Source organism: Coenobita brevimanus, chromosome 8 (assembly GCF_032717465.1).
Source record: "Coenobita brevimanus isolate Jiangsu-jjx chromosome 8, ASM3271746v2, whole genome shotgun sequence".
In the NCBI taxonomy this organism is placed as follows: domain Eukaryota; kingdom Metazoa; phylum Arthropoda; class Malacostraca; order Decapoda; family Coenobitidae; genus Coenobita; species Coenobita brevimanus.
The window spans coordinates 5,141,327-5,285,505 of record NC_136961.1 but is presented as its reverse complement, the minus strand read 5'-3'; the positions used below and the strand labels follow the sequence as shown (position 1 = coordinate 5,285,505).

The 144,179-nt window shown below is 41.8% G+C and overlaps 2 protein-coding genes across 2 annotated transcripts; one reads left to right on the top strand and one right to left on the bottom strand.

Annotated features, from left to right (window-relative positions):
• Positions 1–29,268: 29,268 nt before the first annotated feature.
• Positions 29,269–30,318, bottom strand: LOC145406294 (protein FAM200C-like). The gene has a single exon (XM_080277456.1). The coding sequence runs from the start codon at positions 30,316–30,318 to the stop codon at positions 29,269–29,271; it is 1,050 nt and encodes a 349-aa protein (XP_080133582.1).
• Positions 30,319–41,458: 11,140 nt separating this feature from the next.
• Positions 41,459–132,065, top strand: LOC145406282 (alpha-(1,3)-fucosyltransferase C-like). Its single transcript, XM_080277445.1, has 9 exons — positions 41,459–41,467; positions 41,951–42,060; positions 59,987–60,170; positions 69,125–69,297; positions 97,767–97,898; positions 98,229–98,351; positions 118,093–118,278; positions 125,728–125,886; positions 131,876–132,065. The coding sequence occupies exons 1-9, from the start codon at positions 41,459–41,461 to the stop codon at positions 132,063–132,065; spliced, it is 1,266 nt and encodes a 421-aa protein (XP_080133571.1).
• Positions 132,066–144,179: the final 12,114 nt, after the last annotated feature.

Here is a 144,179-nt window from a genome sequence, read left to right as displayed (position 1 = left end):
ACCTCGGTTCATTGCACAACATAGCCCTGCAGCGGCAATTACTTGTCAGCGGTTGAAAAGTCTTCTCGGCAGACAGATCTGGGTTGCTCTGCTACAGTTACTGCTACTGATACACTGGCTGTAACAACATCATGCTAATATAAACCCACTGTTTCCAGGTAGTGCTCTTCGGGACCGCAGAACTTGATATCTTAAAAAGGAATGCAGCTGTCACTGAAACATACATACAACCTTCGTCAACGACGAGTGAACATTTGCTATCGTTACTAGAACATGCATGTGATTTTAATCGGCCATGTAGACAGCAAGAGTAAAGTGCTGAGTGTGGTATGTGGGTAAAATGGGCAAAATATTCGCAGAAAAATTCCAAACTTTTGACAATACTGTCCCCAAGAGTGTGCATCGGTGCATCTAAAGATGTTTTTTTTTTTTTTCTCTCCTGAATGTCAATTAAATCAATACTTCTTGCCTCCTGATCCTGTCATATCGTGTACATTGTGAATAAAGGAGTTTTTTTTCGCTAGGGAAAACTTAAAGTCTGGTTTCTCAGCTTTTTGCACTACATAATTGACTTCACAATCTTCTTGTATTTTGTAATGTAAAACTGAAATAATAATATACGAGATAGTAATAATGTTTATTAAAGAGAATAATTTGCCAAGGCAAACGTGCAGCGATGTCTTCTATACTGTACTATTCCTGTTATATCAACTGCAATATAAGATATAAGCCTCGATTGTCGAGAAGTTCAGGAGGCAGTAGGATACTTACTTTATCTCATAATTGTTTTTTTATCGGCTTCATGATTCAAAAGAAATAATTATTTGAATAGTTAGCGTATCCACTGTAAATACATATGTTGCTGTTTACTCAAGAACTGTGCTTCAGTGGTTACACCCTGCCTAAGCAAACTCTTTCACCTTTGTCTATCAACTTGTACCTTTCCTTCTTGCTGTAAGTTTGCTCTCATTCAGCCAGTATCAAAGAAGGATGACCATTCCCAACCCTCTAACTATCGTCCAATTGCTTTAACATCCTGTATCTCAAAAGTTTTCGAGTCAATTCTTAATTGGAAAATTTTAAATCATCGTTCCTATCACAACGTTCTTTCTGATCGTCAGTATGGGTTCCGTCAGGGACGCTTCACTGGCGATCTTCTCACCTACCTTTCAGTCTCCTGGTCATCCTCCTTTCGGGACTTTGGCGAAAGCTTTGCCATTTCACTTGACATCTCAAAGGCTTTCGATCGAGTCCGGCATAAATCTTTTAATTTCCAAACTGCCCTCTTACGGTTTCTATCCTTCCATCTGTGCCTTCATTTGTAGCTTCATTTCTGGTCGTTCTACAGCCGCTGTTCTAGACGGCCATCGTTCTTCTCCTATATCTATTAACAGTGGTGTTCCTCAGGGTTTTGTCCTATCACCAAATCTCTTCCTTTTGTTCATCAATGACCTTCTAAGCTGTACATCTAACCCTATCCACTCATATGCTAATGACTCCACCCTTCACTTTCCATTCGGTTCCCGCAGCGCCCATCTCAGCAGTTACTTCAACAAACAAGGGATGAGGCTATGGCACACCTAATGTCTGACTTGGCTCGTTTCTCTGACTGGGGTAAAAATAATCTTGTTGTTTTTAATGCATCAAAGACTCAGTTCTTACACCTATCAACCCGACAAAATCGTCCACAGGTGTACCCACTAATGTTTAATAATATCCAGCTTAATCCTGCATCATCCTTGAACATGCTTGGCTTTTCATTTATTAGTGACTTGTCTTGGAAAGATCATATTACATCTCTTATAAAATCTGCTTTCAAGAGATTAGGTGTCCTCAGCGGACTCTGTTCCTTCTTTACCCCTGCACAATTGTTGACTCTATACACAGGTTTTATCCGCCCCTGTGTGGAGTACAACTCTCATGTGTGGGGAGGTTCCCCACATACAGCTCTTCTCAATAGGGTGGAGTCAAAGGCTTTTCGTCTCATTAACTCTCCTCTTCTTACTGACTCCCTTCAACCTCTGTCTGTTCGCCGCACTGTTGCATCTTTATCTCTTTTCTATCGCTACCTCAATGGTCATTGCTCCTCTGAACTGTCTGCTTGCATTCCTCGACCTCTACAACGGGAGCGTAGCACCCATCTAGCAGCAAACTCTCATCCTTTTTCTGTCCAACTCTCTAATGCAAGAGTTAATCGTTACTCCCAGTCCTTCATTTATGCACCAGGTCAGCTCTGGAACTGTCTTCCTCTGTCTGTATTTATTACTTCCTATGATCTCCAGTCATTCAAACGCAGTGTGCCCAGGCATCTCAAAATGATCGGATCTTGAATTTGGCTCTCTCTTGTATTTTGTTTTTCTCTTGGAGGGAACAGTTATTGCAGACTCGTGGCCTTCGGTTCCTTCTTCCTCGCATAATAAAATATATATATATATATATATATATATATATATATATATATATATATATATATATATATTGTTAAGGAACAGAGAAAACTGTCCCGCAAAGTTCCAGGTTCAAAACAAAAGAGTTAGGTAAAATTATAAGTTAAAGTTTAATGCTCAAACTAACAACTAAACATTCAGGACTCATAAGGATAATGTAATGGCAAAAAACAGGTTAAATATATGGTTAACTGCAATAGCCTCTATTAACACGAAATTAGCAAGAGTAAATTTATCTAAGTCAGCCCTGATAAAATGAGAAAACCGGATAATGCTCAGTGAATGCAAGATATATTATTACAGATACAAAATATTATTAATAATGGCTGACACCTGAAGCACATGAATCACAAAAACCTCACTAGGCCCACGAACCAACACCCTACGCTATACAGTACAAGAAAAAATGTAATAACACTTATACTCAAATTACACAGCTGCTAGATGGTTGGAGACTTCCTGAGCACTCACAATAATAACAACTGTACAGGGGAGGACAGAGATGTGAACAAAATGAGGAGTGGCAATTAATGCAGAGACTGAGCTCATTATATAGGGGCCGGCAGAGCTTGATACAACTTGTAAGAAGGACGCGCAAATGAAGCCATAGGGGACAAAGAGTTGACACTCCTGCTCTGAACAACAGAAAGAACGACTTACTCTACTATAAGGGAGGAGGGGGGGAGTGAGGTAGAACACGCACTATGGAAGCCAAGAGGCGAATCGTGATCAAACATGCAGCATACTGAACATTAGAATTATACAAAGGATGATGAAATCATAGGCTATGTAACACCTCCCCACAAAGAAAAAGAAATTTACAAAGGAAATTTCTTATTACTCTAAAACAATCTGTCTAAAGTCTAGATAAGCAATCTGCAATAACATTTTCTTTCCCCTTGACATGTTGTATGTCTAATGAATACTCCTGAAGAAGTAGACTCCATCTTGTCAATCTCTGATTTTTATCTTTAAACTTACTAAGGAATTTCAGTGGGTTATGATCGGTATAAATGACTATGGGGTCAAAACCAGAACACAAATAAAATGAAAAATGCTGTAAACCCAAAATCAAGGCCAAAAGCTCTTTCTCAATAGTTGAGTAGTTCTTTTGAGGTGGAGTGAACTTCCTACTGTAATAAGATACAGGTTGTTCAATACCCTGATCATCCTCTTGCAGCAAAACAGCCCCAGCTCCTGTATCACTTGCGTCAACAGCCATCTTAAAAGACTTAGCAAAATTTGGAGTAGCGAGCACTGGCTGACTTAATAGGATAGCTTTAAGTTTGCTGAAAGAGGATTCACAGTTATCGGTCCAGACAAATTTAACTCCCTTTTTCAGTAGGTCTGTAAGTGGTGATACAAGAATTGAAAAGTTAAGAACAAATCTCCTGTAATAACCTACCATTCCCAAAAATCTTTGTAGCTCTTTCCTACTTTTAGATCTGGGAAGATCACTTATAACCTGAACCTTAGCTCCTGGTGGTGCAACGTGTCCATCACCAATTACGTACTCAAGGTACTGAACTTTAGCTTGACCAAACTTACACTTTGATAAATTAGCTACAAGATTAGCCTGAACCAAACGCTGAAGAAATTTACTGACATGGCATAGGTAATCTTTCCAGTTGTCACTGAAGATTAATACATCATCAATATAAACAACACACCCTGCCAAACCCTCTGTTACAACATTCATGAGCTTCTGAAATGTGGCTGGTGCATTCTTCATACCATATGGCATTACAGAACATGCAAAAGTCTTTCCTAGTGTTACAGAACATGAGATCTCCCTAGCACGTTCAGCCATAGGTACTTGCCAGTATTCCTTTAACAAATCAAACTTACTTATGTACCTAGCCTTTCCGATCTTGTCTATGCAATCTTCCACACGAGGGAGAGGGTAAGTGTCTGTTTTGGTTATCTGATTAACATGTCTGTAGTCGATGCAAAGCCGCTGTGACCCACCTGGCTTAGGGACTAGAGTGACAGGAGAACTCCACTCGCTCTGACAGGGCTCAATCATCTTGTGGTCCAACAGGTAGCCAAGCTCCTTCTGGATGAGAGGAACTTTCACTGGGTTCACACGGTAAGGAGGCAGTTTAATTGGCTTTGCGTCTCCAACATCGACATCATGCATCAACACAGTGGTTCTTTCTGGAGTGGCACGGAACACTTGCGGGTACTCCTGCAGTAATGCCGAAAACTCCTGCCTTTCCTTGGGAGGTAGATGAGAAAACTTAGTCTGGAGATCATTCATGATATCAGGATTCTTCCCCAAACTATCACTCAGGCTCATGCTGCATGGGAGAGCTTCACTTGCAGACTCAGGTGGAACAGCTACAGTGCAGACTGGGTTATTTTCGTCCCGCCTGTGATATAACTTTAGCATGTTGATGTGACAAAGTTGCTTGTTCTTTCTACGATCTGGTGTGGGGATGACATAGTTGACATCACTGAGTTTCTTCTCCACGAAATAAGGACCACTAAACTTGGCTTGAAGAGGTTGCCCATGCACCGGTAGCAGAATCAAAACCTGATCTCCTGGCTGAAAGTGGCGTAACCTGGACTTCTTATCATGTCAGGACTACATATTATAATTACAAATCATAATAGATAGATAGATAAATAGATAGATAGACAGCCCTCTGCGAGCCTGGGAAAAGGAAATGAGTTTGCAAGTTACACTGAGGAAAGCTGACGACAGCGGCCAGTAAGGAGATGATGCAGTTAGCTGTCAGCAGTCCTCTCGTGAACAAAGACCTTGTAACCATACACACACATATACACACATACTCACACACAGGCTTCTTAAACTTTCCATCCACGAGGAACACACGTGATACGTCTCCTGTTTCACCAGAATTTAGGAAAGAGAGCTTAGAAGGAGACAGGCCTTAGAAGAGACAGGTCACAGGGAGAAGGGCTTGGCAATTTGAGAGAGAGAGACAGAGAGAGAGAGAGACAGAGATATATCTAGCGGGACTGGACTTTATATTCCGCTCCGTGTGAGAGACTTGTTAATATTTCCAAGACAAATAAAAATAGACCCATACTATTCTTTACCTCTCCTGTCACTACATGACAAATGGGAAGCTACTCCAAGATACAAAAACCGCTCATCCACAAGTCATAGATATATATATATATATATATATATATATATATATAACTCAACCATAAAGGAACACACAGTCTTTTATGACACAAAGTCATTTATGACATTTGGTGGCAGCGAACGTATACGAACCTCGTCTACGAATCAACATTGAATTCCTACAAAATATCAAGATTGAAAACAAAAAGAATACCTCTCACAACCAACAACATCAGCTCCTGACACTTCTCTCCAACCAGCCCCCTCCGTCTCCCCGATCGTCATCCTGATGCAGAGGTCAAGAGATCACACGACGCCTTGCAAGTAGTTTAACAAAATATTGATACGATCTTGCAATTTCTACGACGAACCAGCGAATCTACGGACATCGTCTCCCAATTAAAAGCAAATTTCTACAAAAGCAGGCGAGACTCTACAAGATTAGCTTCAGTTCTACAGTGAATCCCGACAAAATACAGCCTACAATGCAAATAGTCTACAAGTCTACAAAACAACTCTATAATCTTCACGTACCTTCAAGCAGCAACAAGAAGAATATAAAACAAAGCAAGTAAAGAAGAGGAAACACCGAAGCAACAAGCACACAAGCCCCCACCACTCCCTCTCGCCTATGCTGACCCAGAGGTCAAGACACGTAGCAAAACACCAAGTCCATATTCACAACTTGTCTTTCTCACCCGTCTTCACTCAAGTTACTCATCGCTACTCATTCACTCACCACAGCTACCAGTGTGGGAAGCCGACGTCACCATGTGCTGAGATAACATCACAACGCGAGTCTGCCATGCCAAGCAACGTGTGACTGACACCAGGCACTTCTCACCCACTACTCATTACTCATTATTCACATAGCTCCTACTCATACTCATTTATTTTCACAGTTAAGTTGGAAATTCGACGTTCTATGCTGAGGTTTGCCTGGGACAGCCGTTAACCACCACAAATACCAGGCCATGGAATTTCCTGAGTAATATCGTCCATCAACACACCACTAGAATTATCAAGAGATCTTCAATCAAACCTGTATTTTTCTTCCGAGATCGACTTTTGTATCGACACATCTCTACAATCTGTATCAAGTGGGTAAAATTATACTTGCTCATTTCTTCTCAGTGCTAAAATTAGCTATATTCAACTTATTTACTCATCTATTTTGCTAGGACATAAATAAACAAGAGGCGCATTTCATAACACCATATCTTAATGACAGGAATATTTTCGCCACCACCCACGTTAATACCAGATGACACACAAATTGCCACAACATCAGACTCACAATTAAGAGGCATCCCACCCCTTGTACAAACCTCACCACACACTAAAGATAAAGAAACAAATACGGGAGTTTCAAATGATGAGTGGGAAACCCCCTCAGACATAGAGAGTGTGGACTTTGCCACTGCCTTGCACACGTATGCCAATATACTTAACAGGGTTCACCGGTCTGGTCATACATATTCCACCATTCCCTCACACAACGATAAACACGTACAAGTTGAATTAACAGGGCAATCATTAAAAATGGATAAAAAAAACAAATACCCCTGATCTAACAACCACACCTCACGTGTTTGTGTATCACGAGGATAAAACTGCCCCAAAATTCTCTGGCACAGACAAAGATCGCATTGATGTCATTTCATTAGTCAGTCAGTGCGAACAAATGTTCATCAAGCACCACATACTAGATGAACAAGAGAAAATTGCTATTTTTTCATCTTGCATAAGCCAGGAAAGATGTCCAGCAAGCAATTTATTGCGCTCAGATAAGCTCCATCGTGCTAGGACATATGATGAATTTAAAACTGAATTTCTGAAGAAATTTTCTGGAGGTATGAACTTCTTGCCAGGTATAATTCCAGAATTACATAAAATTGTAGATCTTGTAAGGGAGCACACTACAAACCATGTGCTCAGTGAAATAACTGCTGATGTCTCCACAATCAAGAGAACTTTGTTAGCTACTATGGAGAATTCTAATTGGATAACAGATGATGGAAAGATGTCCCCAGACCTCGTCGTGGACATCATTGGTTATGTAGCTGCCTTGTGTAAATTACCTGATAGGACCCTTAAGATCGCCAAGACGATCGCGTACACCCCAGGAATGTGCTTGCTAGACTTAATGAACGAGGTAGAGATGCAGTGCAGTAAAGCAGCTGTGGTCGACACACATGCACATTCTGGTAGAATCAGGGTACCTGAGACAGTATCAGCTGTGAAAACATCTACACCGACCTCAAACAGAGAACAAAATCGACCGCGACCAGAAATGAGGCAGCCCAAACAAACAAAGACGCCTAGAAATCGTTCCCAGACGCCTTCCTACAGGCAGTTTCATAAGTTTTCGCGCAGCCCGAGCAGGTCTCGCGCCATAAACAACACTTCTTATGGGAAATCACCTCGTAGGTCACAGTCAAGGGATAGGTCCATTCTCTGTCATTATTGTGCAAAACCAGGACACACAAGGTATGTATGCCTTATCAAGGCAATAGAGGACAAACAAAAGACACAAGGATTTGGTCCTTACTGTACGCATCATAGATACCAAGGGCACTGGACTAGTGATTGCAAAACAGTAGAAAAAATTGTGTCTATATTCAAATCGTGGGAAGACCAAGTCATGACAAAAAACGAACAAACGTAAAGAAGTACAAGGCTAAATTTCACATAGGAGGCATGTTGGGAAATGAGTGTATCTTGATACCAGCTGTATGTGAGGATCAAAACGTTTCCTTATTTTTAGATACAGGCTCTCCAGTGAACTTAATAACACATGAAGAACTAAATAGAATTCTTAAAAATAAAAAGAAAGTAACTTTTCTGGATGAAGCTGATTTAGATTTATACACAGTAGATGGACAAGAGATTACAGTGAAAGGTATGATAAGATTAAATCTCAGTTTCACAGAAACTACAAGACCATTCTCTGCATTTTTCTATATCGTTGAAAACTTAGCAATTAAAGCTCATATGTTACTGGGCTTAAGATCCATGAGAGCTGAGAACATAACTATACTCCCACAAATGAATGGAATAGACTTTGATAATGAATTCATAGAGGAAATAACTTCAGAGCCCTCACCGATTGGTAGAAGAGAGCCAAAAAGAATTGGTAATATTAAAGGCTTAAACAAACATAAACAAACAGATGAGTGTATAGAGCCACTCGCACCACCAACCCCATCCTCCAGAAGTAGTGACCCAGATAACAGTACTGATTTATCAATTTTTCCAGCCCATCTCACTAATGATTTAGTTATACCACCCAATTCATACATGAAGGTTACCATAAAGAGCAAATTACGGAATAGTACTGTTCTTGTCTTAGAAGAATTATGTAAAGTAAAGGGATTGTCAGTAGAAAACGCATTATGTCATACGAACGACGAAGGGCAAACTCAGATATTCATAATTAATCACATGAATGGGGAAGTTCAGTTGAAAAAGGGAACTTGCATAGTTAATATTGAAAAATGTCCCGCCCCTGTGAAGGAAATAGTTATAGCTGGAGTAACAAGTGAGATAAAATCTACGGATAAAGAAAGAATAAAAGAGAATTTAATTCACTCAGGTGAATTTGACGAAGAAAATGATTTGTTAACCCTGCTGGAAACACACAGGGACACGGTAGCATTGCCCGGAGAACAATTAGGGTGTACTAACTTGATTAATCACATGATTAATGTGCACCCAGAAACACCACCAATTTTCGTACCAGCTTACCGCATACCACACTCCCAACGTACACTTGCAAATCAGTATGTCGATGAAATGTTAAAACTTGGAATTATTGAGCCTTCAGTTTCCCCGTGGAACGCCCCCCTATTCTTCGTGCCCAAACGAAATGGAGAAATGCGTGCGGTAGTAGATTTCCGTAAACTAAATAATCACACAATCCCAGACAGATTTCCCATGCCATTGCTAAGCGATGTTCTACAGAATATTGGTCCTGAGAATAATATATTCTCGACCATCGATCTCCTAAACGGCTACTATCAGATTCCGGTATCTCAGGAGTCACGTAAATACACTGCCTTTTCAACAAACAGAGGCCATTATCAATATACAAGAATGCCAATGGGACTGAGGACAGCCCCAGGAACATTCCAGCGTCTTATGAATTACGTATTGTCCGGAATTTTAGGACAAGGAATATTTGTTTATCTTGACGATATTATTATCGCAACGAAGAATATTAAGGATCATCTCAGGAAATTAGACTTACTCTTACAAAAGCTTAGCGATGCTGGATTAAAAATTAAACTTTCTAAATGCAAATTTTGCTTTAAGGAAATAAATTTATTAGGCCACAAATTAAGGTCTGATGGTATTAACACCACTGATGACAAAATACAGGCAGTGAGAGAATTTCCTGAACCCACTACGACTGACGAAGTTAGACAATTTTTAGGTCTGGCTGGGTACTATAGGTCATTCGTACCACAGTTCTCTCATATAGCCTTCCCTCTATTCCAACTACTCAAAAAAGATTCTGTATTCCAATGGGAAGAGGAACAAAAAAGGGCATTTAACAATCTAAAAATTAAACTAACAAATGCACCTTGTTTAGCATATCCGGATTACACAAAATCATTTCTTATTTGAACAGACGCATCAGTTAAAGGATTAGGGGCTGTACTGATGCAGGAAGATAAAAGAGGAAAGAATCAACCGATTGCATTTGCCAGCAGACAAACAAGAGGTGCGGAGAAAAATTATTGCACTACAGACTTAGAGGCACTTGCAGTGGTTTTTGCATTACAAAAGTTTCGAGATTTGGTATATGGTTACGAAATCCACTTATTCTCCGACCATAAACCACTGGTGGGTATGTTTAAAGAAAAACTCCTTTCTGGGAGGAGAGCAAGATGGAAATGTACAGTTGAAAACTACAATGCACAAATTCATTATATACAAGGTAAAATTAACATAGTAGCTGACGCATTATCTAGGAACCCGAACACAATTCAGGTTGCGGCGTTAGATCTCAAAGGAAATATCCCAAACCACAATGATATCGCAAAGGCACAAAGACTTGACCCAATATGGTCTAAAGTTATATACAAGTTAGAAAGTGGAGATGACATACAATTACCCAAACTGCATGTCCCACTCGAACAATTCACAATGGTCAATAATACATTATACAAGATTAACTCTAAACAACCAAAACGCCAAAGAAATACTAACCAGTTGGCAGTACCTAATGACATGATACCCCAAGTATTACGATTGATACACGACAGCCCACTTGCAGGACATCCTGGAAAGAATAAGACATTCAACCAAGCCCAGCTATTATATTACTGGCCTTCATTACGAAAAGATATAAACATTCATATAGACAGATGCGAATCATGTGCGAAACACAAAGGATACCCAATCACACCGGCACCGATGGGTAATTACCCTGTACCACATTAACCATGGGACGTTGTCGCTGTTGATTTACTCAAGATGCCATTATCATACAATAATAACCTATACTTATTCGTAGCAACGGATCATTTTTCCCGTTATGTCATTTTAGCTCCAATTAAAGATAAGACAGCAGAGACAGTAGCAAAGGCAATAACAGATAATGTAATATGTCACTTTACTACCCCAAAGGTATTAATAAGTGATAATGGAGGAGAATTTAATTCTGAGATCATACAAGAAATATGTAAATAATACAACATCAAAAAGGTTAACGTTTTGGCCTATCACCCAGCATCGAATGGGTTGGTAGAGAGACAAAATAAAAAGGTATTAGATGTGCTACGACACATTCTCAGTGAAAATTATGCAAGCTGGGATGATTGGATTCCCAGAGTAGAGGCCTCAATTAATGGGGTCTATAAATAAATCCATCGGTGACACACCACATTTCATTACATATGGCACAGATAAAAAATTACCATATGAGCTCCTAGAAGGTGACAGCATGCCTATATACAATTACGATGATTACTCTAAACTCCGTTTACGTGAATTCCAGGACATTCACAAAAGAGTAAAAAAACAATTAACGATGTCCAAGGAAGAAATGACGGAGGCATTTAACAAGAAGGCAAAAGATTCACCTATCAGCTTAGGAGACATTGTTTACGGAGTCATTCATACGAGAGACAATAAATTATCCCCAAAATTTGAGGGCCCATACAGAGTAATTAACATAAAAGCAAACAAAGTTTTAATTAAGTCACTTTCAAGTGGCGAGGAGAAACAAGTTCATATTGACCATTTAAAACGAGTTTCAAGGGAATTATCATATAATTATTCAGCCTCGGATACAACCGAACAGGTGAACGTACCTCAAGAAACCAAAAATGAACACAACAATGATTACAAAAAGAAATTAAGGTCATATACCAAACAATCGAACATAGGTGCAACTATTTCAATAAAATCTACATTACATCATTTACGAGAATTAAATATCGATTTAAACTCCTTCTATAAATGAAATAACAATCAACCGTAACGCACATCATCACTATCATCGACCACAGCATTATAGGAAATTAATAGATTTTTTTTTTCGGTAGGTTACGATGAAGGGACTTATGCTATGGATTCTCCTCTACATAGTAAGAGGATATGCGCACCTAGACCCCAAACATATAGTACAACAAGGATGTCTCATAGCTCCAACGGCCACGACTACAATCGTTAAGGACGTCATGAGTACTGAAATAAGTCTAGATTACTTGTATGACTTACCTACTTATCTAGAAAGACTTGCGACGCCGATGCGAACTCTGGACTTCATGATAGGAAATTATGTTTCACAAGCACATAACACCAAGGAAGTGAATGAAATGGTGAAGTTAGCGAAATGGAAACTAGAACAGGCGAAGTCAACTATGCTCGTCATGATCCAAGATCTCCCATCTTATGGAACGGAGGTACTGAGCGACAGGAACAACATCACACGTACTCGCCAAAAGCGCGGTTCGTTCGACCTGGGCGGCGCAGTTCTTGGGAACATCTTTGGATTGGCTACAGAGGATGACCTTAAAGAAATAAACAACAAATTTAATAAGATAGCTCAGGTACTAACATGCGAAGATAAATTCATCACGGGACAGAACTCAGCAATGAAGACAATTGTGAAAAATCTGAAACAAGCAGAAAACGTAGCTCTCGAGAGTGTAGATAAAATAAATGAATTAGAGGGAAACGTTACTCTTTTCCAGCACTTCTCCATCATCACAGAACATATTGACACGATTCTACTACAATTAGAGAACACTAGAGATCGTTTCGGGGCACTTATGCAAGGAATTTCGAATGCTGGTGATGGCAAGATCACAATTGACTTACTCCTAGTTCATGAGCTACGTCAGATAGTTAGTCAAGGCATACATAAACATAAATTGAAGCCGTTGTTCCGCAGTAGGGAATTTATGCAATATTACCCGTATTTAGAAGCAACACTAACACCAACATCAGTGATAGTTCATGTACCATTCATCACTGAAGACCTGTTCACAGTATACCAAATACACCCCTTCCCCTATAAGAATAACAACACTTTGGTCATCATCAACATCAACACAGACACCGAACTCATCATGGTCTCCAAGAGACGTAACACTGTCACTTTCGCAAGTGAATCAACGATTGAATGAAAGTGCCGCACATCCTTACATGCTGTTCATCTTTGTCCTGCGTACATTTTCACGTTTCAGCCTACTGATACAGTCCCTTGTGAAATGGCTATCATCAGAAATGACAATATTCATAATCATTGCAACTTCACTTTTGCTCCAGATAAACTTGTACACCATCAACGCATCGGACACTCACAGTTTTTTTATTTCACTCATAACACATCAGTTTACATAGTCTGTCCAGATATACCACCATCTCATACTTCAGCCTCAGGATTATACATAGCACCAGACTACTGTGCGGTATTTACACCAGCCATGTCTACTTATTCCACCATCAATCACTACGCCATCCTCAATCATACACACAAACATTTCCACCCACTGCCTGATATGGACTTAAACGTGAGCACAAGTATTAAGTTGACTTCACCTAAGTTTGAAACTATGCAGCTGAACAATGAAACAATGAAGCCCTGGGAAGATTTGAGTTTGAGTATGTTCAACCCATATTATGTGTATAGCCCAGCACCTACTGTCTTTATAATCGTCTGCATTGTAGTTGCAGTACTGCTGTTCGCAATGCACACAATGCATGCAAGAATTGCTAATTTGGAGTCATTATTTAGTGGGGGGAGAGTTAACATCACAGTTAACCACCCTGAATGAAGTGTATATATTTTGTATATAGTATTAATTATATATATATATATATATATATATATATATATATATATATATATATATATATATATATATATATATAAATACAAAGAAAAATGACCCATATATGGCAGACCAGTACCATTATCTTTAAATGAAATATTAATAACTCTTACCATAATCTTAATTTTTAACTATTTTTTATTCTTGCATGTAGGCATTTCACTATAATAACCCAAGTACATACTGTATTACAGTTAAATAATTTACTTTAATGCATTTATTCAAATATGTATACAACTTGTTTAAAATGTAATATTACTGAATAATCACTATTTACTATGAATAATATATGTTTACAATATTCATACAATTATGTTACTTTTACAATATTATGTATTTCACTTAATTAGCTTATAAGTTCATTATAATGTGTATATAGTATGTATTAATATATTAGGACTATTAACTGTCGATGGTACGCCATTTTCGCGTGGCCGAGCAGATGTCAGGACTACATATTATAATTACAAATCATAATAGATAGATAGATAAATAGATAGATAGACAGCCCTCTGCGAGCCTGGGAAAAGGAAATGAGTTTGCAAGTTACACTGAGGAAAGCTGACGACAGCGGCCAGTAAGGAGATGATGCAGTTAGCTGTCAGCAGTCCTCTCGTGAACAAAGACCTAGTAACCATACACACACATATACACACATACTCACACACAGGCTTCTTAAACTTTCCATCCACGAGGAACACACGTGATACTTCTGTTTCACCAGAATTTAGGAAAGAGAGCTTAGAAGGAGACAGGCCTTAGAAGAGACAGGTCACAGGGAGAAGGGCTTGGCAATTTGAGAGAGAGAGACAGAGATATAGCTAGCGGGACTGGACTCTATATTCCGCTCCATGTGAGAGACTAGTTAATATTTTCAAGACAAATAAAAATAGTCCCATACTATTCTTTACCTCTCCTGTCACTACATGACAAATGGGAAGCTACTCCAAGATACAAAAACCGCTCGTCCACAAGTCATATATATATATATATATATATATATATATATATATATATATATATATATAACTCAACCATAAAGGAACCACACAGTCTTTTATGACACAAAGTCATTTATGACAATCATACCAAGTCTTCATCTTCTCCTGAGCAGTTCCTAAATTCTCTCTCGCCAGCTGTAAAGCAGTGGACAGCCGTTCTTTGAACTTCATCACATACTCCAGCAGGTTGACATCATCTTCCTCCGACAGCCAGCATTCCTTGAGTAGCTTAAGGGGTCCTTTTACTTCATGGCCAAACAGTAGTTCAAAGGGTGAGAAGCCCAGTGATTCATTTGGAGATTCTCTTGCAGCAAATACAACGAATGGAAGACCTTTATCCCAGTCTTTCTGATGTTCCAAACAGTATTTCCTGAGCATCGATTTGAGTGTTTGATGATATCTCTCCAACGCTCCTTGGGTCTGGGGATGGTAAGCTGAAGACGTGATCTGGGTGGTGCCCAACTCTTTCAGAGACTGCTTGAAAACATTTGACATGAAATTACTTCCCCGGTCTGACTGTAACTCCTTGGGCAGACCAAACTTTGTGAAGAACCCTAGCATTTCCTTAACCACGTTCTTTGCTGAGATATTTCTAAGTGGAATGGCTTCAGGATAACGAGTAGCCATATCATTCAGGGTCAACACATAAGAAAATCCTGAAGAAGTCTTAGGAAGGGCCCACAATATCCACCAACACACGGGTGAATGGCGCCTCAAAAGGAGGAATGGGAACTAGAGGTGCAACCTTTTCGGTCTGATTACACTTCCCCACAACTTGACAGGTGTGACAAGACTTACAATACCAGGAAACATCCCTGAAGATACCTGGCCAGTAGAAGTGTTTCAAAATGCGTGCCACAGTCTTCCTCACTCCAAGGTGTCCTGCCAAACTGGAATCATGAGCCACTCTAATGATATCCTGCCTACAAACACGAGGGATGACAACTTGATGTACAACCTCCCATTCACAGTCGGCTGATGCTGTTGAGGGTCTCCACTTCCTCATAAGTACTCCTGACTTTATATAATAACAAGTAGAAGCACCGGCTGACTCTTCCTCACTGCAAGCAGAGTTACTAGACCTTTCAACTCAGGGTCAGCAACCTGCAACTCAACCAACTCTTGACGAGACAAATTATCAACACTACGGGGTACTGCCTCATCTGGTGAGTGGTCCAAATTAGCAAGAAAAGTGTCAGCTAAGATAACATCATCATCATCATTATCCTCTAAGTCACCAGTAACTTTAGACTTAGCCCTAGTGACAGCACATGCAGAGAACACATCAGGGACATCACAATCCTGGGCCGCAGCCACTGGCTCACTAGACAACTGAGGAGCTGGACACACTTGACTTCCACCAATATCATTTCCAAGTAAGAAAGTTACACCTGACATTGGGAGTGTCTCAACCAACCCAACCATAACAGAACCATTAACAAAACCAGACTCTAAATTCACTCTGCACAGAGGGACAGAGAAGTAATTATTCCCTACACCTTGTAAGATTACAGTTTCATCAGAGGAATTAACATTAGAGCCTAGAACACTGGTCAGCATAAGGGATTGGCAAGCACATGTATCACATATATTTTAACTGATTTCCTGTCATTACTGTCCAGAGGACTGACAAAACCATCAGACAGGAAATTAGCACATGAACTCTTGAGAGTGTCACCCACGTTACTGCTCAAAAAAGGAGCTTCATCATGAGAATTTAATTTACCCCTCAAAGCAGGTTCAGTTAACTCAGTTAAAGAATTCTGGGAACTCTCAAGGGTGGACATAGACCAATTGACTGAATATTTAAAGACTCCTTTTTGTTCACATCACGCTGTCTCCTGAAACATTTCTCCGTAGTATGACCAAGCTTACTACAATAAGTACATTTACTTCTCTGAAATCTACTGGTGAAGCTGGTATTTACTTCCTGAGGAACATCATCTTTATTCTCTTTCCTGTTACCTGTACTCTGAGTAGAGGCAACGTACTTACTCTCAGCTTTCCTTTTTTCTCTAGAATATCTCTTGTGAGTGAGAACATATTCATCAGCTAAAACTGCAGCATCACACAAATTATCTATTCTTTTCTCATCAAGATATAGGCTTACATCATTATTAATACACCTTTTGAAGTCCTCCAGCAAAATCATCTGCTTAAATTTACCAAAATCAGAATCCACATTCTTAGAATTTAACCACTGCTCTAACAGATCTTCTTTGATTTTTGCATACTCAACATGGAATTGCTTATCTTGCTTATAATTTGTCCTAAATTTTACTCTATAGGCTTCAGGAACAAGCTAATAGGCCTTAAGAATCAAGCTCTTAACTACATCATAATTATCAGATTGATCCTGAGGCAAAGATGCATAAGTTACTTGAGCTTTACCGGTGAGAACAGTTTGAAGAAGGACTGGCCAATACTTTTTGGGCCAATTAAAACCTGTAGCTACCCTCTCAAACAACTAAAAATACTTTGTTAAATCAGATTCATTAAAAGGATGGACAAGTTTAACATTTTTAGCCACATCAAAATCATCAGAGCTAGATGATCCAGTTCCACCTTGTTTCATGCGATACTCATGGTCTGCCTGAATCCTAGCAAGTTCAATTTGTGCCTCCTGAGAACGTGCCTGAAACTCAGCCTCCTTAGCACGAGCCTCCTGCAGGGCTAGCTGTAACTTAGCTAATTCAATCTGCGTTTGCTCATTTGGAGGAGTTACATTAAACAAGCTTTCATTAATCATGTCGACAATTTGATCTTTAGAATGATGAGAGCGAACAACAATTCCCAATTGTTGAGCAACAAGCTTAAGTTCATTCTTTGTTCTGTTTTCTACATCACACACTGTTTGCACATTTGACAAAAATCTTTGGCTTCATCAAGCGTAGCAATAGTAGACATCATGAATAAATCACAGTCACAAAATATCAAGCAATATCCTTATGATAATATCCTGAATATCCTGATAAGAGGTCGCCAAATTTATGTTACGGAACAGAGAAAACTGTCCCGCAAAGTTCCAGGTTCAAAACAAAAGAGTTAGGTAAAATTATAAGTTAAAGTTTAATGCTCAAACTAACAACTAAACATTCAGGACTCATAAGGATAATGTAATGGCAAAAAACAGGTTAAATATATGGTTAACTGCAATAGCCTCTATTAACACGAAATTAGCAAGAGTAAATTTATCTAAGTCAGCCCTGATAAAATGAGAAAACCGGATAATGCTCAGTGAATGCAAGATATATTATTACAGATACAAAATATTATTAATAATGGCTGACACCTAAAGCACATGAATCACAAAAACCCCACTAGGCCCACGAACCAACACCCTAAGCTATACAGTACAAGAAAAAATGTAATAACACATACTCAAATTACACAGCTGCTAGATGGTTGGAGACTTCCTGAGCACTCACAATAATAACAACTGTACAGGGGAGGACAGAGATGTGAACAATATGAGGAGTAGATCTAAGCGGCAATTAATGCAGAGACTGAGCTCATTATATAGGGGCCGGCAGAGCTTGATACAACTTGTAAGAAGGACGCGCAAATGAAGCCATGGGGGACAAAGAGTTGACACTCCTGCTCTGAACAACAGAAAGAACGACTTACTCTACTACACCAATACACCAGTCCTGTATGAGACAGCAGCCCTAGCATGTATACATGTAGAGGTGTACGGTAGGCTATGTAGGAGGACTACTGGGCTTTGAAATTAGGCTGTGAAGCCAGTGTCCAGAGTCGGTCACAAAAAAAAAAAAAAAAAAAAAAAAAACGGCCCTGGATACAACCTTTTTCTCACTCACTGGGTAATGGTCTGTCAGCTCGATCATCCGTAAGTCTTAGTACTTTTTCCTGCTACTGTTACATGATACTTTTTCAGAAAACTACAGTGGCTTATTAAAATGATAAAAATATTTCATATTAAATCACTTCAGTTGGAGAAGTCTCCCCTAAAGAAATAAAGTAATGTGAATACGGCAAGAATATGAAAATAATACTTCATAGAACAAAAATGGGTAAGCCGTTACGGTAAACATACTCGTATGATTTAAATGTTTTAGGGGAGGGCTATTTAGTGATACGGTTATTAAAGTACACACACACACACACACACACACACACACACACACACACACACACATACAGTATATATATATATATATATATATATATATATATATATATATATATATATATATATATATATATATATATATATATATATATATATATATATATATAATGGTGACTTTATACTCCCTCGTCTGTCTTTCTTTCCATCATTCTTTCCCATTCCTTCTGCTTTGGGTGACTCTACACTGAGGGACAAGCCAAATGGTTTCCTGTACACCAGGAAACCATTTACTACGCTGGGTGGTAACAATAAAACCAAATTATGACGTCTGGTGGCTTAGTGGGTGATTAAGGCGTTCCAGTCGGATTGAACCTGTGTAGGTGTATATCCAAGGGGTGGTTGGTGTTTATTGCTCACGTAATGCTACTCAGGGATGAGTGAGGCTGGTCACTCTAATCCTAAATGTCGGAACCAACTTGCCTAGCCGCGGGCTCCTCCTCTCCGCATGGGGCAAAATAGGATTGGATGAGGGATGGATTTATGTATAATGTATAGACAGGTTGATAGATGAATATAGATACATGTGTGTATTAATATACTGTATATAAAGATATAGATATAGATAGACAGACAGACAGATAGATAGATAGATAAAGATACCTAAATAGATATAATCCATAAATCCCAAATTACATTGAATGTTGCGGGACAAGTAGGATGATGTGTAGTGGGGTATGCAGGTATATGTTCGGGCATGGTTAATACATGTTCGGTGGGGTACTGGAAATATGGTTGGTGGGTCATGGTGGCTATGTGGTGGGCCATGGTGGGTATTAATGATAACAGTAATTATAACAGCATAGTGAATCAAGAGGTGAGACAGGTTGTGTCACAAAAGAAGAAAGCATAGAGTGGATAAGAAACAGGGGTGTGGAAGAAGTTGAGAGACGGAAGGGACAGTTATATGTAGAGGCGAAGAGAGAGGTGAAAAGATTATTAAGAGAGTGAGAAGAGAGTGGATGAGGAATTTGGAAGGAATTTGAGTGTAGTGTGGAGGGAATGCAAGAAAATATTCTGGAATGAGGTAATGAGAGTTAGACAGAGTGTCAAAGAAGTTAGCTGGTGATTGAAAGATAAAAATGGTAGATTACTAGTGGAGAAGGGAGAAAAAATGAGCAGATGGAGAGAACACTTTAAGAACTGTTGAAAATGAAAGTAATGCAAGTATAAGTGGCTGGGGAATGGCTGGGAGACTGAGGGATGTGAGAAGAGAGGAAGAAATCAGTAGGATGGAGAAGCAATGAAGAAAGTCAAAATGGGAAAAACCCAGGAATTTATGAAGTGTGTGGTGAAATGCTGAAGAATGGGGAAGAGATAGTAATAGAATGGATGTGGAAGATGTGCAGGTTGGGCTGGGAGGAAAGTAGAGTCCCAGAGGATTGGAAGTCAGGTATAATTATTCCCCTGTGCAAAGAAAAAGGGGAAAAAGAAGTGTGTGGTAATCACAGGGGCATTTGTCTTCTGAGTGTAACAGGAAAAGTATATGATAGGATACTTATTGACAGAGTTAGGAAAATAACAGAGAATTAGTTGGAGAAGAACAGGGAGGTTTTAGGAAGGAAAGAGGTTGTGTAGATCAGATATTCATTCTTAGGTCTTTCATGGAATAGTATCTAGAGAAGGGTAAAAATTGTATACGGCCTTCATGGAAAGCATATGACAGGGTGGATAGACAAGGAATGTGAAATGTACTAAGAATATATCGGGTAAATGGGATGTTGTTGAATGCCGTGAAGAGTATGTATGAGTGTGCTAAGTCCGCAGTGCGTGTGGATAGTGCACTGAGTGAATTTTTCTGTTTCAAGGTTGGGTTGAAACAGGGATGTGTCATGTCTCCACGGTTGTTCAATCTGAATATAGATGGGGTTATAAAAGAGATACAAGGTAATGCAGTGGATGTTGGAGCAGCCCTAGTGAGAGAGGCCAGTGTTTGAAAACTCCCTGCACTGTTGTTTGCCGATGATTCTGTGTTGTTAAGTGAAAATGAAGGGGAGCTGCAAAGCTTGGTGGATGAGTTTGGGAGAGTGTATAAGAAAAGGAATCTAAAGGTGAATGTAGGGAAGGGTAAAGATATGGTCTCTGGGGGAAATGAAGTCAGTGAATGTACAGTGAGGTTGGATGAGAAGGAAATAGAAAATGTGAGTGAGTACTTGGGTAGTGTGATGAGTAAGGATGGACGTTTAGAGGGTGAAGTGCTTCAAAGGGTGCAACAAGAAAGAAAGGTTGCTGGTTCCTTGAAAGCAGTGATAAGAAACAGGGAAGTGAGCATGGAAGTGAAAAAGTTTCTAAATGACAGTATTGTGACACCAGCTCTAACGTATGGAAGTGAAGCTTGAACCTTGTTGGAGTAACACAAGTCAGGAGTGAGAGCAGTGGAAATTAGTTATTTGAGAGGAGCATGTGGAGTCACATGGAGAGACAGACTGACAAAATGAGGAAGTGGAGGACTGCTGTAGTGTGGATGTGGATATGACAGGAAGCGTTGAGAAACACACTGAGGTGGTTTGGCCATGTGGAGAGGATGGAGAGCGAGACTGATGAGAAGAGTGTATGTGTGGGAGGTAAGGGGGGGGGAAGAGGGACGGGAGACCAAGGATGATATGGAGGGATGGAGTGGAGAGGTGTTTGAGAGAGGTGGATGTGAACTGGGAGCAGGGCAGTGAAATGGCGGAGGACAGGGCGACATGGAGGCGATTTATTTGTGGCCACCCCTTACGGGATTAAGGTGTTTAGCAATAGATAGACAGATAGATAGTAATTATAATAATTCACTTGTTATTTAAGGCAAGGCAGCCAGAAGGCTGAAAATATACACAAAAGAGTTTTAAATATTATTTTAATTACAAGCCAGCATTGAATCAAAGTAAATGTAACCGCCAAATTTACAGAGCAAGTGAAAATACAGTTACTAGGTTTATTGAAGAAATAAGAACAAACATAAGAAAAAAACCGATAGGGGGAGACGTTGTTAGCTATTGTTTGTTGATCATTCGGGCAATGGTAGGAACAGGACTATTCTTATAACGATTAGCTTTTGCTCAAATTGGCTGTAACTTGTTGCTGGTACGGGTGACGTAAGGTCGTGCTGTGGCGGGGGGAGGGAACAGGTTGCGGTGACGAGCTTGGTTCAGGAGTTTGAGTCCAAACTGGTGAAGGTATACTTGATGGCTGTCAGAGATGGTTGTCAAGCTGAGAGTCTGAAGTGCGGTGGAACAGTTGACATATGCTGGGCAGAGAATTATCTTTGCAACACGCTTCTGCACAGACTCAAATCTTTGCTTCTGTGTTGTAGTAAGACTTGGATCGTGTTGGTGGGAGTATGTAAATTTTGGTTATATGAAAGTGGTAGGTGTTGCGGAGTTCCACTGTTGGAAGACCAAAAGATTTGTTTCTTTGGATCATGTAGAGCCTGAAAGAGGGGGATTGCAGGACGAAAGGTGTGTGTCGGTCCTAGCGTTGTTTGCTTTCCTAAGTGATGCCAAGAAACTTGATAATCTGGACTAACTCAAGGGTGTGGTAGTACAGATTAAGGGAGGGGGAGGGGTGCGAGTACTGGCCAAGTCAAACTGGATGATGACAGTCTTGTGGTAGTCGATGGTAACATCATTTTGTTGTGTCCATTCCACGAGATTTTTAAGTATTTTGCTGCAAAGTGAGGTAGTCTGGGTCGGGGTTGGTGTTATTAACTGCTATGGCGATGGCAGAGTAGTCAATGTATTTCCATCACAGGTGGTGTTGGTGAGGGAGTGGTTGATTAGGATAAGGAAAAAGAGCGGTTCCATCCCGGTTCCCTTTGTCACATAGCAGATGAGGGACTGGAAACTAGATGTAGCCCCCCTTTGCCGAACAGCTTGTTCTCTGTCACTCAGAAAGTCTGCAAGCCAGGGAATGAGACTCTCTTGGACACCAAATTCCATTGCTTTCTTGGTTACTGCGGTGTGGTTAACGAGGTCAAGTGCTTTTGTGAAGTCAATGAACGTGACTGCAACGGAAATCTTTCTCTCTTATAAGCTGGTGTCAGGGAACTCTCGCAGACTCATTAAGCAGTGGGTGGTGGAAGATGTCTTCGCGTTGCCGAACTGTTTTGTATCTATGTTTGGAACTAGGTTTTCATAAGTCCATTCATCACCATAGCATTCACAAAGTAGACTGGGTATAAAGGCAATGGTGAATAGGGAGGAGGTCATTGAAAGTGGATGGCTTGTAATTTTGAGTATGTTAGTGACATAGGATTGCATTCAAGTGGATGATGATTTGGATTGCTGAATTGAAGCATTGATGATGGAGCATAGTGGTTTAGAGAGTTCTGGTGCAAACTCTTTTGATAGTTACATTGGTAGATCCAGAGGTGTGACTGATCTCTTGTTCTGGTGGGTCTGCAGCTTTTTGTAAACATCGAGTTCATCGACGAATGAGGGAGGTTCAGGAGTTGCAAGGTAGGGGAAGAGAAGGGTGGGGTCCAGTCTGGCTCCAGCTGCTTCTGTGATGGCTAGAATGTAGGCACAGGGGAACGAGCACAAATTTCTTTGATTCTCCCATACCATTGGCTTACATTAGTGCTTTAAGTGCTTCTGATTTGCTGGGATAGAATCTTTTCATTGTTAGCCCAATTTCGCGGATCACTGCATTGTGCAAAGACCTTTAGAGTACTAGATTATTGTTTTGATATGCTTGGATACGGTGGTGCATGAGTCGCTGTTGCTTGGCGTGATCCAGGGAACATCATTTGTGTGGATCGTAAAGATCTTTACAGGGAAGAAGTGGTGGTAAACGGTGGTAAGGGATGAATGGTAATTTTGCCACTTCATTTCGGCATCGTTAACTGGCGATGGAGTACAGAGAGTGAAGAGAATACTAAATAATGTGATTTGTGAAAGGTGCGGAGGGAGGAAGTCTGTTGACAAAAGAATCGAAGAGAGTGTACTGAGACGGTGTGGTCATGTGGAGAAAATGGATAACATTAGAGTGGTGGTGAAAGAGACATATCTGAGCGAATTTGAAGGAGAGAGGAGGCAAGATAGGCCAAGGAGAAGGTGGAGGGTTAATAGTGAATGAGTGTGTGAGGTATGAAAGTCGGTGAGGCTAGGGGAATGACAAGCGATCGAGCTAGATGGATGAATTTCGTGAGAAGAAGCGCACGATCCGGGATTTGGCACCCTGTTTTAACGTGACAGCATTCGGATTTACTCAATCGGATACGTTTATGTGAAGCTACAGATTGTGGTGAAAGTTTTTTGTAGATTAACTAAAGCCAGGATTCCGGGTGCTTGAATGATGAGTGAATGGAAGTATGGACAATTGAACTGGACAAACTTGGGCTGTCTGAACGTTGCTACTCCTCATCCTGCCCTAGGGTGGGAAAGGAGGTTCGGACGATTATGATTATTATTTTTATCGATCCATCAATCATCTAATCCAGTGTTGCCTCATGTGGAACGTAGAAGCCCAGGGCTAGGCAAGTTACTGTCAATTCATGATGGGGGTGACTAGCCTCACTCATGGTTGAGTGGCATTACATGAGTAATAAACACCAGCCATCCCTTGAACATAAACCTGCTCCGGCTCCGTCCGACTGGAGGGCCTTAGTTAACCATTTGACCACCAGGCGCCGTAATTTGGTTATATGGTAACCACCCAGCGTAGTATATGGTTTCCTGGTGTACAGGGAACCATTTACCTTGACACGCAGTGTAGAGTCACCAGCAGACAGAAGGAAGAGGAAAGAATGAAGGAAATAAATACAAAAAAAAAAGGAAGGAGGGAAAGAAGAAATGAAGAGAGGAAAGGGTAGGCATCCGAGCGCAGCACTACATAGAGTGAATGGATGGTGAACGCCCCCACCTACCACTAATTATTATTATTATTATTATTATTATTATTATTATTGTTGTTGTTGTTGTTAATAACAATAATAATAATGATAATAATAATAATAATAATAATAATAATAATAATAATAATATTATTATTATTATTATTATTATTATTATTATTGTTATTATTATTATTATTATTGTTATTATTATTATTATTATTATTATTATTATTATTATTATTTTCATTATTATTATTTTGATTTTACAAGTTAGAGTTAGGGTAACACCTTGAAAGCTCGTTTCCTGAGGCTCAGTAATCCTCCTACATGCCATACACTTCTCCACATGTCAACACTTCGGCACTTGCACCCACTGTCCACATTGAATACATGCCAGGGTTCTCTTATGCAAAACTGTTGTACTGATATTAGCAGGAGTGTGTTTTTTTTTTTTTTTTTATGCCGGTGGGCCCTTGGTAGATGAGTAAAGTCTTCATTAGAGAAAAAGTCAAATCTTTGTAATTGTTCCCTGTCTTGGTGGGACTTAGAACTGTCATTAGCAAGGGTAATATACCACGTATCTGACGATTTTTTTTTTTTTTTTTTTTTATCCAGGACTAGGAGTGACAGGGAAAACAACAAATACTTGGCATGTTCATATACTTTTCATCACGTGAAGCAAGTACATAAAAATTCGGGTTTGGTTGCCAAGTACATTGGTGAATGAAAACGAGTCACGGTGCTGTAGTGGTGAATATAAAATCTTCCAATACTGCAAATCAGATCTATGAGTACCGTGAATAGAAAGACAACGTCGCACTCTAAAACTCATTCAGTACTATGACATCTTTTCTGTGGGGTGTCCTATCTACAACCAGACAATTTCATTCTGCTAAGAACTACCTGATCCCGAAGGGGTTATTGACGGCCTGTGTCTAGCTTCCAGTTATAAAGATTTATTTTAACCCTTCGTTAGTCAGGTGGGGTGTTTTGGCACTCCATTTTTTTTTTAACTCATATTTCCCAACCGGTATTTCGAATATTTCTCTCCGTTCCAGTACTCTCCTGATTCAGTGAGGGGAGGGAGCATGTGGATTGGTTTAGTCCTGCCTCTGCTGTAGTGAGAGAAGGGGGCACTTTCCCTCCCCGCCCCCCCAGGGTGTCCAGTCACCCCATCAAACTAACCATTTAGATCATATTGTGATATAGATTTTTATTTAATCTTATTTTTGTATACTGTTTATCATTATACTGATTTTAAAAATCACAAAATGTATTTTCCAGTGCTTGTTTACCTGGCAAATGAGATATGAGTCCATTTGTTGTTTTTTTACTGATATTATAATTTATTGTGTTTTATTATTATAAATTAATAAACACCACCTACATGGCATTCATTAGTGATTGCAGTGATATGCTGAAGCGGCAGTGTGAATATATTTTACATGTTAGTAACTACATGTATTTTTGTATTGGGGTATTGTAACACCCCACCGGACTAACCACGTTTGAGTACCGCAGAGGACTAACGAAGGGTTAAGCTGATGGGACTTATTCAGTACATAACACTTCCATTGGCTGAAGGGGTTAAAAGTGAGATTACAACAGTCGTTTTAAACTCTTTAGCTGTGGTGGGTGTCTCTGTGCTGAATTATATCCCCGGCACTAGCAGGCTTCAAATGCAAAGTTGCTAATATTCAACAAAGTCGTTACTTCACTAAATTATAACTTCCTTGTAGTGGATCGTTTTTCCAAACTGATTAAACTGTTTGATAATAACCTGAAAAAAATTGGAGAACAGATTTTCACGGCCAAAGAGTTAAGCAATGGGGAGAATGGGGAGATCAAAGAATGGACTGAACATCAGGGTTCTTTGTGTTAATTTTGCTTCTGCTGAACTAAATGTTAATTATGAGTAAGAACTTAATATAATTTTATCTGACAGATATAGAGTGCCAGCCAAGGGTCAGACAGTAGTGCCGGAGTGGACACAGCGTCGGTTGTGGTTGTTCTCAGCAAGGAAAATGACCGCAGTGGTGAGTTGACTGGCATCACACACACACACACACACACATACAAACACTGAGGCTGTGATGTGTGATCCGAGATTAACAAAAGGCTGCCCACAGCATAATACTTGCACCTTTATGAACTTCAGTTTACATGTAAAATACATATGGTTGTCTCACACCTAGTTGCAAAGGTAAACCCATCTATCCATCTCTAAAGAAGCACATTCCAGATTGACCTCGTTGAAATCAGACTGTACAGTAATTAAACATTATACATACAAGTACCTGACAACATTTGTGTACCTATTTTCCCTTTCATCACGAATATTATATCAATCATTCACATTACCTAAACCAGCTCATTCACTTCATTCACCAGTTACAAACTAATACACTGTAACTCTTTGGAATGTTATCAATAGCAAAGCATTTAGAACGGATAGTGGTCCAGTAAATAGTACAATGTACAAAATGATCAATGACCTTTTTTTTTTTAATTAAAAGTGTTTATTAGCTGTTCGTGAAAATTGCGTTGGTAACGACTTTTGCCTCAATTAATGATTTACTTTTTAGTGCAATATGACGGCAAATTTTTTTTATAGTATTTTAAAATTATACAATCTTAGCCTGTGTTAGTCTGTAATATTTACGGTTGTGACACCTGGCACTTGTTTTGTGAGCCTTGGCAAAATATTGATTTTCTTGACATTGTAGCACTAGGGACGGGCACACAAATGTAGTCAAATTTTATGACACAATGGCTGTTGTAATGAACTTTCCTATCATACTATAAATCTCCAGTACCTAAGTCTTCAGTACCTAATATTCTGCTATGAACGAGTTTGCTGAAGGTTCGTTACACTGCCAGGCGACAGGCGTTCTTCCAGCCAACATTTCAGCGCAGCAACACAGGAGCCAATGAAAGTTAGGCCACACTCACCAACAACCGTTTCCAGCTGGCTTTACAGCGTTTACGTTCCTTTCAATTCCCGGTTGAAATGTAACGGTTAGTTGTTTCTGTATACTGTACTTCCATTCATTTATTTTTTCAAGTTTTAGTTTTTGCTGATATTTTCTTATTACCTTTTATTTACACACACACACACACACACACACACACACACACACACACACACACACAAACACACGCACGCACGCACGCACGCACGCACGCGCGCGCGTACGTTCTATATTTTATATATACAGTATATATATATATATATATATATATATATATATATATATATATATATATATATATATATATATATATGTATGTATGTATGTATATATTAATTGATGTTTATCAGCTGCAAGTGTGAACGTTATTAGATCCATTCTCTTATGCTGTAGGATTAGATTAACGTTTTATATCTGAAGATTCCTACAATCTGTTTTGTTTACATTCTCTCATACCTTAGGAATTAGTTCTTGTTTTTTTTATTGTGTTTTATTAATGTAAGTGCACTATTGCTTGATAATACGAGAGTTCTATCCTAGACTCTAGAACAGTGGATCCTAACCTTTTCTATTCAGTGGCCCCCGACCAGTATATAATAATCTCCATGGCCCCCATCAATGTCTGTCATATATTCAGATTCATTATTATTAGTTTTGAATAGTATAATGGCGCCAATAGCTACAGGACAAGAACACTGTATGGAAAGATTCCAGTATATATACTGAATTGTAAAAAATATTTTCTGTAGGTACTGTAGTACATCAAAAAAATTACAAGAGACTAAACTTTTAAAAGTTTAAATCGAATCAGCTAAATATCATACGCTTTAAAAAAATCTGCAGTTAATGCAGTGCATTATATATACATACAGATATGCAGGGAAAAAGTATCAGCAGTAACTGCAATGTACCTCATGTGCAATTCAGTGGCGTGGCTGAAATTGCATGGTTGCTACAGGTTGGGATATCCGTGGTTGTATTACACAATGCACAGCAGAGGTCATCTACTTGGAGTCGATTACGCTGTTAAGATCTGATGTTTAGCAGCGTGGAAAACCCCGACTCGCAGAGGTAAGCAGAGGAAAATGAAAGAAGCACCGGCATAGCCATTCAGCTGATGTTTGAGTAGCGACTCATCCCTACCCAAAACTCAGCCAAACTCTCCTCTTCAAATACATCTTTGGCAAATGAATAAGTTCGGAGTTCTAGGAATTTATCTTGCCTTGACTCTGGGAAGTTCGCCACATAAATGTTGCCAGAAACGGCATTTCTCATAATTTTTGCCTCACAGTCATCCAAATCAGGAAAATACCTCAGCAATTCCACCTCCAGTAACTCTAGCTGCTCAGGAATGCTGATTTTCAACAAGGGATCAAGCTCTTTTCCATTGCAGTCTTGCACTCCAGTCTTTCAAACACAGCAATGTTCCCTGTGTTCACTTTCCTGCGCCAGTGTTGAAGCTTAGCAACAAATCATCTGAGATTATCTTAAAATTAATAATAGTATTTGCCCTTCCTTGAAGCCTTAGGGTGAGCTGATTTTGCTGTTCAAAAATGTCAACAACATAAGTTAATCGCTCATTCCACTGTTCTTCTTCGTGATGCTGGAGGTCGTGTTTTTCTTGAACATACAAGAAATGTTTGACTTCCGTGCGAAGTTCAAAAATCAGCTCAGAACATTCCTTTCGAGAGGCAACGTGCTGCAGTGTAGAATAGCAGCGTTTCATGTTCAGCATGAACATGTCTTTGCACAACTCTTTGAACAATCGACTGTTAAGGGCCCCCGCTTTGATGAAATTGACGATCTTGATTACTATTTCTAGGATTTTCTTCAATGGGAGTGGGACTGTCGTACAGGATAAGGCGTACCGATGAATCATGCAGCAAGTTTCTTTTGCTTGTGGTGCCAGCCTCTTCATCTGAACTTGGAACCCAGATTTGGAACCAAGCATGGCTGAAGCACCAGCTGTGCATACAGCACACACGTTCTCCCACTTAATTCCTCCAACATCGAAGAACTGTACCATTTTTCTCATTACGTCTTCACCTGTTGTTGTGTACAGGGCAGTACAAAACAAGAATTCCTCCTTTATATCATTTCCTTTGACATAACGAACAAATGACAGTAGTTGTGAACAGGAACTTACATTAGTTGACTCATCAACCTGAAATGCAATCAAGCCAAAAGGAGCCTCATTAATTTCACTGATAATCTGCTGTTTTATATCTGCTGACATGCCATGGATACGACGTTGAACTGTGTTATTCCCAAGGATACATTCTACAGTTAGAGTACAAGGTTTGATGAGACTTGTCCCAGTCGTATGTGGTTTCAGTTTCTTCACTAATTCAAGAGCAGCTTCATAAGAAGCCTGGACTGTTGCAACTTTTTGTTGTTGAAAAGGTCGTCCTGCATCCAGTCTCTGTCGCTTTAAGTTGTTTTCATGTTGCTTGAAAAATTCACTATCCTGTCGCGTGTTCTGCATGATTCTTCTTAAGATGCGATTTCATCTTCGATGGCCTCATAGATTCTAAACTCAAGATCTTGTGGCACAGAACACATACGGCAGAAAAAGCTTTGGTCCATTATTGGCAGAAAATAGAAACGTGTTTGGCAGATTTGGCCGTGAAGCTCGTCTCACATCAGGTAAGGTCTGACTGCAGGGGTTATCTTTTGGACACTTAACATCACCAAAGAAGTTTCTAAATACTGTAGTCATGTGTTTGGCGATTTGCTAATTCTCTGTTGTGTTCTGACCCTTCTGGAGGGCAAAAAAGATGGATAACTGACACTTTCAGAGAAGTAATAACAGATTAATTACGGAGGTAATTATTGCTGTTACAGAGCAGTCTAATCATTTATTTATTTTCATAATTATAAATTCTTATAAAGAATGGTATGCAAAAATAGCACACTATTTAGTAACCCAGTAGTAAATATTATGACGTTCTACAACATTTTTATGACCTTGTAAATTTTCTGACTTTTTTCTGACTTTTTATGATTATATGACCTTGTAGACAAAATCTTGTTCGTATTATTAGTTAGTTGTTTTCCGGGGAGGGGCACTAACCCTCCGCCAACCAACTTGTTGTCATGTAGGGAACGCGTGTTGGTTGGTTATAAGGTTACCAACCAGCGTTGTAAATGCTTTCCTGGTTTACAGGGAATTATTTGGCTTGCCACTCAGTAAAGAGCTACCCTGAAAACAGAGTACCGCTACAGTAAGTGGGTGGATAATGGTCGCCCCCACCTACAATATTGCCCCCCCCCCCCCGCCTGTGATGTGATACGAAGCGTTAGGAGAAATATACTGAGGTGGTTTGGCCATGTGGAGAGGATGGGGAGCGACAGACTGACGATGAGAGTGTGTGAGTGAGGTGGAGGGAGGGAGAGGGAGGAGGAAGCCAAGGATGAGATGGAGGGATGGAGTGGAGAGGTATAAGAAAGAGGGGTGTGTGAGCTGGGAGCAGGGCAATGAAATGGCGGGGGACAGGGCGACATGGAGGCGATTTGTTTGTGGCCACCCCTTACGGGATTAAGGCGTCTGGCAATAGATAGATAGATAGTAGACAAAATGAATGTGATACACTGGCGATCGTGAAATAAGTGTTGCATGTTTGAGTCACTCTGGCTTCCGTCAAATGCATGTCACATCTTATTAACAAGAAGCGGTGCTAAGGCACAGCAAAACCCTTCTCTGGCAGTCATTTTAGTGCTAACTATAAACACAACAGGATATCTAGTCAAAGATGTCACATATCAAATTTGGAGTAAATCGGGTGAAAATTGACGATTTTTTGCCCATTTGAAATATTAGGCCCGACCCACCAGACCCTGACCCCCCTACCGCGAACTGGAGGTTGACTCCCTTGATGTTAAAGAGGCATGTTATAGGTGCAGATTTGAAAGATGCACCTTTAGGGTTTGGTTTCATGTCGATATGACGAATTTGAAAGGAGTTATGGCAAAAAATAACTTTTATATTTTACTTTTTTTTTTTTTTGCATTTTTTGGGCCTACAGCCTGGGCCTTAGCCTGTTTGACCCAAAATTTAATCAGGTGATCAGAGTGTCATGGGACATCATCCATGCAATTTTAGTCAAAATCGCACAGGTACTTTTTGCGTAAAGTTGTTAACAGACAGACAGACAAACCGAGTGAAAACAATACCCCTCCCCGAGCTCCTCCTGGGTGGGGGCGGATTAATATCATTACGAAATCCTATCATTGCACACACATACAAATAAGACACTCCCACACTGGCAATCGCATCATCACAGACATGTAAATGTACTGTAGTCATGTCACCACACATTCAGTATCACCCTGTCATAAATTTGGAACCTACTTTAGTTTTGAGGAAAAAAAAAAAAAAATGTGGATCTGGCGTGGGCTGAGGAGGTTGATGCGTCTTCTGCTTCGAACAAGCAATTACAGCAGTGCTCCCCGCATCAGGCACCCTCGGGCCCCAAGGCCAGCTGTTCACGAACAAGACAGGATAGGACGGTCACAGGTGGGTGAGACAAAATCCAGCTTAATTCGAACTCATAGTTCTCAAACTGCTCCATGGCCCACAGGTTGAGAACCCCTGCTCTAGAATATTCTAGGCTCCCCTAGTATGTGGGGTCTTGGGGACAATTCAGTTCAGTTTTGTTAGCCGGAGAGTAACGGACTGAGTGATTGAGTTTGCACGAGAGTTTACTGTAGTTCATTTCAGTTTACTTAGTGAGGTTATTTTATTTTATTATTATTAAGTTTTTTGCCTATCGACCATTGGGGCCGAAGCTCCTGGTGATTAAGGGCCGTTTTCACAGTAGTCCCCAATGGAATCCCCAACAGCCTTCACAGCTCCGAACACACGTTTAGATTTTTACAGTTGCCCCCAACCCGCCTTCCGAGGCCTTCATTCGGAGGCTGCAAACAGTACTGGAACATTCTCAGGGGAGGGATGGGGCTCCCCAACAGATAGACCCGAACAGCTAAAATAAAGAATCATTGTCTAATACACATATTTATCAATGACTTGAAATCAGATACGCGATGTAATATTGCCAAGGTGATTATACCTCCCGTAAAGAAAATACCTCATATTTATACTCTTTTAAGAGACTAGTATTTACCGGAGTACAAGGCAGCTTACTGAAGTTTATTTTGCAGTCTGTTGGAGGTTCCACAACAAACTGGCCCACAAGAAATAAAAAAATAGTCGTCTGATGCATATTTTCGTCATAATTTTAGTATCAGTTGCCGCTGTATTATTGTTGACATAACTGACATATTCCGTTTAGAAAATACATCAAGTTCATGTGCTAATACTATACTTGTTAATAAACCAAACCAGTAGTCGGTTTACATATTAACTTCTCCATAGATATTTACTTATGCCTTTTTGCAACACTCGGCATTCGTTACATTTCAACTTACTGTTTTAAGTACGGTAGGTGCGTGGTGAGGTTGCTGTTGGCTAGCCCATTCATTCCGATGATGTTTTTTATTCCTTATTTTCATTGCTTTCAGACGAATTTCTTCACTCCTTATTATATTGGGATGAGTTGCGTGAAGTGGATTTTCTAGCCAAACCATTCACCACATTCTAATTTCTAAATATTTTCAACATATGGAAGGTGTCGGGAGAGGTGTCTTTTAGTTCTGGCAGCTTATCACATTTATTGTTGGCCATGAAGAACTACCAACCCTACTGCATCAACACATGCAGGCGTCCCCATGTTAGTAGGCTCCCTACTAATATATATATATATATATATATATATTTATATATATCTATATATATATATATATATATATATATATATATATATATATATATATATATATATATATATATATAAGGCTTCAATTGAAATAAGAACTGAATATACTGAGTGCAAGGAGCACGTAAATAGACTAGTGAAGAGCAAAAAGAAATGAGATAAATGATGATCTTTCATTTATTTTTCTTTGAGATACCTGTTATCTTTGTAATACAAAAATAACAATCATTATGGTGATTTGTGGGCTCACGCCTAATCATGGGCACTGTTAATGGCATAGCCTTTCATTCACCATTCATTCAAGTTATTAACATTCACTGAACTGTGCACAGCAAATATGTGGTGCCCAGTCCCTCTCTTGGTCTCCTACCTTACAGCCAAACCAGAACTTGTAGGCAAGTTTCATCCTTGATGTCTCTATGTTTATTCGCTGCTGTGTAGGTGTATATTATCTACAGACATAGCAGAAGTTGTCTGGGTGATTTTCACAAGCATGTCTACAGATGGAGGGTGAAAGACTGACGAAGAGAGTGTATGTGAGTGAGGTGGACGGGGGGAGAGGGAGGGGGAGGCCGAGGATGAGATGGAGGGATGGGGTGGAGAGGTATATGAGAGAGGGGGGTGTGAGTTGGGAACAGGGCAGTGAAATGGCGGAGGACAGGGCGACGTGGAGGCGAAATGTTTGTGGCCACCCCGAACGGGATTGAGGCGTCTGGCAATAGATAGATAGATGTCTAGAGATGCCATTGTGAACTATCACAGAAGTTTCTTTGTACAAGGTGAAATGCACAGAAGTGAAATAACTCGCCAGGTAGCCATGAGTAAGTATATCACTACACAAAATTTGGATTTGATAGAAAAATTCTAAATACAGATTCGAAATCCGCATGCCAAAATTACCTAAAAACACCCCAAGTTCCTTTTTTTCTGTAACAAAATCTTTGTTGCCTAGAGATTATCCGAAGTCAGATGCAAATTAGGGACAGTACGAAAGGTGAGAGCTACGGCGGCACACATAGGGACGGAAAGATTAAATCCCTACTGCAATGCTCATTGGAGGCCGGAATCAAGGGCTGCTCGAATCTGCCCAGCCGAAAACAGTGCATTACGGGAAGAATGCCATATTGCACAATCGTCAGCGTTGGGTGAGTATTCAAGATTCCTCGGAACAGCAGCTAATGACAGAATCTCATTGATCATACTACTAAACAAAGTGGGACTAAGTACACTTCCCTGAGGCACCCGTTTTCAAGGATAAATATATCTGATGTTACGTTAAGGGGCAATTTGACTTGGAATGTTCTGTCCCTTTAAAAAAATGGAACTGAAAATAGGCAATTTATCTTTTAAACCATAGACATAGAGTTTCATTAGTATCCCTTATGTCGCCACGTCATGTCATAGGTTTTATGAATGTCAAAGACATCTCTATCATGAATTCTTTATTGGCAAATGCCTCCGAAATGCAGTGCTCAGAATTCATTAAATGATCCAGTGAACTTCTGTGTTTATGGAAGCCTTATTATTGCTAACCTAACAAATACTTCAGCTCTAAAACAAAAAGAATTCCATTATTAACCCTTCGTTCCATGACCTTCCATAGACAAGATATCAACGCAATAGGACGAAATGAAGTGGGGTTCATAAGACGACCAGCCTGTTTGGGTATTGGTATGACGTGCGGAAAGTGCCATGAGTTTGGGAACGTTCAGGATGCCAAAAGCTCATTGTACAAGGCTAACAGCTTAATAAGGTTGTCCTGATTAAGATGCTGGCTCATACCGCACGTGATAGTAGGCTATCTGGTCCAGGACTGGTGTCTTACAGGATTTCATGGCAGGGAGCAATTCATCTATCGTAAACTCCTGGTTGTCGGAAAGTCTACGTCTTCCGTGGCAAAGTCTATTATTTGTAGCTCAGCCATGCGTTTATGGTCTTGAAAACGCTGGTCGTAGTTGCCTGAAATACTTAGATGAGAAGAACTCCTGGTGAGGATGTTAGCTATGTGTACGGGATCGTCATAGATGTTATTGTCCAACAGCAGAGTGGTCACAGGGATGTTGAGGTGTTTATTATGTAGTATTTTAATAGTGGACCAGACTTTACTGAGTTGGGTAAAACAATTCACTGTGAGCACAAACTACCGCCAGGAGTACTTTTCGCCTTTCTAATTATTCTCCTTGCCTCAGCCCTTGCTTGTTTGTATGCACTGAAGTTCTCTGTATTCTATCAAAAATTCAGTATCTTCTATTGTGTTTCCTTAATGCTTGTCGGCAATCCAGTGTCCACAAATCTAATTTACTAAAGCAGTAGCCGTGTGTGTGTGTGTGTGTGTGTGTGTGTGTGTGTGTGTGTGTGTGTGTGTGTGTGTGTGTATTTTGGGCAGCCGAAACTACACATTCAAATCGCACCAAAATTGGCACAAAAAGCGCAAAAAATTCGCCAATGTGAAAAAACTTGGTCCCATCACGATTGAAAAACTTTTACTATATTTAATGAGTGATCAAATTTTGACCAATAAACGCTGCTCCCGGCGCCCGGTCGGTTGCCGTGGCCGAGTGGTTAATATCTCGGACTTGTGTGCGAACAACTTGGGTTCCATTCCCGAAGTGAGGTGAGGGCGCCTTTCTTCAGTACAGAGGCATCCTGGTGCACCAAAATTGGGTGAAAATATGCTGATGTCGAAAAAGTTTGTCCTATCTCGATTGATGATTTTTTGTTAGAGTTAAGAATTATCAAAGTTTGGTTCGGATAACAGTTCATTTGGTACCGGGACTTTTAGAAATGGAGTTTACTCGGGACCGAAGGGCCCACGAGCACTTGTGAGCTCTGTGGTTCACATGAACTGTAGAAATCTTGGGAATAGGAGCCTCAGCTGCGTGTAAAATTTAAGTGGTTCAGTATTTGACTTTTACATCTCTGGTCTCTCCAGACGTAACTAATTCGGTTATCCATGAGAAGGATTCCCAATCTGCTTCCTTATAGTTAAATTTTGGTGTTGAAGGATCCGAAACAATGTTGCGTGTATAAGAAAGACAGACAGGTAAATGATTACTTCCCAAGGAGTCGTCTTAAGGGTTCCATGAGAAATCTTCTTGTACTCGTATACCAGGGGAGGCCAAAGACAAGTCTATAGCCGAAAAGTTGCCAGTACGATAATGTACGCGAGTCGCTCAACCATCGTTCTGAAGACGGAGACCGGACTGTAGTATTAGGCTGGCTACTTCTTCCCAGTGACCGTCCACCCTCAAGCTACCCCATTCATAGTGATGGGCGTTAAAGTCTAGGAAGGTAGTCAAAAAGTGAATTCAAAGCATCGCTATCAATTAGGCCATGTATATGGGAAAAAAAAAAAAAGAGCTCAAATAGATATAATCATGTTATTAACCCATTAGCTCCCAGAGTTCCTGTGCAGGGGATTTTGCTGGAAGGATGCTAGGCGTACCACTCTTTACCTATCAGCTCATAGTCGCAAAGCTCAGAGGTCCCTACCTGGGGTTCCCTTCTTTATTAGATTTTCATCATACCCAGTTCCGTCCTATATTGAAGACACTGGGTGCTAATGGTTTAAACTTTACTCTGCACAAGACAGCATCCACAGCAGAATTTAAGACCACTTCCGTTTGTTGGTGTGACTGGTGTATGTACAAAGCAAGTCTGTGACCATCATATCTTCTAAATGAGAAGTAGTATTTGAACTGTGCAGGATCAGGATGATCCTCAAAGTAAGTCTCCTGTAAACAAATAGTGTCTGACCTGTTTATAGATAGCAGCATTGCCACGTTGTGTAATTTTTTCCCAAGAGTCCTAAATTTCCACAATAAAACAGTGAATGCGACGTTCAAGATTTACGAGGAGAGCCAGTGTGCTTGGTCTTGTTATGCCACCCACCAACAGGCGACCAACTACCTGGGGACCTATCTCTGTGCTTGCTGATGGAAACTTCCATTTTGTCATCAATAACAAGGCTCCCAGACTCCTCTGAGGGACAGCTACAGTAACTTCTGTCTCCTTCGCTGGAGCAGGAGGTGGAAGAGCATAAGGGTTTGACTGTTTCATAAGGGTGGTCAGATTAATCTTACTAGACTTGTCGGTCTTTGGTTTAGGTTTAACTGACTGAGAGGCAGCGGCAGCCTGAGAGTTTGAAGAATGTAGTTCTAGGGATATCAGAGAACTGGATAGTACAGGAGATGAAGAGGCAGAGTGAGTGGCCTGAGGAGCAGAGGCAAGGTCAGTCTGTTTTCAACAGAGCACATCACAGGATGGGCAAGCACCACCGAAGCATAGGAGCTATTTGATGAGGGAGTTGCATGCAATGCCTTCCCATTCTTCGTTGCTTCTTGGTAAGAAATGTCCTCAGTTTCCTTAACCATGTAGACCCTTACTTCTCATTCCACTTGGGACAATTTCTAGAGGAAGTGGAGTGAGCACCCTGGCAGTGAAAGCAGCATACTGTCCCGGATGTGCAGTGTTCAGCATCATGACCCTAAGCTGCACAGCCACACACTGATTGGGAAGCCCGACAAGACTTGTCACCATGTCCATAAACTTGGCAATTCAAACATCGCAAAGGGTAAGAGATATATGGCCGTACGTTAACAATTTCATAACCAAATTTGACATGAACGGGAAGAGAAACTTCACCAAAAGCCAAGATGATGGTTGCAGTCTTTGTCATTATGCCTTCTTTATATCTAGTGATGAATCTAGCATCAATGACATCTCGCTGAGCAAGTTCCTGTATGATCTCGTCCTCATTCATCACCATGAGATCCCTACAAGTGATAACACCTTTGCAGAAATTCATGTAAACCAGGATCTTCGGCTCGACATCATAGCAGTGACACTTGCGCAGCTTTAACAAGCCCTTTAACTGAGAAGTAGTAACGGTCTTTACAAGTAGGTCTCCATTGGCAAGCTTTCACACCTGTTCCACTTCACAGGCACAACCATCAATCACCTTTTTAATATTGAAAGGATTAAGACTAGCCAGAGTAGTGGAACCAACAGCATGAAGTATCACAAACGAAACATTATTTACAGGAATGTCGAGGGATGTACGAGTCTGGGACCGGTCAGTCTGCGGGCAGTCAGTCAGTCCCACAGTCTGGGGGCTGTCAGAACCACCTCCCCCCCCCAAAAAAAAAAAATGGGGAGGATGGGAGGTGGTAGGGGCGTGCGCCATAGCAACCAGCTCCCCCTTACAGAGAAAGTGGGGAGAAAGAGAAAAATGAACCACGGATAATATACCCAGGGAATACACATCTAAGTCTGAGGTTCCCTCTCAAACTTCTCTTGGGAGGTTGCATCTGTATTAATTCACATCCCAAAACAATCAGTGGGGGGAACACTCCAGAGGCGAGTAAGCAAAGGCAATCTCAGTATAAAGATACAGATTTCTATTGTAACAAACTATCAGGGCGAGGAGGAAAATGTGAATCTTGCTAATCCTAACGTCACAGGAATGATGAAAAAAAAAAAAAAAATTCTGATGGCAGTGGGGCAGCCCTAAAAACTGGTGGCGAGAGTACACAAAAACACGTCTGCATCCTCCACGACCATGCATCAAAGTCCCTGTCAGTGAGCCAGTGCAGACCGAGTTTTGTGTGGCAGTTAGTTTGTGTGGGGCAGCCAGTCAGAGAGGAGTGACTGACAATCAGTGACTAAGTGGCGGACAGACAGCGATAAAGACAGTCAGTGACAAGAGCTAGTGAGCCAGACAATGAGCTAGTAAGTGGAGGACAGAGTACTCAGATAGTTGGTTAGCCAGAGAGGGGACAGTGAACGAGTAGTAGTGAGTGATGATGAATATGGTGGAGAGAGAAAAGAGCAACAGTGTCATGCAAGTGTACCTAAGGTGTGCCTAGAAGGAATAAAACCCTAAATAGATGAGCTGCCCTTGATAACATCCTGGCCCCTCTATGTCACATTCATGTCAACAAACCCCTATGGTCGTAGCAAATTGATGTGATGAGATGGATTACCCGTTGAGAGGTGGAGACGTGTAGACATGCTTCCAACACAGCGAACATAAATATATTTGCAGTACTGAGAGAACAGCAAGAATAACAAAAGGAATATCAAGAAAGACAGCAACAACAAAATAAATATCAAGAAGCACAACAAGAACAAAAAAATATTGTGTTCCCAGTGTTTCGAGCACAGCAAAAACAAAACCAAATGGAAGAAAAGCGTTCGGGAGCCGAATGCTGCTCGGCCACCAAAATATGCTGTTGGCCAAGTAACAAGCTACTTACAAAGCAAATGTGAAGAAAATTCCCAAAACTCTACGGAATTCAGTCACCACGTTTCACAAAAGCCATTTCATTTAAAGGAACTAGTTGACCTTTGGCAGCCATTTTGGTGACCTTGTGCTTGACACCGAGTGCCCATTTTCGAATTCTTCCAAGATTTTGACCATACCTTGATATCCTGAAGGTTTCATGTTGATAACTCAACCTGTTCTAGGTATAAAATGGTGCTAATGGCGGGCGATAAAAACTAGTAGACCATTGGCAGCCATTTTGGTGACCCTGTCCTTGTCCGAGAGTGCCCATTTCGAATTCGTCCAAGATTTTGGCCATATCTTGATACCCTGAAGGTTTCATGTTGATAACTCAAACAGTTCGTGAGATATAATGGGAACACACACACACACACACACACACACACACACACACACACACACACACACACACACACACACATAGACGCGGGCAAAAACATTATTGCTCCTTCTTGCTAAAGATGGGCGTTAAATATGAAGAAGCACATCATGAAGAACAAAAGAAATATTACGAACCAAAATATTGGGAAGCACAGTGAGAACAAGAGAAACAGCCAGAAGAACAAATGAAACATGCTCGTAGTGTTAAGAGCACATCATGACGAGCAAAGAAACAGTAAGAACAATTTTATATATATATATATATATATATATATATATATATATATATATATATATATATATATATATATATATATACACACACACACACACACACTCACAATGTTAAAAGTACAGCAAGAAAAAAAAATCTAGAACAAAAAAAAAAAAGCCCAACTACTACACGACACAAGACTAAAGGACCCGCTAAGTGGGCAAGGACAGAGCTTTGCTAGCTACGAGAGGAGCTGCAAGATGGGTCCAGGACACTGACGCAACAAAAGGTGGCGTACAAGAAGGTAGAGAGAATAAGCAAAAGGGTAAGAGACTTGAGGGAAGAGGGTTCCTGTATAGTGGAGAATAAAGCGAGAGGTGAAATGCAAGAAATGAGTTACGGGGTCAAAGTCTTTGAACAGTGTTTGGCTGAAGGCCAACACCCAACGCACCCTTTATGTGCCAGCGAAAGGTACGAAGAGCGGGATGGTGAAACTGAGAAAGCAGCGTGTCCAGTGGTCAATGACATAGGATCAGAGAGGCAACTGGAAGTCGAGGTTCACTGGCAGCTTTCAGAAACTTCACAGTGGCTGTGGGGAGTTACATGGCGCTGAGAAGTGCATAGGGGACTGATCAGTGTCAGGATGCGACGGGGAGGAAAGGAAGAGACCCAGGTCTTGTGTTTGTTACTGAGATCAGGGACTCCTGGAACTTGGGTTCGGACTGCCTGGTGTCCTGCTGCTGCCTGTTTGATTTCCATTCAGTGCGAATGCAACTCTGAGAAAGGAGTGTTCTGCCGAGGGTCGTGACGACTGGAAGGGCTAATGTTATCCCCCCTGACTTGGAGATACTGCTGCCCTGCGGGATCGACGACACGCTGCACATTGCCTGGTGTTTGATGTAGTGTTGTAATCAGCAAGCAAAAGCTTATTAATGCCGATGTCTTTCCTGCAAGGTTAAATTATCTGATAATGGGATTCGTATGGAAGTTGGCTGAGTAACATCCATCCATCCATCATCCAATCCTACGTTGCCCCATGAGCAGCGTAGGAGCCCGGAGCTAGGCAGTTGGTCCTGGCATTTAAGATGATGAAAATAGTTTAATGTTTGTTTTACCCAATGACCTTGGATTCTATAAGGTGTCTAGCACTTATTTCTCCGCCATTTTAGGTGTAAACTAAAGCTGTAATTTTAATTATTTTGCAAAAATACGGTAGTATCCCACACCCTCTTCAGTCTCCTGGATGAAAATATCTGAGCAAAAACATATGGAATACTTAGACCATAATATTACATCACTGGGGTTATAATGAAACTCGTCACAAAAACGATATCTAGACAGCAGTCTTCTGTCTTTGAGCTGTAGTGGACAGGTAGGAACCTATGAATCAGGAAGTGAACACGTAGGGCACACTTGTGATGTTTATTTTAATGTTCTTGCTAATGTGCATTTATTGTAACAGCGTGTGTTGAGTGTGGTGGCTGGCGTGACCATCCTGACCATATGGGTTGTCTACAGCATGGATGAGTACAAACTACCAATGATATCCTCCAGCCTCAACCTGCTGTCAAGGTATCTCACTAAACATCCACCTACCTATTTACTTACTCATACCTGTACGCTTGTTAATCTACGTGTTCAATATGGAGGGGACATACAGTCACAGATATCTTCCAGCTTCAGTGTTCTTCCTCGGTGTCTCATTGTCTACCCACCTACCTATTTACCCACTTATCTTTTTTACCTCCCTACATACTTAACTACCTACCCACTTTACTTTCCAACTGCCAGTTTACATACTTGCCCACTTACATGCCTAATAACTATCTTGCTGGCCTACCTACTCAACTATCCAGTTACTTATCTACACACTTACATACTCATGCCTACCTGCCTAAATTTATCCCTGTTTTATAATCTATTGTACTGCCTGTCTTCCTTCTCAGGCTGACACCCTTACCCACACACCAACCTATCTACATACTGTTACGGAACAGAGAGAGATAATGAACACTTCAAGTGAGAATACTAAAATCACTACTGTCCCGCAAAGTTCCAGGTTCACACACACACACACTCACAATGTGGTAAAATTACAAGTTAAAGTTTAATGCTCAAACTAACAACTAAACATTCAGGACTCATAAGGATAATGTAATGGCAAAACAGGTTACATATATTGTTAACTGCAATAACCTCTATTAACATGAATTTAGCAAGAGCAAATTTATCTAAGTCAGCCCTGATAAATGAGAAAACCGGATAATGCTCAGTTAAAGCAAGATATATTATTACAGATACAAAATATTATTAATATTGGCTGACACCAAAAACTCTAGACGAATCACAAAAACCTTACCAGGCCCACGAACCAACGCCCAGGCCATACAGTACAAGAAAAATGGTAACAACACCCATATTCAAATTATACAGCAGCCAGATGGCTGGAGACTTCCTGAGCACTCACAAAAAATAATAATACACCATACAGGGAAGGACAGAGATGTGAACAAAATAAGGAGTAGATCTAAGTGGCAATTAATGCAGAGACTGAGCTCATTATATAGGGGCCGGCAGAGCTTGATACAACTTGTAAGAAGGACGTGCAAATGAAGCCATAGGGGACAAAGAGTTGACAATCCTGCTCTGAACAACAGAAAGAACGACTTACTCTACTATAAGGGGGAGAAGGGGGAGTGAGGTAGAACACGCAAGCCTGGTCACTATGGAAGCCACGAGGCGAATCGTGATCAAACATGCAGCATACTGTACGTTAGAATTACACAAAGGATGATGAAATCATAGGCTATGTAACAATACATACAGTTTTAAATACATACCTACTTATTTACGTACCTTTCAAAAATTATCGGTGTGATATTAGAATTTCTGCATAGTGATTCGTGAGAAAAGAATGCACAACTTATATAGTTGGGAAAATATAAATGATCGGTACATTTGTGGTTACTCCCTTGACAGATTTTTTTTTCTCTGATCTGTACAATATAATTTCATCAGCTAAAACACTCGTGGTAGGTGGTGGCGACCATCGTCCACTCACTTGATGTAATGCTGACAACATCCTTCTTCACCTTTATCATTCCTTTACTGTGGCTGCCCATCTCTCTTCCTATTTCCCCCATCTTTCCTGTCACATTTTATTAAATTTCTCTCTGTTTCAGGTGGCTTTACACTGAGTGACAAGCCTAATGGTTTCCTGTAAGCCAGGAAACCACTTACAACGCTAGATGGTAATCATATAACCAACCTTTTCAACTAACTCAAAGACAAACAGACACCCTATTTGGGATTCTGGCATCTAGCTATAAACAGATAAAATTCTCAGTTATTTCTGCAGAATGAGTGTCATGGATGAATATCATTGTTAGGATGATTAATTCATGTTGTAAACTTACCAACGATGAGAGGGAGGTATCACAGATTTTGTTCGAGGCACTCTTGTTGCTGTCAAAGTGTTTAATATTGAAAAAATATATATTTTCCTTTTTATATAGATTACTTAATATTCAGTACCACCAACAACAACCTGGAGAATGTTGTTGCTGAGGGCTAAGTAATAATGAGTATTATAAAGAAACGTTAGATGCATTGGCAGCTTCTATAGTACAGAAGATAATACAGGAAGAAAAATAAATAGAAGTAAAAAAAAAAAATCTCCGTACACCAAATTTATACTACTTAGACTTGATCTCCAGTGGGTTGAAGTTTGAGTGGAAACTATTCTTGGGAAGCGATTTCCAAAAGATAAGTGGTATGGGAGCAAAAAGAACTCCAGTACGCAGAAATTTGCAGTAAGACATTTGACAGTCATGAGCACTACCAGACGCCCACGTAGCATCTAGGAAGGCGTGGAGAGGTGAGCATTTATCATAATAGTTTCTGTAAATTAATGCGAGGGAAGTAACGTTCTAACTTATCTGTAAGGAAAGTACAGTAGTTTATTTGTAACTTCGGGGTTATTAATTATTCTCATAGCTTTGATTCGAAAATTTTCCAATTGTTTTATTCCAACCTCTCCACATCCACTCCGTAAATGTGAGGAATGGCTCCAGTAAATATTATAACTAGCCGCTATTCGGTTAAGAAGTTACTGGCCCTATTCAAAAATCCAAGTTTCTTTCAGGCTGTTTTAACAAGTAATCTAACGTAAGAGATCCAACTAAGTTTACTGTTAAAGGAAGTACCATGATGGTAGAGATAGGAATATTGTTTGCACTGAAGGTAATGTAGGAATCATTGAATACCTGTCTATTATTAAACTGGATGTAATTGTTTTTACTAGCAATAAATAAGACAGTGTTTTGTCCCCATTCAGTTATGATAGGTAAGTCATGATTTATGGAGACCTCTATGTTTGGTGGGGAATTTAGGATGTCAACCAAATTTCACATAACTGTGAAGCGTTGAGTCCTCTGCACATGAGTGAATGGGACTATGGGTAACAGACAAGAAATAATATGAATGAGAAGCCAGGGTTTTTGTGGTACACCGACATTAACTGAATGGAATTTTCATTACACACCACCCACCTTTACTCTTATCCTTCTTTTGCTTAGATATGCAATCACTGGAACAAAAGATATGAAACTGTATCAAGAGTGTTTTGGTAACATGGAACGGTGTCATTCTTTAATGAAAGTTTTAGAAATACAAAAAGGCTACTGTTCGGATTCTGTGATAGTAAGGTTGAGTATATCAACCGAGGATCATCCGTGGCGAAAACCATATGCCTGTCACTAATTAAGTTGTTGGATTCAACATATTTAACAATGTGATTTTTAATAATAACGTCAAATACTTTACAAAGATATGTGATAGCTATGGATCTTTTGTCAGAGGGATCAAAGGAACATCATTTATGTGGAACTGGGAGGATATTGGCTTCGTTCCAGAAGTAAAGGAATGAAAATGTACTGTCGGCATTAAAAGTTCTGTCTCCTCTCCTATTTAGCTCTACGTGAACTTCGAAAATCAGTGTGTTGAATCCGATGCAAATGACGCTGAAGACACTGATCTGAGGCCAAATGAGCTAATGACTTTTGGTTTCTGCATAGCCACTAAACTGATTCTCGAAGTCCATGGCAAGGACAGTAGGAGAGGAAACAGAACTTTGATGCCGACTGTACGTATGAATAGTCTGAATAATAAAGCTAGAACAGGAGCAATTTCAGGGGAACACTTTTTCAGCATTATGGGGTGAGTTTTATCTGGACCTGAAGCCTTGTTGGTTGGTAAATAGTCTATGATTAATTTTAAATGTCTAATCTTTATATTTAGTGGAGCATTTTGGGTGAGTTAAGTCCTACTACAGGAAAAACGTAGTAGTAATAGTATAGTTTTTCCATGGGGCCCATTTACAGTGTTTACATATGAGGTTTTAGATTAATTGGGGAAACGGGTAATGATTTGTTCAAGTTCCTGTTGAAAGAACTGAGAATAGACCAGAATATTGTACTGTCATTGGAATTACTGTACTTCACAGTTTCGATCCTTCACTGAGAAGAAAATTTGAGTTGGGGGGACCTATTATTAACTTTTACCTGGTCTCTAGCAGTTTTGAAGTGATTCAGGGATTCATTACTTCTTGATTTTATGTAAGAGTTTTATGCTAAAGATTTCTCGGTGGTTTTTACCACACCATTGCAATGAAACCATATGGACCGGTTTGATCTCTTAATAAACTGTTGATAGGATATAAAGAATTCCGTATCAGTTCGTATTGTCATTAATGTGAGAATGGGCAGAACAGACATCAGTGGAGAAGACTGACATGGAATATCAGCTAGATAATATATAAACAAGAACAGTAGATAGGCATGAACAAAATGGTAGTGAAATATGCACGGACCATAAATGCTGTACTTGTTGATGACTAAGAGAAAAAAAGACCTGTGCACAAAATAAGTGGAAAAAATAACCAGCATGGTAAAGCAACATATGTGGTGTTTAAATACTTATTCATGAATATGTGAGAAAACAACGTCCGGGTACCATGAAATCATCGTTCAGGAAATCAGAATGTTGGATCTTACTGTCCCAAAAGAATCGCGATTTGCAATAAGGTGGTGAAGGGAGCCTGTAAGAGAAGGGGAGTTAATGAGAAGGAAAGCCTTTGATTCCACCTTGTTCATAAAAGCTGTATATGGGGAGCCTTCACACATAGGAGATGTACTTGACACAGGGGCGAATAAAACCCCTGTATAAAGTCAACAACTCTGCAGGAATAAAGAAGGCACAGAGTCACCTTAGCACACCCAGTCTCTTGGAAGTGGACTTTACAAAAGGCGTAGTATGATCTTTCCAACATAATCCGCAGGAGAATGAGACGCCAAGTATGTTCAAAGATGATGCAAGATTGAGTTGGATAGTGTTGAAAATTACAGGATACTTCTACGGACCATTTTGACAGATGGAAAGATGTAAGAACTGAAAGTTTGATACATTAAAAGCAACAAGATATACTTTTACCCCAATCAGAACTATGAGCCAAGTCAGGAGTTAGGTGTTCTGTAGTCTCATCCTGTGTTTGTTGAAATAACTGCTGAGATGGATGCTGCAAGAAACAACTATAAAGGTGAAGAGCTGAGTCTTCAGCATTTGACTGGATAGGGTTAGATGTACAGCTTAGAAAGTCATTGATGAACAGAACGGCGAGGGATGGTGATATGACAGAACCCTAAACAACATTACTCTGGATAGCTCCAGGAAAAGAACGGTGTCTGTTTGCAAGTGAAGCTATAGAATGGCCTGGAAGGAAGCTTGTCATAGTTATGTCTCACCACATGGTAGTTGTCAAAGTGCTGAATGGAGACGTTTGCGGGTGGTTCCGCATGGATCCACTGATGAAGGCACTCCCTGGCCCCCCAAAAGGATTCCCAATACAGACGCCCAGGACAGATGGAGGCAGATAGCTAATTTGGGACAGGAGATTCCCACCTGCCACGATTCTTTTTAAGGTAGTTTACCTCCCCTGAGTCATTATTTAATAAACAATGTAATTTCAACCTCATATAAGGTTTGCAGTGTAGTCAGTGCAGGCCTTCAATGTGCCTCATATGAACTTATGAGGTCTGCAGTGAGACAAGTGTTACATGCAACTCTGGCTAAGAGATCAGCTTGGCCAGGCCGGATGTGACCAATCAGGACAGGAACTCATACAAATGACACTTGTAAACAGAGAGTGTGTATTCCTGGAGACGGGCGTCTCTGGTGTTGCATCTCTAGACTCATCTCATTGTGAACCCAATGGACTGCACGGAATCAGCGGCTTAGACTGGCCATATCCAGATTTTTGTTGTTGTTGTTGAGGTTGTTTTGAAGAACTGTCTATGATGTGATAGTGTGAGGTATGTGGTGAGTAAGAATGTTGTGGTGTGAAGGGATGTACTGCAGTGTGCGCAAGAGGACTGTTTGTGATTAGTATTTTGTGGTGGTGTTGTGGCAGGGAAAAGTGGTAGCTACATCACAGTCTGGCTAGGTGTAATCGTATCACCATGAATAGGGTAACTTCTAATGCGTGTCTGGTAGTGGTTCTTGCAAGATACTGGTTGGCTAAAGGTTTTGGATGACTGTGGTGGTTACGTGTTTATTCAGTGGGTAAAGTAGAGGAAATATAGCTGATATACTCTGTGCAGTGTTGGACTGATTTTCGTTTCTTTGTGTGTGTGTGTGTGTGTGTGTGTGTGTGTGTGTGTGTGTGTGTGTGTGTGTGTGTTTTCTGTGGACGGAGGTAATGTATCAAAGGTTGGAAAGGTTATAAGGTGAAGCTTGGAACACTGTGCATCTAGTAATCAAATTATCTTTTTTTGTAAATATGTATTGTTGCTTATTAATGTAAGCCACCTAATTTTGTCGTTTGGTCTACCTATATCCAGGCGCCATACACCCATTAGGGGCGGCCACAAACAAATTACATCCACTCGTTTAATCCTCTTCCATTTATCATCCCTCACTCCAACTCACACACCTTTTTGTCATACCTCCCTCCATTTCATCCTTTCATCTCATTCTTGTTCTCCCCCTAATCCGCTTCCCCTCATCATTCACATACATTCTCTTAGTCGGTCTCATTCTCCACCTCACCACTTGGTCTAACCATTTAAGAATATTTTCCTTAACACTTGCAGTCATATCCACCTCAATACCACAACGCTTCTTTACTTCCATATCTGTTTTTCTGTCTCCTCATTAACTCCGCATGGCCCTGTCAGGTAACGCGTTTCCTCTGCCCTCATTCTTGACCCCTGTTCTTCCAGTAGGGTCCAAGTTTCGCTTCCGTAAACAAGAGTGAGGATTGCATACGTGGCTTTTTTGCTTCCATGCTGACTTTCCTATTCCCCTATTCCTTATAACTGCGTTCAGTGAACAAACAACCTATTTTCCCTGCTGTGTCCTTATAGCACTTCATCTTCTAAACTCTGATCCATGCTTATTACACTACTTAAATACTTGAATGCACTCACAATCTCCACTTCCTTACATCTAGTCTCACTGTGAATACTATGGCTTCGTTTCTCTCAAAAACATTACTTTTCTCTCATCAACACTGACTTTAAATTCCGTTTCTTACATACACTCCAAATGTCATTCACCAAACCTTGCAGCTCATATTCATCTTTACCTAACAATACAGTGTCATCAGCAAACAATGGTACAGGAAGTTACCAAAGCCTACCTTCTCTCATAAAACACTGAGGTATGTACTGCCTTACCTTGTATCTCTTATAATACCATCATTGTATTAACTGAACAGGCATGTAGACTTGACTAAACCCTGATTCAGTCTAACATTAAAATAAAAAAAAACTCACTTAGTTCGCCATCCACATGCACCACAGCCATAACACCCTCGTATATCCCCTCCACTGCATCCAACAACTCATCTACTCTCTCTCTCTCTCTCTCTCTCTCTCTCTCTGCCTGTTTCTCTGTCTGTCTCTCTGTCTGTCTGTCTCTGTCAGTCTCTCTGTCTGTCTGTCTGTCTGTCTTTTTTTTTTTATGTGAGGAAGAAGGAACCAAAGGCCATGAGCCCGCAGTAACAGTTCCCTTCAAGAGAAAAACAAAATACAATAGAGAGCCAAATTCAAGATCCGATCATTTTGAGATGCCTGGACACACTGCGTTTGAAAGACTGGAGATCATAGGCAGCAGGAAATACAGACAGAAGGAGACAGTTCCAGAGCTGACCTGTTGCATAAATGAAAGACTGGGCGTAACGGTTAACTCTTGCATTAGAGAGTTGGACAGAAAAGGGATGAGAATTTGCTGCCAGACGGGTGCTACGCTCCCGTCATAGAGGTGGAGGAATGCAAGCAGACAGTTCAGAGGAGCAGTGACCATTAAAGTAGCGATAGAAAAGAGATAAAGATGCAACAGTGCGGCGAAGAGACAGAGGTTGAAGGGAGTCAGTAAGAGGAGGAGAGTTAATGAGACGAAAAGCCTTTGACTCCACCCTATTGAGAAGAGCTGTATGTGGGGAGCCTCCCCACACATGAGAGTTGTACTCCACACAGGGGCGGATAAAACCCCTGTATAGAGTCAACAATTGTGCAGGGGTAAAGAAAGAGCGGAGTCAGCTTAGCACACCCAATCTCTTGGAAGCAGATTTTACAAGAGATGTAATATGATCTTTCCAAGATAAGTTCTGAGTAAATGAAACCCCAAGCATGTTCAAGGATGATGCAGGATTAAGCTGAATATTATTAAGCATTAGTGGGTATACCTGTGGAAGATTTTGTCGGGTTGATAGGTGTAAGAACTGAGTCTTACTCGTAGATGCATTAAAAACAACAAGATTATTTTTACCCCAGTCAGAGATACGAGCCAAGTCAGACATTAGGTGTGCCATAGCCTCATCCCTTGTTTCTTGAAATAACTGTTGAGATGGGCGTTGCGGGAACCGAATGGAAAGGTGAAGGGTGGAGTCATCAGCGTATGAGTGGATAGGGTTAGATGTACAGCTTAGAAGATCATTGATGAATAAAAGGAAGAGAGTTGGTGATAGGACAGAGCCGTGAGGAACACCACTGTTGATAAATCGAGGAGAAGAACGATGGCCGCCTACAACAGCGGCTATAGAACAACCAGAAAGGAAGCGAGCGATGAAGGCACAGATAGAAGGATAGAAACCGTAGGAGGGCAGTTTGGAAATTAAAGATTTATGCCAGACTCGATCGAAAGCCTTTGAGATGTCAAGTGCAATGGCAAAGCTTTCGCCACAGTCCCGAAAGGAGGATGACCAGGAGTCTGAAAGGTAGGTGAGAAGATCGCCAGTGGAGCGTCCCTGACGGAACCCATACTGATGATCGGAAAGAAGGTTGTGATAGGAAAGATGCCTTAAAAATTTTTTATTGAGAATTGACTCGAAAACTTTTGAGATACAGGACGTTAAAGCAATTGGACGATAGTTGGAGGGTTGGGAGTGGTCACCCTTCTTTGGGACTGACTGAATGAGAGCAAACTTCCAGCAAGAAGGAAAGGTACAAGTTGACAGACAAAGGCGAAAGAGTTTGCCTAGGCAGGGTGTAAACACAGAAGCACAGATCTTGAGAAGAACAGGAGGGACCCCATCAGGCCCATATGCCTTGTTAGTACTGAGGCCAGTGATGGCAGAAAATACATCAACTGACGAAATTTTAATGTCAGCCATGAGGAAGTCAGAGGGGGGAAGTGATGGAGGAACAGCACCGGAATCGTCTAAGATGGAACTGGAGGAGAAAGTCTGTGCGAAGAGATCTGTTTTATCAGTAGAAGAAATAGCTACAGAACCATCAGAGTAGAAAAGAGGAGGGAAGGATGATGAGGTAAAGTTGTTAGAAAGATTTTTGGCAAGGTGCCAGAAGGAGCGGGAAGAATTCGAGTTGGAGAGTTGAGAGCATTTTGTATGGATGAAATTATTTTTAGTAGAGCGAAGAACAGACTTAGCACGATTCCGGGCAGAAACGTAAAGATGATGTGATTCAGGGGTGGGTTGGCTCCGGTACCTTTTGTAGGCCCTCTCCTTGTTGCGGACAGCATTAGAACAAGCGTGATTAAACCAAGGCTTTCTTGCGTTAGTCAAAGGCTATGAGAAAGGAATGTATGCTTCCATGCCCGAGAGAATAACCTCCGTAATGCACAAGGCACACTCAGATGGTTCCCGGCCATGTAAGCAATATTCATTCCAGGGAAAATCAAAGAAGTACTGCCTGAGGGCCTCCCAGTCTGCGGCTCCAAAATGCCACAGACGACATTTCCCTGGAGGGTCCACAGGCCGTACCAGAGTGATAGGACAGGTTAAGGTAATAAGGTTGTGATCGGAGGAGCCCAATGGAGAGAAAAGATTAACAGATAAGCAGAAGGATTAGTTGTGAGGAAGAGGTCAAGTATGTTGGAGCTCTCTCCAAGGCGGTCAGGGATACGGGTAGGGTGCTGTACAAGCTGCTCTAGGTCATTAAGAATAGAAAAGATGTAGGCTTGTTCACCAGGTGGATCTGTGAAAGGAGAGGAGAGCCAAAGGTGGTGGTGAACATTGGAATCTCCTAGAATGGAGATTTCAGAGAAATGAGAAATGGATAGAATGTGTTACATCGTAGAAGTAAGATAGTCGAAGAATTTTTGATAGTCAGTAGAATTAAGGAATAAGTAACCAGCACAGATATATTTAGTCAGAGAATGACAGGAAAGCCGAAGCCAGAGTGTAGAGAATTCAGAAGAATCGAGTTCAGGAACACGAGAGCAAGATAAGTCGTTGCGTATATATACACAACAGCCACCTTTGGCTTTGAAATGAGTATAGAGAAAGTAGGAGGATACAGAAAAGGGTTTGCTGTCAGTTGCCTCAGATAGCTGAGTCTCCGTTAGAAAAAGAAGGTGAGGTTTAGAGGAGGAGAGGTGGTGCTCAACAGAGTGAAAGTTAGAGGAAAGGCCGCGAATATTGCAGAAATGAAGAAGAAGAGAATCAGACAGTGGTTCCAGGCACCTCGAGTCGTCATCGGGAGAGGGGCAGATGGTGGGGGCATTTATGGTCCCCCCCCCCCTTGGGGACTCCGAGGCTTGATGAAGAGACGCCATTTTTGTTGAATTTTGAATAGGAAGTGTAGTGTGTACTGTGCATGTAGTTTGGTGAAGATAGAGAAATTTGTACTGAAGAGCATGCTGGCCTACTCTCTGTGTAACTGAGACACTGAAAAAGTTCAGAAAAGGGGGATGGTCAGGAACTAGTCCTGAGGGCTGATGAAACGGAAGCTCCAGCACTCCCTGTCATCAGATTTCTATCCACCTCGGGAGTACTGCCCTGCTCGACTGGTGCTACAGTCTACTCCTCTCTCTCTCTCTCTCTCTCTCTCTCTCTCTCCTGATCGACAGATAGATCAATCGATAGATAGGTAGAGATATTTTTTTCAGCATCTTCACATTCTTTGTACCGTATATCTACTCTGTTATATTCTATTTCCAGATCCCTGAAGGCAACATATAATTTCTTTCCCTTCTTAAGCTATCAAAAAATGTTTAAACGAATATCTGATCTATGCGGCCTTTCCCTTCCTAACAACCTCTTGCTCTTTTCCGAATTCTCTGGTTGTTTTGCTGACTTTGTCGATAAGTATCTTACCATATATTATTTCTATTATACAGAGTATAGATATACACCAGTGAATACCACACACTTCTCATTCCCTTTCCCTTTTGTACAGGGAAAGACTTAAACTTGACTTCCAATCCCTCGGGACCTTAACTTCCTCCCATGTTTATCTGCACATCATCGATATCCATTCTACCACTCTCTTTCCCCCACGTTTCAATACCTTGCCAGATACTGAATCAGCTCCTGCAATTTTCTCCATTCTGATTTTCTCCATTGCCTCAGATAATTTGGTCCCGCTGACCTCTTCCTTCCTCCTTGCTTATCTTTTCCCAGCCATTCCCCAACCACTTATACTTGCGTTAGGTTTGTCATCTATATTCAGCAGTTTGATAACATGTTCTCTATTTCTGCTCAGTTTCTGTCCCTTCTTCACGGACATTCTGCCATCCTTTTCATTCGTTTCTCTGCTGTTGCCCTTCCCTTACTTTCTTGACCTCCTTCCTGAACAGTTTCATACATTCCCTCCTCTTTTCACTCATATTTCTTTCAAACTACTCATCCACTCTCCTCTTAATCTCTCCTACTAGTCTTTTCAGCATTCAGCTCTTTTCCCTTCTTTTTCCGTCCCCCAACATCCTCCATTCCTTTCTTCTTCTCTGTTTCAGCTAAAATCACCTCATCATTCCACCATGCACCCACTTGTCTTCTCTTCCCACTACACACTAACCCACATGCTGCACAGATTTGTTCCGTGAACATCTTACACATGGCTTTCACTTCCTCCATCTTCTCCAGGTCATATTATTTACCCAGTCACTCCTCCACTTCTCTCTTGAGTGTCTCATTTTTTTTTTTTTTTTTTTTTACAATTTAAGGATATATTTAAGATCAATAAATTCAGTGCAAGAAATGGATGCTATATGAGACTGGTGAACTGGTGGTGTGTCATGCGAGCGTGTAGAAGACCTAATAAATGAAATGACTGTAGATGCAGGAAGTGATGAAAAAATGACGGAAGTCAGAACCTGCTTTCGGGATTGATATAAATGAGGTGCTTCCTGCAGAAATGCGGTAACCGACAAGAGCCAAAAAACAAGACAATTGTGGTTGAAGTTGAGAGGACCCACCCAGTGGCGGCCTACACAAAATTTGATTTCACCTTGCTGGCTTACTGGGTGGGTCGGAGCACTTCCTTCCATCAATCAGCCACAGTTATCACATATTGCACTTGTTTTCATCAATTTTAAAGCATGGTCTGTCATACGAGAGAGAGAGAGAGAGAGAGAGAGAGAGTATACATGCTGCATTCGTTAAGAATTATTTAGTAACATCAGAAATAATATGAACTCGTTCTGCACTTGCCAGATAGCACTTTTTCTGTCATTGCTAGTTACAAGCATCACACAAAAGTGGTGATGTAATCAGTACGAATGTGGGAAGGAAAGTGAGGTCGGCACACTCCTCATTGGCTGAAATATATGGCCTGGTGCTCGCCCATTGACTGCAGCTCTTGTCGTGCTGTTGCTTCACTGTTGCGTGGAATTGCAGTAAGAACATTTTTTGGATTCTTTTTACATTTTTTTTTTCATGAAGGCCATTTCCTTAGTGCTTTTGTGATAAACACTTTGCCTTCGGGGCAAGTGTTACCTCAAATTCCACCAACCAGTTGCAAAACCTAATTTCTCCAGGGATTGCTTCAAGTACAATTACTACTGGTTCACTACTCCTTGAGAATGCCAAATGACATAATTATTTTCAACAATGTAAGTTCTATCTATCTATCTATTGCCAGACGCCTCAATCCCGTTTGGGGTGGCCACAAACAAATCGCCTCCAAGTCGCCCTGTCCCCCGCCATTTCACTGCCCTGCTCCCAACTCACACACCCCTCTCTCATATACCTCTCCACCCCATCCCTCCATCTCATCCTCGGCCTCCCCCTCCCTCTTCCCCCCTCCACCTCACTCACATACACTCTCTTCGTCAGTCTTTCACCCTCCATCCTCTCCACATGGCCAAACCACCTCAGTGTGTTCCTCATAACGCTTCCTATCACATCCACATCCACACCACAACGCTCCTTTATATCCTCATTCGTCAGCCTGTCTCTCCACGTGACTCCACAGGCTCCTCTTAAATAACTCATTTCCACTGCTCTCACTCTTGACTTGTGTCCTTCCAACAATGTCCGAGCTTCACTTCCGTACGTTAGAGTTGGTATCACAATACTGTCATGTATTAACTTTTTCACTTCCATGCTCACTTCCCTGTTTCTTATCACTGCTTTCAAAGAACCAGGAACCTTTCTTCCCTGCTGTACCCTTTCAAGCACTTCACCCTCCAAACCTCCATCCTTACTCATCACACTACCCAAGTACTTAAACGTACTCACATTTTCCAATTCCTCACCATCCAACCTCGCTGTACATTCACTAACTTCACCTCTCTCAAAGACCATCACTTTACTCTTCCCTACATTCACCTTTAGATTCCGTTTCTTACACACTCTCTCAAACTCATCCACCAAGCCTTGCAGCTCCCCTTCGTCTTCACTCAATAACACAGTATCATCTGCAAACAACTGTACAGGGAGTTTCCAAACACTATCCTCTCTCACCAGGGCCACTCCAACATCCACTACCCTACCTTGTACCTCTTTTATTACCCCATCCATGTACAGATTGAACAACCATGGAGACATGACATCCCTGTTTCAAACCAACTTTCAAAGAGAAAAATTCACTTAGTTCACCATCCACACGCACTGCAGCCTTCGCACCATCGTACATACTCTTCACAGCTATCTGGAATCTGGGTAATACACTGCAAAGTGGCATAGGTTACTTGTCATTACCTGGGACAGTTGCCATAACTTGTGACAATAAAAAACGCTTTTTTTTCACTAATATAAGAGTGATCATCTAGTAAAGAAAGCATAGCATGGGCCATTGGAATAATACTACCCTGTTTCTGCTAGCATTCAAGAGATCTGGAACTCTGTAGACCACTTGTGAGCAAGAATGTTGGCATATTCAAAAATACTGCAGTAGAGCGGAGGCTAGATGAACTCTCGTGATTAGACAACTTTGTCAACAAGTCGCCATACCCTAGCTTGATGAGTGAGAACTATTATACTGGGGAAGCTCATTGCAGTACACTTGCTTAACCCGTACAGCTCGTCAGGCAACCATGGCAGTCATAAAACAGGTGTTGTGGACGGCTCAGATGACGACAACAGACGATTTTCATTTCCCACCAGTGTTGGATTTTCTACCCATATTACTATGGTGTGTGACGTAGGCATTAGGGAGGTGGGTGAGCTACTTTGTCAGTTTTCTGCGGTAATCATTAGGGGTAGGAGCGATGTCTTCTGAATTCACAGTCTCATTCAATTGCTTCCGCGAGTGCCTGTCTTGCTTTCCACTCGTGCAGGGAAGTGGGTGTGACAGGTCAACTGGAGGAGTTTTAGAGGCGACAGTATCGTCACTGCGGAATGACGACGTCTGAATGCGGTTTTATTGCAAAGAATGTTAGGTAGCATGTGTTGGCAACCCTTTACGGCCCCCAGCCTCCTTCCCATCGCCTTTGATGCGCCTACGCGTCACACCATCCAGAACAGGCCAGCCTGGCACTTTCTGGGCATATGGGGAAGAGCAACAAATATAGTGTATAGGTGTACATTTATCTATTTACCTATTGCCAGACCCTTTAATCTCATAAGGGGTGGTGGCCACAAACAAACCACCTTCTTCCTCTGTCCTCCCGCGCCCCCTTCGCTCCAGTCCGCATGGCCAAACCACCTCAGTGTATTTCTCCTAATGTTTTCTGTCACATCCACATGCACACCACAATGCTCCTTGACCTCCTCATTTGTCAGCCTGACACTCCATTTAACTCGTATGTTCCTAGCAAATAACTCATTCCACAGGTCTCACTCACATTTGTGCAACAAAATGGGCAGAAAAAAAATAACTTGGTACATAGAAATGATAAAAATTTCTGTGAACAGAATAAGTGTTTACAAATGTAAGAAATAATATTCATTTAGTGAAGTTAGATTGCAGAAAAAAAAATAAAAGTAAACTACAAAGATGGAGAAAACTACAAATAAGTGTTACAGTAACCTACCGTACAATTTACATACTTGTGATAAGCCTGTCATGAAGTATGAAAATAACTGAATAAGAGCTTTAGGAAATAAAGACAACTACGGGTGTAGGAAAACGAAACGACCACAGGGATAATTAAAATGACACAGAAACCACTTGTAAGAAAGTGAAAGTGATCTTTTTTTTAGCAAGTCTTGTGTATTAAATCTTGGAATTTCTTTTCTCCCTTTGTCACAGGTAAAAAGGGTGATGACTCATGCAGTAAAGGCAGGGGCAAGTGGAGGGGAGTGCCATGGTCAAGTGGGGAAACGGGAAGTGTGAGCGGGTGTCTTTTAGGAATCCCCGTCAAGGCGAGTCTGATATGCAACGTACTGTACATAATGACTCACCAGCTCATATGGACACAGTCATGCGCGATCCCCCCAAATTGTCCCCATTCATCACTTCTTACCTCCACAATTTCCTCCATCTAAAGACCTAGGGATACTTGCAATGGAGAGATGAAGGATTGATGACTATTTTTTATTTTATCTGAAAGTTCTAGGTGCTATATTTACGAAGTTATGGCTGGTTGAAATCAGCCTACTTTTGGATAAACCCTCATATACGAGAAGAGCTCATTAGACCCCTGAGCTTTAAGGAGTACCTATGTGTATGATCTGAACAAACGCTAAGTAGTATGCCATTGCTGGTGTGGAGTGTTGCCAGGCATTCTTGCAAATGTTCTAAAGCTGAAAAATTCTATGTGATTCAAGAGATGCTAGAAGCTGCCCTCCGAATTCTGGGCTAAGCCTCGGGTTTTCCTTCCTGTTTAGGTTCTGTGAGGCTGATGTTCTGGCATAAATCTTTAATTTCCAAACTGCCCTCCTACGGTTTCTATCCTTCTATCTGTGCCTTCATCGCTAGCTTCCTTTCTGGTCGTTCTATAGCCGCTGTTGTAGACGGCCATCGTTCTTCTCCTAGATCTATCAACAGTGGTGTTCCTCAGGGCTCTGTCCTATCACCAACTCTCTTCCTTTTATTCATCAATGATCTTCTAAGCTATACATCTAACCCTATCCATTCATACGCTGATGACTCCACCCTTCACCTTTCCATTCGGTTCCCGCAACGCCCATCTCAACAGTTACTTCAAGAAACAAGGGATGAGGCTATGGCACACCTAATGTCTGACTTGGCTCGTATCGCTGACTGGGGTAAAAATAATATGGTTGTCTTTAATGCATCTAAGACTCAGTTCTTACACCTATCAACCCGGCAAAATCTTCCACAGGTATACCCATTAATGTTTAATAATATTCAGCTTAATCCTGCATCATCCTTGAACATGCTTGGGGTTTCATTTACTCAAGACTTATCTTGGAAAGATCATATTACATCTCTTGTAAAATCTGCTTCTAAGAGATTGGGTGTGCTAAGCCGACTCCGCTCTTTCTTTACCCCTGCACAATTGTTGACTCTATACAGAGGTTTTATCCGCCCCTGTGTGGAGTACAACTCTCATGTGTGGGGAGGCTCCCCACATACAGCTCTTCTCAATAGGGTGGAGTCAAAGGCTTTTCGCTTCATTAACTCTCCTCCTCTTACTGACTCCCTTCAACCTCTGTCTCTTCGCCGCACTGTTGCATCTTTATCTCTTTTCTATCGCTACTTTAATGGTCATTGCTCCTCTGAACTGTCTGCTTGCATTCCTCCACCTCTACGACGGGCGCGTAGCACCCGTCTGGCAGCAAACTCTCATCCCTTTTCTGTCCAACTCTCTAATGCAAGAGTTAACCGTTACTCCCAGTCTTTCATTTATGCAACAGGTCAGCTCTGGAACTGTCTCCCTCTGTCTGTATTTCCTGCTGCCTATGATCTCCAGTCTTTCAAACGCAGTGTGTCCAGGCATCTCAAAATGATCGGATCTTGAATTTGGCTCTCTATTGTATTTTGTTTTTCTCTTGGAGGGAACTGTTACTGCGGGCCATGGCCTTTGGTTCCTTCTTCCTCGCATTAAAAAAGAAAAAAAAAAAAAAAAATACTGCCCAGTTGCATAAAATAACCCTTGTCTATAGCATAATCGCAATGTTTCACAAAAATTAATGACATCACGCCCTTGTTTTACGACTGTGATGTGTTTTTGGAAGTCAATTTTTTGCAGCGATCGTATCAGAGCAAAAGACAATTATGTAACAAGAAATCTGACATGACAGCAGTGGCATAAGCGAAAATTAATATAAAAGAAAAACTACTTTTTTTTTTTTTTCGTATACGCTAACAGTCGTAAACCGAGCTACCGTATTAAAGGGTACATATGATGAAAATGATACTGAGGATTAGAAGCTTTCACACTGTGTAATCAGGTATGCACTGTCCTGTGATCAGCACTGTGGCCCATCAAGTAAATTAGAATTGCACCACAGCTCCGGGTGTAAGCAAACTGGGTCTGAAACCTTGGTATCCGTCAGTATCTCTGATCGTGTTATTGTCCATTTGGGAGACTTCAGTAATTCTTGCCGATATTATCCCTGCGAAAGACACTTTTTTGTACGGCCGGTATTTGGATATTTCATGTTGATAAAAATAATTATCTGAAGATGAGATGTCAGACAGCATCAAAACCACTAGAATACAGCCTTAGAGACTTTGGCTGATATAAAGAAACTCACTTATGATCAGTTTCCTGACGTAATAGATTTTTATTTGTTTTTGGCAGCAAGGCCAAGGAGAATGCCGAATCTTCCCATCTCTCTTGCACCTTCTGTAAAACTAAATGCCTGTCAGGAAGCGAAGAGCTATTACGAGACTTAAATTTCTTGCAGATCTAGAGGCATGTGCAGAGATTCAGAGAGGCAGACGGACCCACTGGAACCAGGAGATTCAACCCACCTTCCCTACGAGGACTCCATCATGGACGTACCTGCGGATCCCATGGACATGTTCACGGAGCCCGTCCATTATGACACAAGTAATCCTCCACTCAAGAAAATTCTATATTGGAATGAGGTGAGAAAATTACCCAAGCCAATGAAGCTGCACTGTGGCTCTTATTGTTCTCCTGTCTGTTTGTCTTTTCAAGACATAAAAAATTGTTTTCCGATTCCAGTGAAATCTAGTGGATGAGAGGGTAGAGGGTTAAGGAAAAGTTGGGTAGATTGTGGCCTGCATCTTGGTCCAAATGCAGGAATAAACTAAAACGCACCCAGAGATCGCATACCTCCGCCAATGCCATTGCCATTAAAATGGATCTTGATCCAAGGAGATATTGTGTGAAATACATAGGATCCAGTTTGGCCTCCAAATTTAATCAATTGTTCCTTGACCCATGGCCCACCCTTCCACATAATTTTAATAAAGTTCATTAAGAATATTTGGAGATATTATACACAGGATCCGTATCCGCATCCATCCCAAATTTAGTTAGTTCTTTCTTGACCCAAAGCCCACCCTTCCACCAAATATCACTGAAATTAATTAAGAACTTTTGGAGATATCGCCTGGACAAACAGACAGACAGACAAAATATAGGTGAATACATAACCTTCTCCAACTAAGTTGGCGGAGGTAGTACAGTAATATATTTTGCCGTTAGTGGACGTATGTACTCTCTGTTCAGTTTAAGAGGGCAAGCTAACACCATAAAAATATCCTTCTGGTAGGAAAGACTAATTACAGAAGGAAATCATAATTTTAATTTGCATTGGCTTAGGTTTCCGCTATCAGAGCGCTTTCCAGTTTTATTCAGCATGTACCCTACTGGCTGCAACTGAATTTATGACAAAGGGTTCACCTCTCATTAACGGTAGCCTAAACATATACGCATAAACGTAAAACCTCATCAGTACAGTACACTTCTCAGAAGCAGATGCATGCATACCTACATCATGTGTATCACAACACGTATTGTGGTGACATCAATGAATGGCTGTGTGTGTGTCTATCTGAGTCTGTCTCTGTCTGTCTATTTCTGTAGAGACAGATAGGTAGATAACCAGACAGTTAGACAGATGTAGATATATGCTTTAATATCATGTTACATCATATCAGTAATGTGATATGTCATGTTCGTGCCTTCATGTCGCATCCTGTTACAACCGCCATAGCATGTGAGTGCTGTCATGTCATGTTGTCATGGAATGGCTTCCCCATGCTTCTTCCCCACTCCTTCATGAATAAAAACATTTTGCCACCTGTGATCCTGCTGAATCTCTCTCTCTCTCTCTCTCTCTCTCTCTCTCTCTCTCTCTCTCTCTCTTTATATTATATTATATTATATTATATATATATATATATATATATATATATATATATATATATATAAAATCACACATAAGGTCACTTGGAAGGCCAACCTAAATAGTTTTTATGCAGTGGATACTAAGCTCTGTGAAAGGACTGTGGATATGACAACAATAAGGGATTGACGATTTGGCAAGAAAAACGACTCCACGTTGAGATCAATTGGTCAAAAGTCAATGCAGCAAGGAAAGGCCAATTCCCAAGGGCACAGGAAGATCTCATCTTAAACAGTCTTGATCTAATTTGAAATAAACGTAGTGAAACTGTTGATGGGCAAGTAAGGATGAAGGAATTTAAATTTGAGAACATTGAGACAAAGGTCAAGATCACAGAGTATGGTTAACTTAAGGACCTTTTTATTTGGTTTAGACTAAACGTTGTAGAAGGACTAAGGACAAGACAATCATAAAGGGTTTAGGATTACTCAGGAATAAACTGACTCGATTTTGAAACCAGTTCATCATAGGTTCGGGAACCCGGGAAAGGTCAAAGATTAAGGTCACGGGGAAAGTCAACACACAACGTTTTAATCAGATTTCAGCCAAACTGTGTGGAAGGGTCAAACGTCGGGCAAAAACGAAAGGATTCGATTATAATAACAGACACAAATCAGATTAACGGAGGAAGATGCAAGTTCAGCCTGTGTGTCTGTATGTGAGCAAAATTACAAAAAAAAAAAAAAAAATCGAATTTTGATCAATTTTGTTGGATGAGTTGATGATGACGGAAGTGTTTAAAGTCACACGGCATAGTCAGCTTAGACAGTTTTACTCTAAAGTACACTTAACTTTGTGGAAGGGTTCAGGTTAGCACACGGAAGAAAAAAATCAATTTTCAGACAAATCAAAGTTCAAGGTTACAGGGAGAAGTCGATAGTCAAGATCACTAGGCATTTTGAGCTTAAACAGATTGGAGCTGATTTGATACAAATTGATGGTAGGGTTCAGTGCTATCCAGGATGTAGTGTTTCTGTTTTGATGTATATCTCTGGAAGGTCTAGATTAAATTTTCGGCACTTAGACCAGTTGGTGGGCCCGGATGTTGCAGTCTTACAGAGCTCCTTCTTGTTTCATTGAGACTGTCTACAATCTACACCATCAGTATCTCTTGCACTATATTTTCAGTTTTTATTATTTAAGTATTAATGTTCCACGACACTATGCGTAGGCAAACGTGTTGTCTTTTTTAAAAGGATGAAAACTCCATTTGTAAATCAAAATCTTCTTCCGGTAGAGTTTTCGCTCTTTGGCATCGACACCGTTTAACAACACTGTTGTTTGATGTGCTGTGCTCCTACTCATTTGTTGTCTATGCTACATAACTGTTTTCGCCCCTGACGAATGATGTTCTCCACAGTCCTCCATTTGCTTTATCATTACTCTATCCTTATCGTTTTTTTTTTCCCTTACAGTCATCATGATAGTTTGGCGTGGGTTTAGTCATTCTAATCTATGATGTGACCGTACTCTGGTATCCTAGCGGATAGCTGTACAAATCTTCTTCAGCTTATTGTACCGAAGTCCATGTCTTTCAGCTAATCTTGTGTTCCCCACAAGACAAGATTTGTCTCTCTTTTCGTTCTGTAAATGAGGTTCTTTAAGTGCCGTCGTTGTTGCACATTACTTACGTTTGCTTATCCATTTCGTCTCTGCATTTCTACCAGTTTCTTATCAACAGCTGTGTGTGATGTTGCGACTACCTTTCTTGGTGCACTCACTTCTTTAGAGACAGCTAGCGCACGCACTTAAGTATCATTTGCAAACATCCGATGCAATCGATCACACCAGTTTTGGCAAAAACTTAACTGCATTTTCGACATTTTGCGCGAGGGTCAGCAGCGGATATATACTCTATATTTAAAAGTGTGTGTGTGTGTGTGTGTGTGTGTGTGTGTGTGTGTGTGTGTGTGTGTGTGTGTGTGTGTGTGTTTGTTTATTTGTTTGTTGGCTATTAGTAGTTTAATATGTATGTGAGTGCATTAAATCTGGAGGTAGGTTGGCTATCGAAAGGGTGAGTATTGGGGAACCCACCTCAGCTGATTAGACAGAATGAATGATATCCTAATTTCCCGCTTGATCCTTATGTCACAAAGTCCTCCATAACAGAACTGCATGCACGATACTACACGCTTAGCATGTTGTATAAATGGGTTACACTGATCAGCCTTCCCATCCATGTGGCTATACTAAATTAACGACCGATTATCACCACCACCAAATGTAATTTCATTTACTCTATTAATTGTAGTTACGTTTTTTAATGTCCTGGTATGTCTCTTGCCAGTGTGGATGAAATCTATTTATTTTTCTCTTTAATAAATTAGTCACTTTATAACCACCTTTCTAATTTCTCTCTTTGGAAACAAGGTATTGATCACCCTAAGAGTATATCTTTCAGCAAATTTCGTTCTTATTTCGCCAGTATCCTTCCAGATATCCAACAGAAAAGTCCTGTGGCAGTACCTACTCCCCCTCCCCTTTTTTTTTTTTTTGCTTATTTTTTGCACAAAAGCCTCCCATCACAATTGCATACTATTCTTTGTTCTGTTTCAATGCTTACATATATCTCCAAAAAGCTTTTTATTTCTTCTTCCTCAGTGGCTGCTGATATAAAATGTTACTGAATCATATCTTTTGACATTACTTCTCTCGTTTTCAAAAAGCTTTTGTAATTATTCTTACAAAACAACTCTTTCAGAAAGCAAGGACTTTAGGTTATAATTGTCACGGGTTTTTTTAAAATATATCACGGGGTTTTTAAAATAAATGCTTAAATATTATTTAATTGATAATAATATTCAATAATATTAAAGAGCAGGGACAATGATTGTCTTGCTAAATCAAGCAACGATTCTCTAAGAACGAGAATTTATAAACTTTCTCGACAGTACACAGCAGAGACTAATCACTCAATTGCTGTTCAATAGTACTGTAGCCTCTGGAGATAGTTACTTCACCCCTGACAATAACTAATACTAACAATGGTATCAAGTTCTTGCTGGTGCTTAACTCCTAGGAGGCACAACGGATTTTAAGTTTAATACAAAACTGGCCTAAGTACCAGTTATGAATAGCAAAACGTTTATGCAAGCTAGGAGCTATATGGGAAATAAGCTTAATTATGGAGTAATGAAACAAGAGTTTACTTTACATTAAGCTCAAGAAAAAGAACTGTTAAATTTATTGATTACAAAATAAATTTAACGTTACAATTCAAAATCAAATTAATGAGACCGCACTCACTCACTCACACAAGAGCTAAATTCTTACGCCTAGGAAAAACACCTTAATTAAACTCTTAAGACTAGGAAAATACAAGAAGGAAATACTAGTCGATGAATGCTTTGTATCACCAAGGTGGGAGCACTGGGTAACTGTGATTCTAGTGGAGCTTGGGTTGACCTCTCACTTCTGGAGCACAGGACCTCTCTCCGTCAGAGCAAAAACTGGACTGAGTAAGTCGTGGGAAAAAAGGGGGAGCAATAGGCTGCATTTTTTAACGGTCGAGTGAGCGAAACGCGCCCAAAACAAATCGCTCAGCGGAAGCGCTAATGTCTCACAAAAGACGATCACGTATGACAATGCAAAATTGATTTGGCAAAGCTTCCGTCCGAATGAGCGGTTAACTGAACGATAAACAGTGAGTTTTCCACTAATAGTTCGTGGGTTCTCACAAAAGGGAAATGTCGCGAATTTGATTCGTGACAATAATGGCAGGTGGATCGACTCTCTCTCATATAATATATATATATATATATATATATATATATATATATATATATACCAGCGCCTTCGGCACTTCTAGTAGATGCTCACCGAGCCTTAGCTGCCGCTAAGTTTTTTCTTTTACATCTAATTACGCATTGTAAGAAAAGACAAACCTTGACTTTGCTGTGCGCTTCACATTGCCAGCCTATCTGTTAGTTTTCTGCATGTCTGATTATTTTTTCCGGGTAGTCGCCGTTCATTCTCCATTTTATCGTAGCCAAGTCATTTTTTGTTTTTTTTTCTCTGGGACTCAAACTGTCGTCGCTCGTGCTGATCGGCCACACTTCTGGAAGCTTGTTCAGATGTTTCTATATTATTCTTGGTCGGAATTTGAACTTCAAGTTGCAACGGAGTTCACTGGAAGAAACCACGGGCAACACTGAAGGGGACGTTGTGCCCATGACTGTGAATATCCTCAAGGATAACCACAGCGAGCTGATTTGAAGTGTTGACTGATCACATAAGCGTAGCCGTTGAAAACAGCTTGAGTCAAACCATTCATGGAGTGTGAATCGAAACACCAGTACTTATCCTTATATTTTGTGACACACCAGGCTTCGCTGCCCATCACAACAATGCCGAACCTCGAAGGCTGGCAGAAAAATTCAGCCAGTCTAGGTGATAGATGCTGACCTAGGCCACATGATTCGACTTCTACCATAGGACCGGCATACGTGTTTTTCCAACTTAACTGAAGTCGAACTTTAGGGGCAGCCAAAAACTTTTCGTTAACAGTTTTCCTAGCTTCTACGTAGAGTCCACTGCCTAACCGCAGCACTGAGTCCATGAAGTCGCTGGTTTAATAACTCAGATGACTGGAGCTGGCCAGAGATGCTAACGCCACTGAGCATGCAACACATTGTATACCTCGCACTGGTAGGCTGGCATCACACTGGTGCATAGTTCCTGATACATTAGTTTGACCGATCTTTTGAACTTGTGCGGACTGATGGACATTAAAGGTGGCGCATATGAAGTAGCATATGACTATGAAGGCAAGGTAGAAGCTGGTGTGAATGATGCAAAAGATACAAACAATGGTGATACCGCGATACACGATGAATTAAGATGAAAGAGCACTGGATGACACTGTCGCAGCGCTTATCGCTTTAGACTTACGTGGCATCACTGAATCCACTGTCCAATCGCGCTTTCTTGAAGATGAATGGTTGCAATTTGAAACTGAAACCATGTTTACTTTCCTTTCTAGGCACTATCAAACGCTCAGACAACTTATCTGGTGTAAACTGGTGAAATTTAAAAAATGCTCGAGATTTTTGTCATGTGCCGTCTACGCTGTTTATTAGGCGTTCCATGCAATTAATGATGATGCAAATGAATTACCTCAGCCGAATCTTACCAGTCAAAATAGAACGCTTTGAAACTCTGAAAAATGCATGAGAATTATCTACAATTTTGTTTGATCTCTAACGGCTGGCTTGAAGGAGGCATGCTAACTTTTGCAAGGATAAACCGTTCAGTGTAAACCAATGGGGACACAAAATAGCCCGAAACTGGCCCCCAAGAGAAACCCAGCCGATGAGATTTTGCTTGACACCTACTGGGAACCCAACCGCTGTGGACACCGAGTTTTATCGGATTTGAAAGATCAGTTTCAGAAGTTTTGTTACAGACACACTCACACACACACTGTACTTAAAAAGTATTATATATATATATATATATATATATATATATATATATATATATATATATATATATATATATATATATATATATATATATATATATATAATTAGGTCCAAACATAAATAAATGCAAAGTACCTGACATAGGCAGTGAACCTGAAAAAGTACGCTATATTATGAGGAGCACTTATCTTTATACTTTGAACAACGAAGAAGGCTTAGCACCAGTAATAATGCTAATACTAGCAAATAATCTTAAATCCAAAAAACAGTGTACAAAAGCTGTGAAGAAAGTCAACAAATGAATCGGATCCACCAGTAGAGCATTCGAATATATTCTAAAATACATCATCCCCACCTTGCGTAATTTCTTAGTACGTCCACATTTACTGCGTTGTGTCCACTTCTGGTCACTTTATTTCTGAAAATGACATTAACATTTGAAAGTACACCAAAGAGTGACAAAAACAATGCCTACATGAGAAATACACCTTACGATGAACGCTACAAAGCAATGACTCTGCTTACCTAACGAGTGGATTAAATTCGTGTATTCAAATGCTATCAAGAGCATGACAGTACCCCTATTGAAAAATACTTCACATTAGATCTAACGAATTATCCTAAGCTTAGTGGACATAAAAATATCAACAAAAGTTTCCAGTCACAAGAAGCTACATATTTCTATAATAAAGTAGACCCATTGTATATGGATGTACCGGTATTGCCATTCAGTGAGATAAATGCTGTAATAGTACTAACAATGAAATATCGACTGGGTAAATGTTTACTTGCCATCCTAAACAAACCATGTTCAGTGAATAATATATTAGTATGATGTCTTTTTCAGCGTAGAGTATGCTGGAAACAAATGAAGAGCCACACCAGTATATCTATCTATCTATTGCCAGACGCCTTAATCCCGTAAGGGGTGGCCACAAACAAATCGCCTCCATGTCGCCCTGTCTCCCGCCATTTCAATGTCCTGCTCCCAGCTCACCCCCACCCCTCTCATATACCTCTTCACTCCATCCCTCCATCTCATCCTTGGCCTCCCCCTCCCTTCCCCCCTCCACCTCACTCACACTCTACTCGTCAGTCTCTCACTCTCCATCCTCCCCACATGGCCAAACCACCTCAATGTGTTTCTCCTAACGCTTCCTATCACATCCACATCCACACCACAACGTCCCTTCCCTTCCTCATTTGTCAGTCTGTCTCTCCATGTGACTCCACGTGCTCCCCTCAAATAACCCATTTCCACTGCTCTCACTCTTGACTTCTGTCCCCCCAGCAACGTCCAAGTTTCACTTCCAGACGTTAGAGTTGATATCACAGTACTGTCATGTACTATTTTTTTCACTTCCATGCTCACTTCCCTGTTTCTTATCACTGCTTTCAAGAAACCAGCAATCTTTCTTCCTTGCTGTACCCTTTCAAGCACTTCACCCTCTACTCTTCCATCCTTACTCATAACACTACCCAAGTACTGTAACTCACTCATATTATCCATTTCCTCCTCACCAACATCGTTGTACATTCACTGCCTTCACTTCTCTCTAAGACCATAACTTTACTCTTCCCTACATTCACCTTGAGATTCCCTGTAGATTGGATGGTAGAAGAGGCAGCATATTTTATCATATTAAGTACATTACACCAGACAATGATAGGGTGGATGGATGATTAGGTGGGGAGGAATGGATGGTGGCAGTTTAGGAACGTGCCGATGGATAATGTGAGCCGGTAAGGTGCAAGACAATGGAGGCAAAGAAAAATGCACGGATAAGATGGGCAGAAAAGACAGAAGATCCTGAAGAAACGAAGTTCAGTACACATCGAGATTATTACCACTCGTTGTGTTGTGCGTGTATATCTGGCAGATTTGAAACTATGATGGGGTTGAAAACTGAATCTACTACCAAACTGCTAGGTATAATAACTCTGATGGAGAGACAGTATTCTGGTTAAAATATGAGGTTTCGTAACATCTCTTTCTCAGCAGTGTTTCCTGCATACTACAACTTAGAAACCGTCATGCATGCTGGCAACCTGTATCGATATTTAAAAGACATTAAATAACATACAACATGTAATTTGGGTTTAATACAAAACTAAATAGCGAAGGAAGTAATAGTAGGAAAACTACTGTGGCAACAAAAATACGATTGATCTTAGAATACAGTGAAATATCTCCCGTTAATTTATAGTCGCTGCCTACTACAAAACATATCTTCCTTTGCAGTTCTTTGGAAAAAAACATTTTGCATTTGGTTACGGTCGTGAGCCATTCCTGCGAGCCAAGTGCCGAGTCAACACTTGCTTCACCACAGGGAATCGAACTCGCTTTCCGCCAGACCAAATCGACGCGTTGGTGTGGCACTCCCGCTCAGGCGACATGTCCCTCCCCAAGCAAAGGTCAGTCAAAACATTGTCCTACTCGTAATGGGGAACTTTCAGCATTGTCTCAACAGGCAATACCCATGATTCAGCCATCCTGTTCTGTGACTTTCTCAGATTCCGCATATCTTTAAATATATTACTTGCATCTAATCTTCTATCATTTGCTTCCTTAGCTTCCAAGCTTAATTAAAACTGCGTACAGCCATCCTTCTACGTTTTGTCAGTTCCATTGCTTCATCAGCTGCCATGCCTAGCTATACATGATGCATACATCCATTGTCCTTTGATCTGTTAATTAGTTGCCTCTTAAACTTCGACACTTCTCTCATTAACATTCTTTTACCATTTTCATTTTTTTTTTTTTTTGCTTGCCCTGCAACCTGCTACCGATTTATTTGTTCATATATACAAATTAACCACCGAGTTTAGAACCATTGTTTCACTGAGATAACTCTGTCTCAGCACACCGTCTTTCGTCATTTGAGTAATAGGGTTCCTTACTACACATCCTCCACGAATTTGTATAATTCCTATCCTAGGCACTGTTGTTCACTGGTAGCTTCTGTTTAATAACGGTGCACAAACAGTGGATCTACTGAAATTCGTAGCAGTAAAGCAGTAGTCTGACTGGTAAGGTTCGATCAACAAAGTAAGTTCCCGGTCGCTTAAACCATCGTACAACATGATAAAATGAAGAAGTAGTTCATCTGATTGTATATATGGATGGAGTAAGCTTTACATTTATGCCTATGTCATTAACACAGATGATCAAAACTTACTATATCTCAGTGTTCCCCAAAGCACGACTAGTTGCTGTCATTGTACATATATATCTTCATTTAAACTGCTGGGCAAGCAGGGTCAAGAGTGAACTAGAGTTCATCATTCGACCATTCCGACAATAGAATTCTGTATTCTCAAGCTGCAGTTTGAATTTCCTAATCATTTAATCACCAGGTCAATTCAAGGGTGGTTGCCCACCTGACTTTTTATCTGGTAGGCTAAGCTTTGGACCTCTCAGTAAATCGTATTTCTCCCTGCTGTTTTTTGCAGTCATTCTTACTGTTATATCTTGTTGGTTTATTTGCTTTATAAGCACCGTCGTTGTCCAGATTAATCATGAAAGTAATAGATGGATGTGTCATTGTAAATACATCATAAAATATACATGTAAAAAATAAAATCAGTGGTCCCCGAAAGACATCCCCATTGGCAAGGGTTCCGGATAATGCTGATATGCACGATCCCATTTTTTTTTTTTTTTTTACCTAGAAAAAAAATGCACTATGGTCGATCCGTACTCAGGCCTGGGTGCAGAGTTAGTCTTCTTTCAGGAGAGGGCGGCGCCGGGGAAACAGTGCCATGCTTTATATCCAGGAAGACAATATCTGTATACATGCAAACCTCCCTCTGGACCTGTCTTTGGGCGAATTGGAATCCCCAATGGCCGCAGGAAATAACGGTGTGCACAGCCATAATTTCATTTATCTAGGAAAACGAAGTTTCACTCTACGTATCGCATAGAGTGATACCACCCCTCCACAGGAAAGACAGCCCAATGGGGGATGTGGTTTGGAGGCAATGCCAGTATGCGTGGCTGATGTTGTTAACCTAGAAAAAGAAATTTGTAGTGGTGAATCACCACCCAATGAAGAATTACTCATGGTGTGACCCCCTGGAACTACTACCCAATAGAGTCATTTTTCCCCTTAGAATACAGTAGGGGTGGTTGCAGCCATCAAAAGTGTACTTTATCTTGTTGGTACTGTATTATTAATGCAATTAACCCCTTGAGTCAAGTGCACAGCTAAGTTTCTCAGGCACAGAGGCCATCGACTCCTTTGTTAAGACAGTGTTGCTGGGCTGGCTTCAGAGATCATCTCATGCTCAACGCTTTTCAAATTATGAGTCAGCGAATGTACAGCGAGGTTGGATGGTGAGGAATTGGAAAATGTGAGTACGTTTAAGTACTTGGGTAGTGTGATGAGTAAGGATGGAGGTTTGGAGGGTGAAGCGCATGAAAGGGTACAGCAGGGAAGAAAGGTTGCTGGTTCTTTGAAAGCAGTGATAAGAAACAGGGAAGTGAGCATGGAAGTGAAAAAGTTACTACGTGACAGTATTGTGATACCAACTCTAACGTACGGATGTGAAGCTTGGACGTTGTTGGAAGGACACAAGTCAAGAGTGAGAGCCGTGGAAATGAGTTATTTAAGAGGAGCCTGTGGAGTCACATGGAGAGACAGGCTGACGAATGAGGATATAAAGGAGCGTTGTGGTGTTGATGTGGATGTGATAGGAAGCGTTATGAGGAACACACTGAGGTGGTTTGGCCATGTGGAAAGGATGGAGGGTGAAAGACTGACGAAGAGAGTGTATGTGAGTGAGGTGGAGGGGGAAAGAGGGAGGGGGAGGCCGAGGATGAGATGGAGAGATGGGGCGGAGAGGTATATGAGAGAGGGGGGTGTGAGTTGGGAGCAGGGGAGTGAAATGGCGGGGGACAGGGCGACTTGGAGGCGATTTGTTTGTGGCCACCCCAAACGGGATTGAGGCGTCTGGCAATAGATAGATAGATAGATAGAGTCACAAATGGCAACTACCTTCTTATCATTTCATTCACTTTCCCATCCAGTGTTCACATGAACCTTGAAAGCGGGTCGCAGAGGAATAGGGATATTAATATTTTTCCTGACATGGCGGTGCTGAGAGTGTAGGACGGGAATGGAATAAGTGGCAAGGATGGGATTGTGGACGGAGATAAGAGTAGGGACAATGTCAACAGTGAGTGGGATGAGGAGTGGAGAAAGGATGCAGATGATGATTATTGGCAAAGTCATGGAGACGATGACCATCAGGAGAAAAACGGGAACCGCCAAATGACGGATGAGAGGCAGTAAAGTCGCCTAGGTAAAAGCTAGGTGAGATGCAGCAGGTAGGTAAAGTGTTGGAGTTATCCCTAGTTGGACTGAGATAGACATAATCTAGAAAGGAGAGGCATCGTTGACAGTGAGGCAAAATAAGTGAAAGAGAGAGGAGTGAGAAGAGGCAGGTGATATGGCAATGACATTGTGTGGAACAGAGTGACGAATGCATGTAACCAGGCCTTGGCCAGAATGGGTGGGGGTCTAGGTCGATATGAATGAGGGAAAGCTTCCTAAGGGCAGATAACAGCAGGGTGATGAGACAAAGCATTATGAGAAAGGTCAGCCAGGTGGCGGTGGACTCTCTGTATGGTCCAAGATAACATTTTACATTGTCTGGGTTAGGGAACCATTAGGACAAGGAGGAAGACGGAAAACTGTCCTGTGAGGGTTGGGGAATGGATATTTGGGGAGTGGGGGAAACGAAGAGGAGAGTGGTAGGGGAGGTAGTAGAAGGAGGGTCCCATATGTGCAGTTGCCATGAGAGAGGAAAATATGGGGAGGGTTAGAGGAGGGGAGGGGATCGCAGAGAGGCGAGGATGTATGGTTGAAAGGAGTGGGTGAGGGAGTACAGACAGAGGAGGCTTGTGTGAAAGGGTGAGGCTGGAACACAGGTGGAGGAACAAGGATAGGTGGTGGTGAGATGGAAGAGAGGAGAGGAGCAGGGATAACAGCAGGGGCGGTAGTTGCATTACGAGTTGCATTAAAAGAGCTGTGAGGTAGGCAGAGAAGGAATATTAACCTTTCTTTCACGGTAAGTTCCAATAGTTTCGCATTTCATGACAAGAAGGCTTCCTCCCCTCTCCCCGCTGCCTGTTGCAAGCTGCAAAAAACAGAGTATTCTCGGCTTATTTTCACCACCCAAACATATTCATTTTGCCACAAAACATACATATGCCTATTCGTCAATGTTTGTCCTACACGATAAGCCAAAAAAAAACACACACACACACCATACGTACATTTGGGAGGTGTGAAAAGACATTCGGGAACATTTATCTCACTTCCCAACATCATAGCTCGAATGTTTACTAACATATCTCTACATATTATGCATCATTTGAAAGAGAATTTTATTAGCTTTCGAATGGTACAGTTGGCATTTTGATACGAGGTATGCTTTTTGAGTAACAAGCGAAAAGGTACAAACTTTTTATGACATACATCAAAGTTTTTATCTGGGGAGATCTAGCGAAAAACTTTTCTTGGCAGTGTTATGTTTTTATTTCATCTTATGCAGAATTTCACAGGCTTTCTCATGATATAATCAGATTCTCCTAAGCCCCATAGTTTTTGAGAAAAATGCAAAAAACTATGGTGTTACCACGCGGTGTCGTGCCTGTAAGGCAGTTTCCTGCCTCCACTTAAGCTGCTGCACATGTTTCACCATTTCCTTGCACACTAGGTATTGCACACTATATTCACATGATTCACTGTCACTCTTTTTATACTTTTTTTTTTTTTTTTTTATGTGTCCGACTCTGGGCATAGGCTTCACAGCCTGCTATCAAGGCCCAGCAGTCCTCCTACATACCATACACCTCTACATGTCACCACTTCGGCACTAACACCCACCGTCCATATTGAATACATGCTAGGGCTGTCTCATACAGGACTGGTGTATTGGTATTAGCAGGGGTATTTTTACGACATGTCGGCGGGTCTTGTGGTAGATCAGTAAAGCCTAATTTAATGAAATTCAAATCCTTAAACTGTTCCCTGCCCCAGCCGGGATTCGAACCTGGGTCCGTAAGGACTGCAGGCCACCTCTCTACCGATTGAGCCACCGCACATTTGGTGCAGGGTAGAGGCAGTGTAATCCAGGGTTAGAAACCGCAGCACAATCGTCGTTGACCCAACGGCTGATAATGGCCACGAACTCTTCACAAACACCTACTTTCCTATTGCAAACACCAAATCAAATCACAATAGTGCCCAAAAATTATACATAAGCACTACTGGTATAGTGAAATATGTTGTGCAGCAAGGACTTTTTATTTTTTATTTTTTTTAAGGGACAAGGGACTGCACACTACCTTCCCCACTGACAGTTCATTTGGTACTGAACAACCTCTATGCACTGTCATGGGTATCAGGACCCGCTATTGCCAACTCATTACTTTTGACGTGAGCTGGGCAAGCTATGATGCCTTAAAAAATGACACAAATCGGCCAAAAACTTTTTTTTTTTTTTTGTGGTTTTATGATGCTAAAGGCATCACTGTGCATTTACAAGGAAAGGCCCTAATGATGCCAAATGCGTCATCGTGTTCGAAAGGTTAATGTGAGAGAGTGCATACAAAAGGCGACTGCGTAGTTCCTTGTACTGTTCTTGCAGTAGTTGCAGTTGATGGTTGAGGAAGGGGATGAGGAAGGGAGGGGTGAGCAGCTTGTTGCAGTGCATGGGGAGTGGTAGGGACTGAGGGGGAGGGATGTGGGGAATTAGTAGAACCAGATGAGGGAGGGTGTATCTGCTGATGACCAGAAGCAGGAGTGGTGGTGGGGGCAGGGGCAGGGGCAGGGGAAAGGGAGGCTGTGTGGCAATTTGGGCAGTCCAGGTGCCACGCAGTGATGTCCTCATGCAGAAACCGGGGGCACTGAAACTGTGGTGAATGTAGGAAACGAGGGTGGGCAGCCATGGGGTCAATGGGGCCTAGCGGCGTGGGCGGTAGTGGCAGTTCCAGGAACTCGTGAGGGTCATTTACACAGGGACTAGGAGAGTGAACGATGGTGGAGTGCCTGACTGGGAAGGTTGTGGTTGAATGGGGGCCACTGCACAGACCACACCATTCTGCAGACTGGCAGTAGTGTGGGATATGGCAGGACTCATAATAGCAATAACACAAGGGCTGTGATGATCTGGCTTCTACGAATGTACAGGGTGAAAGATCATAACAGAAGTCGGGAAGTGGGGAGTCCCCTCCCTCCCATACAACAATGGCATGGTTGATGGGGTTGCCCAGAGAATTGTACAGATGTGCCCATTTGACACCTGGTACATTGTACAGGACTGTAACAAAACAGTCAACTGTCGGCATTTGACTAAGTACTCCGGGAGCTTTGTGGTTAACAGTGGTGCATCAGGAAGTACAAATTTGATGACCCAAAGCCCCTTAGTTGTTAGGGTTTGGATGAGATCAGGATAATTCCTCTCGATGTAGATGTTAGGAGGTGCAGGAGACATAAGGCAAACTGCTTCAGGGTGTCGAGTGATGAGGTGGTGGTTGGAAGCATGACAGCACCAGGCACCACAAACAGCATGTGTGCATGTGGAGGGGACTGCCAGGTGCACATAATGGCTTCATGGGAGCCAGGGCTGGGGAGAGGGGTATGGGACCACAGGAGGGATGCTGGTGGTGAGGTAAGAGGCAGGATCATCAGGGCTGGAGGAGTGGTTCTGGATGGTTGATATTCGGTACCAGGATGTTGGGGTTGGTGACCGCCAGTTCAGCACGTTCCCAGTTGTTAGGAAAAGTGAGGCACAATCATCATCATCATCACAACGACCACCATCAAGCTTGATGCGTTAATTGTTCCAGTTGTAGGTTCTTTGGATGAGGCAAGATCACCAACAGCGGACCTGAAGTGTGGGGGGTTTCAGTGTCTGGCAGGGAATGTGTGTGACAGCTTACAATAGTCAGGGAGGCAGCACTGGGTGTAGTAGCAGGTGTTGTGGTACGGGGAGATGGCACTCCACTAAGGTTTTGCTTTGTGCATCCCCTTACCCATAACCCTGACCTTGCTGGGCATTAATGTTACTAACATTGCACAACGAGCAGGGAGGAGAGCCCAGAATGCCACAGTAATGTCCGGGGTAGGGGGCACACACACGTCTCCACGCCACCAATTAAGGCAGGGCTAAGACTGGGATAGCAAGCAGCGTTGTCACAAAATACAGTGGAAAATCTGAAGCTGGATGCCAAAAAAATCTGCAGAAATCTGTAGATCCCCCAAAGTGACCATTCCACAAAAACCTTCTCTGGATCATAGGGTGTAAATGGAAAACTACCCAGTCCAATATTTTCCACAGCCTCCCCTTTGAACCCCCGCTACCCTCCGCTCCCCTGAATTTTTCCCTAACTGACCAGAGGAATCATATACTTCAAGCTGAAAACAAAATCTGGTTATAGTGGCTAGAAAAATATATGACATATGACAGGGAGATTATTAATTTTTAAAATTCAGAAAACAGTGGACTGTGTAGAGCCAGTTTATCATAACCTCATGAAACTGGGCTTATCACACAACTTGAATACAATTTAGTGGTTGCACGAATTTTGGTGGGCCCTCCTAAGGAGTCAAATCAAACGTCCAATCTGATCATATTTTGTCATGAGCTAAGCTGGAAAAGGGTTAAGTATCTTTGTTGAGTGATAACAACCCGAATTCATTCATATTAACTCAGCTTTAAAGCAAATACGAAGTATTTCCGGGTGAGGTTATGCCATTCTTTGACTCCCTCCGATATAGCCTACAAAGGTTCTTATTCACGAAAATACTTAAGTCCGTATTTATAATGAAAATATCTTCCATTATAAAAATGTGTAGGTTAAGCCTCTTTTTCAAACAAAATCTGATAATCTGAAAATACCCAGAAAATATGTAGATGTACATATACAGTAATCTGTGGAAATGGCACGAAATTAAGAGTTTTGAGTGGTAATCCTTAACGATTGAATAGAAAATGAGGCTTTAGAGAAAATGGGGGCTTTATGATTAACTACGAAAACTTGCATTAAAATAACGATAATTTACCCCAGTTTCTCTTGACCTATATCCTGTCATAAACAGCACAAAAGCATCAGTTTGACGGCATGTAAATCTGAATGTCAGTGATTTCCACTGATACTAAATTTAGCATCAATTGGTGTAAATAGAGGAAGGAATGTAAAGCACAATGAAAATAATGTATGAAGTGTGTGATTTCACAACATTTTATATAAACAGCGTGTTCTCGAGCAGAAACTGGAAAGTGACAAGTCACTTTGGAATCTACTGTTAGTGATTATGTACACAGGTATCAATATGCAAAACAGTGATAAGTTGTAATGAGCAGCCAGTAGGCTACTGTTGTAACGCGCAGAAATAAGCTATTTCCTATTGCAGAAACAAGAGAATGACTTACAAATTCTGTCTGTCTGTCTGTCTGTCTGTCTGTCTCTCTCTCTCTCTCTCTCTCTCTCTCTCTCTCTCTCTCTCTCTCTCTCTCTCTCTCTCTCTTCATTTTGAAAATACGCAAAGTACTGTAAGTGATACAACTAATGTGAGGAAGACGTTCTGTGGGCACAGGAAAATAAGGTATTTCCTGGTGTGTGGAGAAGACAGTGACGAACTGCGGAAATCAGTGAAAGAAGAGAAAATTAATAAGTGACCAAGTAAAACAATCCGGTGGTGGGGTAAGGAGCAGTAGGGAGACAAACAGTGAAGCCAGCTTGAGATTTATTCTGAGAGGTCCAGACATGGGCACATCCTTTCACAAGCACGGGAAGAGTCAGACTGCCTGCCAAGCTGGTGGTGGGCTGGTGGTGTGCACTGGAGCTCCACTTGGTGGGAAGAGTTCCCGTGCAAGCGCAAACTCCAACACTCCCTATCCACTGCAGTAAATTCCCCACTTCCTGCAGTATTACTACAAAACACATTGGTTGAGGAGGAGGGAGGTCACTGGAATAACAGAACAATGGACAGATACTGACACTTATAACTTTAGACTAGGTATTGCATGACAAAGTGCTGGCAAAATTTACATGATACATATATGCTGACCTGAAAATGGCATAATTGCTACAACAATAAGGAATTCAATTAAATGCACTAGAGCAACCATTGCTCTAGTATCGTGACATAAGTGAAACAAGGTTATAAACATTACAAAACACTTTAACATGCCTAGGGGTACAAAACACTGCATTATCATGGTACATAGTTTTCTAGGTGTCCTGCGGCGTGCCTAGAATGCCACGGCCTCTCCAGGGGAGGGAGAGGCTGAGGGGCCTCCCCTTTGCAGTCGTCCACCCGCCGGGGACCACCCTCATTGTGTGTGGTGGGTATCTCTTCCTTGTGTCTCCTCATAGGGGTGTAGGTGGCAGCAATTCCTGAGGGAGGATTGCCCAGTGCCGTCCAGCCTCACCAGGTATTGCCTTGGGGTGGGTAAGTCAACAAGATCTCCTACATAGACCCACAGCCCCGTCTCCTGGTTCTGTTGGCACACCCCACTGGCCTGGGTTGAGAGGGATGAGGATGTGTGACATCTAGTTGAATCTCGTTGCTGCTACGTCCCCAGTGTGGTTCATGGCCCATCCCTGCTTCTCAGCATCCAGGACAACAGCCTACTGATCCTGTAGTGTCATTTGGCAGTGCGTACGGAGTCTCTCAGCTGACACCCCATCCGCAAACGGGCTGGGGACACGTCAGTGTTGTGTAGGAGAGTGCTGAGGTACTGCAATACGGCTCTGGCAGCTGTAACTGGGTTCAGGGAGCCTCCTGGGCCAGTGTTGTTCCTCAGCAGCCTCTTGGCAGACTTGACTGTGGTCTCCCCTCGGCCACTGGACTGTGGGTAATGGGCCGACGACACTCTCTGCTGTATATGCCACACAGATAGGAATATCCTCATTTCCCCACTTATGAGGTTCGTACCCCCATCACAAGACAGGACCTCCAGGATACCGAACGTTTTGAACCACTCACAAAAGGCTGTTATGAGTCGTGAGCTGGCAGTGCCCCTGGGCAGATGTTCCACCTCCACCCAGCCAGTTAACATGTCTATGTAAGTGATGTACTCCTCCCCCTGCAGTTGGAACAGGTCAGCCACTGCTTGCTGGAAGGGGTACTCCGGTTGGGAATTTGGGCAGCAAGTTTTTCATAGGTTGTGATGGGGCTGTTGATTTTGCATACTTGACAATGCCTCCTCTTCTGCTCCACCTCAGCATCTATGCCAGCCCAGTACATGCATTGCCTGGCTCACTTGAGCATGGAGTCCCTGCCATGGTGACCTGCATGGAGATTGGCTAGGATCATGTGTCGAAGGGCTGTGGGAATTATGAGTCACAGGTGCCCCTCATCACTGGTGTACATGACAGTGTCCCCTTGGCATGACAGGTGTCTCCTCATCCTGTACTATGGTCAGAGTGCTATCGGCTCCTCGTCCTTCCGGTTGGCCCAGGTCCCGGCACTTACGTGCTCATAGAGGAGCCAGTAGTCTATGTCCTGGTGTGCTTCTTCCTCCAATTGATGAAGGTTCATGATGGTGCCTTCTTTGTCTTCTAGGGTGCTGCAATGACCATGGGACATGTAGCCTTGTTTTCTGGCTGGGGGTATCTTGAGAGTGTGTCTGCTCTGCAGTTTGCCTCCTCCTTCAGATACTTTGTGCGAAATGAGTACATCACTGTCTACTCCTTGTGGTTAAGTATGTGGGGGTTGCTGATGTCTTTCACCTCTTTGTCCTTGAAGTTCTTGGAAAGTGCATGGTGATCTGTGATGAAGGTGAGGTCCGGACATCCCAGCAGGAGCAGGTGCGCCTTATTCAGGCACCATGCAATGGCAAAGGGTCTCCCCTTCCAACGCTGAGTTGTTTTTCTCGGCTGGTTAGATCGCAGCTGCCACACAGGGCCAATTTCCAGCTGCCCTTGCAGCACAGGGGTGTCTCTTGAGACACACACTGGCAGTACTGATGTGTGACCACAAAACCGATGCCAAGTCTGCTGAAGTCAGTGGACACTGCTGTGGGCCGAGTGGTGATGTACTACTGGAGGCCCTCTGCCGCAGGCTTACCTATTGCCTCCTTTGTTGACTTGAAGATGGGCTAGAGTTGGCTGTCCGAGTATTTCACTTTCCCTGACAGCTTTTTCATTAATTATCTGAAGGTCTCCATGAGTGGTGCAATGGTGAGGAATCGCGCCACCTGGTTCACCGGCCAAAAACCACGCCGATATCTTTCAGGGGGGGGCTTGGCGGCATCTGGAAATTGGTTTTGTTGCTTAAAAAGTCATGGCTAGGCTGATACTCCTCCCAGCTGAGCAGATAACATGCGAAGGTCACACTTCTCCTACAGAAGCAGAATTTGTCTTGGTAGAGTGTGATCCCATTTTCTGCACATGTTTGCAGGAACGGCGACACTTCAGTCGTGCGGGAGTGTGTCGTCAACACATTTCAGTTTCCTGGGGATCTCTGTTGTTGCATCATCGAAGTGCTTGGTAAAGGTGTCCTGCCCTGCACAGTGGCCCATGGGTGTGCGCCGATAGTGGAAGCAGCCCCACGGGATGATGAAGGTGGTCAGCTTCTTGCTCTCCTTGTCCAGGGGGATCTGGTGGTACCCTGAATAAACATCCGTTATTGTTCAGAACGTGTGGTTTGGCATGCTTGTGATTGTGTCGGATGGGGGGGCGGGTGTGGTGTGTCTCTCACTGGTTTGCCTGATTGAGTCACTGATAGTCCACTGTTCTGCATGGCAGCTTATCCATCTTTGAAACCACCACCATACGGGAACGCCTACCATGGGTTCTCCAGCCAGTACAGACTTGATGATACCCTTCCTTACGTCCTCTTCCAACTGCTAACGAAATTTGTTGCAGAAGTGGTGGGGGACAGACACTGGTTGCGCACCGTGTAAGGCTTTGAACAGGGGCACAGGTGGATGTGGTAGGATGGCCCTTTCATCTCCAGACGGGAGGTAGCAGTTTACTGCGAATGTTATGCACCCCACGTGCTCCATGAACCACTTTTCCAGGGCATATGGGGCAGTATTGGGATGGGTAGGGATTGGGGGCACTTCCACCTGTTCAACAGTCCCTGCAGTTGCCGGCACACTGGGGAAGTTGTGTGCCACCACACCCAGTGCTTTGCACATCTGCAACCACAGATACAGCCACTCCATACCATCAGTGAAGTACAAGTTCGCTAAAGCAGCCCTTCTGCACATGTTGAAGCAGCATTCCTTGCATCCCACAACACGTATGCTCCCACCTGCAATTAATACTCATGGTAGGTCTCTTTAGACTTTGAGGAGTCAGCCCGATGCCTTGCATGAGGTGGTATCCCACTATGCATACCTGTGCGCCCGTATTGGCTACCAACGTCACCTCACATGCTGCGGGTGGGTCATCACACTTCACTTCCACCTGACGCACACTGATGCCTCGGCGCTGACTCTTATGCTGGAGACCTTAGCAGGGCTGGTCTGCTTTACTGACCTACTTTCTCTCTGGAAGTGGCCAACCCTCCCACGTCTGTGGCAGGTGGCCTTGATGGCAGGGCACCAGCACTTTTCGCTGCGCTTGCTGCTGCCGCACCTCCGGCAGCCTTTTGCTTGTGGGGGAGGGGCATGAGGCTGGGGTGGCCCTGTGCCCACCTGCTGCAACCAAGTGGCACCAGCTGCTTCCATTTCCTCCTCATCACTCGCTGAAGCACCTGCCACACCATTATAGCTGTGCATTCCCGCCATTTTCTCCTCCAGTTCAAACACTTCATAAGCGTTTGTGATTTCTTCCATAAATCACAACACTGGAAGTTCCCGCAGCACTCACGTTTTCATACTGAGGTTGCTTAGCCCCATCACAAGCTTTTTCGATAGCATGAAATTGTCAAGATTTACTGAACACAGGGGGCACCTAAAATTGCACTCTACCGCCTTGGCTCTACATTTTAACACATATGAACACACGTTATCATTGGGTTCCTGCATTTATGTGAAGATCTCCAACCATGCTACCACAGTGCACCTGGGGCCCACCATCATGCTTCTCACAATGCTGACAGCCTCCTCTGTGCACCTGGCCTCAAATCCTTGTTTGACAACCCGTGCATCCATGCACTGCTGCACCTCAGGATCACACAGCAGTCTTATGTAACCTGAAGCCAATGGGGTGGGATCCACCTGCTACCACTGCTGTAGCACCTGACGCTAAGGGCCCACGCCTTGAATTGAGATGGCGACATTCCCATGGTAGCCTTACTTGGAGTTGGAGGTGGTGTTCACACTCGTCACTGGGCCAGTGCTTCCTGATGTAGGGTTGGGTACAGTGGCTGGTAGGTTGTCCTCATCCCTGGAGGTCGTAGCTGGGGAGGTGACAGATTGTACATGTTGCTATGCACTTGGTCTCATGGTGCCATGTGGCGGAACCAGGCCTTTGACTCTGTGTTCGTCTACTGGGACACTGATGGCGCCACCCCTGGGTCACCCACAGAACTCCTCTGCGCCATGTTGGGATGAGGACCAGGAGATAGAAACAGCGAGGCCATCTTGAGACTTATTCTAAGAGGTCCAGGCATGGGCCATGTCCTCTCAATAGAATGGCCTGAGTCAGACTGCCTGCCAAGCCCTAGGTGTGGGCCAGTGGTGCACATGGGAGCTCCACTTGGCGGGAAGAGTTCCTGTGCAAGCACAAACTCCAACATACAGATATAAACTGTACAATGTTGCATAAGGAATAACAAAATGCAGTTCAGTATCATCTCTGCAAGATAAAATAGTGTAAATATGTAAAACAACACTAGAAAAGAAGTCGTGATGCATGTAATTATGGTGTTGTAAGGTACATTTAGTGCATGCCGTGGTCCAGGGATATGATGTTGTGGTCAGGGTTTGTAAGAGTTCAGAATGCCCAAAAGAAAAAAAAAAAAATCCCACAGCCATGTCTCCATTCCTGGGCACCTGAGAAGAGTCAGTAGTGTGCCATATTGCAGCTGATATCAGTGCTTTCTAATGGTAGCTAGTATATAAAAACTGCTTGAGCAATTTCTCAGCAACGTAGTGTAGAAACGGAAAAAAAAAAAAAAAATATTGGGATAGGTGCACTCAGAAATCACCAGGTAAAGTGGGGTTAGCTGCTAGCAGGAAAATTTTAAAAGGAACTTTCCTGTAATAAATTTTTCAACAACCAGTATGGGTTCCACTAGGTATATTTCACCAGCGATCTCGCCCGTGTTCTGCCAGGGCCGCTTCACTAGCAATCTCGCAAGTATTGTTTCCACGAGGTACATTTCACCAGTGATCTTGCCAGCAAGTGTTCCACCAGGGCTGCTTCACTAGCAATCTCGCCAGTATGGGTTCTAATAGGGCCGCTCTACTAGCAATCTCGCCAGTATGGGTTCCGACAGGGCCTCTCAATTAGCATTCTTCTCACCTTCCTTTCTGATTCCTTGTCATCCACCCCATGGGAATTTGGCAAAACTTTTGCCCTTCTATTTGACATCTCAAAGGCTTTCGACCAAGTCTAGCACAAATAATTCCTTTCCACTCATTTGTACCTCACCTCAAGGTTCTTTTCTGGTTGTTCTATAGTTCCTGTTAGATAGTATTCCTGTGCGAAAGCATGTACTGTAGTAGCAATATTCCTGATAGTTCTGTCCTCTCACCAACTCCCCTCCTTCTATTCAAGTATCCCCTGGTCTTCCTCTGGTCTTATTCTTTTAGTTCAGAGACCAATTACTTCACCTTCCTCATTCGCACTAGACTTTTTATTTGTCCACGAGATCAGTTGCTTCAGAAATCAAGAGATGAGGTTACTGAACAGCTAATTTTCGACTTGACACTCCGGGTTGGTAAAATAAACCTTGTTATTATTATTATTTCTTAATGCAACAAAAGATCAATTCCTGCATCTTTCGACCCATGAAAATCCTTCACAGACTATCCCTTAATATTTAGCTTTATCCAGATCAGTCACTTGTAATTGCTGAATAATCTTCGAGTTTCTTTCACTTGCGACTTATCGTGAAATGATCATTCTTACCTTCTGCAAAACCCGCTTCCAGGAGATTAGGTGTACCATGTCAACCCCATGCTTCATTTTTCCTTGTGCAGATATTCATTTCATAGAGGAGTATTATTGACCCCTGTGATCCAGAGTACAGTTCGCATGCTTTGGGGATCCTCATTTCAGACTCTTCTAATCCCCTACAAGAAAGAACGTTGCCTCCCTTGCACTGTTTTATGGATACTTTTATGGAAAATGCTCAAAAGATTTTCCATCCATTGCGCCACCTTTCCATGTCTTCCCCCGTGCTACATGGACTGGACTGTCACACTACCATATTGCAGAACTTCTGCCTATCAGAAATCTTTTATTCTCCAAACTGGATCTCTCTGGAACTCACTTCCCTATAGTGGTTTTCTCCCAGTCTCCAACCCATTGCTGTTCATGCTCAACTGTTACAGATTTTTACGAATGCAAAACACCTGTAATCTGGTTATGGATTATTTTGTTATTCATTTGTTTTTCCTTCCTCATTTCTGAAAATTTAAGAATAATATATTTATTTATTCATGTGTGTATACATATACATACGGTATATATATTTATATACGGTAGTTGTGTATATTTTTATGTCGATATTGTTACGGAACAGAGAAAGATAACGTACACTTTAAGTGAGAATACTAAGAGTCACTACTGTCCCGTAAAGTTCCAGGTTCAAAACAAAAGAGTTAGATAAAATTACAAGTTAAAGTTTAATGCACAAACTAACAACAAAACATTCAGGACTCATAAGGATAATGTAATGGCAAAAACAGGTTAAATATATGGTTAACTGCAATAGCCTCTATTAACACAAAATTAGCAAGAGTAAATTTACCTAAGTCAGCCCTGATAAAATGAAAATACACAGTACAAGAAAAAATGCAACAACAGTTATACTCAAATTCCACACAGCTGCTAGATGTTTGGAGATTTCTTGAGCACTCACAATAATAATATCTGTACAGGGGAGGACAGAGGTGTGAACAAAATGAGGAGCAGATCTAAGTGGCAATGATGCAGAGACTGATCTCATTATATAGGGGCCGGCAGAGCTTGATACAACTTGTAAGAAGGACGCGCAAATGAAGCAATGGGGACAAACAGTTGACAATCCCGCACTGAATAACAGAAAGGACGACTTACTCTACTATAACGGTAGAAGGGGGGGACTGAGGCAGAACACGCTCGTGATCAAACATGCAGCATACTGTGCATTAAAATTACACAAAGGATGATGAAATCATAGGCTATGTAACACCTCCCCACAAAGAAAAAAGAAATTTACAAAGGAAATTTCTTATTACTCTAAAACAATCTGTCTCTGTCAGTACAGAACATGCAAAAGCCTTTCCTAGTGTTACAAAACATGAGATCTCCCTAGCACGTTCAGTCATAGGTACTCGCCAGTATCCCTTTAACAAATCAAACTTACTTATGTACCTAGCCTTTCCGATCTTGTCTATGCAATCTTCCACACGAGGGAGAGGGTAAGTGTCTGTTTTAGTTATCTGATTAACACGTCTGTAGTCGATGCAAAGCCTCTGTGACCCACCTGGCTTAGGGACTAGAGTGACAGGAGAACTCCACTCGCTCTAACAGGGCTCAATCATCTTGTGGTCCAACAGGTAGCCAAGCTCCTTCTGGATGAGAGGAACTTTCACTGGGTTCACACAGTAAGGAGGCAGTTTAATTGGCTTTGCGTCTCCAACCTTGACATCAGGCATCAACACAGTAGTTCTTCCTGGAGTGGCACGGAACACTTGCGGGTACTCCTGTAGTAATGCCGAAAACTCCTGCCTTTCCTCGGGAGGTAGATGAGAAAGCTTAGTCTGGAGATCATTCATGATATCAGGATTCTTCCCCAAACTATCACTCAGGCTCATACTGCATGGGAGAGCTTCACTTGCAGACTTGGGTGGAACAGCTACAGTGCAGACTGGATTATTTTCGTCCCGCCTGTGATATAACTTTAGCATGTTGATGTGACAAAGTTGCTTGTTCTTTCTACGATCTGGTGTGGCGATGACATAGTTGACATCACTGAGTTTCTTCTCCATGAAATAAGGACCACTAAACTTGGCTTGAAGAGGTTGCCCATGAACTGGTAGCAGAATCAAAACCTGATCTCCTGGCTGAAAGTGGCGTAACCTGGACTTCTTATCATACCAAGTCTTCATCTTCTCCTGAGCAGCTCCTACATTCTCTCTCGCCAGCTGTAAAGCAGTGGACAGCCGTTCTTTGAACTTCATCACATACTCCAGCAGGTTGACGTCATCTTCCTCCGACAGCCAGCATTCCTTGAGTAACTTAAGGGGTCCTCTTACTTCATGCCCAAACAGTAGTTCAAAAGGTGAGAAGCCCAGTGATTCATTTGGAGATTCTCTTGCAGCAAACACAACGAATGGAAGACCTTTATCCCAGTCTTTCTGATGTTCCAAACAGTATTTCTTGAGCATCGATTTGAGTGTTTGATGATATCTCTCCAACGCTCCTTGGGTCTGGGGATGGTAAGCTGAAGACGTGATCTGGGGGATGCCCAACTCTTTCAGAGACTGCTTGAAAACGTTTGACATGAAATTACTTCCCCGATCTGACTGTACCTCCTTGGGCAGACCAAACTTTGTGAAGAACCCTAGCATTTCCTTAACCACGTTCTTTGCTGAGATATTTCTAAGTGGAATGGCTTCAGGATAACGAGTAGCCATATCAATCAGGGTCAACACATAAGAAAATCCTGAAGAAGTCTTAGGAAGAGGGCCCACAATATCCACCAACACACGGGTGAAAGGCGCCTCAAAAGGAGGAATGGGAACTAGAGGTGCAACCTTTTCGGTCTGATTACACTTCCCCACAACTTGACAGGTGTGACAAGACTTACAATACCAGGAAACATCCCTGAAGATACCTGGCCAGTAGAAGTGTTTCAAAATGCGTGCCACAGTCTTCCTCACTCCAAGGTGTCCTGCCAAACTGGAATCATGAGCCACTCTAATGATATCCTGCCTACAAACACGAGGGATGACAACTTGATGTACAACCTCCCATTCACAGCCGGCTGATGCTGTTGGGGGTCTCCACTTCCTCATAAGTACTCCTGACTTTATATAATAACAAGTAGAAGCACCGGCTGACTCTTCTTCACTGTAAGCAGAGTTAGCTAGACCTTTCAACTCAGGGTCAGCAACCTGCAACTAAACCAACTCTTGACGAGACAAATTATCAACACTACGGGGTACTGCCTCATCTGGTGAGTGGTCCAAATTAGCAAGAAAAGTGTCAGCTAGGATAACATCATCTTCATCATTATCATCTAAATCACCAGTAACTTTAGACTTAGCCCTAGTGACAGCACATGCAGGGAACACATCAGGGACATCACAATCCTGGGCCGCAGCCACTGGCTCACTAGACAACTGAGGAGCTGGACACACTTGACTTCCACTAATATCATTTCCAAGTAAGAAAGTTACACCTGACATTGGGAGTGTCTCAACCAACCCAACCATAACAGAACCATTAACAAAACCAGACTCTAAATTCACTCTGCACAGAGGGACAGAGAAGTAATTATTCCCTACACCTTGTAAGATTACAGTTTCATCAGAGGAATTAACATTAGGGCCTAGAACACTGGTCAGCATAAGGGATTGGCAAGCACCTGTACCACGATATATTTTAACTGATTTCCTGTCATTACTGTCCAGAGGACTGACAAAACCACCAGACAGGAAATTAGCACATGAACTCTTGAGAGTGTCACCCACGTTACTGCTCAAAAGAGGAGCTCCATCATGAGAATTTAAGTTACCCCTCAAAGCAGGTTCAGTTAACTCAGTTACAGAATTCTGGGAACTCTCAAGAGTGGACACTAGACCAATTGACTGAATATTTAAAGACTCCTTTTTGTTCACATCACGCTGTCTCCTGAAACATCTCTCCGTAGTATGACCAAGCTTACTACAATAAGTACATTTACTTTTCTGAAATCTAGAGGTGAAGCTGGTATTTACTTCCTGAGAAACATCATCTTTATTCTCTTTCCTGTTACCTGTACTCTGAGTAGAGGCAACGTACTTACTCTCAGCTTTCCCTTTTTCTCTAGAATATCTCTTGTGAGTGAGAACATACTCATCAACTAAAACTGCAGCATCAGACAAATTATCTATTCTTTTCTCATCAAAATATAGGTTTACATCTTTACTAATACACCTTTTGAAGTCCTCCAGCAAAATCATCTGCTTAAATTTGTCAAAATCAGAATCCACATTCTTAGAATTTAACCACTGCTCTAACAAATCTTCTTTGATTTTTGCATACTCAACATGGGATTGCTTATCTTGCTTGTAAGTTGTCCTAAATTTTACTCTATAGGCTTCAGGAACAAGCTCATAGGCCTTAAGAATCAAGCTCTTAACTACATCATAATTATCACATTGATCCTGAGACAAAGATGCATAAGTTACTTGAGCTTTACCGGTGAGAACAGTTTGAAGGAGTACTGGCCAATACTCCTAAGGCCAATTAAAACCTGTAGCTACCCTCTCAAACAACTGAAAATACTTTGTTAAATCAGATTCATTAAAAGGAGGGACAAGTTTAACATTTTTAGCCACATCAAAATCATCAGAGCTAGATGATCCAGTTCCACCTTGTTTCATGCGATACTCATGGTCTGCCTGAATCCTGGCAAGTTCAATTTGTGCCTGTATCTGTGCCTCCTGAATACGAGCATTTGCCTGAAATTCAGCCTCCTTAGCTTTTGCCTCCTGCAGGGCTAGCTGCAACTTAGCTAATTCAATCTGCGTTTGCTCATTTGGAGGAGTTACATTAAACAAGCTTTTATTAATCATGCCAACAATTTGATCTTTAGAATGATGAGAGCGAACAGCAATTCCCAATTGTTGAGCAACAAGCTTAAGTTCATTCTTTGTTCTGTTTTCTATATCACACACTGTTTGCACATTTGACAAAAAATCTTTGGCTTCATCAAGTGTAGTAATAGTAGACATCATGAATAAGTAACAGTCACAAAATATCAAGCAATATCCTTATGATAATATCCTGAATATCCTGATATGAGGTCGCCAAATTTATGTTACGGAACAGAGAAAGATAACGTACACTTTAAGTGAGAATACTAAGAGTCACTACTGTCCCGTAAAGTTCCAGGTTCAAAGCAAAAGAGTTAGATAAAATTACAAGTTAAAGTTTAATGCACAAACTAACAACAAAACATTCAGGACTCATAAGGATAATGTAATGGCAAAAACAGGTTAAATATATGGTTAACTGCAATAGCCTCTATTAACACAAAATTAGCAAGAGTAATTTACCTAAGTCAGCCCTGATAAAATGAAAATACACAGTACAAGAAAAAATGCAACAACAGTTATACTCAAATTCCACACAGCTGCTAGATGTTTGGAGATTTCTTGAGCACTCACAATAATAATATCTGTACAGGGGAGGACAGAGATGTGAACAAAATGAGGAGCAGATCTAAGTGGCAATGATGCAGAGACTGATCTCATTATATAGGGGCCGGCAGAGCTTGATACAACTTGTAAGAAGGACGCGCAAATGAAGCGATGGGGACAAACAGTTGACAATCCCGCACTGAATAACAGAAAGGACGACTTACTCTACTATAACGGTAGAAGGGGGGGACTGAGGCAGAACACGCTCGTGATCAAACATGCAGCATACTGTGCGTTAAAATTACACAAAGGATGATGAAATCATAGGCTATGTAACAATATATAGATCGACTGATAGACAGATAGAAAGAGAGAGAGAGAGATACAGAAAGAAATGATCGTCTGTCCATGTTAGATCATACTGACTCCTAGAACATATCCACCCAAGGAAGGATAAACTAGTTTGGCCACTTCTAATAAATTTCTAAATATTTTTTGACTCACATCTGGTGTTTACAGGCCGGTGTACATTACATGTGTTAGCAGATGCCAATCACAATTTTTTTTTTTTTCTTTTTCATTCATGGAAATCGCTGTGCTCTAAATTTCCGGATCGTAAACAGCCTGAATATCATATTTTGGAAAATGCAACCTGTTATGCTTTGTGTTTTGAAGGCGGCTTCCCGCCCTAGGAACACTTATGATACAGCCAGGTTCTTTGTCTAGACCGGAGCTAGGATAAACCACAAGAGGAACAGGGCATAACAACTCTGGGCAACTGCCTTACACGTATATTATTATATTCTCCAGAACAATAAAAAAAGAAATACATAATACTCTATACAATGTCAGGGGGTGTTAGACAGGACTAAGACTTGCAGATATGATATACATATCTCGCAAGATGCTCTGTCACGAGGATATAGGACAGACACTGTATAATCAATAGGCTGAGTTTGTACACAATTTTAGTCTAAGGCTGCATATCTCGCAATCTTGGTACTAGCGTCCTATTTTACACTGAATAGTGGTAGAGTACTATTTCAGACACTGTAAATTGGCAGGTATGCACTTTCTGAGGAGTAACTATTTGAACACTGCCTTCATCACTCACTATCTTCACTGTTCAGTATACGGTCACTGTACTCATTCTTTCTGGAGCAATGGAGCAATCACTGTTTGGTGGGAGAGGGTCGAGGGCTCAGGCTAGGTGGAGGGGGCCTGGGAACTCGCAGGTGTCGGCCAGGTGTTGGCAGAGTCCCTTCAGGTGTCCTTTCCTCCAAAAGCCACAGGACTACCCGCAGGGGTGTCGTCGCCCGTCGTGGACTGTGGTTGGGCGTGGTGAAGGGTCTCTTACTGGTGGGGCTGGGTATGGGAGTCTGACCCTTTGGGCTGGGGCCAAATAACTCCTGTAGGTGCTCCTGTCTATGCCTGGTGGGCGTTGCCGTCGCCTGGGACTGGAGAGGTCATGCCCTGGGTTTCTGGGGGCGCCATCGAGGATCCATCGGCTGCGGTCTCTCTCCCGTCAGGCCGCCGTCATGGTCTTACTGCGGCATCTCCTCCGGCAGGAGTCCGTCAGGTCCTGGTCTCCCTCTGGTGCCAGCTGGAGGATGCACACTCCCAGGGACAACACAGGGCCTGTCCACCAGTCCTCTAGACAGAGGTTCTCCTGGGGGCTGCCTCGGTCAGGGGAGATGGAGGTGCGACCTACTCTGCCACAGGAGAGGTGGGCTGAGCAAGGGTCGCCCTCGGGTTGCGAAGTCACAAGGGGCAAGAGACTTTTTAGACGTCTCTCCCTGGCATGGCTACAGGTCGTCACCGAGGTCCTGTGGGCAACAGGGAGAGGGTGGCTGCAGGCTGTCCCTGTCCAGTCAGTGCGGCTACAGGCCTTCACTGGGGCCCAACTTCCTGACGGGACTGTGGGCACAGTGAGGCTACAGGCCATCACCTGTCCATGGGCACAGCTACATGCCATCACCGAAGGCCTGTATGAGGAACGACATGTAGGCGGGGAGCAGCTACAGGTCGTCTCCTGCCTACTGATGCGGTTACAGGCTGTCGCCAGTGTCAAGGCCCTCGAGGCAACTGCAGAAGAAGAGGGGGCGTACCGCTCTCTCCCCAAGTACGGCTGCAGGCTGTCACTGTTTCTGCAGGGGGGGTGGGCAGCACCGGAGCGGCTGCAGGCCATCTCCTTTTGCATGTGGCTACAGGCTGTCGCTTTATATGTGTGGCTACAGGCTGTCACAGTTTCTGCGCAGCTACAGGCCGTTTTGTTTACTGTGCAGTTACAGGCTGTCACTGGGATGCTTCCTGGAACTGACCTCTCAGCTCCACCCCGATCCTGGCAAGGGCTGGCTCGGCCAGAGGGTACTGCACCCGGACTGAGATGTTTGTGCCGGGGGCGCTTCATTGAATAGGGGCGCATGGCCATATGGGACATATGCCCATATCACACGAGCAGCGAGCACGCCCTGGAAAACTCTCCGTAGTTGCCTCCTGGGGGTGTTGCGGTGCCCCCAGTTGCCACGCCTGGTACTTCACAACCTAAGTATTTTTATTAACTTGTATTTATCTTTCTTTTTTTTTTACTGGCTAGTATATGGCAATATATATCATTTCATTCAGTCACAACATTGTCGCATTAGACTTCAGTGAAAGCCCAGTCATTACTTAACATCGACTTGTGATCTTCCATATTTGTTCCGGAACTTCCACAATGCGTCCAAAATTCTAGGCCCTTGTAACATTGAATCATCCACTTCTCTCTCGTGTCTAGTAAGGCCTTTTCACCTGATTGCTAGAGCCTATTTCTCACTGTCTGAGCACGCAGTCCTGTCTCACAGGCAGTTTTCGTTTGTGACATGCACACGTCACACAACACGAACAGCTTCATCTGTTGAGATGAGGTCTGATGTCTATCCACTTGTCTTAACGGCTGGTGTACATGCTGACTTATACGTCAGTGCTTAGTCGTCTGAAAAGACATAAGCAACAGTCATATGTAAAAGTTTGATTTTAGTCAGGTACACGTTTGCAGTTTTGTTTTAAATACTTCATACAATCTACATTAATAACGTAATAATAACTGCATTTGTAAAATGCAAACATAAGGCTTTAGTAATTATCAATATCATTGGTAGTTGCTAAACATGAGCTAATTATCGAAAACAGCATCATCATTATTATCATCATCATTACTACTTTTCCTTTCCTGGAAGGGTGAGGTTGGATCCAGAAAGCAGGAAAAAAGCAAAACATGATAGTGGTAGATCTAATCAACATGCCCTATGAAATGCGCCACACACTTATTTACTAACTATTGAAACCCACGGACTGTATTCGAGCAAGTAGGCTTAAAGTTATCATACAGTAGCTAAAAAAAAAAAGTGCCATCCTACTTCCCTGATGTTAACGTGGAAATCTGTCAAAATCTGCTACCATATTGTTAGGAAAAAAAAAGTCCCAAAACACGAAAAAAAATCTGTTGTTTTAGAAACTATGAAAGATAGAATGGTGATATGCACATCTTCAAAAAGCATATGGGGAAAAAACCCTTGTGTGCAGCAAGCATCTGAGAAGGACGGGTCGACAGACTGCTACAAACCTCTCAGAAGGCTCTTAACGAATGTTAACGGAAATTAGCTGCACCAGAGAATGACTTAGCTCAGAGCTGTCAGCAGCCTAGGGGTTAAAATACTGTATGGTACTTTAGTGGCTTTTCTCGAAGTTGTCCATTATATTAATGAAAAAGATCTCCCCCCCCCCCGGAAATTAAAGGCCATATTGAATACTAAAATAGGTTTCACTTAAAAATTTGTAGAGATACAAGGGGAGGCCAGGATGAGATGGAGGGATGGGGTCAGTGGCGGATCCAGGGGGGGCGGGGGACGGCCACCCCCCTTTCAGCTATGAATGGCGCCCCTAAGAGCTGATTATTAACAAATATCAATGTGAGTAAAAATAAAAAGCTATAATAATAATAATAATGATAATAATAATAATAATAATTCATTATTATTATTATTATTATTATTATTATAGTACTGCTCACTCCAGACCCCCTAACTTATTGCCTCGCAACTTAGGCGCTCGGCGCCCATTACAGTGACAAACAGCCCTCCCCTTTCCTAAATCTTGGATCCACTACTGGGTGGAGAGTTATATCAGAGAGGGTGAGGTGAGCTGGGGGGGGCAATGAAATGGCGGGGGACATCGCGACGTAAAGGCTAGTTATTTGTGGCCACCGCTCCCTGCATTAAGGCGTCTGGCAATGGATGGATGGATGGACTTTTCATAAGCTCTGTAGCAGTGTTCATATACTCGACGTAGCTTTAACAGTCTACAAAATGGTACAGTTTCTAGGGTTATGCTGATCAATTTTGATTTTTTTTTTTTTTCATCTTGGCGAATCTGGAGAAAAGACATTTAAACAACACCTATTACTTCTTGATACTCTTTTCAGTGATGTATTGTACATAGATTTCATATCAATCAATCAATCAATCAATCATTTCCTGTGGCACCCCACGGGATGCATAGGGCCTCAATGAACTCTCTCCACCAATATTTGTCTCTTGCCATCTCCTTCAGGTCCCACCAACACTCCTCTCCTGCTTCTTTTTTCATTGTCCTCAACCAGGTTTCCCTCGGCCTACCTCTACCTCTTCTTCCTCTAGCAGTCCACTCTGGCACATCCTGTATTAAACTACCTTCCTTTCTGTATATGTGCCCCAGCCACTTCCAGTGAGACAGTCTCATTAACTGGTTCCACTCTCGTAATATCCCTTACTCTTGCATTTGTAACTCTGTCTTGCCACTTTACCCCAAGAATCCTTCTCAGTATTTTATTCTCAAATCCTAATACTTTCTGATCTGATGCAATTGTACTGTACCATGACTCATGCCCATAAATTAAAATGGGTCTAACCATGGACTTGTAAATTTTCACTTTAGTATGTACCGAAAGCATATTATTATTCCAAACAGATTTCAACATTCCAACAGCTCGCCAAGCCTGTCTAATCCTCTCCTCAATTTCATTGTTTAATGATCCATTAGATGATACAATCGTTCCCAGATATTTAAAGTTCTCTACATTCTTCACCACATTATTCCCAATTACACAATCGATTTGGTTCTCCACGTTCATATTAATAATTTCAGTCTTTCCACAATTTATTACCAATCCCACTTTTTCTCCTTCCTCCACCAGACAATCAAGCACCCTCTGCATCTCGTAAATACTTCCGCAAATCAGTACAATATCATCAGCATAGTCCAAATCCATCAGCTTCTTATTTTATTTCCAGTTAATTCCTGCACCTGTTCTCCTTACAACCTTTTTCATAGCATAATCCATAACCAAAACAAACAGCAATGGCGAAAGAACTCCTCCTTGAATCACTCCTGACCTAACTTGAAATGGATCACTCAAAGAACCACCCACCATTACCTTACAAAAAGTACATTCATGCAGGCTTCTAATAATATTTACAGACTTTTCTGGTATACCATAGAATCTCATAATTTTCAACATAGCTCCACGTGAAACACTATCAAACGCCTTTTCAAAATCCACAAAACACATACTAAGTGGCATTTTCATCTCATTAGCTTGTTGCATTAGATGCCTTACAATAAAAATCTGATCATTACAACCTCGACCCTTAAATCCCGCTTGTTCTTCTCTTAAAATTTTATCAATTACTGGCTCTATTTTGTTCAATAAGATTTTGGAAAAGATTTTTGCAACTACAGGTGTCAAAGTTATCCCCCTCCAATTGCCACACACACTTAAATCTCCCTTTTTTTGGCATTTTTATAATCACTCCATTTTTCCACTCTTCTGGAATTCCACCATTATCCCAAGCCACATTAAAATGTTTCGAAAGCGCATTCATCAACTCGTCATTTTCCACCTTAAGCATTTCAGGGAATATTCCATCCTCTCCTGGGGCCTTAAAATTCTTTAACTCCTTTATAGATTTTGCTACCTCTTCCAAAGTTATATCCCCTGTTTCTATCTGCAAATCTCTCTTGGCTGGCAAAATGTCCTATTCAGCTGGGATTGGTCTATTTAGAACAGATTCAAAGTGCTCTTTCCACCTTCCTTTTATATCCAAATCTTTAGTCATCAAATTACCATTTCTATCTCGTACAGGTATTTCCTTCCTTCTCTTTTCAGTCCCAGTTAATTCCTTTATGGCCTGATACGCTGCTCTTGTGCTCTGACCGTCATTTTTACTTAATTTAATTTCTGTCTCTGTCGCCTTTTCATCATATAGCCTCCTCTTATCACGTCTAACGAGTCTTTTTACTTCAGAATGTAAACTCCAGTACTTTGCCTTAAGTACTTCAACTACCTGGCCATCAGCATGTTCTTCATTTCTTAACTTAGCCTCTTTCCTTTTCTGAATTGCATTCCATGTTTCATCTGACATCCACTTTTTCCTTCTCGCTTTCCCTTTTTTCTTAATAGTAACCTTAGCACTCTCATGCAAAACCTCTTTTACCTCTCTCCACATTTGATTAATATCATTGTCTTCAGATTCCATCAAAGTCTGCAGGACTAGAAACCTGTTCCTACATTCCCACCGAAACTTTTCCCTCGTGCTCTCATCACTTCTCAGCTCATCAAAATCATAATTATTACCTCCTGTACAATTACCATTAACGTTTCTCTTAAGTTTTATTTTAATCTTTGACACAACAAGTTGATGATCACTACCTATATCTGCCCCCCTCCTTACGCAAACATCTTGCAGATAACTCCTATGCCTTCTGCTAATTGCAATGTGGTCAATCTGGTTACAGTATTTACCACAAGGTGAAATCCAAACAGTCTTATGTATTTTTCTATGCTCAAAGATAGTTCCACCAATTATAAGGTCATTTGCCAAACAAAAGCTTCCAAAGCGCACCCCATTTTCGTTTCTTATACCAACACCCTCCTTACCCATACAATTTTCAAAGCCATCCCTACTACTGCCAACAATCGCATTAAAATCACCAATGCAAACTAACACATCATGTCTTGCCACTCTATTCACTACATCCTGCAGCTTCTCATAAAAGTCATCCTTCATTTCATCAGCAGCCTCATTTGTCGGAGCGTACCCTACCACCATACTGATATTACCATGGTCAGATTTTAAACGAGCATAAAGCAAGCGCTCATTAATTGGTTCAAACTCACATACTGCCTTACAAGCATCTCTACTCAGCAGTAAGCCTACTCCTTGGTAATGAATTCCATCACTCCTACCAGAAACCAACATAGTAATACCATCTTCCAAATTCATTTTATCAACTCCAAGCAACCTCGTTTCTGTAAGTGCACAAATATCCATCTTGTATTCCTTGAACACTGAAATAAGTTCTTCCATTTTACCAGCCTGATTGTGAGTTCGAACATTCCAGTTTCCTATTCTCAAGGTTCTTTTTGGATGTATACACTTATTTTTACACCGTGGGAGTCTTAGCACCCCCTGCCCACTTAAGGGCTGCACGGAACTGAGGGCCATTGCTTCGTCACCAGAGTTCATCCAGATTTCTTAGGCAAAAAAATATTTTACCCTGGAGCCAATGCCAGTGGCTCGCAGGAACCAGACAGTGGAGAGAGGAAATTAACTAAATGAAAGTAAAATGCAAAGGGTTTGGACAGGCAAAGTACAAGGGAAAGAAAGAGAGCAAAAAGAATGTAGATAAAAGTGTCCTTATTAGTCGCCTCTTACGACAAGCAGGGAATACTGGGGAAGTATTCTATCCCCCCTTCCCCAGAGGAGAGATTTCATATACTGACGAGTTAATGATCTCTTTAATATATTGTTCTGGTGCTGTACATACTGTAGAATTCCACGTTGTACTGTCCGCTCAACAATGTTCTTGCCTGCTTTGTTCGTTCAAATAATTAACCCACGTGAGCGATAGCCTGACGGGTGCAATGTTTTGTTGGACTGTGTGTGTGTGTGTGTGTGTGTGTGTGTGTGTGTGTGTGTGTGTGTGTGTGTAACCAACACTGTTACTAGAACAGGTGGCAGTGAACCCTTCCCTAAATATCTTGTTTTAGTGACTGGACAAACATGCATTGCGAAGTATAATTGTAGTGACGCAATGATTTTGATTGAAGAGATGAATACTAAGTGAGATATGTCAGAACAGAAGGGCTAACTGGGTCCTGAAGTGAAGAATGTGGGAATAGATGGAGGGGTGGAGGTGGACCCAGTGAGGTGGATGTTAATGGTAGTAGCTTGAAGGACATTTCTACCAGGCAGGGCATTGCCATTGCCAACAGCCTGTCTTCTTCATGCACAAACTTAGCTAAAAGGTAGACATGATGAACTACTAACAAGAATTACCTTAACAAACGGTTGTACAGAATACTTTTAGCTAATGTCCTTGTACTTTCCCTACAGATATCCTCACACTCGTTATGTTTACTTCATGCTGGAGTCACCCTCGCATGTTTTTGCCAACCTCACCCTGTACAAGAATGTCTTCAACTGGTCGTTAACCTACAGGCTCGACTCTGATATTCCTAGTGTCTGGTAAATATGTTGACATTTTCGTTGATGAAATGCAGGCATGAGATTGCATGGAAAAGCTTACCCATGATACTGACATATTTTCGTTAAATTATGAGATTTTGTAACACCTCATTCTCAGTGACTTACTTGCATATTTAGCTACATACTAAAATATGTTACTGGCCAAACTTGTCACTGAAAATAAATAACATGCAAGAGAATACCTAGACGTAATTATGCAAAGTAAATTGCTCAGGAATAGGTGGTAGGAAGTCACTTATGCCAGCAAGAATCTAACTGATAATGGTTTTTGGTGACTGGCTGTGGTCTTGCGGTGCTGGTGTGGTGTAGGTACGGGCGGGTGTACCGTCGTCGCCACCCACTGCCACATGACGACCACAACTACGCCCAAAACAAGACTAAGATGGCAGCCTGGTTCGTGTCCAACTGCAACACTGTCAGCGGAAGGGAGACGTGAGTTCATCTCTTTCATGTGAATAGTAAACTCGGCCGGCAGAGAGACGAGAGTTATTTGTTTAATGTGTATAGTGTGTTGGACCGGCAGAGAGACGCGATATTATTTGTTTAAACGGTATAGTTTATGGCGCTGTCATGGAGATGTGACTCTATCTAATATCGACATTATGCTGTTTGGGCAGAAAGACAAAAGGTTATTTGTTTAATGTGTATAATGGGCTGGCATGGAGACGTAAATTTATTGTTTATTGTATATAGTATGCTGGGCTGGGATGGAGACTTTACTGTTACCTGCGGCCAAGTCGACAGGTCTGTAAGTGGTACGCCTGGGGGATTTTTTTTTATTTTTTTATCTGTCACTTTCAAGGAGAGTTCGAATATCTGCTCTTGGAGAACTTTCAACCTTATTTATTTATTTATTTATTTTTATGAAAGACAGTTGCTGAGCTTGAAATTTTAGATTAATTTAACATGGCAACTGTCGCATCTGCTGATGCATCAGCTGATTATTTAGCAGTTTTCAATTTTAGCCATAAGGAGAAATTAGAACGATTTCGCATATTCTAAGGGTTTCAAACAGTGAAGCTTTTTAAAAACTGGCTGCAATAGTTTCTTCTTTTTGGCAATGGTCTCTCTCTCTCATTTTTTTTTTTTTTACCTCCAGAATACTATGTTGGATCGGCAGCGAGACGTTAGTTCCTATGTATAATAAGGATACTGTTTTCAATCGGCAGAGATGTGCGAGTTCCTTAAAGTAATGCAATAGGTAGATAGATAGATAGATAGATAGATGGATAGATAGATAAATAGATAGATAGATAGATAGATAAATAGATCACAGCTTCTCGTCCTCGCCATTATTTTTGCACATTACAACCTAACATTACCGGATCGTCAGAGCACCCACCATCCACACATATGATGTAGTGCTACCTTCATGTGAGTGGCAAACCAGTTTGCTGTAAACCAAGAAAACATTTACCTCTCTAGGTGACTACCACATAACCAGATGACGCCTGGCGGTCTGGTGGATTAACCCGCCCCGTCCCGTCGACGTATGGGTACGTTGCAACATTTTGCATTTGCCAGTCCCGGCGACGTACTGGTACGTCGTGCAATTGCAAGGTCCCTATTTTGCACAATTTTCAATTTTCGCGCGTGATTTTTCGTACGTATACACGGGACACCTTCCTCTATTCCTCTACAAGATGCCAAGCAGGGACAGTGCCTTACACCACATAACCTCCCCCCTCCCCCCCTCACGCCATTGTCTCGGCAATTCACCTGTTATGAGTGACCTGGCCAGTAAAGATATTCAGGGCCAGAGTGATTCCCCAATCGATGACAATGTGGAGGACAAAGTTTACATTGCATTAGAAGAAGAAACAGTCAGAAATAATGATTAGGTAATGTGGCAAAAGAAGGTCAGGTATGGTGATTAGTTAGTGAGTGGAACAATGCTTATAATGCCTTTATTACTGCTTGAAAATCAATATACTCTCATACTACATATAAATTCGTACCAGGTAAATAAATAAATACCGTTTATGAGTTGTGTGAAATAGTTACCCTCCCACAGAACTCGTTTTCTTTGGTGCCAGCCTGTTAGAAAACGCAGTCAGGTAAGGAGGTACTCCTACCTAGATCGAGTATTTTAAACCTCAGGTGAGCGATTTCCCTATGAATTTTCGATGTTTCTCACCAAAAGCGGAGGTTTTAGCCAAAAAAAAATTTTTTGAAAATATCTCGGGATTGGGGGATATCGGAGGTGCGGAAAACCTCGGGACGTGACGGGTTAAGGCACTCCGACTGGATAGCCCCCAAGGGTTTACATTCAAGAGATTGTTGGGATTTCTTTCTCACAATGACATTCAAGGGATACTGAGGCAGGCCACCATCGCCTCAAATTTGGGAAGAGAATACTCTATCTCTGGGCCTCTACGCTCCTGATGCGGCAGTAAACTCTTGGACGATGGATGCTCAACGTAATATTCTTTATATATATATATATATATATATATATATATATATATATATTATTATGCGAGCTACGTTGATATTTAAAATATGTAATTTACTGAGAAGACAATTGTGAGACAAATAACTGTACTTACACCATAGGGTAATGTTTTACCATAGACTGGTTCAAGAGCTATCCGCTAGTGTTTTTCCTGAATTTTTACATGAACTCAAGTAGGTAAACTTGTGCGTAACGGGTGATTAGTGTTCTATCAGCTAAACCAGTACGAGTCAAAACAGTTCTATCTGTCATTGTCATGTTACTTGTGGGCAACTGTCCCAAGCGAATCCATACGATCAACTTCTTGGACAATTCAGTATTCATTTCTACATAACATACCATAATTATTTTCATAGCATCTCAAGAATATTAGAGTGTAATGAGGAACACAAATGGCGACTGAATACCTGTGTATATATATATATATATATATATATATATATATATATATATATATATATATATTGAGGGATGAGTGAGGCTGCTCACTCTCAGCTTAAATGTCAGAACCCACTGCCTAGCCCCGGGCTTCTACACTCCTCATGGGGCAACGCAGGATTGGATGATGGATGGATGGAAGGAATATACTGTATATATATATATATATATATATATATATATATATATATATATATATATATATATATATATGTGTGTGTGTGTGTGTGTGTGATGAAGAAGGAACCAGACGCCACTAGCCCGCAATAACTGTTCCGTCCAAGAGAAAAGCAAAAGACAAGAGAGAGCCAAATTCAAGATCCGATCATTTCGAGATGCCTGGACACACTGCGTTTGGAAGACGAGATCATAGGAAGCAGGAAATACAGACAGAGGGAGACAGTTCCAGATTTGACCTGTTGCATAAATGAAGGACTGGGAGTAACGGTTAACTCTTGCATTATAGAGTTGGACAGAAAAGGGATGTTTTTTTTTTGTTTTTTTTTTATGCGAGGAAGAAGGAACCAAAGGCCATGAGCCTGCAGTAACAGTTCCCTCCAAGAGAAAAACAAAATACAATAGAGAGCCAAATTCAAGATCCGATCATTTTGAGATGCCTGGACACACTGCGTTTGAAATACTGGGGATCATAGGCAGCAGGAAATACAGACAGAGGGAGACAGTTCCAGAGCTGACCTGTTGCATAAATGAAAGACTGGGAGTAACGGTTAACTCTTGCATTAGAGAGTTGGACAGAAAAGGGATGAGAGTTTGCTGCCAGACGGGTGCTACGCACCCGTCGTAGAGGTGGAGGAATGCAAGCAGACAGTTCAGAGGAGCAGTGACCATTAAAGTAGCGATAGAAAAGAGATAATGATGCAACAGTGCGGCGAAGAGACAGAGGTTGAAGGGAGTCAGTAAGAGGAGGAGAGTTAATGAGACGAAAAGCCTTTCACTCCACCCTATTGAGAAGAGCTGTATGTGGGGAGCCTCCCCATACATGAGAGTTGTACTCCACACAGGGGCGGATAAAACCCCTGTATAGAGTCAACAATTGTGCAGGGGTAAAGAAAGAGCGGAGTTGGCTTAGCACACCTAATCTCTTAGAAGCAGATTTTACAAGAGATGTAATATGATCTTTCCAAGATAAGTCCCTAGTAAATGAAACCCCAAGCATGTTCAAGGATGATGCAGGATTAAGCTGAATATTATTAAACATTAGTGGGTATACCTGTGGAAGATTTTGTCGGGTTGATAGGTGTAAGAACTGAGTCTTAGATGCATTAAAGACAACCATATTATTTTTACCCCAGTCAGAGATACGAGCCAAGTCAGACATTAGGTGTGCCATAGCCTCATCCCTTGTTTGTTGAAGTAACTGTTGAGATGGGCGTTGCGGGAACCAAATGGAAAGGTGAAGGGTGGAGTCATCAGCGTATGAGTGGATAGGGTTAGATGTACAGCTTAGAAGATCATTGATGAATAAAAGGAAGAGAGTTGGTGGTAGGACAGAGCCCTGAGGAACACCACTGTTGATAGATCTAGGAGAAGAATGATGGCCGTCTACAACAGCGGCGATAGAACGACCAGAAAGGAAGCTAGCGATGAAGGCACAGATAGAAGGGAAGAAACCGTAGGAGAGCAGTTTGGAAATTAAAGAGAATTATGCCAGACTCGATCGAAAGCCTTTGAGATGTCAAGTGCAATAGCAAAGCTTTCGCCAAAGTCCCGAAAGGAGGATGACCAGGAGTCTGAAAGGTAGGTGAGAAGATCGCCAGTGGAGCGTCCCTGACGGAACCCATACTGACGATCGGAAAGAAGGTTGTGATAGGAGAGATGCCTTAAAATTTTTCTATTAAGAATTGACTCAAAAACTTTTAAAATACAGGACGTTAAAGCAATTGGACGATACTTGGAGGGTTGGGAGTGATCACCCTTCTTTGGGACTGGCTGAATGAGAGCAAACTTCCAGCAAGAAGGAAAGGTACAAGTTGACAGACAAAGGAGAAAGAGTTTGCCTAGGCAGGGTGTAAGCACAGAAGCACAGTTCTTGAGAACAACAGGAGGGACCCCATCAGGCCCATATGCCTTGTTAGTACTGAGGCCAGTGATGGCAGAAAATACATCAACTGAAGAAATTTTAATGTCAGCCATGAGGAAGTCAGAGTGGGGAAGTGATGGAGGAACAGCACCGGAATCGTCTAAGGTGGAATTGGAGGAGAAAGTCTGTGCGAAGAGATCTACTTTATCAGTAGAAGAAATAGCTACAGAACCATCAGAGTAGAAAAGAGGAGAGAAGGATGATGAGGTATAGTTGTTAGAAAGATTTTTGGCAAAGTGCCAGAAGGAGCAGGAAGAATTCAAGTTGGAGAGCTGAGAGCATTTAGTATGGATGAAATTATTTTTAGTGGAGCGAAGAACAGACTTAGCACAATTCTGGGCAGAAACGTAAAGATGATGTGATTCAGGGGTGGGTTGGCTCTGGTACCTTTTGTAGGTCTTCTCCTTGTTGCGGACAACATTAGAACAAGCGTGATTAAACCAAGGCTTTCTTGCGTTAGTCAAAGGATATGAGAAAGGAATGTATGCTTCCACGCCCGAGAGAATAACCTCCGTAATGCGCAAGGCACACTCAGATGGCTCACAGCAATGGAAGCAATAATCATTCTACGGAAAATCAAAGAAGTAGTGCCTGAGGGCCTCCCAGTCTGCGGCTCCAAAATGCCACAGACGATGTTTCCCTGGAGGGTCCACAGGCCGTACCAGAGTGATAGGACAGGTTAAGGTAATAAGGTTGTGATTGGAGGAGCCCAATGGAGAGAAAAGATTAACAGAGTAAGCAGAAGGATTAGTTGTAAGGAAGAGGTCAAGTATGTTGGAGCTCTCTCCAAGGCAGTCAGGGATACGGGTAGGGTGCTGTACAAGCTGCTCTAGGTCATTAAGGATAGAAAAGATGTAGGCTTGTTCACCAGGTGGATCCGTGAAAGGAGAGGAGAGCCAAAGGTGGTGGTGAACATTGAAATCTCCAAGAATGGAGATTTCAGAGAAAGGAGAAATGGACAGAATTTGTTCCATCGTAGAAGTAAGATAGTCGAAGAATTTTTGATAGTCAGTAGAATTTGGGGATAAGTAAACAGCACAGATATATTTAGTCAGAGAATGACAGGAAAGCCGAAGCCAGAGTGTGGAGAATTCAGAAGAATCAAGTTCAGGAACACGAGAGCAAGATAAGTCGTTGCGTATGTATACACAACAGCCACCTTTGGCTTTGAAATGAGTATAGAGAAAGTAGGAGGATACAGAAAAGGGTTTGCTCTCAGTTGCCTCAGACAGCTGAGTCTCCGTTAGAAAAAGAAGGTGAGGTTTAGAGGAGGAGAGGTGGTGCTCAACAGAGCGAAAGTTAGATGAAAGGCTGCGAATGTTGCAGAAATGAAGAAGAAGAGAGTCAGACAATGGTTCCAGGCACCTCGAGTCGTCACCGGGAGAGGGGCAGATGGCGGGGGCATTTATGGTCCCCCCCCCCTGGGGACTCCGAGGCTTGATGAATCGACGCCATTTTTGGTGAATTTTGAATAGGAAGTGTAGTGTGTACTGTGCATGTAGTTTGGTGAAGATAGTTAGAGAAATTTGTACTGGAGAGCATGCTGGCCTACTCTCTGTGTAACTGAGACACTGAAAAAGTTCAACAAAGGGGGATGGTCAGGAACTAGTCCTGAGGGCTGATGAAACGGGAGCTCCAGCACTCCCTGTCATCAGCTTTCCATCCACCTCGGGAGTACTGCTCTGCTCGACTGGTGCTACAGTCTACGCACCCGTCGAAGAGGTCGAGGAATGCATGCAGACAGTTCAGAGGAGCAGTGACCATTGAAGTAGCGATAGAAAAGAGATAAAGATGCAACAGTGCGGCGAAGAGATAGAGGTTCAAGGGAGTCAGTAAGAGGAGGAGAGTTAATGAGACAAAAAGCCTTTGACTCCATCCTATTGAGAAGAGACTGTGTGTGGGGAGCCTCCCCACACATGAGAGTTGTACTCCACACAGGGGCGGATAAAACCCGTGTATAGGGTCAACAATTGTGCAGGGGTAAAGAAGGAATGGAGTCGGCTTAGCACACCTAATCTCTTAGAAGCAGATTATACGAGAGATGTAATATGATCTTTCCAAAATAGTCCCTAGTAAATGAAACCCGAAGCATGTTCAAGGATGATGCAGGATTAAGCTGAATATTATTAAACTTTAGTGGGTACACCTGTGGAAGATTTTGTTGGGTTGATAGGTGTAAGAACTGATTCTTTGATGCATTAAAAACAACAAGATTATTTTTACCCCAGTAAGAGATACGAGCCAAGTCAGACAATAGGTGTGCCATAGTCTCATCCCTTGTTTATTGAAATAACCACTGAGATGGACGTTGCAGGAACCGAATGGAAAAGTGAAGGGTAGAGTCATTAGCGTATGAGTAGATAGGGTTAGATGTACAGCTTAGAAAGTCATTGATGAATAAAACTAAGAGAGTTGTTGATAGGACAGAGCCCTGAGGAACACCACTGTTGATAGATCTAGGAGAAGAACGATGGCCATCTATAACAGCGGCTATAGAACGACCAGAAAGAAATCTAGAGATGAAGACACAGATAGTAGGATAGAAACCGTAACAGGGCGTTTGGAAATTAAAGATTAATGCCAGACTCGATCGAAAGCCTTTGAGATGTCAAGTGCAATGGCAAAGCTTTCGCCACAGTCCCGAGAGGAGGATGACCATGAGTCTGAAAGGTAGGTGAGAAGATCCCCAGTGGAGCGTCCCTGACGGAACCCATACTGACGATCAGAAAGAAGGTTGTGATAGGAAAGATACTTTAAATTTTTTTTTATTAAGAACTGACTCGAAAACTTTTGAGATACAGGATGTTAAAGCAATTGAACGATAGTTTGAGGGTTGAAAATGGTCACCCTTCTTTGGGACTGGCTAAATGAGAACAAACTTCCAGCAAGAAGGAAAGGTACAAGTTGATAGACAAAGGTGAAAGAGTTTGCCTAGGCAGCGTATAAGCACAGAAGCACAATTCTTGAGAACAACAGGAGGGACTCCATCAGGCCCATATGCCTTGTTAGTATTGAGGCCTGTGGTGGCAGAAAATTCATCAGCTGAAGAAATGTTAATGTCAGCCATAAGGAAGTCAGAGGGGGGAAGTGATGGAACAGCACCAGAATCGTCTAAGGTGGAACTGGAGGAGAAAGTCTGAGCGAAGAGATCTGCTTTATTGGTAGAAGAAATGGCAACAGAGCCATCAGAGTAGAAAAGAGGAGGGAAGAATAATGGGGTAAAGTTGTTAGAAAGGTTTTTGGCAAGGTACAAGAAGGAGTGGGAAGAATTCGAGTTGGAGAGTTGAGAGCATTTAATACGGATGAAATTATTTTTAGCTGAGCGAAGAACAGACTTAGCACGATTCCGGGCAGAAACGTATAACAGATGTGATTCAGGGGTGGGTTAGCTCCGGTACCTTTTATAGGCCCTCTCCTTGTTGCAGACAGCATTAGAACAAGCGTGCTTAAACCAAGGCTTTCTTGCATTAGTCAAAGGATATGAGAAAGGAATGTATGCTTCAATCCCTGAGAGAATAACCTCTGTAATGCGCAAGGCACACCGAGATGGCTCCCGGCCATGAAAGCAATAATCATTCCACGGAAAATCAAAGAAGTACTGGCTGAGGGCCTCCCAGTCTGCAGCTCCAAAGTGCCACAGACGACGTTTCTCTGGAGGGTCCACAGGCCGTACCAGAGTGATAGGAAAGGTTAAGGTAATAAGGTTGTGATTGGAGGAGCCCAACGGAGAGAAATGATTAACAGTGTAAGCAGAAGGATTTGTTGTAAGGAAGAGGTCAAGTATGTTGGAGCTCTCTCCAAGGCAGTCAGGGGTATGGGTAGAGTGCTGAACAACCTGCTTTAGGTCATTAAGGATAAAAAAGGTGTAGGCTTGTTCACCAGGTAGATCAGAGAAAGGAGAGGAAAGCCAAAGGTGGTGGTGAACATTGAAATCTCCATTCTGAATGGAGATTTCAGAGAATGGAGAAATTCTTAGAGTGTGTTCCATCGTAGAAGTAAGATAGTAGAAGAATTTTTCATAGTCAGTAGAATTAGGTGATAAGTAAACAGAACAGATATATTTAGTCAGACTGTGACAGGAAAGCTAAAGCCAGAGTGTAGAGAATTCAGAAAAATCGAGTTCAGGAACATGAGAGCAAGATAAGTCGTTACATATATATACTCAACAGCCGCCTTTGGCTTTGAAATGAGTATAGAGAAAGTAGGAGCATACAAAAATGGCTTTGCTCTCAGTTGCCTCAGACAGCTGAGTCTCATTTAGGAAAAGAAGGTGAGGTTTAGAGGAGGAGAGGTGGTGTTCAACAGAGAGAAAAAGTTCGAGGAAAGACCACGAATGTTGCAGAAATGAAGAAGAAGTGAGTCAGACAGTGGTTCCACGCAGCTCGAGTTGTCATCGAGAGAGGGGCGGACTGTGGGGGCATTTATGGTCCCCCCCTGGGGGGACCATAAATGCCCCCACCTTCCGCCCCTCTCCCGGTGACGACGTATATAAATGTTTATATATGCATATATGTATACATTTATCTTTATATAAATACACAGATACATAAACATATATCCGGTATGTATAAATTAATGTATATAAAATGCACAGAAGAAGGACCCAAAGGCCAGTACTCAGCAAGATTGTTCCCTCCAAGAAAAAACAAAAATAAGATAACGGAGAGTCAAATTAAAGATTCGTTCGTTTCGAGCTGCTTGGACACACTGCGTTTGAACGACTGAAGATCATAGACAGTAGTAAATTCAGGCAAAGGGAGACACCGCCAGAGTTGGCCTGTTGCATATATGAAGAACTAGGAGTAATGGTTAACTCTTGCATTAGAGAGTTGGACAGAAAAGGGATAAGCGTTTAATGCTAGATGGAAGCTACGCGCCCGCAGTATTGGTGGAGGGATGCAAGCATACAGTTCAGAGAAGGAATGACTATTGACGTAGCGATAAAAAGGAGATAAAGATGCAACAGTGCAGTGAGGAGACAGGGTGATGGGAGCTAGTAAGAGGAGTTAATGAGACGAAAAGCCTTTGGCGCCACTTTGTTGAGAAGACCTGTATGTGGGGAGCCTCCTCGCACATGAGAGTTGTACTCTATAAAGGGATGAATAAAATCAATGTATAAAGTCAACAACCGTGCAGGGGTAACAAAGGCACGGAGTCGGCTTAGCAAACTATGGTCTTGTAAGCAGATTTTACAAGAGAGGTAGTATGATCTTTTCAAGGTATATCCCGAGAGAATGAACCCAAGAGAAAGAAACCCCAAATATGTTTAAAGATGATGTAGGATTGAGGTGAACATTGTTAGACATAAGAAGATACTCCTGCAGATGATTTACTCGGGATGAAAGTTGTAATAACTGAGTTACTGATGCATTAAAAACGACAAGATTACTTTAACCCCAGAGATATGAACCAAGACAGACATTAGGTGTGCCCTAGCCTCATCCCTTGTCTCTTCAAGTATCTGCTGAGGTGGACGTTGCAGGAAGTGAATGGAAAGGTGAAGGGTGGAGTCATCGGTGTATCAGTGGATATGGTTAGATGTACAGTTTAGATTATTAATCTAAACTGTACGTCTAACACTATCCCTAAACTTTAGGTCACTGATGAACAGAAGGAAGTGAATTAGTAATTAGTAAATCCCCCGAGGAACACCTCTATTCATACCTCTAGGAGAAGAACCGTGGCCATCTACCATAGCAGTCATAGAACGACCAGAAACGAAGCTTGAGGAGAAGGCACAGTTATAAGAATAAAAAAACGTAAGAGGGCTGTTTGGAAACAAAAGTTTTATGTCATACGTGATTGAAAGAGTTTGAGATGTCAAGTGGAAAGGCGTAGCTATCGCCAAAATCACGAAAGGAAGATGACCAGGAGCCTGAAAGGAATGTAAGAAGATCGCCAGTGAAGAGTCCCTCACGGAACCCATACTGACGATCAGAAAGGCAATTGCGATAGGAAAGGTGCTTTTATTTTATTTTGTTTTATTTTTTTAAGAACAGACTTAAAATATTTTGAAATACAGGATGTTAAAGCACTTGGACGATAGTTAGAAGGCTGGAAATGGTCACCCTTCTTTGGGACCGGCTGAAAAACAGCAAACTTCCAGCAAGAAAGGTACAAGTTGTCAGATAAAAGCGAAATAGTTTAATAAAGTGGGGTGTAAGGAAAGAAGCACAGTTCTTGAGGACAACAGGAGGGACCCCATCAAGCCCAGATGCCTTGTTAGTATTGAAGCCAGTGATGGCAGAATATACATCAACTGAAGAAATTTTAATGATAGCCATGAGGAAATCAGAGAGAAATGATAGAGGAAAAGCTTGGGAATCGTCTAACATAGAATTAGAAGAGAAAGTCTGAGCAAAGAGTTCTGCTGTCAGTAGAAGAAATAGCTATAGAGCCATGAGAGGGGAAAAGAGGAGGGAAGAGTGATGAGGTAAAAGTTAAAAAAAAATCATGGCATGCGGCCAAAGGGAATGGGAAGAAATTGAATTGGAGATTTCAGAGGATTAAGCACTAATGAAATTGTTTTTAGCAGAGCAAAGAACAGACTAAGCCTGATTTCTGGCAAAAACATAAAAGAGATGACATTCAACGGTGGGTACCTCTCCTCCACATTGTGGATAGCTTAGAACATGCGTCATTAAACTTAGTTTTCTTGCGCATTAGTAACAGGATATGAGAAAGGAATGTATGCTTACATGCCCGAGAGAATAATCTCCGTAATATGCAAGGCAAACTCACATGGCGCTCAGTCATGGAATCAATAATCTTTCCAGGGAAGATAAAAGAAACACTGCATGAGGGCCTCCCAATTGGCTGATACAAACTGCCACAGCTGTCGCTTCTTGGGAGGGCCTACAGGCCTTACTGGAGCAATGGGACAGGTTCCGGTGATCAGGTTGTGATTGGAGGAGCCCGACAGAGAGAAAAGATTAACATTGCACAAGCAGAAGGACTAGTTAAAAGGAAGAGGTCTAGTCTGTCGGAACTCTCTCCAAGGCAGTCAGGGATACAGTTAGGGTGCTGTACACGCTGCTATAGGTCATTCAGGATAGAAAAAATGTAGGCTTGTTCACCAGGTGGATCAGTGAAGGGAGAGCCAAAAGTGATGGTGAACACTGAAATAACCGAGAATTGAGATTTCTGAGAAAGGGGAAACTGATAGGATGTGTTTCATTCTTGAAGTAAGGCAGTCGAAAAATTTTTCATAGTCAGCAAAAATCAGAGGACAAGTAAAGAGCACAGATAAATTCAGTCAGAGAATGGCAGGAATGGCGAAGAAAGAGAGTTGAGAATTCAGAAGATTTAAGTTCAGGAACACGAGATCAAGATATGTTGTTGTGTACATAACACAACAGCCAAATTTGACTTCGAAATGAGTATAGAGAAATAAGGAGGATATATAGAAGGTTTGCTATCAGTCGCCTCAGACAGTTGAGTCTCAGTGAGGAAGAGAAGGTGAGGTTTAGAGGAGGGGAGGTGGTGTTTATCGGAGAAAAAGTTAGAGGAACGGCCGTAAATGTTGAAGAAATGAAGAAAAAATGATTCAGACAGTGGTTCCAGCCTTTAGCTTGGTTGTCACCGGGACAGGGGGAGATGGCTGAGGCTTTGATGTACCCCCCACCCCCCTCCCCCACTGGAGACTCCGAGCCTTTGTAGTGGGAAGCTATTTTTTGGTTTCAATGTTGAATAGAAAGTGTAGTGTACAATGAGCATTTAGTCTAGTATTGACACTTAGAGGAAATTATAATGGAGAGCATGCTGGCCTTTTCTAGGTGTTACTGAAACACTGTAAAAGTTCAGCAAGGGGGAAGTGTCAGAAGCTAGTCCGGAGGGCTGATGAAGTTGGAGCTCCAGCTCTCCCTGTCATCAGTTTTCCATCCACCTTGGGAGTAGTGCCCTGCCCAACTGGTGCTACAGTGTACTCCGTGCAATATCTATCTATCTAACTATCTATCTGTCTCTATCGATCTACCTCTCTATCTATCCATCTATCTTATCTATCTATCTATCTATCTATGTATACAGTATATATATATATATATATATATATATATATGGAGCCTCTGTGGTATAGTGGTAGAGTGTGCGTTTCGCACGCTGGTAAGCGTGGGTTCGCCTCCCGCCATAGTTGTAAAAACTTTGGGAAGCTTTCACCAAATCTCTTGCTACTTTGGCGTACACAAGGGGTGCTGTGGTTGAACCAGTGTTACATACTGGTATGCTTGCACCCAGTCGGGTTAAGGCGGGATGATTACACTTGGTCCACAGACTACACACACATCTAAAGCCTCTACAACACTACAGTTACACTCACAAGCACATCTCACCCTACATACAGTCTCTACCAGACAGCCTAAGCCACTTGGTAGAGATACATTGGCTGTAACGTCCCTGCTTCGGTAGGGATAGGCCGGTCCTGCAGTAGACCTCAACAGCTGAGGATGATATATATAGATAGATACATAGATATAGATACATAGATATAGATACAGATAGATATATGGACATACATACATATATCTATATCTATCTTTCTTCATATACGAGTATATCTATATCAGTGTCTGTATAAATATATATAGGTATATACACACACACACACACACACATATATATATATATATATATATATATATATATATATATATATATATATATATATATATATATATATATATATATATATATATATATATATATATATAATCAGCAAAGGTCTATCCGAATCATGAGGTACTAACTGCACCAAGTCGAATATTCTCTCCTAAACTGAAAATAATGACTGTTAGTTCATTACTCATTATGGTAACCCAAAGATTTGTTTTGCTAGTACAGACAAGGGAAGGAGAGAGATGAATAGGATATTGTGATGGTGGATGATACAGAGGGCTACTGGCCAGGGCCTCCACCACTCGGGGAGGCTTTCGCCAACCAGGTGTTGCTGTGAAAGGCTCAAGAGGATGATCCATTGTGGGGTTTTAGGAACCCATGACACTCTTTTTCTCCTAGGCCTAATGGGCCCCACATACTGCCAGTATTTTTTGGCAATATTATATTGTCAATATTTGGATTACCGACAAGTCACTTCACACCTTCAGTGCTCAGGACAACCATCTTAGGTAGTACTACCGATTGATATGATTTACCTCTGTTTCAGGCATATTTCATGGATGGTCGTCCATTCATGATAATTCGCTGAAGTCAGAAATCCCAACATTTCCATATTTGCTACCATAGACGATTTTATTTAGCTTAGGAGTGTCGTCTTCCCATCTGAGGGTTAACACTGATGGAACTGTCGTTTTTGGAAGCCTGAATCAGATTTGTACAGAACTGTCGCCCATTTTCGCTTGACATTCTTGTGATTCCCCCCTCCCCCGTTTCCGTACCCTCGCCATTGACAAAATTGGCCATGAGGTAAACATGTTAATGAGGACGATGATGGTGTTGCTAAGATGTAAGTGGCTTTGGTGATGAGAATTGTTTTATTTCTATCCCTAGTGTCCAACCCTGGTCTGCGGCTTAACAACTCTTTCCCTTAGGCCCAGCAGTCCTGCGTCCTAAGCACCTTCTTATGTCACCACGTTGGTGCTAATAGAGCCACCGTCCATACTGAATACATGATAGAGCAGTCTCATACAGGACTGGTGTACTGGTATTAGCGTTGGTGTTTTTGCATGTCGGCGGGTCTTACGGTGGAGGAGTGAAGTGTGCTTTAATAAAAAGCAAATCTTTTAACTGTTCCCTGCTCCAGCCGGGATTCGAGCCCGCGTCCATTAAAAAAAGAAGGCCACCACTTTACTGATTAGGCCACAGCCTGTGTGATGAACACTAATAATGTTCTTAGCTCGCAACGTGCTTATATTTCTGATTTGCCTCATTTGCCACTAGGTTCCTATGATTGACTCAACCAAATAAAACGTCTGGTGATAGGTTGATCAGAATACTAGCATTGTCCGGACCACAAGAGAGTTATTGTTAACAATCATGACATCCCGCGTGTCACTGTTTTGTTTGGGCAACTGATCCGCTACTGTTGTTATCAGTTACAGGAGAAAGATGACCTTCGTTTAAGCACGTTTGAATCTTTATTGTCAACAAGTACTGATAATATCAGATAGAATTTTCAGTTAGACATTTTTCACAAATATCAACGTTCTTATCCTTGCAGGAACAATACTAATGTTAATACCGGTACATGAATGTTTTCAGTTCCTTAGGACTATGTAAGGACAGCTTAAATGACTGGGCTATTCCGGCAGTGTAGCCACTTTAGCATTTTTTTTTTTTTTTATGCTAAATCTGAAGATATCCAGACAGAGGCAATTTTTAAAGTGTAACTACAAGAAACTTGGCTATTATCTAGTGTTTTTTTTTTTTTTTCAAAGCTTTGGAGGTACTGTAGAGATTTTGCACCTCGCCTTATTCTGGATATTTCTTTATTTACTTACAAGCTACCGTTTCTCATACAGCGTTTAAATCCATTTGTGGCGCCGGATTTGGCAACCCTATTTTTAGGACAGCTTTTTAAAAGCCGTATCATTCTAGCCCACCATCGGAACAAGAAAGACGCTGTTTCTTGTGTAGATACAGTAACATTTGGAAGTGCAGGCGAATATCACATTAACGTAAGAAGGATGGAGAAGGTAATGAGGAAGTGTGGTAAGGCAGCCAGAGTGGATTATGCTACCAAATACAACGGACTTCATGAAGATGAGAGAGGATGGTGTGGGGGAGTAGTTAGGCATAATTACCAGCACTGATAACTGATAGTGACTTCGCATTGTAGTAGATGTGGTAGCGGTGTGTTTGTTTACATCTTAGCTACAGGGTAGGAATGGATGGTGAACCGTGTTATTATGATCATATCACAATGTTTGAGCGTCCCTGTTTGTATATGCTGAAGTGATTGGTATATGTGTATGGATATATTACATCAACATGAAATCGCTGTAATTCTCGTAACATACCGGGTATTAGTTCAACGAATAATGTGTATTACTCATTTGGATGAGTGTGTCAGCCTTGGTTCATGCTAAGTGAAATATACTGTAAGTGAGGTGCTGCTACTGGGATCAGAAGGCTTGTTAATAAGCTAGTAGGTTAAGGCATGTTTTGCGCTCATTAAAGCTAAAGTTATAATATATTATACAGAAAAGAGCATGCTTTTCAAAATCAGAATTATATATACAGTAAATATCAGGTACGGACCTAGACAGAGACTCAATTAATGGATGATCGTGCGCGAAAGTATATAATTCTTTACGATTGCTAGCGTCATGGATGCGTAGTAGTAATAAGAAAGAAGGTAGCATTATGAAATATTGCCATACGGTAAAGCCTTGAAACTGATATGGGAAAACAATAGCTGTTAGATCAGAATCTCCAATCAGTTGTGGGATAGTCTGCGGCTGGACAACAGGAGACTGCAGCACCACCAAGCGACTCCTAATGGACTCCACATCTACTGGCTGGTGGTACTCCCGAAGAAGCTGTGGACGCCAATTCCCGAGGAGATGCATATCAACATAACCCGTGGACACTCAATACTGAGGAAGACCTTGAACTGCCTGTGTCAAAAGTTCTACTGGGTTGGTATCCAGAAGGATGTGGAAGTGTGGTACAGAACATGTGATGTCTGCTGCACGAAGAAGGGGCCCAAGAAGAACCTGTCTGCTCCACTGCAGCTTTACCAAGGTCACGGTGGACATTGTGGTACCTCTGCCTCTCACAACAGAGGGGAGTAAATACATCTGTGTGGCAGTGGACTGTTTCAGCAAGTGACCTGAGGCTTATGCCATCCCAGACCAGGAGGTCACTTCTGTTGTAAGTGTGCTGGTGGACCAGCTTTTCTGCTATTTTGGTCTTCCGAATGAGCTGTGCTTGGACCAGGGAAAGAACTTCGAGTCTGCAGTCCTTGCCGAGTGTTGCAAGTTGCTGGACATTAGGAAGACCAGGACTACACCACCGCAACCCCAGTCAGATGGAATGGTGGAAAGCTTCAACTGGACGCTGGAACAAGAGCTGGGCAAGCAGTGAGTGGTAGGACAGACAGACTGGGACTATAAGCTGCCAGGTCTGCTGAAGGTCTACAGGTCTGCAACCCATAAGGCTACTGGATAATCTCCAGCGAAGATTATTTTTGGGCGTGAATTGCAGCTGCCAGTAGACCTGTTAACTAGAAGGCCACATGAAGAAGGTCTCCCAGTGGAAGCCTCTGAGTATGCCTGAAGTCTGGAATAGAGAATGGATGAGGTGCACTATCAAGTTTGAGGTATGCTGAAGTTCTCCAGTGAAGCCATGAAGTGGAGGTATGATATGGGAGCTAGCAATATCAGTTTCGAGGCAGGAGACCAAGTGTGACTTTACAACCCAGAGCAGAAGGGCCGGTCTCCCAAACTTCAGTGCCCCTATGAATGATGGCAGACCATTTCTAAGTCATGACCTAAGTAAGTCATGACCTACAAAGGGGAGAGAAGGACCAGGCCGAAGATCGTCCATGCCTATCGTCTGTCAAGATACCATGGACCTGAGAAGTACACGTGGAGAGAAGCTGAGGGCCTGCTGGACACCAGTGATGAAAGGAGGGCCCAAGAAGGTGATGGAGTCACTGACAGCTTTGGTGATCCAGGTCTTCTCGCTGAACGTATGAAGGAGGTCAGCCTTCCCTTCCTCAATGCTCCGGATGCTGCAGTTACAAGGGATGACGTGAGAGACGGATCAGGGAAAGGGCGCTCTGGACGCCATGGGATACAGATGGGGAAGGCTACAGCAACAACCCACTAGACTCGAAGAATATCATGTACGTACAGTACATGTACATAGGTAGAGGTAGGTGGTTGTGTCGTGGACGACACAGTTTTGAGGAAAGTGCATTTGCATACCGGTGGAATTAAGTTACTGGTTTATATTTTGAGATGTGAGAGACATTCTACAAACTCAGTATTATGTGATAATTTGATTAATGTTTATATCTGGAGATGAGAGGGACATTCGGGAGATTTCGACATGTCTGTTTTGTTTCTCTCTCTCTCTCTCTCTCTCTCTCTCTCTCTCTTACCTTACGAGTTAGTTCTTGTGATTTTTGCTGCGAATTGTTAATTTACATGCATTATTTGACTGGAAAATGTGAGGTCTTTCCTAGGCTCTGGAATATGAATTATTGTGTGAAAAAAAAAAAAAAAAGTCTTTCATAGGCCCTGCAGTGATCTCGGTTGTACTGCTAGGTGGAGTCTGGAGAGAGGAGTGATATTTAACAAACCATCCTGCTCCCGGGACAGTTCAGTTAGCCAGAGAGTAATAGACAGAGTGAGTTGGTCAGTGATAGCCAATCAGATAATGAAAGTCAGAGCGTTAGTAACGGACAGTAAGAAAAAAAATGGTTAACAGTGAGTCAGTCAGTGAACAGTCACTGAGTCGGCCAGTGAGTCAGTGGCAAACAAGACAGCGATAAAATTGGTGACAAAGATTGTGACTCAGACGGTGGGAGCCAATCAGTGTAGGCTGAATAGGCAGTCAGAGAGCCAGTAAGTGAGAATTAGTCAGTGACCGGACACCAAGCGAGTAGTAGTGGGAGAGGTCAGAGGTGACGTGAAAGAGAAAAGTCACGATGTTTTGCAAGTGTAAGTGAAACTGAAAAAAAAAAAAAAAAAAAAATTGTCCCTGTTTTCTCCGATTAAACGTAACATGCAAAACATTATGAGAGCTCTACCACAGCTATACATTCGTGGTTAGCTAGCCTGACTTTCTTCAAGCTTCATATATGCTGCTGCTGGAATAACAGTAACTACGAATAAACCCAGGAAATTCCGAAGCGTTAATATCCATTTGCCAGTACTAGTGCGTCAGAGAGACGAAAAGTGAACCATATTCGGTCAGGCGATGACTGCTCGGCCGTCGCATAATACAAACCATAACGTAGACCTAGTATATACCTTGGTATGGACAGGGTAAAACAGCATGCGTCCAACTACTGGGAAGATGAGTGAGAACGTGATATACCTTTCATTAGGAGAAACGAATCCCGAACAGATAGTTCAAACAATCGGTGTAATCAGAACTGTAGAAAGGTGGATTAGGCGCTTTCGGGAGGAAGGCACAATGGACAGCAGTCATCGTTCAGGAGTCCCTAATGTTACCACATCAATACAGGAATTGGAAATAATGACAGCGATGGAGGGCAGCACCTGTAAGCAGTGCTTATTCCGTAAGAGATGAACTAAACTTAGAATGAAGCACACGAATAGTTGTCCGTAGAGTTCGGTTTTCTAGGTTATGTGTTCGAACCCATCCTTTGGGATTCATTTCGACACTCGTAACAAAACATTCAATTATCATTGTATTGTTACACAAACTCTATCCTCATATGTAACGAGGTTGTATGTTGACAGATAATAACAGCTTATAATTACAAATTTAGCTAAGCATAAACCTGACATGTCTTTAGCTAAATGAATTGCACTGCTCCTGAAGTGTTATTGAAAATGAGAACAGATGAGAAACTGTTCATATAATAGTAGAATAAAATTAGTTGTCGGAAAAAGAAAAAACAGCACTATGTTTATATTTCGCATAGGTATCAAAAATATGCTCTCATCAACAGCCTCGTCACCTGGAGCAAATGGCAACTCAGGTCAGAGTAACAAACCGTCCATTTGACGCAAAACACAATACACCAGATCTTAGGATTTAAGCAGATGATTTCATCATATTTCAGGACAAATTTTGTCTTTGATTATACCTCAGCTTTGCTTAGAAGGAATAAAACCCAGAAGTGTTCAACGGCCGTTGATTAACATCCTGGCTCTCTACGCATTGTTCTCGACCTATCAACAAACCCTATATATATATATATATATATATATATATATATATATATATATATATATATATATATATATATATATATATATATATATGTCTATGTGTGTGTGCGTGTGTGTGTAAGGTGACCGGTTTACGGCTTCTATTGTGTGTGTGTGTATGTATGTGTGTGTGTGTGTGTGTGTGTGTGTGTGTGTGTGTGTGTGTGTGTGTGTGTGTGTGTGTGTGGGTGTGTGTGTAAGGTGACCGGTTTACGGCTTCTATTGTGTGTGTGTGTATGTATGTGTGTGTGTGTGTGTGTGTGTGTGTGTGTGTACAGACTGTAATCTGCATACTGATATATATATTTGCAGGCTGGTCAAAACACTACAGCAGTGGATTGACGTGGACATCTATGGAGGCTGTAGCAAGTTGATATGTCCAAAAAGTGAACGCAAGAAGTGCCACCAGATGATCAGTAAACACTACAAATTCTACTTGGCCTTTGAGAACTCCCTCTGCAGGGACTACATCACCGAAAAGTTCTTCAATATGCTGGGGTGGGTAGTGGAAGAAAAAGAAAACTTAGATTTCTTGCAGTGGTGAATGGCAAAACAAATGTCATAGCTTTGACAGAGTGGGTTATGGATAAAGTAAGGCTTAAAGATATTGGTTTGGGTTGTGCAACAAGGAGAAAAAAAGCTTAAATTTCCTAGGATGGGTAGAGAAAGAAAAACTGGAAAAAAAAAACTTAAGTTTGCAAGAAAGACATCAACTAGCACGGATTTCGGGTTGGGGAGTGTACGTTGCCCCCTATTTTACGTAGATATATAAGCACTTTTGATAATAAAAATGTGCCCTCTCTCTCTCTCTCTCTCTCTCTCTCTCTTTATATATATATATATATATATATATATATATATATATATATATATATATATATATATATATATATATATATATATGAAGCCTCTGTGGTACAGTGGTACAGTGGTAGAGTGTGCGTTTCGCACGCTAATGAATTGAGAGTTGTAAAAACTTTGGGAATTGTTCACCGAGCCACTTGCTACTTTGGCGGACATAAGGGGTGCTGTGATTGAACCAGTGTCGCATACTAGTATGCTTGCACCCAATCGGCTTAAGGCGGGCCGATTACACTTGGTTCACAGACTACACACACATCCAAAGCCACTACAACACTACAATTACACTGACAAGCACATCTCACCCTACATACAGTCTCTACCAGACAGCCTTAGCCACTGGGTAGAGATACATTGGCTGTATCGTCCCTGCTTCGGTAGGGATAGGCCGGTCCTGCAGTGGACCTCAACGGCTGATGATATATATATATATATATATATATATATATATATATATATATATATATATATATATATATATATATATATATATATATATATATATATATATGCGAGCCTCCGTGGTACAGTGGCAGAGTGTGCGTTTCGTACACTGGTGAACCAGGGTTCGCGCCCGGGTAATAAACTTTGGGAGTGATCACCCGGCCACGTACTGCATTGGCGGACACAAGCGGTGCTGTTGTTGAACCAGTGTCGCATACTTTAAGCTTGCACCCATTCAGCTTGCGCGGGCTGATTACACTTGGTTCACAGACTACACACACATCTAAGGCCACTCCAACACTACAATTACACTTACAAGCACTTCTAACCCCACATACAATCTCTACCGGACAGTCTGAGCCACTTGGTAGAAATACATTGGCTGTATCGTCCCGACTTCGGTCGGGATAGGCCGGTCCTGCAGTGGATACTCAAACGGCTGATGATATATATATATATATATATATATATATATATATATATATATATTATAACAGAACAGAGTAATGAAAAAAAATGAAAAAAAAAAAAAAATCCATGCACCAGATTACTGGTGTCCTCTGCTCATAAAATATCTGTAACAGTTAGACTTGAACAGCAGCAGGTTGAAGTTTGGAGGGAAACATCTCTGGGGAAGCGAGTTCCAGAGAGATACAGTTCGGGGGAATGAAAGAATTCTGATAGGCAGAAGTTCTGCAATATGGCTGAGTGACATTCCAGTCATCAGTGCTGCCAGATGCCCGTGTAGCACGAGGGAAGGCATGGAGAGGTGGCACCACTGACGCAACTTCGTTTGCGCATTTGTTGTAGAAATATCTGTAAAATAATGCAAGGGAGGCAACATTCCTTCTTACTTGTAGGGGAGGTAGTTTATTAGTAATAGCAGGGTTATTAATAATTCTAACAGCTTTGTTCTGAATTTTGTCTACTTGTTTTAATTCTCCACATCCGCTCCACAAGGGTGAGCAATATTCAAGCTGAGAGCGCACATGACTCTTATAAATTATAACTAACTGCTCGTCATTGAAGAAGTTACGGACTCTGTACAATAATCCAAGTTTCTTTGAGGCGGTTTTAGCAAGTAATCTAACACGAGAAGTCCAGCGAGACGCCGAGAATTTCAATACTTTTGGAAATGGGGATATTTGTAGCATTGAAGGTAATATACGATTCTGGCAATATCTGCCTATTAGTAAATTGTATATACTTAGTTTTACTAGCATTAAATGAGACAAGGTTGTTTTGTCCCCATTCACCGATCGTGGGTAAGTCTTGATTTAAAGAGATGGCTGTACTGAGGTGAGAGTTAGAGCTATCGGACTTGTAAATGGATGTCTGAGTGTGAATGAACTATGAAGTGTTGAGTCATCTGCATATGAATGGATGGGATTGTGGGTGACAGATAAGACATCATTAATATGAAGGAGGAACAGGGTTGGTGCCAGAATTGATCCCTGCCGGCTTTAACTGAGTGGAAAGTGGAATATATACATCATCTACTTTTACTCTTATTTTTCTATTGCTGAGATATGAGGAAATCAAAGGAACAAAATAGTTTAGTCCATAGCAAGGGAGTTTGGACAACAGGGAACGGTGCCATACTCTGTCGAAAGCTTTAGAAATATCCAGGGCTACTGCATGAGTTTCACCATGTAGGTCAACTGATTTGTGGATGGTATGAATCAGGAGACCGATTATGTCAATGGTGGATCTTTCTTGGCGAAAACCATATATATATATATATATATATATATATATATAAAGAGAGAGAGAGAGAGAGTGTCAATAGCAATGACTAAATGACAGCAGTGGGGTTATTAAGGCAGATAACCACTACAGGTTTTTCTGCGACCTTACTCCCTGAGCCAGGTGGTAGTGGGTAGAGGAACTGGCTGTTTAGAGGGGGAAGGGGAGAGTGAGAGAGGTAAGGGGTTCGGGGGAGGGAGTGGGGGGAGGGGAAGATGGGAGTGAGTTTCCAGCAACGAGAGTTGGTAGAAAGGGAAGAGAGTGTTTTGATTTACGATGGCAGCAGCAGCCAGTAACCACATCTTCGTGTGATTTAGAAATTTTGCAAACAGAAAATGCCACTATACAGTTTATGGAAGCAATTTGATTTTTGTGTCAAATAAATCATTGATGGAGTGTGCGTTCCACCATCTGGCAAGGCAAGACAGGAGCGATTTAAGGTGTGTGAGCACCGGCTAGATCAGTCTGTGATACGGAAATATCTTTATATCATTTGGTTATCATTGCAGTTGAAGTTTCTCTATCAACGAAATGAGCTATGACAATTATGAATAACACTCATACCTATGGTTATTTTTACTTCAGTCTTCTAACATATAATTCGTAGCTACGTGTCAGTTTTCAGAATTAATTGGCAACCCATTCATTTATCACCCCCCCCTAGACACAACAAATGTGTGAATACGTCACGGGCTGCAGGCGTACCAACTGCCTGACCCAAGCCACACTCTTATACTGTACCAGTTTCATATGTTCCCAATAGTACGTCGCGTACCTCAATCACTGCATTGCTCATTTTCATATAACTCCCGATTTCGTCGGTAAACAAGCCAAGCTCGCTCATTTTCGGCCGAGTAGTGCCAAGGGACGATGAGCAGAGTGCATGTGCATTACATGTACCTGCTACGAAAATGTTACTTAAGTAATGCAAAAAAAATGGGGGGGCTCAGGCACCCCCGGGCACAGTGGACAAGATGCCACTGCTTTAGTCCATAGTGTGAAACCTCATAATATTCTCCAAGTTTTATATACACAAAAAGTAACTGGTTGATTAAATAAAAAAATGGAACAAATTTAGTGGGAGAGACACTGTATAAATCAACTTTTGATTTTGAGGATCACCCTACTGTAATATATATATATATATATATATATATATATATATATATATATATATATATATATACGCAAAATAACCACAGGAGAAATGAAAGGAGCGACAGTGAGTACATTCGTATATTACATCTTCAGACAGAGTGAGACAGAAACGTAAAGGGTAGAGGTCTTTTATGCACACCCGCAGCAGGGAGTGGCACACAGAACAAAGGATGACCTGAATCTAAAAATGGGTGATGCACAGAACAATAGGTACCTATCTTTTTTTCTTCCTTAGGGATGCACGTGACAACAGGGGAGGGGGGAGGAGGAGGGGAGGAAAGGGGAGAGGGAGGGAGGGGGAAGGGATACGGGAGGAAGAGAAGGGGGAAGGGTAGGGGAGGAAGAGAAGGGGGAAGGGTAGGGGAGGAAGAGAAGGGGGAAGGGTAGGGGAGGAAGAGAAGGGGGAAGGGGAGAGGGGGGAGGGAGGAGGAGGAGGAGGGGATAAATACTGCTGCCTAACTTAAGACCTAGAGGATTAAAGCTTGGTGTGTCCCACACAGGTGTGACTACACTACAAGGAGACGACAGGGAACAATCAGTTGTTAGTCTGGGGGATACTGCTTTAAAATTAATTCAGTTAACAATTTATCACACTTAAAATGACCATAGCTCATGTTTACATTCGTTTCATATGTGCCAGAAATTAGACAAGATTCTATTACATTTCTTTCATCTAAGCTTTTTGATCTTGCTAGAATCTTGGAGCCTGTCCAGTCAATATGGTGATCACTGGATGCTTTGTGCTGAAATAAACCACTACTCTGTTGGGCTGTCCTTACACTGTATTTATGTTGTGAGATTCTAGTTTCCAAATCTTCTACAGATTGTCCTATGTAAAATTTGTTACAGCTTTTACACGGGATTGTGTAAACAACGCCTGAATTACTGAAAGGGCTGTTCTTGATGAGGGTTTTTTTTTTTTATAGTGTTCTCATATTTGAATAGTACTTGTACATTAAGTTTCTTCAGTATGTGAACAACATTAAGAAAATTTTCATGGAAGGGGAGGACAGGGGTTCTTTCAATGTTCTGGCGATCTGGCTTGTTAGTTTTCCCTTCCAGGAATCGTTCCTTGGCTGTATTGTGGCACTGACTTAGTATACGGTACTCTGTGGATATTTTAGCTTCATTCCAATGCTCTGAATCATTTTTATTTCATCATCTAAAAATTCTGGGTCTGAAGTTTTATATGCTCTTAAGTATGTGGATATGAACACAGATCGTTATACATTAATATGATGGTTTGAATAATAATGCACATATGACAATATTTGTGGGTTTCCTGTATACTTTAGTCTTCAAAACATTTTGGTCCCTGATAACTTTTACATCCAAAAATGGTAATTCATTATCCATTTCCATCTCATGAGTAAACTTAATCGATGGAACTAACGAATTTAATTTCAGGAGAAATTCATCAATGGGAAGACTGTTAGGATCATCAACGTATCGGAGCCAAACTATGTTTTGCTCCTTTATGGAGGTCAGTAAGTGTTTCTCAAAGTATTCCATGTAAATATTTGCCAGAACTGGGGAGAGGGGATTACCCATGGCCATACCAAATTTGTGTGTGTAAAATTTACCTTCAAAGGTAAAAGAAGAGTTCACAATTCACAATTTCATTAGCTTGATAATGTTTTCAGAGGGAATACCATCAATGTTACTACCCAGAATGCTTGGCAGGAAAGTTAAAACATCATCAACAGGGACATTTGTGAATAATGATTTAACATCAAAGCTGACTAATTTGTAGGGGTACATGACATTTAGAGATTTTAACTTTCTTACCAAATCCTCATTGTTTTGTACAAATGCATCAGAGATAGTACCTACAACAGGGGACAACAGTGTTACAAGCCACTTGGAGAGCTTGTATGTCGTAGAGCCTATAGAGCTTACAATTGGCCTGATGGGGTTGTTTGGTTTGTGGGTTTAATCAAACCATACACATATGGTGCAGATGGATTTTGCACAGAGAACTGTTTGATCACGTCGTCCCTTCCTCTTAGCAAAGTCTTGATTTCTTTATGGGATTTTCTACTTTGTTCTTCAGTTGGATCACTTTTTAGTTCACTATAGGTGTTGGTGTCAAGCAACATTTCACTCACTTTTTCTTTGTAGTCACATTTGTTCATGACTACTACAGCGCTGCTTTTATCAGCTGTAGTTATATGCAGGGAGTCATCTTTTTTCAATTTGTCCAAGGCATTCACGAATCTTTTAGGAGCAGAATTGTTGTTTTTTTCTTAAACATTGCCCCATATAAAATACCACGAATAATCTCACCATTTTCACTTGACTGTTTTTCCATTTGAAACAAGGACTTTCCAACCTGCACTGGGTTTATCTTCTTGCCTTAAGAAAACGATAAACCATAACCTAGGGCACATAAGGTATCCTGATCTAATTCTTTAGATGACAGGTTTATGACGCAATCTGGATTCATATGTATGTTCCAATAACTGTTTTCAATCAGTTCTTTTAATTTCTGTTCATGTTTACGTTTCACACTAATAGTTTCATTTGTGAGAACTTGATAACAGTGAGAGAAAATTATGTGTTGATTTTCCGGTGTTAGTATGTTTCTAATACACTGTTTAGAAAGCAGTATCCCCCAGACTAACACGTGATTGTTCCCTGTCATCTGCTGGTGATGTAGTCACACCTGTGTGGGACACACCAAGCATTAATCCTCTAGGTCTTAAGTTAAGCAGTAGTATTTATCCCCTCCTCCCTCTCCCCTCTCCCCTTCCCCCTCCCTCCCACTCCCCTTTCCTCCCCTCCTCCTCCCTCCTCCTTTGTCACGTGCATTTTTTAGATTCAGGTCATCCTTTGTTGTGTTCCACTCCCTGGTGCAGGTGACCCTAAGTTGAGCTGCAGGTAAAATTCAGGTCATCCATTGTTCTGTGTGCCACTACCTGCTGCGGGTGTGCATAAAAGACCTCTACCCTTTACGTTTCTGTCTCACTCTGTCTGAAGATGTAATATACGAAAGTACTCACTGTCGCTCCTTTCATTTCTCCTGTGGTTAGTTTGCATATATATATATATATATATATATATATATATATATATATATATATATATATATATATATATATATATATATATATATATATATATATACACAGTATATCTATCTATATATGTGTGTGTGTGTGTGTGTGTGTATGTGTGTGTGTGTATTATGATAGTACACATATAATTCTTTATAGGCTACAATGATTACTGATTTATGCTCCTGTGCACTGGGTTATCTTTCAAGAAAAATGGTAAGTTGACCAGTGACATGACCTCATCTGATTATCCTGTATCCTATCTGTGGTGACCTGATCGTCTGAACCGTAAGCTGTTTGCACTGACCAGACTTACCTGAACTGTACCCGGTCTGTAGTAACCTAACCTGATTCTACTGTGCCCTACCTGTAGTAACCTAACCTGCCTGGCTTGTACCCCACAGGCAGTGACCTAACCTGACCGGATTGTACCCTACCTGTAGTAATCTAACTTGACTGGATTGTACCCTGCCAGTAGCTTGCTAACTTGACTAGAGTGTTCCCTACCTGTAGTAACCAAACCTGATTGGACTGTACCCTGCATGTAGTTATCAAACCTGTCTGGACTGTACCGCAACTTTAGGAACCTAATCTGACTGATTTGTAGCCTGTCTGTATTGACCTCATGTCATATGACTAAAATGCACCTGATCTGACCTGGCCTAACGTTTCATGCGTCCAGGTTGGATGTAGTGCCGGTGGTGTATGGTCTGGGAAACTACTCGGTACATGCACCACCTCATTCCTACATCGATGCCCTCAGCTTCCCAAGCGCCAAGAGCCTCGCAGACTACCTGCTTTACCTCAACACCAACGACACAGCTTATAATGAATACTTTAGGTGAGTCATGGCCCCGTCCCTTAGCACCAACGAAACTGCATATAATTTGGATTTCAGGTGAGTGATGGCACTGGACCTTTTACTGTTCCTGTCCCTCATCACCAACGAAATAGCTTATATTGAGTACTTTAGGTGAGGTGTTGCTTGTTCCTGCCCCTAGCCCTGTCCCTTAGTACCAGTGACACTGCTTATAATGAGTACTTCAGGTGAACTGTGGCCCTGTCCTTGTTCCCATCCTTGTCCCTGAATACAAACGACACTACTTATAATGAGAACTTTATGTGAGTCATAGCTCTGCCACTGTCGCAGTCTCAAAATGGCTGATATTTAGTACTGGAGGTGAATTGTTTATCTGTTTTTGTCCTTGTCTCTTAACACCAAGGACACTGCACATAACTAAAGTTTCAAATGAACTTTATCTCTCCCCTTGTACACTTGGCTATCCCTATACTTCTCCCTGTCCCTTATCTACAACAACACTGTTTATGAGTACTTCAGGTGAGTTGTGACCCTGCCCCTGTCCGTGTATACTGTACCTCGGTCATAATGATGCAACACATAATGAATATATAAGTTGAGTGGTTAGTGATGTAGTGTTGCCCACGTCTTCTTTCAGCTTTACCACTCTATGTCTGACCCTCTTTCATCCTATTTGTCCCATCCTCCCTGTCACATTATTACTCCTGTTTCCATTTCAGGTGGCTATTCATTGAGTGACAAGCATAATAGTTTCCTGTAACACTGGAAACCATTTACAAAGCTGGGTGGTAACCATAACAGGGTGATGAGCCTATAATGATACCCCTGTTAACCTGGTGGAGAAGCGCAAATATTGCGGCCACCCGGGAACCAAACCCTCACACTGTTCCCTGTGCCTTGCTATGATGAGGTGTTGTCTGCCACAGGGGAACATCCCTTGTCTGCATAGGATGGCCCTGCAGGGGCAGCTGTTTGCCTGTGATTCAAGAGTCTGCTTGGCCAGCGGTCCAGGGTTACTCAACAGCATCATCAACAATATCGTCAGCAGCATTAACATCACCAACAACAGATGAATGTTGGTCATGTCTCATTACCTGCCCCTGTTCCCGGTCATGTACTTCAACCGCATGGATACTTGTTTATAATGAAGTTCTACAGGACAGACATATCCCTATTCCTCTCTCTGTTTTGTTCTGTGCCTATCACTGTTCTTATTGCTGTATCTGTTGTTGCCCCTGCTGCTGTCCCTGTCTCTCAAGCACCCCCAGTAGCTGTCCCTGCCCATCCCTATACTCCAAAAGCTACACCTGCAACCTATCCTATTACCTATGTCCCACACTCAACTAGCTACAGACCAACACCTCACTGCACTAGCTACGGTCCCACACCTCACTGTACTAGCTACAACCCCACTCCTCATTGTACTAGGTACTGCCCCACACCTCAATGTACTAGCAACAGCTCCACTCCTCACTGTACTAGCTACAACCCCACTCCTCACTGTACTAGGTACTGCCCCACTCCTCACTGTACTAGCTACTGCCCCACACCTCACTGTACTAGGCACAGCCCCACACCTCACTGCACTAGCTACAGCTCCACACCTCACTCTGCAAGCTACAACCCCACTCTTCTTTCTACTAGCTATGCCCCCACACTTCACTGTACAAGCTACACCCCCACACCTCACTCTGCCACCTACACTCGACATCTCGAAAAGGTAACAACACTTTTCACAAACCACTTAACTAGAAACGTAATGCATCCGTCAGTCTAGGGAGACCATGGATCGCGTGTGGATGGTTTCCCTGGTGCCTATGATATCTCAGGCACAGCACTGGTTGTGGCTGGACAGGCCAGTGCGCAAGTGAAAGTCTCTGCCACAGTAAAAGCAGACAAAGACTAAGGTCGGTCTAGCAACATAACACTGGACATTCTTTCGAAGTCTATTTGCCTCAGACTGTAGTCAGATTCTCCTCGAAGTAGGAGAGGCCTTTCTGTACTGACTGACTCCATATTCATCTATCCAAGGCAGCAACTTCCCAGTTGTCGTGGCTGATCCAAAGGGCTTTCATGTTTCTCTTGCATACGTCCCTGTGTCGCAGCTGGAGCTTGCCATTTGGTCGCTTGCCCTCCATAAGTTCTTCATACAGGAGATCCTTTGGTATTCTGTCATCTTCCATACGTACAACATGACTGAACCAGTGCATGCGTCTCTGATTCAGGAGGATGTACATGCTGGGAATGGCAGTCCTTCAAGGTTGTGCCTGGGATGCAATGGAGACAACATATGTGGAAAGCACTGAATCTTCTCTTCTGATGACTCGCTGCCGTAATGGAGTGTGCTCACTGTAGGCCTTGTTGACTTGAACTGCAGTGTGTCATTGGACCAAGCATTTTTTGTCAGTCAGGACGAGGTGGTGGCAGCTTTCCCGATACTCCTGTGTAGCTCAGTGTCAAGAGAGAGAGAGAGTCTGAGATCGTTGAGCCAAGATACACAAAGTCGTGGACAACCTCCTTTTCATAGTCAGAGATTTTGATGGCCTGTGAGGAGTCCATGTCGTGTCTCATGACCTGTGTGTTTTTGAGACTGATGGTAAATCCGAAGTTTCTGAATGCCTCACGTTAGACCTTCATGGGCTATTGAAGACCCTCAGCTGACATGGTGACAGATGCATCCTCTGCAAAGAAGAAGTCTTTAAGGCATCTCAGCTGGACTTTGCTCTTAGTATGAAAAGGTTAAAGAGCCATCCATTAGATCTTTTGCGAAGATCTTGTGCGGAGGTAAATGCCCTTGGTTGCAAACCCAAAGTCGTTCTTCAGTAAGCTGACAAAGAAGATGCCAAACAGTGTGGGCACGAGGACACAACCCTGTTTCACTTGGCTTTAGATGTTGATGGCTTCTGATCTTGAGTCGTCAAAGAACAGTCTCCTTCATGCCAATATGGAACGATCTGGTTATGCATGGAAGCATGGGTGAACAACCAATCTTGATCAGAATCTTTTGAAGAGACCATCTCTGTTAACGAGGTTGAAGGCCCTTGTGATTGCTTTTGCTCCCTGCATTTCTCCTGCAGCTGCCTGAGAGAGAAAACCATGGCGACAGTTGTCAACAGGGGATCGGCTAGCTCAAAACCCGCACTGAGATTCTAGGTAGACCCTCTCCACAAGGACCATTAACCTCCTTAGTATGACTTGGGTGAGCGCCTTTCCCACAATGCTGAGGAAAGAGATACACGATAGTTGTTACAATAGCTTTTGCCATCTGTTTTCTGTACACTATGATGATGTTCGCATCTCTGATGTCTTGTGGCACAAGTCCTTCACTTCAGAAGAGACAGATTATTTCATGCAGCTCAGTGATGTTACGAATGTCGGCACCAGACTGTATCTGGGACCAGAGTAAGAGCCAGTAGAATTTGGCACATATACATGCCAACTGCCGAACCTTCTTACAAGAGGTCCAAAGAGCCTGCAGGTTCCTTTTACTGAGGCAGGTCTGGTATGTAATCAGTGCGAGTCTCTTTTCCTTTATGACTGGCATCATTTCCTCTCAGTGGACTTCGATCCAGTCTGCCGGTATGCATGTCTTTTTGCCGAACATAGACATGACTGCACTGTACACAATGTCTGTAGTTGCCATCTCTCACTGGCATCAGCGTGGGGTGGGGTTGTGTGGGCTTCTAGCACTCGTACAAATTCCTCCACTTTGCCCCACTTCCCATCCTGATACGAAGTTTTGTCCACACCCCATCCTAAGTGCAAAAACGTTCTACCGCCACCCTCGTAGCTGCATCCCCAACATATCATCCTAGCAGTAATACCTCTACAAACTCATACTGCTAGAAAGGCTCTCTTTCACTCTATCATAATAGAAGCACGCTCTCACACCACCATGCTGGTAGAAATTACCACACTGCATGCAGCTAAACACACACACACACACACACACACACACACACAAACACAGTCCACTCACTCTAGTACGAGCTGTTTTTTGCAGTTGTTGTACTAGTTAACAGATTGTCACCAAGGACAGTTTTTCATTATATTCTTGCGACAAGATTAGCTGAGATTTTAACTGGGTAGAAATTTATAGAGCAGGACATTAAGTCATCCCCCCTTGTCTTATTCTCAGTTAAACCTATTTTTCTGGCTGTGGCTGGAATAAAATACTTAGGTGACCATTATCACTCTCTGGCTGTTATTCTTTATTCTCAACCGAATACAATCGTCTGGCTTTGGCTGAGATAAAATACAAATGATACGATCTTGAATAGATTAATGATATCATTTTTAAACCATTAACTGCAACACATTTTTCTACGCCAAAACACGGAGGTAGCAAGAATGAAACATAAAAATACGCCATCAGTCTGACAGTTAATTCAGTCAACTTAATAGGGATATACCTAAATGAGTGTGCACACAGAAGAGAATGATAATTAAATGTGCTAAGCCAAGTCTTTGCTTTCTTTACCCCTGTACAGATGTTGACTTTATACAGGGGTTTTATACGCGGCTGAACAGAGCACAACTCTCATGTTTGGGGAGACTCCCCACATACAGTTCATCTCAACAAGGTGGAGTCAAAGGCTTTTGTCTCATTAACTCTCCTTCTCTTACTGAATCCCTTCAACTTGTGTCTCTTCATTACACTGGTACAACTTTATCTGTTCTCTTTCGCTACTTCAGTGGTCACTGCTCCTCCGAACTGTCTGCTTGCATCCCCCCATCACTACGGTGGGCACTTATCGCCTGTCTGGCAGCAAACTCTCATCTACTGTTGCTACTAGTCCTTCATCTATGCAACATGTCAGCTCAAGAACTGTCTCCCTCTGTATTTCCCACTGTCTATTATCTCCATTCCTTGAAATGTAGTGTGTCCAGGCATCTCGAAATGAACGATTCTTGAATTTAGCTCTCTGGTATTTCATTTTGTTTTTTTCCTGGATGGAACAATTCGGGCTCCTGGACTTTGGTCCCTTCTTCCTTGCATAACAAAAAGGGAAAAAAAAAAACATGGAACAACCAAATCTTCAAGTAGGTGTGATTTCTGAGATAAACACGGTATTTTATCGTACTTCACAATCTTCTGCAAGTACTTACAGCAACTTCAGTGTATAGGCAGTCCGATATTAATGCTTTGTTCCAGGTAGTCACATACACTTGGTACTGTACAGTTGGGAATATAATCAACATATTTTTCCGTATTTACTGTAGAGTTAGTTGTCAGAATTGCTCGTCAAGTGGGGGCCTGATAACAGCGATTGGAATGTCATGCTCGGATAATTCAGTACAGTAACTCCTTTTAAATTATTATTACTACCTACCAACCATTTACACAACTTTTGAAAGGCCTCTTGTACTGAGGCTGTTCATGAAGATTCTGCCAAATCTGTCCAGTCTGTCACAAACTGAACATATTCGCCTAGAGGTCGCATGAATTCTTTCAAGACGAAGGTATTGTCATGAATGGATTATTGCTCTGCATCTGGAAATGACCCATAATAAGCCCCAGGATTTTTTCAAAGTTCATTGCTCACATGATACCACCCAAGGAAACTGACTGGCCAGCCATTTTTTTACATGTCTGAAGTAAACAGCCTCCGGCCCCTCCGTTCCTAATGGAGGAGTGCAAGAATAAAGAAGGATGGATGGATGGATAATAAATATTAGTGTCTCTCTCTCTCTCTCTCTCTCTCTCTCTCTCTCTCTCTCTCTCTCTCTCTCTCTCTCTCTCTCTCTCTCTCTCTCTCTCTCTCTCTCCATCTGTTTGACGTGGATTAATGATGATGGTGATCATCATTATAGTATTATTTATGTCGATGATTATGCAGATAAAAACCAATGAGTAATGCTGTTGAAGATAATCTACGTTATTTTTCAACAGCAAGCAATTTCACTTGACCCCTAGTGGGTGGGAACGGTTAAGGAGGGCCATCTATCAGATGTGCGAAAGCCTGCACTGACGATGATGATTTTATTGATGGTGAATGTAATTTTGCAGATGGAAGCGCTATCACGTGTTGGGCAATGCATGGCAGTGCATATCGAGGTCCTTCTGTGACTTGTGTGAGAAGCTGCACACAGACAACACCACCAAGACCTACGACATTTACCAATGGTTTGTAAAGGACTCCCACTGTCAAAGCAAGGATACCCCAAGGATTAAGTCTTTTATTACAGGGCAGAAATAGACAGAGAGAGAGAGAGAGAGAGAGAGAGAGGGGGGTGGGAGTTTTGCGAACTGCACTGACATCACACACCTGTTAATCTTTTCGCCTTTATGGCTGTGATTGTGCCTACATACTGAGTAAATACAAAACAGATTGAACAGAGAACAGAAAATGCCGTGGTCTACTGTCTTGGAAAAAAAAAGATATTATATGGAAGAATTATCAAATCAAAGAAAATGTAAGGAATAATTATCTGATGGTCTGACGAGTGCCTAACTGGGTGGGTTTAGGTGTTGTAATGGATGTGTGGATCAAATATTTGCAATGGGATAGATAATATAGAGGTAAAGTATTTGTGGTATTTATTTTGCTGCAAGAAAGCTTACAACAGGGTTAGCAGAGAAGGACTGTGGGAAGCTTTTCGAAATATATGTGTGCATGGAAACATCCCGAATACTGAAAAAAGCTTTATGATGGTAGTGAAGCCAGCGTAAGGGCAGTGCTGTCGAAGCGAATAACAGTGTTGGAATGAAATACGAATGTGAAATGTCCTCATGGCTGTTCAACAAATATATAGATTGGGTTATGAGATGGGTAGAAGCTCGAAGTATAGAAAATGGCTTGAGGATAGTAGTGAAGGCTGAATGTTGGAGTATCTTAAATTTCGTGTATGTGGATGATGCTGTGATTTTTTTAAATGCAAAAAAGAAGGAACCAAAGGCCAGGAGCCCGCAAACCGTTCCTTCCAAGAAAAAAAAAAAAAAAAGAGCCAAATTCAATATCCGTTCATTTTGAGATACCTGGACACACTGCATTTGAAAGACTGGAGATCATAGGAAGTAGGAAATACAGACAGAGGGAGACAGTTTCAGAGTTGACCTGTTGCATAAATGAAGGACTGGGAGTAACGGTTAACTCATGTATTAGAGAGTTGGACAGAAAAGGGATAAGAATTTGTTAGTCGGGTGCTACGGGGCCGTCGTAGAGGTGGAGGGATGCAAGTAGACAGTTCAGAGAAGCAATGACCATTGAAGTAGTGATAGAAAAGACATAAAGATCCAACAGTGCGGCGAATAGACAGAGGTTGAAAGGAGCCAGTAAGAGGAGGAGAGATGATGAGACGAAAAGCCTTTGACTTCACCCTATTAAAAAGAGCCTTATGTGGGGAGCCTTCCCACACATGAGAGTTATACTCCACACGGGGGGGAATAAAACCCGTGTATAAAGTCAACAACCGTGCAGGGGTAAAGAAGGAAGGAAGTCGGCTCTAAAACAGTGAAAAAAAAGCTATGCAAACTAGGTTTGTGTGTGCCGTGCATTGAAAGAAAGTGTAAACAATAGTAAACTGATGGCAGCTGAAAGAAAAAAACGAATCTCGGTGTGAAGTTCAGGTGCATAGAGAATGACCTGAATGGCGAGGGAGTGCAGTGATATAAAAGAGAGCAAAATATAAAAGGAAGTGGTGAATCTAATGGTACAGGGAAGGAAAGTGGCTGCTGGTATCCAGGACTGGTACGAAAGAGAGGTGTGCGTGTGTCAGATCTAGGACGGTGACAAGAAATAATGCTGGAGCTTAAAATAACATACGTGGGTGAGAATTTGCTGTGATGTACAGTCGTCAGCACAAATTCGCTGCAAGCCTGCTCGTGTGATGTGGTTGTTTTGTCTGGCAACAATGTATAGGAACTAGTTGCCACACAGGCTTTTTACGCTTTAAAGACGTGTTTGTAAGAGTTAGTGCTATAAATCGCCCAGAATGCAGTAGTCTTTGTATCTGATTGGCATAAAATTGAGCAAAAGACGACAGAAGAATGTTGTAGTGTGATAAAACTTCTGCTCTCTCCCTCGTACCCCCCCACGTCCCTCCCCACCCTACCTCTCAACTCCCCCCCCCCCCATGCTCCTTCATTTTCATTCCCCTCTCTCCGCACCCTGTCTACCTTAACCAAGGCGCAGATCTACGTAATGAACTGCACTCTTCTCCATTTCTTGTCTCTTCCTGTAACCTTTTAGCTCCTTATATTCGAGAGTATCTTGCCATGCCTCAGTCTTTTTCACCCATCTCTTTACTCCGAACGTGATGCAGTAATTCGAAACATGATGGGTTCTGATCCTGTTTCATGAATCAGTGAACAGTATGAGGAGGATGGGGACATCTTCCTTGGAACGAGAGAGAGAGAGAGAGAGAGAGAGAGAGAGAGAGAGACGAAGTAGGAGGAATGGACACAAATATTTGTTTAATTTCGCCAACTGAAATAATAGCCACCAACTGCCAGGCTCACTAAACACACACACACACACACACACACACACACACACACACACACACACACACACACACACACACACACAGTACAGAATACATCACAAGAACGAGACCTCAAACGTTTCTGTATCTAGCGGCTGTTGGTAGTAACAAGAGGTGGAGAAACGAATGACAACTGGAATAAAAAGAGTGGGAATCAGACGGGGAGGGTGAGAATGGGATTAGAACAGGAAGGGGTATTGGTAATTAGCCTTGGATACATTTTATTAAAGCATTTCGAGCAATTGAGAACAGGACAATATTGGTTTAGTAAACAGTCAAGAAAGAACACTTTAAGGAATTGTTGAATGTAGAGAATAAAAGTAATGAATGTGTATGTGGCTGGGGAATGACTAGGAGACGGAGGGATGTGAGAAGAGAGGAAGAAATCAGTATGATGGAAGTTGTGGAAGCAATGAAGAAAGTTAAAATGAGGAAAGCCCCAGGAATTGATGGAGTGTGTGGTGAAATGCTGAAACATGGGGAGAGATAGTATTAGAATGAATGTGGATGATGTGCAGATTGACCTGGGATGAAGGTAGAGTCCCGGAGGATTGGAAGTCAGGTATAATTAATCCCGTGTACAAAGGCAAAGGGGAAAAAGAAGTGTTTGGTAATCATAGGGGCATATGTCTTCTTAGTGTAATAGGAAAACTATATGGTCGGATACTTACTGACAGAGTTAGGGAAATATCAGAGGAATTAGTTGGAGAAGAACAGGGAGGTATTAGGAAAGGAAGAGGTTGTGTACATCAGATATTCATTCTTAGATCTTTGTGGAAAAGTTTCTAGAGAAGGGAAAGAAGTTGTATGAGGCCTTCATGGCTTTGGAGAATGCATATGACGGGGTGGATTGACAAGGATTGAAATTGTGGAAAGTATTAGGAATATATGGAGTAGATGGGAAGTTGCTGAATACCGTGAAAAATATGTATGAGGGTGCTAAGGCTGCAGTGCATGTGGATATGAACTGAATGAATTTTTGTATTTGAAGGTTGGATTGAAACGGTGATGTGTCATATCTCCATGGTTGTTCAGTATGTATTTTGATGGGTTATAAAAGAGATACAAGGTAGGGCAGTAGATGTTGGACTGGCCCTAATGAGAGGGAGCAGTGTTTGGAAACTCCCTGTTCTGTTTTTTGCAGATGATACTGTGTTGTTAGGTAAAGACGAAGGGGAAGTAAAAGGCTTGGTGGATGAGTTTGGGAGAGTGTGTAAGAAACAGAATCTGAAGGAGATTATAGGGAAGACTAAAGTTATGGTCTTCGAAAGAAGTGAAGTGAGTGAATGTACAGTGAGCCTGGATGAGGAGGAAATGGAAACTGTGAGTGCGTTTAAGTACCTGGGTATTGTGATGAGTAAGGATGGAAGTTTAGAGGACGAAGTGCTTGAAAGGGTACAACAAGGAAGAAAGGTTGCTGATTCCTTGAAAGCAATGATAAACAAGGAAGTGAGCATGGAAGTGAAAAAGTTACTACATGACAGTATTGTGATACCAACGCTAACGTATGGAAGTGAAGCTTAGACCTTGCTGGAAGGAGAGTAATTAAGACAGAAAGCATTTGAAAGGAGCATGTGGAGTCACATGGAGAGACAGACTGGAAAAATAATGCAGTGAAGGAACGTTGTGGTGTGGATGTGGATGTGATGGGAATCGTTAGGAGAAACACACTGAGGTGGTTTGGCCATGTGGAGAGGATGGAGAGTGAGAGACTGAAGGGGAGAGTGTATGTGACTGAGGTGGGGGGGAGGGAGAGGAGGAGGCCAAAGATGAGATGGAGGGATGGAGAAGAGATGTAAATAATAGAGGGGAGTGTGAGCTGGGAGCAAGGCAGTGAAATGTCGGGGGACACCCCTTAAGAGATCAAAGTGTCTAGCAACATATAGATACGGGAGATAGACGTAGAAACATTACTGATCATATAAGTGAATGGTAAGAAAATCATATGATAATACATCACGCTAATAACTGAAGTATACTAGTTAACAAGGAAAATATCTATCCAACTCAGTGCACATATACAGAAACAACATTGATAATATAAGTGAATGATAAGAAAATTATACAATATATTATACTAATAGTAGGATTATACTGCTTAAAGCAATATATATCTGCTTATCTTTATGTACATGTATAAGAGAATGATATCATGTTGATGTATGTTACATTGACGAATAATAGGCCTAACATTTCATAACTGCAAGTTATACTGGAATCACAGTAGCATCGCGAGAATAAAGCCTAGTAATAAATAAATAGCCTAATTGTACCTACCGGTTATTTTACACTCGTTCTTCTGTCTTTCTTTCATTCTTTCCTCTTCCTTCTGCTTATGGGTGACTCTTCACTGACTGACAAGCCAAATGGTTTCCTATACACCAGGCAACCATTCACTTCGCTGGACGGTAACCATATAACCAAATTATTTCACCTGGTGGTTTAGTGGGTAATTACGGTGCTCCAATCGGATTCAACCTATGTAGGTGTATATACAAGAGGTGGTTGGGGTTTATTGCTCACATAACGCCACTCACGGAATAGTGAGGCTGGTCATTCTCATCTTAAATGTCAGGACCAACTTGCCTAGCCCAGGGCTCCTACGCTCCTCAAGGGACAACTTAGGACTGGATGATGGATGAATGGATGGATGTTCACATAATTAGTTGGGTGTCCACACGTCTTCACACAAAACACTGTATAATAAGGGTGGAGTGTGCTGTGGTTTGTTCCTTTAATAATTATCTCAATCAGTATTCTCCACTTCAGCGTCAGGTTGCGAGTTCTCGTCACTCTCACACTGTACCAGTTTCTTTGTTTTCCTTGTTCCATGTTGTAAGTTAATCTCATGGAGTTTCCCATCCAGTATATTACCGTTACGGTGGAAATCGAACCCAGGACTCTCAGGTGGGAGCCATGCAGCGGTCCATCCAATATACAGTATTATTACCACTATGCCGGGAATCGAGTCCCAGGTTCGATTCCCGGCAAAATGGTAATATATTGGATGATTTTTCCCGTGTAAAGTACAGGCTTCTCTCTTCACTCATAAAGATTTTTTTTTTTCAATCGTTTCCCATAGCAATGAACAAAAACAGTATAAGGCCAAATCCTAACAGAGTAACTAAAATAGTTGGAGTGTAGAAACGGGGGGCCCAAAAAGTGATGAAGGAAGTGAGATACCTGGACTATAGTACTCTTACAAGGAACAGTTGTGATGGGGATAATATTACAGGAAAACTCAGGAGAGAGACAAAGGTTAGATCTGCGGACGAATACCAGTGTAAGAGATCCAGCGGAACATATGGTCGTGAGACGGAAGAAAGAATTTAGAGTACAAGAATGCAGCATAAAGAGTATCATTGCGAGGTAGAGGGAAGGGAATTAGTTGGGAGAGATGAAGATGACTGCAGAACGAACAGGAATATAACAGTCGTGGAGAAGGGGGTAGTTTCTAGTATCGGATAGTACAACCCAAAAAAATAATAATAATTAAGTTAGAGCGAACCCATTAAGAAAAGATTTGACATTGGGACAAGGTGTATGATAATATGAAAACTGATAAATCCTGTATATACGTACAACATAAATTGTTGGAAGGTGATATACAATATCATTAAAATAACAATCAATTTATCATTTCATTAAGACATTCAAAACTTTGAACAACTGTATACCTATTTCATTCATATATTTAATAGTACTACCTAGTCACAGGGATGTAATAATACTGTATGAAATAATACTACATATCATCCAGAGATGATCCATGGACAATTGGTGCTAATCAAGGTTGTCTATCTCTCTCCACAACATCTTACCTGTAAGACAAATCAGGATTAGTGTTCTAACCAGCTAAGTAGCCCTGACAGGTGGAGACACAAGTTACAGTGGGGCGAGTTGCTGAGTGAAGCTATTGTCTGTACTCATAGACATGCAGAGTAGGTGGTGATGAAGGGGTAGCAAGGGCAGAGGGGGGAGGAAGAGAAGTAGGAGGAGTTAAGGAAGAAGAAGAAAAAGAACAAGAAGGAGTAAAAGACACATCATTCTCTTGATTTTCCTCCCACTTGAAATACCTGGAAGTTCCCTCAAGATTGTCTGCGTGAACCCACTTCCCTCAGATGACAAGTCCCTAATCTCAAATTTGTTACCGTTACGAGATGTCACGCTGTGTGGGTTTGCAAGTTTATCATCTAATTAAGTTACGTTTCTATGAACAAGCGAATTCTAATTCCCCTACATTAATCCTGATAAGTGATGCCGACTTAGGCTACCGTTGAATCATATCCTCTTTGGATAAGGCAGGATTAGCCTTAAAACTTACGTATTTTCTGAAAGTCTCTCTTTTCCACATTCACATAATCGTCCAAATTATAGAGTGGCCTAGGTTTCGACTATAGACTATAACGTTGAATATATATATATATATATATATATATATATATATATATATATATATATATATATATATATATATATATATATATATATATATATATCCACTCATCCCTACAGGTTCTTTGAGAACCAAAGTACCTCAAGCACTCCAGCATCTTACGATTTTGCCTTTCGACGAGGCCATTGGAAGCCGAATAGTTGGGTATGACATAACGTTTGTTAATGTTATACTGCTTACAAATCTGAACAAGAAATCTATTGTTAAAATCTAAATCACTGTCGGTAATAATAGTGGATGATGTGAATAGACAAATGATGCGATCAATGAAGGCACGTGCAACACTCTTTGCAGTCTCATCTTGGAGCGCTACGAGAAATGATCAACTGTCAGTAACAAATACTCTGCACCGAATTCCGTAAGAGGTAATTTAAAGAGATTAGTAGAAACGGTTTCCCATGGAGGTGATGGAACTGGATAATGCGAAACTGGAGCAGGTAATCCGGTTGACCCTTTATGACGATTACAGGAAACACGGGAATCACAGTGAACAATGATTTCCTTACACAAAGTAGGCCAGTACGTGCTTGTCTCAAACACTGATCGTTTCCCAGATGGGAAGCATGAGGAGTGTACGTGCTTGTCTCAAACACTGATCGTTTCCCAGATGGGAAGCATGAGGAGTGTACGTGCTTGTCTCAAACACTGATCGTTTCCCAGATGGGGAGCATGAGGAGTGTACGTGCTTGTCTCAAACACTGATCGTTTCCCAGAGTTGAAGCATGAGGTGTGTTATGAAGTACTGCAGGTACAAAATCAATGGGAACAAGTTGATATACCTCTCTGTTAAGTATGTTTCTTTCGGTAAGGGATGTCATCCTATACAAAATATCATTTTCTAACATGAAATCGTCTACTGGCACTGGCAAAGTAGGTAAGGTTTTAACGTCTGATTCTAGGGAATAAATGACCTTAGACCACAGAGTGTTTGTGCACTAACAATTTAAACATCTGAGATTAGAGCGGTGTAAGGAACCTCATTTGGTTGACAAGGTAAGGCTGCCGCGGTTACGTGACGCTAAAGAGCATCTGCAAATACATTTGATTTACCAGGCACATACTCAAAGGTTAGGTTGAAGTCTTGGATAATTACTGACCATCGTCTTAGATGTCCGGTGAGATTTCTTCCTTTGAATAAATCGCAAGGAAGAATATGGTGTGTTTGGATAATCACTGTATATCCGTAGATTCTGTCTCTGAAATATTTGAAAGACCAAACAAATGCTAAAGCCTCCCAATCAGTAACACTGTAGTTTCTTTCTGCGGCATAGGCGGAACGACTAGCATACGCTATTACACGTTTCCTCTTTGCTTTATCAATATGCATCAACACCGCACCAATTTCCACTCCAGATGCATCTATACCAAGAAGAAAAGTTTTTTTATTTTTATTTTTTTTTTAATAATCAGGGAGTGCCAGGGTTGGGGCATTAGTAAGTGTTGTCTTCAGTGTTTCAAAATCACTAGACTGATCATTAGTCCAAGCAAAAGGTTCATTTTCTTAAGTAATTTAGTCAGAATAGCGATCTATGCATTACCTTGAATAAATCGCCGATAGTATTTTTTTAAATAACATTACAGAGGAAGGAAAAACAAATTAATAAAAAAAATAATGCATACACCAGATTACTGGTGTCCTCCATTCTTAAAATATTTGTAACAGCTGGTCTTGAACAGCTGTAAGTTGAACTTTGGAAGGAAACAACTCAGGGGAAGCGAGTTCCAGAGAGATACGGTTCTGGGAACAAAAGAATTCTGATAGGCAAAAGTTCTGCAATATGGCTGTGTGACATTCCATTCATGAGCACTACCAGATGCCCGTGTAGCACAAGGGAAGGCATGGAGAGGTAGCACAATGGACGCAACTTCGTCTGGGCATTTGCCATAAAAATATCTGTAAAATAATGCAAGGGAGGCAACATTCCTTCTTACTTGTAGGGGAGATAGTTTATTTATAATAGCAGGGGTATTAATAATTCCAGCAGCTTTGTTCTGAGTTTTGTGTGCTTGTTTTAGTGCAACCTCTCCACATCCATTCCACAAGGGTGAGCAATATTCAAGCTGAAAACGCACATGTCTCATAGATTATAGGTAACTGCTCGTCATTGTAGAAGATACGGACTTTGTACAATAATCCAAATTTCTTTGAGGCGGTTTTAGCAAGTGATCTTACATGAGAGGTCCAGCTGAGGGCATTGTTAAGTGAGACACTGAGGATTTCAATACTTCTGGGGATGGGAATAGTAGTAGCACTGAAGGTAATATACGAATCCTGCAATATCTCTCGATTAGTAAATTGTATATATTTGTTTTTACCAGCATAAAATGACACAAGCTTGTTTTGTCCCCATTCACTGATCTTAGTTAAGTCTTGGGTTATGGAGATGGCTGTGCTGAGGTGAGAGTTAGAGATATTAGACTTTGTAAATGGGTGTTTGACTGTGAATGAATAGTGAAGTGTTGAGTCATCTGCATATGTATGGATGGGATTGTGGGTGATAGATAAGAGATCATTAATATGAACAAGGAATAGGGTTGGTGTCAGAACTGATCCCTGTGGCACGCTAGCGTTAATTGAGTAGAAATTGGAACATACATCATCTACTTTTACTCTTATTTTTCTGTCGCTGAGATATGAGGAAAGCAGTGGAACAAAAGACGTTAGTCATCCCCGCTTGGAAAGCAGGGATTGGTGCCACACTCTGTCGAAAGCTTTAGAATTATCAAGGGCTACGGCATGAGTTCCTCCAGGTTGGTCAAGTGGCATGAGTCAGGAGATTGAGTATGTCAATGATGGATCTTTCATGGCGAAAACCATACTGTCTATCACTAATTAAGTTGTTGGATTCAAGATGTTTAACTATTATCTTAATAAACTATTATCTTAATAAACAAAAATGATGGACAGAGTCAAAGAATAGCATATGAATCGATTAGAGAACTGAGTGGTAATGCAGGTAAACGCAAGGAAATACCAGTTAGAGACAGGGAAGGAAATTTATTGACCAAAGATGGAGATATTAAAAATAGATGGAAAGAGCATTTTGAGACAGTTCTTAATAGACCAAGACCACCAGAAGAGGATATACCGTCTGCTCAGGAAGATTTAAATATAGAAACAGGAGAGTTGAGGCTTGCAGAAGTGGAGAAAGCAGTAAAACAGTTAAAGAATAATAAGGCACCAGGGGAGGATGGTTTATTTCCGGAAATGTTTAAAGTGGAGGGGGATAGATTAATAATGATCTTGACCAAGCTATTCAATAAGATATGGGTGACGGGGTTACTACCATCAGTTTGGAAGAACGGTGTAATTGTTAAAGTTCCGAAGAAGGAGACCTGAGTGAATGTGGTAATTGGAGGGGAATCTCTTTGTCACCGATAGCTTTGAAAGTTTTCAGTAGAGTGTTGTTAAATAGGTTGGAGCCGGTGGTTGAGGGTATTCTGAGGGATGAACAGGCTGGTTTTAGAAAGGGACGTGGTTGCAATGATCAGATCTTTATAGTTAGGCATTTGATGCAGCAAGTTAATGAAATGAGAGTACCGTTAAGTCTTTGTTTTGTTGATTTTGAAAAGGCTTTTGATAGTGTTTCGAGAGAGACTATGGGGAAGATCATGAGACATTATGGAATACCAGAGGAGTTTGTGAGGGTCATTATGAACATTCATGAGGACACATTTTGTAAAGTGATGGTTGATGGTTGTCTGAGTGATTCGTTTGAAGTCAAGTCCGGAGTAATTCAAGGTGGTGTTCTATCGCCTTTACTATTTATATTGGTCATTGATTACATTATGAAACGCGTTGGAACAGAAACCGGTGCAGGTATACTTTGGGGAGAGAACAGGAAACTTTTGGATTTAGATTATGCAGATGATATAGTTTTGATTTGTGATGGGCCAGAAGAGATGCAGAGAGTGTTGGACTGTTTGGTGAGTGAAGGTCGCAAGGTGGGTTTGGTTATTAATTGTGGAAAAACTGAAATAATCAATATGAATATGGAAAATGCGCAGGAATGTGTAACTGGAGGTATGGTTGTAAAGCAAGTTGATAGGTTTAAATATTTAGGTACTTATTTAGCCAAGGATGGTTCTTTGAACTTTGAATTCGAGGAAAGGTTAAAGAAGGCTAATCAGGCAATGGGAATGCTTAAAAATATTTGGAATAATAACAATTTCTCTGTGCATACAAAAATCAAACTTTATTAGGTAATAGTCAGGAGTATCTTAATTTATGGACAAGAGTCTTGGTACAGCACAGTGACTATGGAAAATAAATTCTTGGTGTTTGAAAACAAAGCACTTAGAAGAATATTAGGAGTTAAGTGGTGGGAAAGGATACCAAATAGTAGAATTAGAGAAATAACGGGAGTGCAGCCGGTCGATGAATATGTTAGGTTCTCACGATGGAAGTGGCTAGGACATGTGTATAGGAGACAGGGAATAGTACGAGGTACACCAGGGTGGGTGGCACTTGGTAGGAGAGGTAGAGGAAGGCCAAAAGAGACGTGGGTGAGGACAATGAGACGGGAAGCTGGAGATGAGTGTTGGGGAGATCTTGAGGAGTTAGCACAAGATAGGATGTGGTGGTGTGAGTTCATCGAGGCCCTATGCATCCCCGAGGGTGCCACAGGAAATGATTGATTGATTGATTGATTGATTGATTATTAATAAAAATTTCAAATACTTTACCAAGAGATCTGACAGCTATTGGTCTGTAATCAGAGGTGTCAGAGGAACTTCCTTTCTTTGGAACTGGGTGGATATTGGCTTCTTTTCATGAATTAGGGAATGAAGAAGTACGTACGTATTGTCTGAATAATTTGGCTAAAACAGAGGCAAGTTCAGTGGAACACATTTTCAGTACAGTTGGGGGAATTCCATCTGGGCCTGGAGCTTTGTTGGTTGGTAAATTGTCTAGGACGGATTTTACTTATCTTGTCTGTATTTTAAGAGGGACAATTTCGGGAGAGTCAAGTTCTAGTATTGGGACGTTCTGGTTGGCTTCCTCTATGGTAGAATTTCTGGCAAATGTACCGGGAAAGATATTTGCTTTCCTGAGTGGGTCATTTGTACGAGTAATGTTGCCATCTGAAGATTTTAGTAGCGGAATGGATGATGACTTGTTACTAAAAGAATTGAGAGTTGACCAGAATAATTTACTGTCATTGGGGCTGTTAAGTAGTTTTGATGCTTGATTTTGAAGGAAGTTTGATTTAGCGAGATTTGTTACAGCTTTTGCACGGTTTCTAGCAATTTTTAACTGACAGAGTAATTCAGATGTTTTTAGGTAAGAGTTATTTGCTAATGACTTTTGGGCCATTGCTCAGGCACAGTTGCTATCAAAACATTTTGGAGAGTTCGATCTTTTAGTGAA

Coding starts and splice junctions, on each gene's coding strand:
- LOC145406294 (XM_080277456.1), bottom strand. CDS start 30,318: ATGCAGAACACGCGACAGGATAGTGAATTTTTCAAGCAACATGAAAAC.
- LOC145406282 (XM_080277445.1), top strand. Junction 42,061..59,986: donor AGCCTCAACCTGCTGTCAAG/GTATCTCACTAA, acceptor AATTTCTTGCAG/ATCTAGAGGCATGTGCAGAG. Junction 125,887..131,875: donor GCTTATAATGAATACTTTAG/GTGAGTCATGGC, acceptor GTAATTTTGCAG/ATGGAAGCGCTATCACGTGT.